Below are 144179 nucleotides of genomic sequence, written 5' to 3' on the forward strand. Positions count from 1 at the left end.
CGGCGAAATAAAAATCAATTTTAATATTTTCAAGGAAAAACAAGGAATGTCGGAGTCGCCACTAACCTTTTAGTGTGGTTAGAATACATGATTACTATCTCGTTAGGGGTAGAGTGGGTCTATGTTACCAGAGTTGGGGTCGAGAGTTTGGTTACGCGAGGGGAAGGTACGAGCACCCCCTATGCGCCCGTTCTTATAAACGGTACCTAATTAATTTAGAATTATCTCTAAGTTAATTTAAAAAGTCTTTAAATTACTCCTTTTATGAATTTGTAAATACACATGGAAAATAAATAAACAACTAAATAAATAAAATATATACATATATATTCCCTTAGAGCTTAAAGGTACGTGAAGCCCGAAAGCCAATACCCTAGCATTAAAATCATAGGGATTAAAAATCAAAAATACTTTATAATATACACTCCCAAATTTTAGAAATTTTATGGGTTTTCCTAAGTATGAAAATACTAGTTTCGGAGGTTTTGGATAATAGATATAATAAGTTAAACATAATAATAAAGATAAAAAATAGTAATAAACTAGAATATTAGGATACCACAATACATACTAATCAACATATATAATACAAGCTAAAATACTAAAACTAGCACAATACAAAATACTAGATATAAATATATGGTATTTGCTAAGATTCTAAACATACCACCATACTATAAGACTAAATATATAACATGAGCTAAAATATCCAACATACCAATAATAGTAGAATATAAAATATATAATATAGACTAAGATAATGACAACACCATAATATTAAAATACTACATGTACGTTATAAACAAAAATACTCAAACATACCATAATACACATGATCACGATAATAATAATAAATATCCACAAATAGTATAATACGTAACAAATTACTATAACACACTAAAATAGCAGGATACCAAAATACAAAATATATTATATTACCTAAAATATTAAACTTACCATAGTAAATAATACATTATATATTAACATACTAAAAATAGCATAATAATAAATATATAGTATTACTCAAGATGCTATATTAAAAGTTACCTAAAATACCAAATTAGATGTATGATGTTACTTATAAATCCTAAGTTGTTAAATACCTAATATGACTAACATTCTAGAATACTAAATACACATACAACTATAGTTCTAAAATACCACATATACTACAACTAATCTACTAAAAATCCCAACATGATATATAACATGACCAAAATTCTAAAATACTAATAATATAATATAAAGTTAACATACAATATAAGCATGAATAAAATAAAAAATATCTTATACATAAGAACCACAACAAGATAACAACCTGAAACCTAAGAATACATATTACACATACAACTTGAATATTGTGCACTAAAAAAATAAAATAAAATATGACAACAGAAAATATTACAAATGAAATCTTACCTTGGCAATAAAAAGAAAAAATCCTACAATAATGAAGATAAACAAATTAGTATTTATAAATATGGACATTAATTATTGAAAATCCTAAAACAATAACCAATCAAAATTTAAACTTTATAATAAAAACATGTGTGTGCTGTGTGTGTTTTACTGTGTGTGCAATGTGTGTGTGGCTGTATGTGTTGTGTGTGTGTGCAGTGTGTGTTTTGCAGTGTGTACTGGGTGTCTGTGTTGCTTTGTGTGTGCGTTTCTGTGTGTGCTGTGTGTGTGTGTGTGTGTGTGTTGCTGTGTGTGCTATGTGTGTGTGTGTTTCTGTGTGTGCTGTGTGTGTGCGTTTCTGTGGCTGGAACAGGGGAGGGGGCAGCAGAGATGAACCAGCAGCAGCGCTTGGCGGAAGAGGAGCGGAACAAGGTGGCCTAGGTGGTTGGTGGCCGATTTCAGAGGTCCGGTGGCTCACAGAATGCTTCGGATGGTGCTGTGGAGTTGTGGTTGGCTACTTGTCTGCTGAAGCAGGGGTGGCCTGTGCTAGAGAAACAGGTTCGTGGAGCAGAGGGTGGTCGAAGTGGAGGTTGCTAGGGACCGGCGGTAGGACAGCGGAGTGTTGCAACGGTGATTGGCTGCCGGAGATGATGGCTGGAAGAGCGAGGCCAAGAGTCGGTGGCGCAGGGCTCAGGAAGAAGAAGAAGAAGAAGAAGGAGAAGGAGAAACAAAAGATGAGGCTATTTTTTTTTTCTTTTTCTGCTTTGGCTCTGCCCGTGCGCCCCCTTTTTTGGCCTGTGTGTATCACCCTTATATAAAAAAAAAAAATTTTGAGAACCCTAAAAACCTTTCCTTTTTGATTTTATTTTATTTTTTTTGCTTTTATTCTTATGGTAATAATGAAAATGGAAATAATAATAATAATTATAGTAATAATATAAGGATAATAATAATAATAATAACAATAACATCAATAAGGTAATAATAATAATAAATAATAATAATACTACTACTAATAGTAAATAATAATAATTATAGTAAAAATAAAAATAATAAAGATACTAAAAATAATAATAGTAATTATACTAATAAAAATAAAGTAATAATACTAATATTAAAAGTAATAATTAATAATAATAATAATAATAATAATAACATTACTAATAAAAATGAAGATAATAAAAATAATAATAACCAAAATAAGATACTAATGCTAATAATAATAATTATAATAAAATAATAATAATTATAATTATAATAATAATAAGGTAAAAAATAAATAAAAATAATAGTAATAATAATCTAGAATAATTATAGTAAATTAATAATAATAATAATAATAAATAATAATAAAAATAATTATAAGAAGGTAATAATAAAATAACGATAATAAAAATACTAATAATAATAATAATAAGAAAAAAATAACAATAATAATGATAATAACAATAAAATAATAAAAAGGAACCCCTTGTTCTATTTGATCAGGGCAAAAATAGGATGTCTATAGTTTGCACAAGACCAAATATAGCCTATGCAGTTGGTGTAGTTAGCCGATTCTTGTCAAATCTGGGAAGAGAGCACTCGAACGCAGTGAAGAGAATCATGAGGTATCTTCGAGGCACTTCCAGTTTGAGACTTAGTTTGGGAAATGGACAACAATTGTTATTTGGCTACACAGATGCAGATATGGCTGGGGATGTGGACACTCGTAAGTCTACTTCGGGCTATTTGATAACTTTTGCTGGTGGGGCTATAGCTTGGCAATCGAGACTTCAGAAGTGCATTGCTCTTTCTACGACAGAGGCAGAGTCCATTGCAGCAACGAAAGCCAATAAAGAGTTGTTATAGGCAAAGAAGTTCTTGAGAGAACTTAGTTTCGAGCAGCAGAGGTATGTGTTGTTTTGTGATAGCCAAAGTGCTATTCATCTTGCTAAGAATTTCAGTTTCCATGCAAGATCGAAGCACATTGATGTACGATACCATTGGATCAGAGATGCGTTGAACAATAAGTTATTGGAAATTGAGAAGGTTCACACTGATGATAATGGTTTTGATATGTTGACAAAGATACTACCAAGGGAGAAGCTTGAAGTTTGTTATTCGATCGCTGGGATGGCAATTCCCTCCACATAGTTGGAAAGGGGGAGATTTGTTGGGTTATTTCCTTCCATGAGGAGGAAAGCCCAAGTAGGCTTTATTAAAAACTCAAAGCCCAGCCCTTTTAGTGTGAAAAACCTAAAGGAAGTTATAAAAAGAGAGGGGAGAAGAAAGGAACCGTCACTTCTCAAAAGAAAAAGAGAAAAACGTGACTTTTCTCATGCTGCCCAGATTTCATCAAGACTCCGATCCTGCTTCATCTGTTGTTTGATCGAGTTGAAATTTGTAGGAGAGGTTCACGACTCAAGGAGTTACAATCTGAACTGTCGAGATCGGATTTGGAGCTCGGGAGTTAGGATTTTTGCCCGTGAACAGTAACCACGAATTTGGTATATTCTCTCCAATTCTTTTTGTATTTGCCAAGATTGTAGATATCTTGATGAGAGATATTTGTATCCTCTAATTACGATTAGATAAGACTTTGTGTACCCATTATTTGATTGAGAGTGGAGATTTTAACTGGATTAAGTCCCGTGGTTTTTCTTCCTCACACTGGGGAAGTTTTCCACGTAAAAAATTGTTTGTGTTCTTATGGCTTGGTATGATTGATTATTTCTCTTATTATTTCCAGCACGTACAAAAGTAAAAATACACTATATTTGCTTGCATATAGGGAGAAGAATTATTCCGCTGTGGTTGTTTATTAATATCTCTCCCAACAAAATGTACATAGTTGCTTGCTAGGGTTTGTTCATTTATATAAATATGTTTTTATTTTTTTATTCTAATTTTTTGAAGAATTATAAAAATAAGACTTTACTTATTAGTTTTTAAACGTTGTTTATAATTTTTGAAAATTTAAAACCAAAAATAATAAAATATTATCCACAAACAAAACTACCCTAACTTGTTAGGTGAACTTTCAGGGGTGACTCAAAATTATTGGATCCAGTGGCAATGAACCCTCTTGGGCTCGTTTCCGCCCCTGGACTCCTGAATTTACCCTCCCATTGGAGTTGTGGGGTCAACTTCAAGGGGCGCAGGATTAGTCACGTGGACCGTAAAAACGGACGCGTGAATACCAGATGCGTAATCCAAAAAAAAAAAAAAGGATAGGGATAACGCACCTATACTGTTACAATGCACACGACATATGTGTCCAATACGAGTGCATTGACACATCAAGTCCAACTACAAGGTCTACTGGAGAGCAAAGCTGGCCATCACGAACTTTAATTGTGGGATGAACTACACAGATTGGACGTTGGTGGTGCAGCATCCCAACCTCGCCAACATAACCCACCCAGGTGTTTAGCTTTGAATACAAGCCCCTCATTCCCTACCAATCCGTTAGTGAGTATTTCTTCATACCAACTTGAAATGCTAGCTTTTGATGTGCACTTCCACACAAGTAAACACTATGTTTATAGGGTTTTGTGGTTATGAAATTTTTAACCTCATGTTTAGTAGTTAGGAGTTTGGACATTCAATTTGAATAAAATATAAGACAAAAAAGTGATTCAAAATTTCAATTAAATCTATACAAAACCTAATAAGAAAGACTTACGCAATAGACTTAATATGACTTCAATCTATTCAAAATTTGATACGAAGTCAGGGTTTTGGCAAATAAAAATTGTAGAAGATGATAAGCATAAAACAACTTTTACAATACCATTTGGACATTACGAATGGAACGTAATGGCCTTTGGACTAAAAAATGCACCTTCGAAATTTCAAAATATTATGCATGAAATTTTCAATACTTATACAAAATTTACAAAGAGTTGATTCAAAGGAAACATTAGTTAGATTTCACTCAGGAGCCTGGTTAGGTCCTCAAGTCAATTATTCAACCAGCAAAAAAGAGATTTTATCAATTGTTTTATGCATTCAGAAATTTCAAGATGATTTATTCAATAAAGAATTTCTACTTATTAACAAAAAGTAAAAGTAAAAATTTTGGGCAATCTTCATGACAATCAATTGATTTAGGAAGAACAAGTATATCAAGTCTTTATACATATACAGAACCAAGCAAAAACTTCAAATTAAAAGGAATTGATTTTGGTCCAGAAATACCTCAAGGATACTATCAAGAAATTTCTGAATTAAACACTCCAACTGAATCTCAAATTTTAACTGAAGATCAAAGAGAAATTTTAAAAGAAGAGCATCAAAGAAAAAATATAATGACTATAAGCAAGACTTTTGAACTAGATATGGAAATGATTAGAAGAGATTATAAGCATGAACTTAATAAAGATAATAGAGACAATTTTTTTAAAAAATATAATAAAAAAGAAAGGGAAAAAAAATTAAAGATGAATGGTTTAAGAAATGCTAAGATTAAGAAGAAACATTCCATTTTTCAATTTTGTCAAACAGAAAAAATCAGTTACTATTATTCATGACTGCAAGAAAAATTGGAAATTAATGGACAACAATCTTGTTACATCAACACATCCTCCTGAAATTTTTTTCAAAATCAATTATAAAGGAACAGAAGTCATTGCATCACCATTCAAAGAAGCTAAAGGAAATACTGAAACTAATCAATTAATCAATCAAAACAACTACACAAATCAAATGCTTCAAACAATGGCTAATCAATCTACAAGAATTGATTTCATTTAGAATATCTTTCAAAATTCAAGACCAATGACACTTATGAAAAAGGAGAATCTAGCAAAACAAAACCCAAACTAGAAGAACCAATACCAATTAATACTTTAAGGATTTTTATCTTTTTCTAGATTTCTTTTTAATTGATGTAAATATTTTTTTTTTATCTCTATATCATTAATATGTTCCATCATTTCAAAGATGATTTCATTTTCTTTTAAAATTACATTAATTGATTTTGAGCATTTATTACACATACAAAATCCAATATCTTATTGACATGATTTTTCGGAGGACATTTCTTTACTTGAAGTTTCAAAACTTGACTGAATTTCATTAATAAATTCATCTTCTGTTTCGGAGAATGATGTGGTTTCAAAGGTATCTGATCCACTACTGATGATTAAATTTAACATTTGTTTTTTGAGCTTATTTCCAATATTTATTTCTTTAATTTCTTGCTTAATCCTATAGTTTCTTGCATAATGACCTCTTTTTTCACATTTGAAGCAAGTTTTTGACTCTTGTTTGTTTTTTGACTTTTGTCTTTATTTTGTGGTTTTGAAGTTTTTTCATAACTTCTCCTTTTCTTTTTCCAATAATTTTTATCATATTTTTTATAATAACCTTTTGATGGTTTGTATTTTTTTGTATGTTTGTTTTTTATGTTATTTGGAAGGTGCTTTAATTCTTTCGTATCCATACTGGGCACATAAATCTCCTAATTCTCCTCTATTCTTTTTGAACTCATTTTTCATTTGAGATTGAATTTTTAAATCATTACAAAGTTTTAATCCTTCATGATTAATTATGCAAACAATTTGACCATAAGTGATTGATTCATAATTTGATCCTAAGGTTTCTTTGACTCGATCTCTAACTCTTTGAGCAAATAATTTTGGTAAACCACTTATGAACTTTTCTTTCCAGAATCTAGATCTTTCATCAGGTCTGCTCATTATTTTTGCAATAAATATATCTTTATACCATTGAAAATCTGATAATATTGGACATGTAAGACTTAAAAGTATGACACTACTCTTTTCATGTTGACTACTTGCATCTCCAATGAATTGTCTAACAATTGCCCAAATGAGTGCTGCAACAGCATCACTTTCTTGAGTTTGTATTCCATTTTCTTTTTTGATCTTTTTGCCTTCCATTATTTGATCTTTCTCATGAGTGGTGAGATAATGATCCCACTATTCTTTGAGGGTTCCCCCGAATCCATGGGTTAATAGGGCAACAATTTGTCCTTCACTAACCGCTGGTGAATGAAGCCTAAATGCTGTTGCTGCAACAGACATTTGATGTAGTAAGGCATGGATTTGATGTTCGGTTATACCATCAATTCTCCATTCATGAATTTCATTACCCTAAAAGATCTTTTGGGGTAACATCTCGTTTGAATCTTCAAATAAGAGGCTTAGAGGTGTTGGTTTTTTGTAATAAGTTCTTTGACTTTGGTTTTTCCAATTTCTGATTTTGTTAATTTCGAAGTCTTCATTACTTTTGAAATTTGATTCTAAAGTATTAATGGCTTCTTCTTTTGATAACATATTAATCTTTAAATTTGAAGTTTTATTGATAACTTCATCTATTTTTTGAGTAAGTAATTCATTTTATTTTTCAAAGTTAAAGTTTTTCAATCTTTTGTCTAAAGTATTAATTGGTATTGGTTCTTCTAGTTTGGGTTTTGTTTTGATAGATTCTCCTTTTTTGTAAGTTCTATTGGTCTTGATTTTTGAAAGATATTCTAAATGAAATCAATTCTTGTAGATTTATTAGCCATTGTTTGAAGTATTTGATTTGTGTAGTTGTTTTGACTGATTAATTGATCTGCTTCAATATTTCCTTTAGCTTCTTTGAATGGTGAAGCAATGACTTTTGTTCCTTTATAAATGATTTTGTAAGAATTTTCTGGAGGATGTGTTGATGTAACAAGATCGTTGTCCATTAATTTCTAATTTTTCTTGCAGTCATGAATAACATTAACTGATTGTTTCTGTTTGACAAAATTGAAAAATGGAATGTTTCTTCTTAATCTTAGCATTTCTTTAAACCATTTGTCTTTAACTTTTTCTCTTTTTTTTTATTATATTTTTCAAAAAATTTGTCTTTATTATCTTTATTAAGTTCATGCTTATAATCTCTTCTAATCATTTCCATATCTAGTTCAAAAGTCTTGCTTACAATCATTATATTTTTTCTTTGATGTTCTTCTTTTAAAATTTCTCATTGATCTTCAGTTAAAATTTGAGATTCAGTTGGAGAGTTTGATTCATAAATTTCTTGATAGTATCCTTGAGGTATTTCTGGACCAAAATCAATTCTTTTTAATTTGAATTTTTTGCTTGGTTTCGTATATGTATAAAGACTTGATTTACTTTTTCTTCCTAAATCAATTTATTGTCTTGAAGATTGACCAAAACTTTTACTTTTTATCAATAATGATTGAAAATTAACTTTAACATTTCCACTTTTGTCTTGAATAACTTTTGTAGCAACTATTCTTTGAATATTTGGAATAATTTCATGATGAGTTTCGTTCAAATTATTGAATTCCCAATCTCCCCCAGCTTGAATCTATTGCCATAGAAGTTTCTTGGGATAAGATACAAATGACTGTTTATTAAAGTTTGCTTGAAGCATGATTGTTTCACCCTTTTCACTAGTTTGAAGAGAATTTGGAAGAACTGTTGAAGTTGTAGCTTTGTAATAAACTCGGTAAATCATTTCAAGGTTTTAGCTTCTTGAATCCATATCATAACCTTCAGTTTGGATATCAAGAGTTAAAAGTTTGTATAAAGATTTATCTTGAAGATTTGCTCTTATGTTTGGATAACATTCAAAATATATTGGACCTTCTACAATATTTGATTCAAACATGCCTAATAAGGAGTCATTGAATTCATGATGTCTGGCATCACGAAGTATGATACAGACTGGTTTGTTTAATCCTACTCTTGTGAAAGGGAATAGTCCTAGTTGAACCATCCTAATATGAATTCTATCATATTTTAACCTAAGGGACTCTAGATCTTCCATATCTAAAAGTCTCTTTTGCTGTCTTGCTTCATTTGTAAGTAAAGAGATTGATTTGTTAATAACTTTGATAAAATATTCTTCATTATATTCTATTTATCCTTTTTGTTTAATAATTTGACTTTCTGTCTTGGTAATTTTCCAAATTTTGTTTGAATCTTGATTTGGTATCTTTTAACCATTCCAATTTGCTAGTCTTCTTTCAATTTTTCCAAGAGAGATTTGTAATTCGTTCTTATTTGAGCTTTCTTGTCAAATGTAGTTGCATTAAATCAGTAAGTAGAAGTCCTTAATTAATTTTATTAAATAAAAACAAATATATGAATGTTAAAATACATTTCCCTAATTAATAGTATCACACTAACTTGTAATTTCGTTCAAAATTAAATAAAATATATTGTACATGCATTATATGTGCTTAATGACTTATTGATTATGACAAGAAGCAAAAGTTTATTCATTACAATTAAAATTTTGTAAGGGATGCCGATCTTGTGATTTATTGAAATTGATTATTGAGTTTGAAGGGTACAATTATGAGTAAAGAATATGCAAAATTACATTTCCACAAGTAAAAAGAGTTTATTCTAACCCATATTAACAAGTCATGAGTTCATCTTAGCTAAAAAATTTCCAAGCATACAGTAAAAAAAAGCTAATAGAGTTAATTTGGAATGTTATAAATATGTCATTCGTGTATTTATCAATCATATCACACAATCCTCACAACTCTCTCTCTCTCTCTCTCTTCCCCAAACTCAAAACACATGCCAACAATAATGGGAGGAAATCAAATTTCTTCAAATTCGAAGAAGAGAGATGATAGTCGTGATCTTCAACAACATGGTGACCATATTGATGCACCTCTGAATGCACCCATTATGACCCCTTACAATGACAACATTCGCCCCCTTCTAAATGTAATAGACAAGCTCCACCACCTTATGACTTTTCCAAAGGGATATGGCTTCCCACCATCGTGGTCATTGGCGACTAATCCTCCGGCAAGTCCTGTGTCCTCGAGTCCCTCGTCGGGATCAATCTCCCCTGAGGTGAAGGCATTTTCACTAGAGTTCCCCTCATCATAAGACTCCAACACCACCCCTTCCCACACACCGAGCTCTATCTCGAGTTCAACAATAAAGTTGTTTCGACCAATGAAAAAAGAGTCCTCGAAGCCATAAATCTCACCACCGAAGAGATTGCCGGCAAAGGGAAGGGAATTTCCAATACCCTGCTCACTCTCGTGGTTAGGAAAAAAGGTGTCCCGGATCAAAAAATGGTCGATCTTCCCAGCATTACCATGGCCAACCTGAAAACATATACGACCAGTTAAAAGGCATTATCATGGAGTACATTACACCTGAAGAGAGCATTTTACTAAATGTTCTATTTGCTACTGTTGATTTCCCCACTTGTGAATCCATTAGGATGTCGCAAAGTGTGGAGAAGACCGGAAAAAGGACTCTTGCCGTCGTCACGAAGGTGGAAATGGCTCTCGAGGGCCTGCGCGAGAAAGTTTCCTCTGATGATGTGAACATAGGACTTGGTTATACATAAGTTAGGAATAACATAGGCGAAGAGTCTTATGAGGAGGCCCGAAAAAAAGAAGCCGAACTTTTTAATTCCCATCCTCAACTCTCCAAACTCGATAAATCTACTGTGGGTATGCCTACTTTGGCACATAAGCTGGTGGGGGTTCAAGCTACAAGCATTAGGAAGAGCTTGTCGGGGATCGTGAAGAATATCAATGACAAGTTGAACACAAATGCTGCAGAACTCAGGGCAATGCTTAAACAATTGTCTTTGCTTTCCGAGGCCACGACAACCTTTATTTGAATTGTTGGAATGAAAAATGAATTACTTAGGAAAATTCTTTTGAGAGGAGAGTTCAACGAGTACCGAGATAACCCGAAGATGCACTGCATTGCCCGGTTGGTGGAGATGCTTGAGCACTACTCCAACGATCTCTATAAGTGCAAGGAAAGTGATATGGGAAGGGAGTTTTTAATGGAGGAGATCATTGTTTTGGAAGAGTCTAAAATTATTGAACTCCCTAACTTCCTTCCTTATGATTCTTGAGAGAAAGATTGAAGTGACATCCTGTTTTCTGATTAATTTTATAGAGAAGGTGTGGGATTATGTTGAGGGGGTGGTGGCTTCTATGTTGAAGTGTTATTCAAAGAACTATTACCATCTCCATTTGTCTATAATTAGTCCCAGCCATAGCCTCGTCGAGAGGATGAAAGAAAGATCGATTAACTGGGTGTTGGAGATTGTGGAAATGGAGAAGCTCACTGGTTATACTTGTAATCCTGAGTATTCGACAAACTAGGATAAGTTAATGAACCAACGAGAATCATTTCTGAGTGGTGTTTTGAACAATAGTGGTAGTGTTGAGCATAAAGGGATTTCAAATATAACAATTGAAGGTATTGGGAAGATTGAGGTTGGTAGAAAAGTTGGGTTGCATTCTACTCATATTTTGATGGATGTTTTTTACTTGAAAATGAGAATGGTGGCATACTGGAAGATTGTGCTAAGGTGGTTGATAGATGGAATGGCTCTGCACTTGCAGCTTAGTTTGGAATATTTGGTGAGTACGTATTGGAGAAAGAGGTTGTTGAAGATTTTATGGGACCTGAGAATGGTGGGGTTCAAAAGATGATGGAGGAATCACCCTAAAGAGAGCCAAGCTAACAAAAAGTATCAAATTGCTTAAGGAGTCCAAAGAGGTTTTGACAAAGTCCATGGACATGATTACTTCTTATATTGTGCAGTCATCGGTCTCTATGTTTTCCCCTAAAATGATAGTGGTGATTCAATTCCAATGATGGGGGTGTCCTTTATTTATTGTCTTTAAGTATATTGTTGCACGTCCTCCTTGCATTAAAAAATTTGAATGACTCTTTAATAAAAATATGATTTACCATCATACTTGGTATCATACAGATGAATGCATGGGAGAGTAGCAAGTTGTAACCATTGTGTCTTTATAATTTGCATTATTAGGTTCATTATTCCAAAACCAAAATTCTTGAGATACTAGCTAGTGTTTAATTATTATGTATACATCAAGGAAAAAATTTATGATTTGAATTGGTTGTGGATCCCTTGGGAAACATTCTAGTCGTTAGAATATAAGCTCATTTGGAGGGGCGAGAAAGGGATACAACATGGAAGGTGGGCTATTTCCCATTCCTAGTGAGTCTCCAATAGATGGAAAAAAATAATTGGATATAAGTAGTTTATTACTATTGTTACGTGATATTAGCTATACAACGAACCCCAATGCTATATTTGGTTCTAAGAATATCTACTCATAATAATGGAATGACATATGATGAGAATGGAGTAGCAATTGTGTTAGTATATACTACTACTACTACTACTATAATTATTAGGAGGAGGAGGCGGGTTGACAAAAAGGATGGATCGATAAATTGTTATTATATTATTACTATTAGTAGTAGTAGTAGTGAATGGAGGGGAGGAGATGGAAGAGGAGGAGGAGGATTGACACAAAATGGAAAATCAATAAGTTGATTGACCAAGAATAAACTCATTCAAAGTACCCAACAATAGAAAAATAAGGTGCTCCCTAAAAAAAAGTGTTAGGACTGACTCGAGCTTCACATGATTAAGGATTATAATTTCTATAATCTAAGACTAAGAGTCCTCAACTAAAAAGCTCTTAGCTACATAACGAGACAACTTATCCTAGGTATTTTGTTAATAAGAACCAAATAGGTACACCCAAGCACGTGGTACAACAATAGATATGGTGGCGTTTTTGTACAATATTGAGTAGTTGAGTAGGGAATTTTTCCCAAGGGATCCACTACAAAAAATGGTCTTTTTATTAACGAAAGTACTAGTGATGAAACGAAAATTGTCACTAATAATGCATTATTAGTGACGAAAACAAAATTCCTCACTACTATTTAAGCCATTAGCTAGTGACGAATCTCATATCTATCACTAATAATGCATTATTAGTGATGGTTTCCAGTTCACCACTAATCACTAAAAATAAGTTTTTACGCTCGAAGGATTGTGCGAAAATATTAATAATGATTTATCAGATATTAGTGACGAAATTTTTCATCACTAATAGTCCATTATTAGTGATGGTTGTGGACAGTCACTAATAGTAAAATCATCACTAAAAACTTCCCCAAATATATCCCCTCTACTCTCCTTGCACAAAATCTTGCGCATCCCAACCCAAATCCCTATTCTCTCTCCCGGGGAATCCCGCATCCCCTTTTCTGAAGAGCCACTGTGTGCAATTCACTGGAGAGCCACTGCCGCTGCTGCTTTAGATATGTCGGCCAACCATTTGCAACCTACGACAGCCACAACGAGGACCGCCTGCCACTACACACCACACCTAGTGCCATTAGTAAAGCCATTAAGTACTACTTGATAACTAGTATAATGCAAATTACATCCATGGACTTGATACTTGTGATTGTTTTTTTTTTTTTTAAGTGAAAGCTCCATTCTAATTTTTAGTGATTATGAATAGTTGAGGTTAGAGTTGAAAGAATGGCTTCTTGTTTTGCAGTAAATGAAGTAAAATATCTGTAGCGACCCTAAATTCCTGCTATATTTTTTTTTTCACATATCATTTGTAATGACCCTCAATTTCTTAATATAAAATGTCACATGCTAGATCAAATGGTCAACCCGAACCTGTGGGTAGCGGGGACACCTGTCAAACACAGCGAAAAACCTAGCAGCAGTAAACATAAAATCTCAAACATCCAATTTTAAAACATAATACCAGAGTTTTTTATAATATCAAAATACTATTATGATATACAACCTCCAAAAGTCAAAATAACACTAGGATTAATAAACAAAAACTTCCGATTCTAGTTCAATGCTTACCCTTCTAGTAAGGAAGCTCCAATCACTCAATGGCGGCTCTAGCCCGCCGGTCTCACTGGATTTCCTGAAAATCATTTAATGTTCGGGGGCGAGACACTTCTCAATAAGGGAAAATAAACTAAATACAGTTGTGTGGCAACATGAATATTTAATGCATTTATACGTATATAGTACATTTCATAAATCTATAAACATCATCATATCGTATTGGATAAATATATATTTTCACATCTGTTAATAAATCATAACATACATAAAATCATCTGTTGTAACTGTAGTACTGAAAACAAACCCAAGATGAATAACTAGTTGGTGTCATGTATTACCCCCCATGACGGGTTGTGCAACCTGAAGGTGGGACCCGACAATAGTTGGCCGACCACTGCCGAATCAAATATGTCTATAAGTACGATGAACCCACCACACCCTGGTCCGGATTGCCAGATGGACGCCTACACTCTATTGAAAGCCACATCGACTATCCATCTCCCATCCCCTCGTGGGATGGTTAGCACTAATCTGATATAGATATTTTGATCTACATATATAGCTATGGTACCGAGCCCCTGAACTGAACTAAACTAACATCCTGGTGGTGATAACATATAATACATGATCATATATATAACATCATTACGGCCTCGTGCCGAAAATATAGTAATTACGGCCTCGTGCCGAAAACATAAATACATGGCCTCGCGCCAATAACATAAATACGGCCTCGTGCCGATAACATAAATATGGCCTCGTGCCGATAACATAAATACATGGCCTCGCCCCAATAACATAAATACGGCCTCGTGCCGATAACATAAATATATGGCCTCGCGCCAATAACATAAATACGGCCTCGTGCCGATAACATAAATATATGGCCTCGCACCAAAATTGTTTCAGGTATATATATTCTGAAAATACATCATTTATAATATAATCGTCAAAACCATCACAACATAATACCTAAAAACATGTTTCGTTCTTAAAATTTTTCAAATCATAATACATTTCACGTAAAACAATATTCATGCCACACATATGCTGTAAAAAAAAAAAAATCATATTTCATATTCTAAAATCGTGAATTCCTTACATCTCATACATACATATACATTTTAATCATCATAGCAGTATTTTCTCAATCGTACATTTCATTCGTAATACACTTTTCTAAAAATAAATTTACTCATAATCAATAATAATTTGTACGGAAAATTACTGCTTTAGTTTATTCCCTTACTTGGCTACTGAGAAATTCGTTAGGACCCAAAATTTCTCGCCCTTGGCGCCCGAAATTTAACTCCTGTAATTTATATTTTCCTAAGATTAATTAATCTATTTCTCCAAAATAATGCTCATCTAGCCTTCCCTAGGCTCCATATATCTCAAATTAATATTTAAACTATTATTTAACATCCCTATTTAATTTTTCAAATTTTGCATGCAGGTCCCAAAATTACACCCGCGGCCCTCACCCGGACCCTAAATTCCAGAAATCCTACTTCAGTCCCAGATACTTAATATTTTAGTATTTTTTAATTAATGCTAATTAATTAAAAATAAGCTCCTTAATAACCGTCGCACCCCAATTTTGGGGTTTTGGCCCGACACCCCCACAAGAATTCCGTCCCACTAGACTTGTGGAAAATCATCCCTAGATTCTTGTGTTGGTGTCCATTTGTCAATTGGGCTTATATTTTACAAGAAATTAAAGAAAAAAGGAAAAATAGTTTACCCCAGGGAATACGCTTACGCCGCTCCTACCACCGATCCGCTTTGGTAGAAATGACAGCAGCGGCGAATGGAGTCCAATGGTATTTTCGAATTTTCAATCGGGCGAAAATCCGTCACGAAATTGTGGAGAGAGGGAGAGAGAGAGAGAGTTCAGGGAGTTACAAAGAACAAAATAAAGAAAAGAAAAAGTAAAGAAGAAGAAGAAGAAGAAGAATAATAATAATAATAATAATAATAATAACTTTTGAATCTCCTGAAGCTTGCTGAAGCTTCAGGAGGATAATAATAATAATAATAATAATAATAATATATTTAATTAATATTAATAATATATTTTATTAATAAAAATAGAAATAAATTTTAATTATTATTATTTTTTCTTTTTCTTTAAATTTGATTAATTAATTAATATAGTTTTTTTTTGTAATCATTTTACTAATCTTCTATATCTCTTTTTGGGGTTTTTACATCATTAATACTCTGATACCATAAAACGTAGTCAAAGTCAACCCGGACCCATACGTACTGGGAATTTACCTATTTATGCATAGATATCATCTAAGCAACGGAAACTAAAATATACTTAACTTATATTCAATATCAAAGATTTATTGTTCATTATTAGTGACGATTTTTTAAAAATCATCACTCGTAGTAAAACCGTCATTAAAAACTTCCCCAAATATATCCCCACTACTCTCCTCACGCAAAATCTTGCGCATCCCAACCCAAATCTCTATTCTCTCTCCCGAGGAATCCCGCATCTTCTTTGCCGAAGAGCCACTACGTGCGATTCGCTGAAGAGCCACTACCGCCACTACCTTAGATCTGCTGGCCGACCATTTGCCGCCTACAACAGCCACAACCAGGACCGCCTGCCACTACGCGCCACACCTTGTGCCATTAGTAAAGCCATTAAGTACTACTTGATAACCAGTATAATGCAAATTACATCCATGGACTTGATACTTGTGATTGTATTTTTTTTTTTTATAATGAAAGCTCCATTCAAATTTTCAGCCATTGTGAATAGTTGAGGTTAGAGTTGAAAGAATGGCTTCTTGTTTTGCAGTAAATGAAGTAAAATATCTGTAACGACCCTAAATTCCTGCTATATATTTTTTTTTCACATATCATTAATACTCTGATACCATAAAAAGTAGACAAAGTCAAAGTCAAAGTCAACTAGGACCCATAGGTACTGGGGATTTACCTGTTTATGCATAGATGTCATCTAAGCAATGGAAACTAAAATATACTTAACTTAAATTCAATATCAGAGATTCATTGTTCATTATTAGTGTCAGTTTTTTAAAAATCTCACTCGTAGTAAAACCGTCACTAAAAACTTACCCAAATATATCCCCACTACTCTCCTCGCACAAAATCTTGCGCATCCCAACCCAAATCTCTATTCTCTCTCCCGGGGTATCCCGCATCTTCTTTGTCGGAGAGCCACTGCGTGCAATTTGCTGGAGAGCCACTACCGCCACTACCTTAGATCTGCTGGCCGACCATTTGCTGCTTACGGCAGCCACAACCAGGACTGCCTGCCATTGCGCACCACACCTAGTGCCATTAGTAAAGCCATTAAGTACTACTTGATACCAGTATAATGCAAATTACATCCATGGACTTGATACTTGTGATTGTATTTTTTTTTTTTTAGTGAAATTTCTATTCAAATTTTTAGCGATTGTGAATAGTTGAGGTTAGAGTTGAAAGAATGGCTTCTTGTTTTGCAGTAAATGAAGTAAAATATCTGTAACGACCCCTAATTCCTGCTATATATTTTTTTTCACATATCTTTAATACTCTGATACCATAAAATGTAAACAAAGACAAAGTCAATCCAGACACATAGGTACTGGGGATTTACCTGTTTATGCATACATGTCATCTAAGCAACGAAAACTAAAATATACTTAACTTATATACAATATCAGAGATTCACTGTTCTACATATACTTATAAATACCCCAAAATCCATCCTGCTACCGACACGATTACTTACCCTGCAACTGGGGTAATACCAACAAACTCCCATATCACGGAGCTCGCTCCACTCGTCTGTCTGGATTTCTTGAAATATTTGTAATACTGGGGTGAGACACCTCTCAGTAAGGGAAATAGACTAATATCAGTGTATGACAACATGAGTTTTATCATATTATAAACATTTACTGCAAATAATATAATTGTAGTATAACTTAAGCTGTAACTGATGATACATGAAAATCTATACTTATAAACATAATCTTACTATATCATAATGAATTATCGTATCATTTAAATCATCTATTAAATCTGTATATTACTGGAATTATACCTTGGATGTAAATAAGCATATCATGATTTCACCCCACATGATCTGGGTTGTGCGGCCTGTATGTTGGACTTAATGCTGGCTGGCTTGATAGTTCAAGTCAAACATGACATAAATACGCCTATTTGCCCACCCATCCTGGCCTGCCCATCCTACTACCCTGCCAAACCTCTAACGGCTCAATTACACATTGGGTATCCTACAACACTGCCTACACTTCAGGCTAATCAGTCTCCGACCCACACTTCCTGAATAGTGTGGTTGCACTGTCGGCTATACACCAATTTGGTCCGCCCAGCCTACTCTCTGTCAAACCTCTGCGAGTCAACACACAGTGGGTATCCTCTCTTCGATCTGATTAGTTAGCTACGGTACCGTGGTCTTAACATACGTAACCATCCGGATTCTGTTACTATATAATACATTTCACATAATATGTATTTCTGTTCGTAAATAATTTTTTCATATTTCCGAAATTAAATCTGGCTTTTTCATATTTTTGAATAAAAGCTGTCATTTTCATAATTTCTGAATAAATTATCATACTACAACTGATCACGACATTTGTGCCCGCTGTATTTTTCACGGCATCTGCGCCGGCTGTATCATCACAACATACTGGATAGTATCTTAATTTTTGTACTATTTATCATCTTTCTAAAACTATTGTCAAAACATGCTTATTCTATGGAAACATAAAATATTCTGACATGTTATAAATTTGCAGTAAAAATTATCTATACTCGTGCCACACAAGTGAGTACTTCTATATAATATTATTTGACCTAGAAAAATGTATTTACTCACAAAACATTATTAAATCTGAAATCATGGTTTCTTCAGTTCGACATTAGTATTCCCAAAATATATTACATTATTTCATAACTATATTTTTTGAAACATATATTGTTTAATAAACGTTAAATTTTTCTGAAAATACCTGACTTAACCTATTCCCTTACCTCTTTCCTATTAAACCTGCTGGAACTCTAAATCTACGCCCCACAGCGTTCAAAACTCAAAACCCTAAAATTATATTTTTCCCAAATTTAATCAACTCAATTCCCAGTATATTTATCATTTAGTATTTCTTAGGCTCTATATACTCCAAATTAACCATAAAATTCTAAATTACCTCACTTACCCTGGTTTTGGTATGGTGCCCCGGAATCCTAAATTGAAAATCTGCTCGAGTGAAGTTGTAGAGAATCGACCCCTGGTCGTCGTGGTGGTTTCTGATCGTCGATTCGGGCTTAAATAGGAGTAAAATGGTAAAGAGAAGGGAGAGGTAGTTTGTGGGTTTAGAGAGAGAGAGAGGGACACGAAATAAATTTTATAAACAAGTGAAGCTCGTAGAATTTGTATACTCTCAGCACTGCCAGACAAAACCATCGACGGTTTTTCTGGGTGTCACAAAAAACAGTCGACGAGTTGGTCTTTAACCAAACCTTTTTAATTATTTACCTCGCTACCTTGCTGCAGTTAAAAGAAAACCATTGACGGTTTTCCTTTTTTTTTTTTCCAATTTCTTTTAATTATTATATTTTCCGGGTCTTTACAATATCACTCAAGTATTGACCTTATTGAATTGATTGAGGATGTAAAAGATAACATGAAAGATATGAGTTCTATCGAAAGGCAGAATGACGTAACTGAAGAAAGCTAATATTTTGACCTCAATTGGAAAAAGTTGTTCAACAAAGAGAATATTAAAGAAGAAAAATTAAGATACTTCATGTTGACTTTTTGAGTCTATCTCCTATTTTGATTATGACAAATCACAGTGTCTCATCTGTGTGCCAAGTGTATGAACATGTTTACTTTTCTAAACACGAATGACATATGAGATATGGAAGCTGTGAAGCACTTAAATAAGCACATCATTCGATGCAATCCATGATATTACAAAGAAGCAAAGCATGAAGTTCTTTTGATTTTTTTTTTCAAGTTGTATTTTAATTGTAATAAGTTTTTTATGGTTTGTAATAATCTGCATGTCATGCATAATAGGTTTATATGCTCAAGACCATAGATTGATCTTAGGGGATTCGGTCGACCGACGTCGGATTTTTGGGGTTAATTCTCAAGAGATCATAGAATGACTATAGAAATACCTCAAGCAATTAGGTTAATAACTCACATTAATAGGGATTTAACTTGGATCTTTATGTGGGCCATATATGGTTTGTGGACAGATTCAGTCGACTGAACCTTGACACTGTAAAATGCCTTAGTCAACTTAATTGGGTGGGAGTCAACTTAATTGGGTGGGAGTTAACATTTTGACTTCGCTCAGTTGATTGTATCTTTTTGAACGTATCTTCCACAGTCGACCGAACTCACACGAGTCTGACCCCCAATAACTTAGTCGACCAAACTTCTAGTTCATTTATAATTGAGTCGACCGAACCATATTAATAGTAGACTGAATTTCAGATATAATTGACCAAACCTCAAATGTTTTTCAAAATCACCTTGAATACGATCAACCATATTCATAGTTCAAAATCTTCACAATTGACTGAATTTGACAATTGGGTCGACCGAACCATGAATACGATCGGTTGAAAATCTCGGGTTGTCACATTTTTAACTGCAGTAATTGAGATTAATTTTTAATTAAACTTTCTCAAAATTCTCAATTGGTACCCAATAATCAAAATTTGTGAGATATCTATATATATCCCCTCATTTGCCTTGATTAGTAACTAGATTAGCAAAAGTAATTAGGAAAAATTCTCTCAAATCTTTTATACCCCTTTTGCTATATACTTAATATTCCAAGCATATTTTCCATACTCTCTTACATACTTATTAGCAAATATCATTTTGAAATAGAGAATTTGTTTTTCTAGTTCTCATCACTTGCAAATCAATTGTAAGGTGTAGGAAGATTTGATTGTTTTATTGTGTGCATATTTCAAATCATTTCCTTGACATTACTCTCTCATATTCATACATATTTGAAAAACCTATTTGAGAGTTTTGTTTGATTGTTTATTCCTATAATATTTCGTATATAAATATTTGACAGAGAATAACTTGTTTTTAGTTTCCTAGTCTTTGCATTCAAATTGCAAGACTTGAGAGTTTGCATATTTTATTTGATAAATCTTTTTCAAGCTTAAACCCTAAGTATCTGTTGTGATTATATTTGATAAAATATTTGTGTGATACTTGATTAGAGTTTTGAGGTAACCTTGAATATTCACTCGTTGAATATATATTATCTTGAATTAAATTTTCAAGATCTCACTTGAGCATAAATACTATTATCTGTGAGCATCGATTATTGTTTATGCGTATTGGTACATATTTTCTTGTGTGTAGAAGCATTTGAATTGTACACAAAATTTGTATTTCATTATTCGTTGTATTCCAAGCGTGGCCTGAGGGGGTGTTGATATAACCCGCAAGGATCGATTGTAAAGGTTGAGGCCAGCCCTGATGATTTGACCAAGTATTGTAAACGGTGTCACTCCACCTGGTAAGTGAGCATTAGTGGAATTCTCAGACTTGCAAGCTAAGGTAGGGACGTAGACAGTATTGGCCAAGCCCCAATAACATATTGTATATCTACTGTTAATTTTCAGCACTTTATATTTCTGCACATGTATATTATATTTGATATATTGTGAATATTGCGTATGATTTTTTTTTTTTAAGAAAAGAGGGCGGCACCTTCATTTATTTATTAATATACCCTCACTTTTGGCGGAGGAATACCGTGGTTATAAGATAAAATAAAAGCGAAATTACAAAAGAAACGAACACCAGCAACCAACCAAATTAGGACAATAAAACTAAACAAAACTAACAAAGAAGATAAAAAACATAAACACAACCAAACTCTAAACAAAATATACCAAACGAAACTTTAGAGTTGAATTAACGACGAACAGAAACGATACCCCACCTATCCATCCTAAGAATACCTTTCAGATAACGTGGTAGAAGGTGTTGTTCTTGGTAAATTACATTGTTTCTCATTTCTCCTTCTTTAGCAAGAAAATCAGCCGCATTATTGCCTTCCCTATATTGATGTCTCACCATGATGTTCACTCCTTCTAGCTCCACCATGAGCTCCTCCCAAAATTCCCAAATATATCACAAAGTACATTTGCCTTTTCGAAGCCAATCAACTACAATTCGCGAGTCACTTTCAATAATCATATTAAAATAATGCAAACGTTTGCACAAACGAATTCCTTCCCTGATTGCTTTTAATTTCGTACTATTATTTGTACCATTGCCAAAATAACTTGAAAAAGCTGCTTTTACGATACCATGGCAATCCCAAATAATTCCTCCACCTGATGAAGTACCCAAATTGCCCCTACAACTACCATCAAAATTAAGTTTTATCCACCCTATTGGAGGTTTAACCCACGAAACAATTTTTTCAGGCCTGTCGCAAACTCTCTAATGCTTAATTTGAAACTCATTCAAAATCTTAATGTCCGACTTCTTCAATTTTTGAAAAGAATTGGTGCTCTCACTAATAAAACTAACCTAGAATCGAACATTTCTCCACATCTAATCTGCACTTTGATAAACTCCTTCCATTCTCGCTTTACATCTTCGATTCTAGAGACACCACGTAATCAAACACAAAATCAGCCCGATTAAAATACCTTTAATAGACGATTTTTGAGCGTAGTGGAACCAATTTGCCATTTTGTTTTTCCAAAGAAGGGATCTTTGGAAAGGAATCCCCAATGCCACACTAGCACGACACCAAACCTCTGAAGTCACCTCATCTAAAGAAAGAATATGATCAATGTTTGCTTGACTTCTCTGAATGCAGGAATCACATACCGAAGCCATCGATATTCCTTTGGCCTGAATTCTATCATCTACAGCCAAGCATCTAAACCAGGCTCCCAATAAACACATTGAGATTCTTTTGGGCAATAAAGAATGCCAAAACCAGTCATTCCACACAAAATCGTCACTTCTGCTCCTCACTACCTCCCAAGCCATTTTTGTAGAAAAATTACCATCAGGGGCAGACTTCCTGTAATGACCCGAAGAATAATAGTATTTAAATAATGATTAAGAAGGTGGAAAATGGAAATAAGAAGAGAAGGAGGCAATAGGCCAACGAAATTGTAATTAGGCTCGTCGATGAGGTGACGTATCTCGTCTACGAGGAAATGCTGAGGGAGGTTCTGGGCAGTCTGAATTTCGTCGATGAGGAGTGGGTTTCGTTGACGAAATTATTAAAGGACTCGTCGACTAAGTGACGTGGCTCGTCGATGAATCCAGCCTTATAAATAATGAAAAAACTCGAATTTTTGATGGAAATTCAGTGCAGAACCCTTTTTTTCTCTCCCATTTGGTTCCCTCTCCTTCTCTCTTCGATTTTGGGCTGAATTTTCACCAGTTCAGCGATCTGAAGCCACCACGACGCTCCTAGAAAAGTTCTCTGCAAATCTGCCGGAGCGAATCGTTGGTGGAGTTGAGTTGGAAACCATCCCAAATCCAGGGTAAGACTTTCTACTTAATATTTGGTTATTTGGTAGTTGTAGAAAGTGTTGTACGCGTAGAAATATTGAACTTTTGTTCTGGGAAATGCTGTTTCCAGGGTGTTAAGTAGGGAACCCTGCGGATGCGGGACAGATTTTCTTAGGGGCTTTTCAAGAATCAGGTAAGGGGATAAACTAAACTAGTATTTTATGAAAAATATGTATATTGTTATAGCATTTGATTTCAAGAAAATAAATATATTTATATATGATTTATATTTGGGAAAATACTGTTAAAAATGATGGTATGTTAAATATGCGAAAAACCTGTTAGTGTGGCATGAGTAGAAATTGTTATGAAATACTGTTTTTTGGGAATGTGTTAATGATACGGATTTTTATAATGGAAAACTGGAGTACGGGCCAAGATTTTTATATGTTTTTCTGGCGTACAGGCTGTACTATGTGTATGATTTGCTAGCGTACGGGCTGAGCTATAGATATATTTTGCCAACATACTGAATATGCGATGGATATGATTTGCCAACGTACGGGCTGAGCTATGTATATGATTTTTTGGCGTACGGACCGAGCTATGGATGTGATTTTCCAGCGTACAAGCTATGCTATGATATAATTTGTCGGCGTACGGGCCGAGCTATGGTAAAATATGTAATACTGGCATACGGGCCGATGATTTTCATGATATACGTATATATGCAAAATGATATAATTGATTTAATAATTAATGATATAAAACATCCATGTATCACAGTTTCAGTATATGTTATATGATATTAGAACCTGGTTGGCTTGGTCTAGACTAGCACTTGCACGGTACCGTTGCTATGTGTCCATGGTCATCATGATCATGATATCTGTGTTAACGTCACTGTACAAAGTGGTGTGGGAATGGATAGTCGATATGGTTTTTAAGAAGTGTGTAAGTGCCCCTGGTGTACGAACCAAGTTTGGCAGACTCATCAGACTTACACACTGTACTTTTGACTTGGCAATGATCGACCAACCATTGTTAGATCCCACCTTCGGTTCACACAACCCAGTCATGTGGGGGTAATACATGACAACAGCCAGCTAACCTACCAGGTATGTTTTTGTATTATTATTATATAAGATGAAATATGTTTATGAAAATGCAGTATGTTCTGCCATGTTTTGATGATATATATGTTTTCCTAGATTTGACATAACAGTTACTGAATATGTTCTTTATGGTATATGTATAACATAGAATACTCATGTTACCACACACTGATATTAGTTTACTTCCCTTACTGAGAGGTGTCTCACCCCAAAATTTTATAAACTTTTCAAAAGCCCCATATAGGAGAGCGAAAAAAGCCCCGCTGATCTAGTGTTGTTTGTCTGCTCTCTTTGAAGGGTAAGTTTTAGTAGGGACAGTTGGATTTTGGGGAAATGTCTCTAGATCTTGTTTTGGGGATGTATATATTGAAATAGAGTGGATATAGTAACTCTGGTATTTACGGTAATGTGATGGATGTTTTCGTATTTATAATATTGTGATTGTATGTTTCCTGCTGCTTAGGCTTCTGTTATGTGTTTTGATGTATCCCTGGTACCCACAGGTCCAGGTGGATTATGATCTGTTGAGTTGAGTTTTGTAATTTTGTAATATAGAAAAAAAATGTGGAAATTAAGCAGGTCATCACACTTCTAAACAAAAATTTCTTGCCCACTTTTACTCGTCGGCACTTGGTGCAAAATTTTCCTTGTTTTATCGGCACCAACCAATTTTAGTACTAAATCAGAGTTCCAATTATTATTTAACCAACAATCCTTAATACACAGTTTCTTGTTCAAAATATTCGCAGTGCTCATAGATAACGAGCTTGATGATAGCCACCTGTTGAACCAAAAAGAAGAGTTCCCACCTTTTAACAAAATTTTAACATTATCCATAACTTATGTAATGGTGGCCATAATTGATTTTTAGAACCGAAAGTCATTTGGTCTCCCCTTCCTTATTAATAAATGATCATTTCTGCAATATTTAGCCCTAAAAAACCCTGCCCATAGATTGTTAGAGGTGAGCAATCTGAAGGCAAATTTCATGAAGAGAGATTTCTGAACTTCCTTAAGATCTCTTTGACCCAGACCACCTTCCGAGGTAGGTTTACAAATTTTCCTCCAAGAGCGCCAATGAATCTTTCTTTTATCTTTCACCTCTCCCCATAAAAAATTAGAAAGACAATGCAGGAATATGTGACCTGCAAAACCTTAATAATAGATATCAAATGAATAGACATGCTAGACAACACATGTCTTAATAAAATCAATCTTCCACCTTGCGAGAGCAACTTAGATTTCCACCTTACAATTTTCCTTCTAATCTTCTCCACAAGTGGCTCCACTATCCTGGACGACAATTTTCCAGACACCAAAGGCGCACTCAAGTATGTAATTGGGAATTTACCTTCCATGAAACCCGTGATTCTTAATAAACCATGCTTCCGAGTAGGATTGATGTATTTTGAAAGGAATAATGCTAACTTTGTCTTACTGATTTTTTGACCTGACCACTTCTCATACATTTCAAGAGCGTAAACTAAATTTCTAAGAGACCTCTTCTCACCATTCGCAAAAATAAGAACATCATCCGTATATAACAAATGCGAAACCAATGGGGCCCCAATCGGATGATAAAATTGACCAATCCGACCAGTCTCATAGTTTTTCCTAAGTAACCTTGTCAAAACCTCCTCCATTATGATGAATAAATCAGGAGAGAGTAGATCCCCTTACCACAAACCTCTCGTAGATTTAAAAAACCCTTGAAAGGTTCTTTTATCTACCCAATTAGTATATGCTTAAAAAGACCCTAGGTTTTGGATTACTGATATTTGGTTTAACCTAAACAAAAGTTTTAAAATTTTAGCTCACCCCCCCCCCCCGGCGGTCTTGGGAATACACCAATTCCAACACTTCAAATCTCAAAACTTTAAAAGAAAAATTTTTGTTGTTCCTCTTGTTGAGGTATTTTAGCAAGGATCTAAAAAATGGAATGATACTTTTACTGGGAGGTAACTTGGTAAGCCTCCACCATTTTCTTATATTCGAAATGTGATGGATAAAATTTGGACTAGAATCGGTATTGTTGAGATATTCTCTTTATCTTTCGGTGGTTATCTTTTCATATTTGGAAATAATTATGATAAAAATTGGGTTTAGAAAATGGATCTTAGTTTTTAGGTAAAAATCCAGATTTTTTTGACTCAATGGAGCCGTAAGACCGAGCTAAATAAAAATGGAGAAGATCCCATTATGGGTTAAGTTTTAAAACATCCTTTCTGTATACATGACTGTTTCTAGTATAAACTACACTCAAATTTTGCGTTGATTACCTTTCTATATGGTTTTAGTTATAAAGCAAATAAGGAATTTTACGTTTGCTTGTATCTATGTAGAGATTGATACAAATGAAGAATTTCCTCAGTTTGTTGACATTAGACTATCAAGTCGTAAAGTTCTAATAGTTGATGTGGAATATACTTGGACACCTATGAATGTAGAAATTTTAAAGTTTTTGGACATACTACAAAAAATTGTAAGATTCATAAAAAATGGATTGTTAAGCATGCTGAAGGAAACAAAGTTGTGAAGTACATGGATAAGAATTCTATGAACCCCTAGAGCGATGTTGAGTTTAATTTTGGGCTAAAATTTGTGGGAATTGACAAGAAAGGGAAAGAATAGATAGTTTCTTATCAAGAATATTTTATTGGAGTTTAGGATTAACTTGAAGGAGGTGACTTCCTTGAGGAATAAAAAACCTTTAACTCTTAAGGATCAGCCGGAATTAACCCCTAGTAAGCAAGGGCAAAATGAATAGCATAATTTTATGAAATCTTAAGTTAACAAATCTAGTGGAAAGATTGTTCGTTTAATTGGTAGAACTATTAATGGAAACAAGGAAGAGTAGAATGTTGTGAAACTTCAAGCTAACAAATCTGAAGGAAAGGGTGCTAATTCTATTGGCACCACCGTTAACAGATGTACAAAAGAGTAAAATATTATTAAACCTCAAGCTTACAAATATGAAGGAAAGGTTATTCCCATGCAATCTAAAGATTGAAAAATCAAAAAAGAAAGGAACCCCACCTAAAAAAATCATACACCCTAAGTTAAATTCAACAAAAAATTTTCAATGACAGTTAGAACTAGTTGGAATGTTAGAGGGTTAAATGACCATTAAGAAAAAGGAAGTTAATTAATAGATTCATTAATAACAATGAAAGTTTAGTGACGATTTTCAGCTTAAAAATTGTGTCAGTTATAATGATGGTATTACACTTTAGATGATGGTCAGTTTCCGTCACTAATAGTCCATTATTAGTGACTGTTTCTAAAACTGTCACTAACAGTAAGTCGAGACGGTTGTTATAGTCACCAATCTGTCAGCGTCACTAAGTCATTGCTAATAATTAAAAGTGACGATTTCCTATTGTTAATTACAGTTTAAAACCGTCATTAAAAGTCATTTTTTTGTAGTGGGACTGGATGTCATCCTTTTATTAAAAGTAAGTTGTGGGAGTATCAAAGAATTGTAGGAATGCGCATATCAAAAGCAAAGACTGTGAATGCCAAAATATCAATATTTTTTTTTCCGTCTAGTCTCTCCACTTTGTTGAGAAGCATGCACCCTAGATGTTTGATGAATAATCATTTTGTTCAAAAACAAAATAATTTTAATATTATTTTGAATAAATTCAAACGAATTATTGAATTGAAAATTTTGAATAAGATTACTAGATTGAATTTTTTTTTTTTAAATTCACGACAAAACTGGTTTAGTAGAATAGAGATTTTGTGTCTATATTTTACTGAATATAGCTAGGATAGACACGAAACATAATCCTCAAAAGACATAAAAATACTAATGAATGACTAGTTAGGCTCTTTTGATCATACATGACCTCAAACGTGTAATTTGATTAGTGAAAACATTGACTTGCTATGAGATTCCATAAAGGAAGGTCTAATGTGATTTTCCAATTAATATGTTGGACACTTAAGATGGTTGGGGAAAAAGGAATATGAAAAATTTGTGGTTGCTTCTAAAGACTTAACCCTCTTCTTAAAAGAATTTCATTCCTAACCCTCTTCTTATTCCTAGTTCCCAAACCTTCGTGTCTTGCTGTGTTATCTTCCCATGTTCCAAAACTAAGCTCCTTGATGATGGTGATTCCAAATTGATGATCTAGCTTCATTTTCCAACTTGGTTTGATGTGAAAGGAAGATTAATGTATGATTATAATAATAACAATAACAACAAATATAAAATAACAATAATAATAAAAATGTTTATGGTGTTAATGTGTAATAATAATTTTCTATAATAACAACAGTTTCATCACTGGCGACTAAAAATGACAACCGTAATACATATCCGCCATAAATAAATGTGTTAGTTATGTTCTCAGTTACTTAATTGTATAGATTTGTATGTATATAAATACATACATAATTATATAGATATATATTAATCAATAATGTAATTATTATGTTTTTGTCCTTGTCCTTGATATATATATATATATACATAAATAATATTTTAACTAATTACATATGTATATTATTAATTAAATTTTATTTATATACATCCATATAAATTTGAAGTAACAAATCATAGGTTAGCAAAAAAAACAAAAAAACAAAAAACAAAAAACAATAGAGCATCTCAAGAATGCATGAATTGCAATGATAGATCTCTAATATTTTGGGTTGGAAGTTCAGATTTATTTTTAGACAATGGTACTTCAGCAGAACTGTTGTATTTGTGTGTGACTCTTATACTTGTTAGGGTTCATAAACAAAGGAAGAAAAGCATATGGATAAAGACTTTGTGCTATGAAGCAGTGACTCGTCGACGAGTAGATACCGAGAGTCAGGAAATCTAAAAAATTCAGGGACTCGTCGACGAATGACCGTACTAGTCGACGAGTGGAGTTCTCTCGATCGTCGATGAGTTCCTTGTGCTTGTCGACAAGTGCTATGGGGCTACGAAGAAAAATTCAAATTTTGAATTGGAACGTTGGGACAGTTGGGTATTTGGAGGGAAGCCTCCGTGGGATTGTTATTTATGTTCTTTTGAGCATATTTTGACATGTAAGAGAAAGAGAAGGGGTGAGAGAAGGACAGAAGATCATTGTATACCATTGTAGTGTGTATTTTTGATTTTCATAGTGAAACTCTTACCGATTGCTCCCGTGGATGTAGGTTTTGTCGACCCACGTAATTCCTGGTGTCGTTGCTCTTATCTTTGCTTTCTTTATATTGCTATGGTTGTGGAAGTATTCTGTTTTTCATCATTTATATTGTTGCAAGTGTATGTTTAATCCTTTACAACAATATTGTTATTCTGTTGTGCATTGTTTGAGAGGTGTTAATTGCACAACAGTTGGTATCAGAGCAAATTTGTAATGGCCTTTGCATTGAAGGATCTCTTGGTACCACAAGGTATGCTAAAAGTTTTATACAAAATTTAACCGGATAGCATGGATGCAACAACTTAAAATGATTGGAAGCAATCATTTGTCTTTGTTTGGCTAATGATGTGCTGTATCACGTAATGAATGAGAATACTCTGGCATTAGTTTGGTGAAAATGGGAATGCCAAAATATGTCTAAGGGTTCGTCAAAATCTGCAAGTATAGTGATGGAGATATGTTATGCGTTTCATTGGGTTCAGAGTGCTTCATGGGTGATTCTTGGATCTTAGACACCGGATGCTTTTATCCTAGAAAATGGTTTGACATCTATAGGTTAGTTTATGTTGGTTGTATTTTGATGGAAAATGATATTTTATACAAAAGATCTGTTATTGAAAATGTCAAAATCGAAATGCATGATGATGTTGTAAGAACCATATGTGATGTAAAGCATGAATCGGGTCTAAGGAAGAATGGTATTTCATTAGGAACTTTAGACTGTAATAGATATTGTTATGAGTTTGAATGCAGAGAAATGAAAGAATGTGAAGGTGACTTGATAGTGATGAAAGGAGAAAAGTAGTGGGAAATATCTATATACTGCAGGATGTTAGAGTTGTAGGTGGAGTTACAACTATTGAATTTGAGTCGGATATCTTGTGGCATACGCAGTTAAAGCATATAGGTGACTACATTTTTTTAGATGTTTAGGAACTGATGATGATAACATTAGGGGATAAACATATGTATTTCGTGAATTAATCACGAAGGGTCTTGGTGTACTTCATAAAGTGGTTGAGGTGGAGAACCAGATTGGGAGAGAGATTCTCAAGTCAAACATTGGGTTAGAGTACGCTGGTTTTGTTCAACGAGTTTTGTGAGTAGGGCAAATCATATGCAGGGATTGCAGGTTACTTCTTGGAGAAGTCAGTAAGTATGATGCGTTTCTCATGTGATCGATCGCCAAAGGTATCGCTAGATGGGAAAGTTGCAGGTGAATTGTGGGCAGGTTTTGCGGTAGACTACTCGATTGTGTGTGGATGTCCACTAGTGTACTATTCTAGTGATGGAGGATCTAGGCTTGGTGTGATGTTCAGACAATACACTTTTCTGGGATATAAAAAAGTTGGGTACAAGCTAGGTGATCCATGGCAAAAAAAGGGGTGATTAAGGACATAACTTTTGGTGATAAAGCCATGGGGCAGCGTACACAGGTAAAGGAAGAGAAACAAATGTCAGAAAATTGTGACAACAACAATCATATTATTCAGGCAGAGTTAGGGACTCAAGGAAGAAATGCGGGGAGTTTTATCTTGGGTCAACGGTATCACAATATGAATGAGTGTGTGATGCAGGTGGAGCTACAGACTCAAGGCAGAGATGACATTGGTCATATTGCATGGAGTTTTAGCTCGGGAGACTAGCAAAGTCATGGTGAGCCCATGTACACTATCAGACCATCACTCAGGTATAAATTTGGCCTTCTAGTATTTTATGTATTCATTACTACCAACGATAAGGTTTCTACTATTTTTCAAGTTGCAATGCATGGCAAAGGGAAAAATAGGTGGATAAGTGCTATGGTGGAGAAAATAGAGGTATTACATATGTACTAGGTGTGTGAGTTGGTGAGACTTCTAGTGTGGAAGAGGGTGATAGGATGCAGTGGAGTGATATATATATGTTGTGTGTGAATGGCATGTTATTGGCTGGTAAGGCTTTAATTGAAACTAATCAGTTGGGAACTCCGTTGAAAGTTTTTTACATGAATGTGTTGGGTATGACCAAGATGAGTTTTGGTTTGCTAATTTGCATGGACAAATCTGCAGGGAGATTATTGTTATCTTAGGGTGGTTTTGTGAGAAGAGCTATAGGGAGATTGGTGTCATCTCAGAGTGACTTTATGGACAGAACCGCAGGAAGACTTTGTTTGCTATCGCAAAGGGGTTCTATAGACAATCGTTATGGAATATCTACTGCTCCGTACCCAAGGAAGGGTTGTGATGTTCGGGATATGTCAAAGGTCTTCCATGATTATGCGATGAGGTGTTTCAGTAGGCAACAGAGTGAACCGTCAGTTGTTAGTTTCGTTGAAGACTACGTAGGGGGCTTTAGTGATATAAAACTTGCAGCAGTTTTTGAATTTACGATTGTGGGATTGTCTTATTGGAAGAATAAGGTGAAGTCTTTGGGTGTTGCATCTACAACTGTATCGGGGTTGATGATAGAAGCTAAAATTGCCATCGACAAGTTCAAGCGGCGTTGCTTGGACTTTGGTGCACGTCTCCAAATGCTAGAAATGGAGACAGTCTCAACTGAACGTTCTAAGTACAAGGTGGAGAAATTAGATATGTTTTTTAGGTTCTCCTAAGGGGGGTATAATCGCCAAGGTGGAGATTGTTGTAATTGTGTGTGGCTTTTATACTTGTTATGGTTCATAAAAAAAGGAAGAAAAACATATAAATGAACACTTTGTGCTGTGCAGTAGTGACTCGTCGACGAGTGCCCTGTACTCGTCAACGAGTAGATACCAAGAGTCATAAAATCTCAAAAATTCAGGGACTCGTCGACAAGTGGCTGTGCTAGTCGACGAGTTCCCTGTGCTCGTCAATGAGTGCTCTGGGGTTACGAGAAAAAATTCAAATTTTGAATTGCAATGTTAGGATGGTTGGGTATTCGGAGGGAAGTCTCTGAGGGGTTGTTATTTATGTTCTTCAAGGCATATTTTGACATGTAAGAAAAAGAGAGAGGGTGAGAGAATAAAAGACGATCATTATATACCATTGTAGTGTTTATCTTTGATTTTTATAAACTCTTGCCGATTGCTCCCGTGGATCTAGGCTTTGCTGAACCATGTAATTCTTGGTGTCGTTGCTCTTATCTTTGCTTTCTTTATATTGCTATGGTTGTGGAAGTATTATGTTTTTCATCATTTAGATGGCTGTAAGTGTACGTTTGATCCTTTACAACAATATTATTATTCCGCTATGCATTGTTTGAGAGGCATTAATTTCACAACAGGGACCAGAAAATAAAAATAAGATATACGTATATTAGTACAAAGACTGCATGTACATAACTATGTAAGTAATTACTTAATTATGTAATTAAGTAATTATATGTAAACATATGCATTTGCGTGTGCATAATTTTTTTGATGTATCATTATGCTAGATCATATTATCATTTACATGTAATTAATTCAATGTTTATGCCAAAAAAAAAAGTTTTCTCCATTTAAAAATTTGGGACATATAATTCACACAAAATTGTGCGGCATGTTTCTTTGGAGGTTTAGAAAAACAAAGTGTTATCAATTAAGAGCATTTTGCACGTAACATAACTCTTGCATTTAACATATTAATTTTCATTAAAAAACTAGAGGTGTTATAATAGTAGGCATGGAAAATTTATAATGCCTAGAATTAAATTGATTGATCAAAGAAGACATAATATTTCTTCTGACTAATTATTTTAGTGGGTCTAAATGATAAATTTAACAATTGGGGCCTAATGAAAATGATTGGAGTTTTTTTAATTAATTAAATATGATTGTATATCTTACAGTTCTTGTGCGTTTCAAGAGATTAAAGGGATTGAGGGTTTCACCAACCCTACTTTGTGCCTATAAAAAGCCATATATTGGCTTTAAAAAAAAAACAAAAAAGGATAATAAAAAAGAAAAGGAGTCAAGGAGATGAAGAGAAAGAAAGGGATAACTTGAAAACAAAAGAGAGAGAAACGCAAAATCAAGAATCAACCTTCATTCTTTGACAACCTTGACAATCAAAAGCACTTAAATTCCAGTCAATTTTGGCGATCAATTTATCTTCCAGACATCTATTGTTTATGACTAGGCTCACGTTCACGAATATTAGATATGGATCCACCTTTTAATGAATTGTCAATTTCATTGAATCAATAAATCTTGTTCAATTAATCAAAAGATCAAGCAAACCTAACTTTTGTATATCGTGAAATTGTTCATCAAGAAGATTTATTATCAACTCATTCGACAACAATCTTAAACCCTCAAGTTGGTAGATGTTATCCAAACAGATCAAAGATTAAATCAATTCACATCTTTCATAGATCATCAAATTAATTATTCGAAAGATTTTTCACCTATTCCATCAAATTAATAGATCTGATTAAATTAATCCCAAATCAAGCAAATCCACCATTTGTAAATCATCAAATTGATCATTCAGCAGATTCACAATTGTCTTTGAAAACATACTTCTCAAAGCCTCAAATCAATGGACCCACCTTCAAAGAGATTCAATTATGAAACATAGATACAAGCATATATGCAAATATGAAATATTGATACAACAATACAAAAATAACATAGCTTAAAATATAAGACATTACAGAACAAGAACATGATAATTAAAATTTTAAATTTATATTTTAATATATTGCATATAAGAAATGTTAGATTCTAATATTTACATGATACCACATAAAAAATATAATAAAATACAAAAATACGTCTTAAAAGGACATAAATATGATGCACTTAAAGAATATTTTTTGTTTATTATTTTTTAAACTAACAGCATAGTTATCTAGTGTTAATTTATACAAAATCTAAATAAATTGACGATATATTTTATCAAAATTATAAATATTTTTCTATGTGATGTTTCCAATATATTTACTAATAGAGTATATTGTTCTTAACTTATCACTTTAAAAGGAAAAAAAATTATGTGTAAGAGAATTTTCATTGATATGAAATAAATGTTATATTTTATTGATGACATTTTTTTTTTTTGGTACCATACAATGATTAAACAACAATATTCAAAAATTATTTTACACTTCCTCTGAATTGATAGACAGGGCCGATGCCCTGGTTGTTTTTCTCCGTTTCCCCTTCCCACTCCCATTTTCAGCGCACATTCTCTGCAACGGTTAAAAACAACACAACCTTGAAGCATGGCTTCTTTGCAATTCCTTTCCAGTCAACAACTCTACCCTTCTTCCCTCTGCAGTGGCATAGCACCAAACCCCAACAATCCTGGTAGAAGAAGTAGAATATCTTTGTTTAGAAAATCTGGGTCGTTTTCTTTCCATCTTAATCCTCAATTTCAAAGAAACCCATCTGTCAAAGCTGCGTCTGCTGATCCCAAAACCGGCAGAACACAATTTGAGGTACCTCACTGTCGCCATCCTTTTTTTTTTTTTGTTGTGATTGTGATTGGAGTTTCAATGTTTTCCCAACTTGTTTTTTAGTAAGAAAGCTTCGGGTTTCTTCTTTTGTTTTTTGATGCGTTCGTTTGTGGGAGGGTGAAATAGTGAATTTAGTGTATGATTTTCAGGAGAAGTTAAATAAATTAGCAGATGAAGAGGACAAGAACGCTGGACTCTCAAGACTGACTCTCTTTTCCCCTTGCAAGGTAAGTTTTGTTAAGCTTTTGCTTTGATTTGAAATTTGTGACATCTGGGTTTTGTTGAATTTGGTTGCATACTGTATGCTACGGGACGCAGATTAATGTTTTCTTGAGAATAACCAAAAAGAGGGAAGATGGATTTCATGATTTGGCGTCTCTCTTTCATGTAAGTTCATCCAACGATTTCTATCTGGCTGCTGCTGTATATTCTGTTCATAAATAATGCCATCATCCCCTTTTGTGCCTTCAGGCGATAAGTCTAGGAGATAAAATTAATTTCGCCTTGTCACATCCCCTTTTGTGCCTTCAGGTGATAAGTCTAGGAGATAAAATTAATTTCGCCTTGTCACCATCAAAGACTGAGGATCGTTTGTCAGCCAATGTGCCTGGGGTTCCCCTTGATGATAGAAATTTAGTAAGTCGCAAGCTTTTTACATTTGTGTCTGTTTCTTTTTATTTGTGTTACCAGTGAAGTTTATACTTTTTCTACTGTGTTTCTGCAGATTATCAAAGCTCTTAATCTGTACCGGAAGAAGACTGGGAGTGAAAACTTCTTTTGGGTATTAGCAACGTCCACAAGTTTCCTCCCCTGAGGGTCTTAGCAAAGTATCTCTATACGCAATGTGAGCGTCTTATATAGAAACTTATCTTTGTTTGTGTTTGAAACTGCACAGATTCATCTTGATAAAAAGGTGCCTACTGGGGCAGGCCTTGGTGGCGGAAGTAGTAATGCTGCAACAGCACTGTGGGCAGCCAATCAGTTTAATGGTTGTTTTTCCAGTGAGAAGGAACTCCAAGAATGGTCAAGCGAGATTGGTTCAGATGTTCCCTTCTTTTTCTCTCATGGAGCAGCTTATTGTACTGGCAGAGGTGAGGTATGTTTTTTAACTTGTATTGTTCACTGCTTGTCCTCTGCCTACCATGTTCATTCCATGATGCACAAGATATTTGCAGGTGCCGTCCTTTCATTTCTTTTTTATTGTGAAAGCCAATTGGTTTGACCTTTTGAATATACCAAAACAAAAATGATAGGGACAATGAGTCAAACTGCATTTTATCTTTTCGTTCAATAGATAGAACATTCAACAAACTTCACACCTGATTGTTGTCTTATTCCTTCTTTAAAATCTAAATATATGCATCTTCTAATTTTGTTTTGATTGAGAATTTGAACCTACTCATGTTTTGAGAAATTTAAAAAACCTATCGCTTCCAATGCTCTGATGGGGAATAGGATGCAGTGATTTGAATTTTCACTTCCTCTTGAGCTTTAGCATTGATATTTTGGGATGTTTCTTTGACTGACTTGCAAAGAGATTCTGCTCTTTTGTAATTGTGGCTTTCTTTTTAGTTATTGGAGGTATTCTTTTAGTCTAGCTTTTGTCCCTTTCCTTCTTTTTTAATAAATGTCCTTTTCTATCTGGAAAAAAAAGCATATCTAGACAAACGTTTTAGGAGCATGTGTTCCGAATCAGTACTCAATAAACCCCATGTTGTAAAAGGCTGAAGTAGGCTCGCTTCAAGGCAAGGCATGCCTAAAATACCTTGCGGCTCAATCTAAAATATCCAATTCCAAAAAGGCATAACATGTTGAGGCTTGCACATTTGTACAAAAGGCACGCATTTTGCGCCTTTTTAGTTGAGGCTTGTACATATTGGGGGTGTGATTCTCAAGGTAGATTTGGCTAGGAAAATTTAATTCTATGTTTATATAAAAGGAATGTCATAGTATGAGTTGATTTCTAAAACTCCAGAACCTTAACCTTTACAAAATATTTAAGAGTTGTATCTTAGATCTTGAAAATAATTTGAACTTTGTAACATTATAGCTTATCTCTTGTAATGATTTTTTTGATGATTTCTAGTTAGCAATTTTTGAATGGCCAACAAATAGTTTGCAAATTATATTTGATTTTTTTTTCTTTACATTATATTTGTGATTTTCTTAATTTTAAAAATATATGTTATTTATTTTATTTTTATCTAAAAAATGAAATTCTCAAAAGGCTTATGCCCCAATGCCTTAAGGCTTGCGCTTCGCCTCTTAAGGCTTTAAAACGCCTCGCCTCTTAAGGGTTAAAGCGCCTCGCCTTATGCCTTTGCCTTTTAAAACATTGAATAAAACCAGTATACCTAAGAAAATGCTGATGTAGCCTTTCATAGAGGAATGCAATTGGAATGGAGGCTGGCACCTCAGTGGGGACAATTTCATGGGATGTTGAACTGATGCAGAGTTATTTGCATTGGAAGTGGACGTGATATTCTGTAGTGTTAAAAGAGAGTCCTCACTTTCTCTCTTTTGCTGCGGGAAGTAGTCAGCCTTTCCTTTGAGTGTCTGTTTTGCCCTGTCTTCTCTGTCATCTGTCTTGTTTGTTTATTTGTTTATTTTTTTCCTTTGTTCAGTTGCTTGACATAGGGTAGAGGCAAGTCCAAAGCTGAGCGCTTTGATTGCAGCTAATGGTTAGGGAAGCTTGATTTACACTTTCTATTGCCTAATATTCTTTTTTGTATTTTACTTTTTTTGGGTGATAGGGATGAGTGATGGGCCTGTGGTCATAAATTTTCATGAAAATGCCAAAATTTCTGTTCTACACTAGGCCAGAAATTGAAATGGTGGGCAATTTCTGTTTTACAAAATTCCATCAGAATTTTCTCAAATCATCCAAAATTTATTGGAATCTCAAAATTTTAACTTAATTTTTGAAAATTTCGACTATGAAAAAACCTTGAATTGAAATTTGAGATTCGAAACGTCTTAATCAATCTTCTTTTACTTTTTGGCTGAAAAAAAAGATTATTACAAGAAGGAAAGGGAATAATAGCTTTAAGACTTTTAGATTTTATGCAAAATGATTTAAGATATTAACTAACACACTTTTTTGATCATCTATGCCTAAATTAGTTGTATTTGCATAACCTAATATTTAATTTATTTATGAATTTCATTTGTATTAATTGAAGACTTGCTATGGGTATCGTATTATAGTTATTGCAACTTACGAGCCACATACTCATCATTGATTTATTTTATTTGTTATGTTTTGATTCTAAAATCTCACATGATTATGTCTATTAGCAGCTTCTGAGGAGTCATAAAAAAAAATTCCATTAGAATTTCTTTATTTTTGAAACCTTAAAATTTTAGTCAAAATATAAAACCATGGTTTTTCCTCTTTGTGCTAACATTAAGTGTGCCCAATTATCTGTATCATTGTCCCATATTGAGATTTTAATTAACCTAATGTAGTGTGTTTTGTTTGTGAGTGTGTGCTTGTGAGTCGGAGGGTGTAAAAAATGCTTTTAAGAATCTATGTGTGTGTGAGAATAGGTCGCAGTTTAATGGTATTTACATGAGAACTTTCAATGTCAAGCAGTGGCATAGATTTGGGACAAATTCTTTTCAACACAGTTATTTCCGGCTATTATCTTACTGAGCTCACACAAAAAGATTGTTTAAGCATAAATTTGATTCAATTTCTAATAGCGTGTCTTGTAAATTAGCTGAAAAGGATTCATGTAGCTGACCCCACCTAGTGGGACTTAAAGCTTGGTTTGTTGTTGTTGTTTTAATACACTTTTCTTCTCATTTTAAGATTGACTTCGAGAGTGGAAAGTGTAATCAAATTTTCACTGTCCAGCAATGACATTAATTTGGGACAAATGCTTTTGATAAATCCTAAAGAACTTCCCAAATCCCTAACTCAGTCTCTAATTCAATCCTCAATGCTGTCGTTGTTACCATCATCACTCTTGCATCCTTACTGTCATCACCCATTCTCTATCCTTGCCAACAACCATGGTGACCATGGACCAATTTGAGTCAGTTTTGCCAGATGTGCTTGAATTGAAGATCAGGAGAGATGTCCATGTCCTTGTTGATCAGAAAAATCTGGATCTACAATATTTCAAGAAGTGAATTGCAGACATTAGCAGTAAAGTGACAGAAATAATGGCTTGTTTAGATATGGGGATAAAAGAGGCCATTGTTACAATGAGTCATCAGTATGATTGATTGATCTCCAGTTGCTATACCTGGTCAACAGCACTTGTTTTGGTATTTAAAGCATTTTTAAATTGACCAAAATTTGTAGCCAAAATTACATTTTGATTCAGTTGGGGATGTTCAGGTTCTTGGTCACTGAAGTATGGTCAGGTTGCTGCATTAAAAGTTCCATAGTTATGTCATGCATGTACTGCATTTATTTGAATTGCCATCAGTAAAATTTTTTAGACTTTGAGAATCATATCCGAGGCTAAGGTTAACCTAATTAGGCTACATTATTCTAGCCTAGTGGTGCGATCTTTGGTCTTTTAAGGGTTGAATCTGTCCGATAGTTTTGTTGTGGAGTATGGATAAAAATTTAAAAAATAACGTTTGTCACTTTTTGACATTGACCCATTTAATTATTTTATTACAACAGACCGAGTTTGTGTGTCTATGCGCATTAGGAGAAAGTTATCTGATTCCCTTTAAACTTGTTCTTCATTTTCCCCAGGTTGTTCAAGACATTTCCCCTCCACTATCATCTAGCATTCCAATGGTTCTCATAAAGCCCCAGGAGGCATGCTCCACGGCAGAAGTTTACAAGGTGATGCAGATATTGAATTAGAGAAGAGTGATTGATAGCGTTAACATTTCTTTATTTGTTTGGTGAATTATGTTAAAAGGAAATGTTTTCGATTCTCAGCGTTTTCAATTGGATCAAACTAGTAAGATAAATCCTCTAAAGCTGCTGGAGAAAATATCAATGCATGGAATATCTCAAGATGTTTGTATCAACGATTTGGGTATGAAATCGTAATGAGAATCTCTCTCTCTCTCTCTTCTCCCCTCCCCCACTTTATTGTATGATTGGGTATGTCAAAGCGGTGGGTTGATATGGTAGATTGCCTTTCATTGACCCGACTACCTGGCTGGGTTTGGTAAATGTATATCAGAGTTGGTGAGATTTGGTAACTATCTGTTTCAGCATGAAGCAATTTTAGCTCTATCATCGTGTACTTTTCTTTGCATATTACTGCTGGAGATGTATCTTGATTCATTCCACCTTTGTGTCTAGGCCTGCATACACACTAAGCAGAGCTAAAATATTAATCTGAGATTGGCTCAATCCAAATTTGGCTTGTTTGTTTTTGGTTCAATTCAAATCTGGACATGATTACACGTGAATAATTTCAACTAAATAGATATATTTATAAATTTTTAGAAACTAAAAGTTATTTAAATAATTTCTAGGTATAATTTATGCATTTTTTAAAAATAAATCGATAATGCGTTATTGTTGTTAAGCGTATAAATTTGTGAGCCAATGCTCATAGTTACTTATATATATATATATGTATGTATGTATGTATGTATGTATGCATATTATATATTTTTTTGCATTACTAAATACGATATTTATAGCATGTTACCATTTATTTTTTGTTTTTCAATTAAAAATTTAGAATATGGGCCAACACATATGACAGGAGCAACAAACAAAGACTTAAGTCCCACTAGGTGAGGTTGGCTACATAAATCTTTTTCTGCCAATTTATTCAGACTTGGGCAATTTCCTCTGACAATTTGAGGGTTGTTAAATCCTTACTTTCTCATTCCATGTTATTTTAGGTCTATGCCTATCCATTCTATTGTCATGAACAATGACTAGCTTACTCCTTGTTATTGGTGCACTATTTGGCCAATGTTGTAATGGTACAAACCATCTCAGTTGGCCCTCCCTTGTCTTATCTTGGATGATGCTATGCCTAACTTATTGCAAAGATGTTCATTCGTTAATTTATGTTTTGACAATACACCACTCATCCACCTTAAGATTCTCATTTGGATGGCTTTAACTTTTTGATATGTTGTTTCTTAGTTGCCCAACATTCAAACCCATGTAGCATGGCTGCTATAAAACTTTCTTTTTAACTTTAAGGGTATTCTATGATCACACAACAAGATCGAAACACTCATCGTTTTTCTCGACCTACTTTAAGTCTATGTATTACATCTTCTTCAACTTCTCCTTTAGCTTGTATAATAGATCTAAGGTATTGAAAGTTGCTAGTGCTATTTCTTGACCATACCTTGATTGAAATTACTTTGTATATATGTTGTGTTAGTACAAGTTATCTTAAATCTAAGGTATTGAAATTTGCTAGTCCAATTTCTTGACCATACCATGACTAAAATTACATTGTATATATGTTGTTTTAGTACAACTTATACAACCATAACAACAACAACAAGCCTTTAGTCCCATTAGGTGGGGTCAGCTACATGAATCCTTTTCTGTCAATTCACACGATCGAGAGCGTTTTCCTCTATTAGATTAAGAGCTATTAAATTCTTCATCACTACCTCATTCCAAGTTATTTTAGGCCTACCCCTACCCGTTTTTATGCCAGAAACAATAACTAACTCACTCCTCACAGGTGCTCTACTAGGCCTGCATTTCAAATGCCCAAATCATCTAAAGATGCCCTGCCCAAATCATCTAAGATGCCCCTCCCTTATCTTGTCTTCAATCGGTGCTATGCATAAATTATTGCATATATGCTTATTTTTTACTTTATCTTTCAATGTTATACCACTAATCCACCTTAACATTTGAATATCAACAACTTTTACTTTTGTACATGTTGTTTCTTAGTTCCCCAACTTTCTGAACCATAAAGGATAGCCGGCCTTATGGCTGTCTTATATAACTTTCCTTTTAATTTTAAGGGTATTCTACAATCCCACAATACACCTAACACACTCCTCCATTTTACCGAACCTATTTTAATTCCATGTACTATGTCTTCTTCAATTTCCCTTTCTTGCATAGTAGATCCAAAATTTTAAATCTATTATTGCTATTAATCTTTTGATCATCAAGTTTAATTTTCTCTCCACTACTACTTACATTACTATAATTACATTTTATATATTCTGCCTTATTCCTACTTATCGTAAGCTCTTTAGACTCTAATGTGGCTCTCCAAAGTTCTAGCTTAGATTCCACTCTGCTCCTTCTATCATCAATCACTGCGATATCATTTGCAAACAACATACACCAAGGGATCTCATTTTGAATATTCATAGTAAGTTCATCAATCACTAAAGTAGAAAGATAAGGATTCAAAGCAGAACCTTGATATACACCTTTTGTGTGGAAAATCTCTAGATTCCCCTCCTACAGTCCTAGCGCTAGTCACTACTCTATTATACATATTCTTAATGACCTTAGTATGTCTACTGCAAACTACCTTCTTTTCTAAGAACCACCAAAAAACTTCTCTAGGTACACTAACATTAGCTTTCTCTAGGTCAATAAAAACCATATGTAAGTCCCTTTTCTTTTCCCTAAAATTTTCCATTAAGCTTCTTAAAAGATAAATAACTTTTGTTGTTGATCTCCCAGGCATAAAACCAAATTGATTTTCTGAAACTCTCATTTCTAGTCTTATTTTATGTTCAATCACCCTTTCCCATAATTTCATTGTATGACTCATAATATTAATACCACGATAGTTATTACAGTTTTAAATGTCGTCTTTTTTTTTTTGTATAAAGGTGCTAATGTACTTTTCTTCCATTTTTCTAGCATTTTCTTGGTTTTCATAATAATGTTGAATGGATTAGTTAACCATATATTTCCTTTATCCCCTAAACATTTCCAAACTTCAATTTGTATTTTATTTGGTTCTATAGATTTCCCTATTTTCATCTTTTTTAATGCCATCTTAACTTCAAAAACTCTTATTTTGTCTTAAACCTTAAAATTCTAAACTTTCTCACCATAATTTTGGCTTATAGATTCTACCCCATCCCTAGTTTCATCAACCAAGATAGTATTGCAAACATCATTCACCATGGAACCTCATTTTGGATGCTCCAAGTAAGTTCATCCATCACTAATGAAAAAAAGATAAAGGCTCAAAGCGAATTCTTGATGTACACCTATTTTGATTGGAAATTTCATTGTAGTCCTAACACTGGTCATTACTCAAATATCCTTAATGACATTGGTATACTTTTGCACGCTACCTTTTTTGTTTTTCTAGAACCCACAATAGAACTTCCCTCAATACCCTTTCATAGGCTTTCTCTAACTCAATATAAAAAATCATGTGCAAGCCCCTCTTCTTTTCCCTAAACTTTTCCATTAATCATTCTAAAAGATATATAACTTCTAGAGTGGATCTCCCATGCATAAAACAAATCTGATTTTTTAAAACCCTCATTTTTAACCTTACTCTTTATTCAGTTGCCTTTCCCTAAGTTCCATTTTATGACTCATAAGTTAACTCCATGATAGTTATTACAATTTTGAATCTCTCCTTTATTTTTATAAAGCTATGGAAGTGCTTTTCCTCTTTCTAACATTTTCTTAAGTCTTATAGATGTGTTAAATAAATTAGTTAACCAAGTAATCCTGTTATCAACTAGGCATTTTCACACTTTAATTGGGATGTCTTTCAACCCTATAGCCTTCCATTTTTCATCTCTTTAAAGCAAATTTAACTTTATAAATTCTAATTTTGTGAGTAATCTCTTATTTTTTGCCTTTTTCTCATTTGTCAATTCTAAGTTTATGCCTTTTCTTTGGTTTTCATTGAATAGCTTATTACAGTAACTTCACTGCCTTCCTTTTATGTCTTATTCTTCTTCAACCAAGGTGCATCATCCTCATTTTTTTTACACATTTTATATTACCCAAGCCATCGGTCTTTCTTTCTCTAGCTGCAAGTATAAATATATCTCTTTCCCCTTCTTTTGTATCTAGTCTAGTATATAAATTATTATTTTAGCTTCACTAACAGCCTTTTTTTGCCATGTTTTGAAACCAAAATTTTTTTGTTTCAGCTTTTTGGACATCTTGAACCACCACCAACTCTCTTTACTAGAGGGAATCTTCCAATTCACCTAAAATCTCTTTTGCTATCTTTCTGATAGAGCTAGCTGTCCTATTTCAAAGAGTATTTACATCTATGCTATTGCCTATTGTCTAGTCATTATCTTGATCATTTTATTTTTTAAATTTTAGGACAAAAGACATTGATCTCCCATGAAGTTTCAAGAATCCTAGACCTCTTGACATTTGAATTTGGGACACTTATACCCCTTTTGTGCTTGTATTTTTGCTAAATGTAAAGGGAGGTTGCATCTTTTTTGGAAAATCTTAATAGAAGTCCTAGAATTTTTCAAACCTTAGGGGGGTCTAGGTCTTTTATTTTTTTCCCGAACTATAGGGGAGATTCCTAAAAATTTTAAAACCTCATGAGAGGTCTATGTCTTTTTGACAAACCTCAGGAGAGGTTAGTGTCATTTACCCTAAATTTTATTATATTTTCTCTCTTTAGGTTCCAATACCTAATTCTATTGCATTGATTTATGTTACCTTTTCTCTTTCTTTTTCAATACATGTATGTAATTCTAAAACTCTATATTGTGTAGTTAAATTTTCACTTGGGATAAATTTAAATTCTTACATTGACTTTCAATGATGCCCCTCCCTTCCCCAAAAGTCAAAGTAAGGTTAATAAGAAAAGCTCCATCAAACAAGTGCACATTCTCCTCGAAACAATGTCACATGTTCTAAACCAACAATAGACTAAATATACCATTGCATTAGAATATTAGGGGTAATTTTATAGAAAAAACTAGCATACAATTCTAATAGCCAAAAGATTGTTTTTTTTTTTTAAATGAAGGATGAGAAGGTCTAAATGATACTTAATATCTAAATATTTAAATGGCATAGAAGGACAATTTTGGAATAATATCTTGGAGTCTGCCTCAATTATAACTTTGACGAAAGGGCAGGGGGGACATTGAAAAAATTTTTAGGGGTAAAGTTAAATACACTTGATCCATTAAAGTTAACCCCGATTTAGAAGGTGCAGGAGAATGTGATCATTAATTTAAATTTGAGGTGGGCCTCAATTATAACTTCAGGTGGCACACTGAAAGTGACCCCAGAGTGAAATTAACCTTATTCTTAAATGAAATTTTTTTTTCTGCTCACAAAATGTTTTACATTATTCATACTTTTATTTATAATATAGATATAATTTTGTTAAGATATGTCATAGGGGCAACTGTTAACCAGAACTACGAACACTGATGTTTGTGCATGCGGCTGTGTGTGCAAGAGCATGTGTGAGATGTGGGTGTGTGCGTGCGTGTTCACAAGAAAAATACTAGTTTGTTTTGGATTTAAGTTCATTTAGCCAATAAAGCTTCCAATTCTGTTCAAATTTAATTGGGCTTTGAAGGAAACTGAACACAGAGGTCAAACAATTCACAAGCTGCTGGAATCATATACAGCTCCAGTTCTGCCTGTAATACGGATATTTTTTTAGGCATTTCTGACCCAGTACACTTTTTTTTTAGGGGGGGGGGGGGTTGAGATCTTGTTGGCAAGAGGGGTTTGGGACTGCCTGAGTGCTATCTTATTATTATTTGACATGGTTTATACTTGTCTTTGCAGAGGCTCCTGCATTTGATGTACTTCCATCTCTTAAAAGATTAAAACAACGAGTAGCTGCAGCAGGGCATGGACAGTATGATGCTGTTTTCATGTCTGGAAGGTTTGAAATCCCAAAAAATAAATAAATTAATCCTTAGTTTCCAGTTGAATGTATGGCGTATTTATATGCTACATTTTTGCATTTTGATCTACTAAATTTTATATTTAAGATAGTCTGAATATTCCATTTTGTTATCATACTTCTACGAATAATTAAAGCAAGGTTCCATTTAATTGATTTCTGTTGCTACTTGTTAGGTAATAATATTTAAAAAACTCCATTCTTGTAGGATTGAGCAGCATGCGATTTTAGAGAAAGTTGCTCCAAAAGTTTAAGTTATTAGGTGGAGAAGCCCCAGTTTGTGAAACGTGTCTGATCTTGAACCCACTCAACATGGGACGGCTTAACATTCCTTCATAAAATAACTGATATTGGGCATCAGCATATTTATGGTTGATGCAAACAATTTTTGGTTGTATTAATGCATTTAGAACTTAGTTCCATTTGGGGAATAAACTTGATAAACATTAAGTGCACCTCATTACGTTAATGGGCGGGCGGCAATGTTTTCATCCCCCTGGTTTGGTGCCACTTGGATGGGTCCGAAGGGCTTGTCCAGGTTGAAGTTCCAGGTCATTAAAATAAAAAAATTCCTTCTTAGCTGACTTTGAAAAATCATGACTCCTTTTGTCATCCAGTTCTCAAATAGTTTGATGCAAAAATATTCCACTAGATGTAATTGCTGTTGGAACAGAAGAATAGAAAAACAGAAAAAACAGAGTAGAAAAATACTGAAAAATGCCTCTTTAATTTACTGACTTGATGAAGAAATTACATATATAAAAAGCTACAGTGCTGCAGCACTTTTTGCTGAATTTTTGAGATTCTTTTCTATTTTTTCACTACTTAAAATGACTGGGATAAGGCCACTATTTATCGGGCAGAGTACATGGGGAATAGATGGGAAATTTTAATATTCTAGGGACTTAACTACTCATTAAATAAACCTAGAAACAAGGCAAAGAATATGACAAGTTCTTAGACTAAATAACTCACTCCTGTGCTATTAATGGATGACAGCTGTATTCCACTTTGAAAAACTGAACAGAACTTTGAATAAGAATCAAACCGGCTGCAACTTGCTGACTGAATAATTTTATTGCTGAATGTTCTGCTGACTGTAAGCTGAGTTGTCTGCTGACTTTTCAACTAAATAACTGAATTAACTAACTTCAGTAGGTTTACGGATTTCTCACAAATTCCCCTCTAAAGCCGTGAACCCTAACATGTCTCTGAACTTTAAAAACTTCTTAGTAGTAATAGGTTTTGTGAGAATGTCTGCTGGTTGTTCATTAGTGCTGATGAATTCTAGCTGAATTTCTTCCTTCTGCACAAGGTCACAAATAAAGTGATGTCTGACCTCAATATGCTTTGTCTTGGCATGAAAAATTGGGTTCTTAGTTGGAGCTATTGCTGACATATTATCACAATAAATGGTTGTAGGACCCTCTTGCTTCAGCCCTAAATCACTAAGTAATTTCCTCAGCCAAACTCCCTTCACAAGCAGCCTCTGTTGTTGAAATATATTCTGCTTCTGCAGATGACAAGGCAACAGTGTTTTGCTTTCTTGAACACCATGGAATGGTGCCATTTCCAAGGCAGAAAACATATGCCGATGTGCTTTTTCGATCATCAACGGAACCGGCACTGTCAGTGAAACCGGTCAAAACAAACTCAAAATCTTTGCTGCTGCATAATGAAGTACACTTGGGCTGTGCATGAACCTAGACAACATACTAACAACTTGTGTAATTTCAGGCCTAGTATGAGTCAAGTAAATAAGGGATCCAACTAAACTCCTATACTGATTTTTGTCGAATTTCTTAGCTCCATCATCAGAATTTAATTTTTTATTTAGAGCCATAGGAGTACTTACAGCCTTACAGTCCTTCATATGAAATTTATTCAAGATATCAGCTGCATACTTTTCTTGGGAAATGAAAATTTCCTTTCTTCTTTGCTTAACTTGCATCCCAAGGAAGTACTTCATGATCCCTAAGTCTGTCATCTCAAAATTTTTCATCATTGAGTGCTTGAAATCAGTTAGTAAATGAAGATTGCTTCCAAAGTAAATCAGATCATCAATGTACAAGCAAACAATGATGAAATCAGTTTGTTTTTTAAAAAAGTAAAGAGCTGGTTCATGTGAGCTTTTCTGAAATCTTGAATTCTGAAAATAAGAATCAATCTTACTGTTCCAAGCTCGTGGAGCTTGTTTGAGGCCATACAAAGCCTTGTTCAGTTTGTACACATTTTCTTCTTTGCCCTTTACTTCATATGCACGTGGCTGCTCAACATAAACTTCCTCATTCAGTTCTCTGCTGAGAAACGCAGATTTAACATCCATTTGATACACATTTAACTCCAATTTGACATCTATTGCAAGTACAAGTTGAATTGTCTCAATTCTTGCAATCGGTGCAAAGGTCTCATTGAAATCAATTCTAGATTGTTGAGAATAACCTTTGACAACCAATCTGGCCTTGTACTTTTGAATGGAACCATCCTCGTTGTACTTGGTTTTGTAAACCCACTTGAGACCAATAATATCTTTGCCTTCAAGAGGATCCACAAGCTTCCATCTTTTCAATCACGTTCAGCTCTTCTTCCATGGTCTTTTTCCATTTTTTTATCCTTCACCACATCTTCCAAATTCTGTGGCTCACAAGAGAAAAGAGAAAATTCTGAATTTTCATTAGAAAAATAGCTTCTAAAATCACTATACCTCTCTGGAGGTATTCTAACTCTTTCAGATCTTCTTAGGACAGGTGAAGAGGATGAAGTTCCTTCATTTTCTGAATTTTCAGATTTGAACTAAGGTTCCCGGGTGCAATTTCAGCTTCTGAAATTGCTAGATTCTAAGATTCAGTAGCTGATTTAGGTCTTGTTGCTTCAGCTGGTACTAAATCTGGAATATTTGTTGAGTTCTGGCCACTGGAAGTCGACCACCATACTCTCCTTTTGTCAAGGATGACATCTCTTGCCACTGTGAGCTTGTGATTAACAGGATTCAGCAGCTAGTAGCCCTTTGATTCATTGTTGTACCCAATAAACAAAAGCTTTCTTCTGATCAAACTTGTCCTTATTAGGAGCTTTGTTGGGTGAGTAGGCTAGACAACCAAACACTTTTAGATGACTAACATCCGGTTTTCTTCCACTCCAAGCCTCATAGGGAGTTCTATTCTTCACTGATTTTGTTGGTGACCTATTTAAGATATAAATAGTGGTATGTACAGTTTCAGCCCAAAGAGAATTAGGAAGTCGTTTACCTTTTAAAATGTTCCGAGCCATTTCAACAATGGTCCGGTTCTTCCTTTCAGCAACTCCGTTCTGCTGAGGGCTTCTACTCACTGTTAGTTGCCTTTGAATGCCTTCCTTGTAGTAATTTATGAATGGGTGATATATGAATTCACCTCCACGATAAGTTCTTAAGGCCTTCATTTTCAGCCCACTTGCCTTTCAACGAGCGCTTTGAACTCAAGAAATATTGAGAAGGCATCTTATTTTTGTTGAATAGAATACAACCACATCATTTTAGTAAAATCATTAACAAAAAAGATGAAATACCTTTTGTTTCCAAGAGATGGTGTTCTTGTGGGACCAAATATATCTGCATGAACAAGCTCCAAAGGAGCTTTGGCCCTCCAAGAAGTTTTGGGGAAAGGAAGGTGGTGCATCTTCTCGTAAATACAACCTTCACAAACTCCTTTAATTTGGTTTATTTGGGGAAGACCACGAATTGAGAAGCTGCAGTCCCTTATAATTTAAATGCCCATATCTGAGATGCCATAGTTGAGATTCATTTGAAATTTCACTCTTCAAAGCCACTGGACTTGTGTAGTTGATTGAGAGTGGAAAAACCTTGGTTCGAGTCATCTCAACTTTAGCCATCGGTGAGTTCTTCTTCTTGTCTATGATTCTGCATTCATTTCCTTTGCTGCAACCACTGTCAAAGTACCAAACCTTGTCGTCGTTGCTTTCAACATTGAGACAAGTGAGAAATACTTGCTCTTCATCATTTCCCTTGCTAAAATTTGCTTCTGAACTTTCATTCTTCTTGTGCCAACAATCTCGGTCTGAATGGTTTGGAATGTGGCACCTTTTACAGCTTAAAATACCATTCAGCAGAGGTGTGATTTGACTTCTTGCATATGATGCAATTCTGTCCTTGATTGCTGGACCTTTGAGGCTGAAAATTCCTGCCTCTGGCACGGCCTCTTCCACGACCACGGGACTGATTATTTTGGCCTCTTTGAGACTAGTCTTGTTGCTGAAAATTTCCCTTCATCTCTTGATTTTTCCGGTTCAAATTGAGCTTTGATTGAAAAGCCTGCTCCAAGGGCCGACCTGAAGATCTTTTAATTCTTTCCTGATGTGATTCTAAAGAACCACAGAGGTCAAACATGGTCATAATTGAGAGGTCTTTTGATTCTTCAATTGCTGCAGCTGCATGATCAGATTTTGGTGGTAAACTTCTGAGAATTTTTTCAACAATATTTTTTTCTTTTATCCGATCACCATAAGCTCTGATTTGGTTGACTATTTTAGCCACCTTGGAGAAAAAATCTTTGATGCTTTCAGAATCTTTCATTGGCAAGCTATCAAGGTTCTTCCAAAGAAATTGTAGTCGGATCGAGACTACTTTATCACACATTGTTGTTCTTCTATTTTTAAAAACAGCATTGTTGTTCTTGTATCACACATTTAAGATATCATTTAGTAGAAAGAAATAATTTGAGATGTGTACAAGGCCTTTTGGGTTTGGGGAGTAGAAAAAAATAAACTCCACAACTATATATTTGTTGACGTTGGATCCCGTCTAGGGCAATGTGGCGAGAAATGTAACAAGGAGTTGAGGATAAGAGCAGCATTGCTACTTTATCTTTGAGGAGAGAGAAAATGAAGAAACCCAAATAGTCTACAAATAGAGAAATGAGTTCTAGACTCTAATTATATGCAAGGAAGGTGTTAGGTACCTCACGACATCTGTTCTAAGAATAGTTGCTGTTGTTGGTTGGATGTTTTCCTAAAAATAAGTATTTAGAGGGGAAATTTTATGGAAAGAAGATAGAGGAAATATCTCCCTTGTGTGCCCTAACCAAAACACTAATAGTCTGAATTTAGGACAGAAGGGATGTCCAAAGAACCATTATTGTAAAGCCCTAGGGCTTTTGAAGGGGATCCCAAAAACAAAAGAAATTGACCTTAGTCCCTATTTTGAAATCCAGACCAATGGAAAATGAAAGACATTGTTTATTTTGAGAATGACGCATTTGTAAGGAAAAAGAAATATTGGATTTGAACGCTGCTGGACACATATTTGAAAAGATGAATTTTGAAGTGAGAATAAGACATCAATGATTGACCCCCTAAGCACAATAAAGGAGTATCTATGTGTTCCCTTCTACAAAGGTAGCCTCTCTAATTTTCAAAAATCACAAGTTGACCTTGCATTTCCAAAGAATGATGCAAAAATCCTCATGGAGGCTAGGGGAATTTTGATAATTTCACCACTTAAAAGACAAAATGACCCCCTAGACCCTCCAAAATATGAAAATGTATCTCTGGGGTTAGCAAAACTAAGGGACCTCTACTTTAAGGGAAAAAAGTGGACTGCAAAACATGTTCTATCAAAATGGCTACCGACAATATGGAAGGGGTAAAATGCAAAACCCCTTGTGCTTTGCCTTATATTGCAAATAGCCTCTCGCCCTTTTGATTAAGGTGATATCTCCTGTACACTTTTGAAGGCAGCAAATCACCCACTTCCTTATTTAGATTAATAGTGTATAGTTTTTTCGTTGAGTTGAGGAGGAGAGACAATGCTGACATTAGTAATAAGAGTATTAGAGAGGGCCCAAAGGGGAATTGAGCAAACCATAGGAAGCTCTAGTGCAGCGCAGTAGTTGAATGAATTCTTATTGCTGGAGGAAATCCAAAGTTAAGGGATTTTTTGAGAGGGATGGGGAGAGAGAGAGAGAGAGAGAGAGGGATAGGGAGAGAGGGAGAGAGAGAGAGAGAGAGGGGGAGTGAGGGAGGGGGGAGGGAGGGAGGGAGAGAGAGAGAGTGAGAGAGGGTTGGCTAGCAAAGATGTCAAAAGCTCAGAATGAAAGGAGGGGGGGTATTCATAGGAGTTGAGGGATGTGTTGCACTGACCAATGAAAAATGCCATGTCAAGGTGTGGCTAATGTTATCAGCCCACTTAGACGACATGTGGCCATGATTTTGGAGGCTAGAGGATGCTCTTATTGCGAATAAAATGAAGGAAACACTTGAGCAGTCTAAGGAACCAAGATAATTAGAAATTGACTAATAATTATATGAATGTAAGTCCAATATTGGAAATAAATTCAAGATTGGGCAAAAACTGTAAATTAAGGCTCCAAAAAAGTTTCTATACATCAACTTCATGAGTGTAGATATGAAAGCTAAGTCTACGAAAAAGTAATGATTAAAAAGTAATTTATTAGAGGTTGGAGTTACTTGGAAAATGAGAGCATGTTTAGAGTTGAGGGATTCATCTAATATTCATAATATATTAATTTCACAAGGAAAAATACCATAGCTTTATTTTTCACATATTTATTCAATCAATAATATCAAAATACTGCTATAATTTATTACCCTTACTTGACTTACTGAGAGTCTCGTTAAAACCCAGATCCTACACCCTTGGCGCCCGAAACTCAAATCCTGCAATTTGCATTTTCCCTAGATTAATTAATTCATTTCTCAAAATAATACTCATATAATATTCCTTAGGCTCCATATATTCTAAATAACATTTAAACTAATATTTAACACCCTTACTTGGTTTCCTAAATTATGTTTGTAGGGTCCCGAAATTACACCTGTGGCGCTTATTTGAGCCCTAAATTTAATAACCCAAATTCAACCTCGGAATGCCCAACATTCTAGCATTTCTAAATCTATATTAATTAAATAATAATTAGCCCCTTAATAATCCCCTTTTCCTAATTTTGGGGTTATGCTTACGACAATCCCACGAGAAATCCGCTTCACTAGACTTGTAGAGAATTATCCCTAGATTCTCGTGGTGGTGTCCGATCGTCAATTAAGCTTAAGATTTACGAGAAATTGAGGTAAGAGTGAGAATTTAGCTTACCCTAGGGGATATCCCTACGTCGCTCCTATGACAAATCCGCTTCGGTTGAAATGTCGGTGGCGGAGAATGGAGTCCAGCGGTATTTTCTAATTTTTGATTGGATGAATATCAGTCAAGAAATTGAGGAAAGTGGAAGAGGGAACGGAGAGAGGGACGGAGCTCGGGGGGGGGGGGCTCTGCTTTAAAAAAAACTCAGTTCCTTCCTGAAGCAGAGACTTCAGGAAGGTTAGGTTATACATATATAATATAATATAATATAATATTATTTTAATTAATAATTATTATTTAATTAATTAATTTTTTAATTTTTTTTAAAATTTAAATTAAAATTTAAAATTTAAAATTAATTTAATTTATTTTTTTAAGGATCAATCCCCTAATCTTGTTTAACTATTTTTGGGGTTATTACATATAGGGCTTGTGAGAAATTACCTTTGTGTGCCAAATTACCAGATGGAGTATTTTTTGGTGATTGACCCGAGGCTTGGAGAGCAGATAGCATCTCCATGATTTTCTGTAGTTGGTCATGGCTGGAGGTGTTTTGCTGCCACTATCAGAATGGTTGCTCGCCACTTGTTGCCTCTCGATTTGAGTCTCAGAACAAGTTTGATAGCCTTTGGTTTTGGTGCTCTGCCGTGGTTTCCAATCAGATGGCTTGCCATGAATCTCCCAACAAATTATCCTTGGAATGGCCAAGCTTTCGACAATGTTCACACCAGAGGCAGCCCTTTGGTTGCTTGGTATTTGGCCCACTGTAGGTCCCATGGGACACAAATGCTAAGCCCTTTGGTACCGTGGCTGTAGCTTCCTTCAACATGACTTTGCGCCTTGCCTCTTCACGCCTCACTTCAGCAAACACTTCTTGAGTGGATGGTAGAGGTCTGCGGCTGAGGATCTTTCCTCGTACATCATCTAAATCTTGATTAAGGCCTGCAAGGAACTCAAAAACTCTCTCCTTTTCCAATTTCTTCTTGAACAACGCATTGTCCTCAGCACAGTGCCATTCTTCTTCGCTGCTTAAATCCAATTCTTGCCATAGTGCTAGCATCTCCATGTAATAGTCTATCATTTCCCTCTCGCCTTGTTTCGTCTGCCATAGGCATGTCTTAAGTTCGAAGACTTGGGAAGCATTCTCCTCGTCAGAATAGGTTTCTTGGATTGCATCCCACACCTCTTTTGCTGTGGGCAAGAACATATATGTTTTCCCGATAGTTGGCTTCATGGAGTTGAATAAGCCATGAGGTAATCAAGGAATTCTCCGATCTCCATTGCTGGAGTGCCACAACATTCGTTGAAATAGGTTTCTTTGAGTCGCTGGTAAGATACGCGAGCCTCCTCTGCCGTCGACTGCTAGTTTCACGGACTGGGCCCATTCTTGGAAATTCTTCCCGTTGAGTTTTTCTGCCGATAGTTGGACAGAAGAGCCATCTAGTCCATTCAAACTGATTATGGCATTGGTTCGACTCGTTTGAGTTTCTGAGGTTTTCAACTCTCGACTATTGATGGAGTTGTCCCCCATAGTTAGCTTGGTTTAGGAAAAAACCAGCTTTGATACCATGTTAAAACTGTAAGAATATTGTTTCGTATATTAATTTTAAAAACTGTACAATATGCCTTACTATATAGCATGTAACCAGCAACTAAGTTAAGGAAACAAAGTCCTGGAATAAAGGAATATACAAGAATCACAGAAATCCCAATTGACCAGCACCCCTTTTGTACTTGCCTAAAATTAGATAGTCAAGAATCATTCCTTAATTATAGAGATCACACATGACTCCTAAACTGTAGGGATTTCTACACTTTACTAATTCCCAAATGTGATTCTTGTGTAAAGACTCAAATCTCCTAAGTCCTCTTGCATAGCCACTAACCGCTTAGGGAATCGACACAAGAAATTAGCTTTTGAATATGTTGCAGGTTATCTAGTTTCATTGGTTTCTTGTGCAACTGCCAAAGCATAGCCAATAGGATTAGAAGGACAAAATTGTATAAAATTACTACACCTTGATGGTGTTTTGGTCTCTTTTATAGGTCCGTGTTTGGCAATGCTATAAGATTCTTCATGTGGCATCTCTTCTACTTCACTAGTGTTCTTAACTGAGCCAGTCTGACTAGGAAGAGTCTCCTGCTAGGGGGTAGTGTCATCTTCTACGTCCACTTTCTTGATGCTATTCTTAACTTGGTTAATTTTTGAAATGATATCTTCTCCTTCTTTGGGTTAATCATTACTGTCTAATGAAAAATAACATCTCTTCTAATATTAAACTTGGGTGACTTGGAATCAAGACACCAAGGTCTATAACCCTTCAACTTGGGTGCATAACCAAGAAAAATACATTTCTTGGCTCTTGGCTCTAATTTCCCTTTAATAGGCATGACACCTAAAAATTTTCAGATTAGAATAATCAATAAATTTACTAGACTATACCTCTTTTGGGGTCGGGGTCTTTGAACTCTAAAGCTGATGCTGGGGAAGGATTTATTAAATAGCAAGCAGTAGAAATAGCCTCTGTGTCACGGACCCCCAAAATGGGACTCAAGTAAGGGCCGTGTGGCACTCGTTGAGAGCTCTCCCTCGACAAGTCAGCTAAGTCTCACACGTTCAAGCCTGCAATCACGAGCACCTGGTGAGTCTCACTACTCAAGAAAACAAAGGAACAATAGGATATCACACGAGCAATATATTCTTATACACCGAATAAGACTATAACAATCAGAGACATCACAATCCAAGGCAACAAAACACCCCAATAAAAGGGACTACTTATATTATTCAACAACACGAGAATAATCATACAAACGATAACATAGATAATCATATATTCATTCCTAATCCCTGAAGAATACAATTATAGCAGTATCTCACTCCCCCTTTTCCCCATTACATTGTCACACCCTAACATCCTCCCCCACTCAATTTATCGACGTCCTCGTTGATGTGTTGTAGACGGCCTTCTCACTCTTCTGATGTCGATGTAGATGTCGTTGACTACGAATTTCTGAAATCTTCAATCTTCTGTATGGCATGTTGAAGGTTGTCTGCTGTTTCCCAACTATTCTCTTCTTCCCCTAGTCCTAACCACTGAACCAAAAATTGTTGTTGTTGACGACCTTCTAGATTGACGACTCTATCTGCAATGATCTCCTGGACCTCTTTGGTGACAGGATGCCTTCTGGAAATTGTTGCTCTCCTTAATTTTTGTCGGTGCGGATCTGCTTCATTTGTGTGGAATGACTTTAAATTGCTTACATGAAACATGGGATGGACTGGACGTCTGTGGCTTTTCATCCACTCGGGTTGCTCAAGCCGATAAGATGCATGTCCCACCTTTTCGATTACTTTGATTGGACCTTCGTAACGACGTAACAGCCTTTTATCCTTTCCACGAAGAAAGCGAAATGTCTCCAGCGGCACTTTTACAAGAACCAGATCTCCAGCTTCAAATTGTTGTGGTCGTCTCCCTTTGTCAGCCCATTTCTTCATGCGCTTTGATGCTTTTTCTAACTGAGCTCGGGTGACTTCGATGTTTTGCAACCAATTTTTTGTGAATTGGTAGGCTTTTGGGCAATTTCCTTTGTATGGACCATCCAGAGTGTGTGGGAGAGTCGGTTGTTGACTTTGAGAACCGGTCAATCACCACCAAAATTGTGTCAAACTCCTCTACTTTTGGCAACGAGGAAATGAAATCCAAAGAGACACTCTCCCATGGCCTAGCAGGAACTAACAATGGCTCCAATAAACCTGAGGTCTTCTTTCTTTCTACCTTGTCTTGTTGACAGATCAAGCACGTTTTAGTATAACTCATCACATCATCTTGCATATTCGGCCAATAGTACCCCTGTGTAATCAAAGCATGAGTTCTTTGCCATCCCGGATGACCAGCCCACAACGTATCATGACACTCTTTCAGTAAGGTTTTCCTCAAGTTTCCAGCTTTAGGCACATAGACTCTCCTGCCTTTAGTCATTATCAATCCATCTTCTACCCAGAATTGTCGTGTCTTCCCTTCGTCTATTAATTTGCTTAGTGACTGCGCCTGCTGGTCTGTACTTAAATGTTCCTTGATAAGGTTCTTCAAAGGTAGCGCCACCCTGCTAGTTGAAAGATGACTGATGATTTTCAATGCTGCCAATTCAGTTTTTCTACTTAAAGCGTCGGCCACTTCATTCGTCTTCCCCACTTTATATTCAAAAGCAAAATCAAATTCAGCTAGCTTCTCCTGCCAACGGGCTTGTTTTGACGTTAGTCCAGGTTGTGACAAAAAATGAGTAACTGCTACATTATCGGTTTTTACCACAAATTTGGACCCCAAGAGATAGTGCCTCCACACCCGAAGACAGTGTACCACTGCGAGAAGCTCCTTTTCTTGTGCTGTATAGTTCCGTTCGGCACCCGACAATTTTCTACTTTCAAAAGCAACTGGATGTCCTTCCTGCAAGAGAACTCCCCCTAATGCAAAGTCTGAGGCATCTACTTGCACTTCAAACGGTTTTGTCACATCAGGAAAGATTAGCACTGGATCTCCTACAATCTTTTCCTTTAATTCAACAAATGCTGATTGGCACTCTTCCGACCACCCCCATGGTACCCCCTTCCTCAGTAAATTCGTTAACAATACAACTCTTCTAGAGTACCCCTCTATAAACTTTCGGTAGTAGTTGGCTAGACCCAAGAAAGATCGCAGTTCTCTAACGGATGTAGGTGCTCGCCACTCCTTGATAGTTTTTACTTTAGCTGAATCCATCCGAATCTGGCCCCCCTCGATGATATGCCCCAAGAATTTAATACGCTTTTGAGCGAAAGCACACTTCTCCCCTTTTACATATAACTGATTTTCTTTGAGTCTTTGCAAAACCTTTCGAAGATGATCTTTATGTTCTTCTAAGGATGTGCTGAAAACCAGTATGTCATCAAGGTAAACAACAACAAACTGATCAAGGTAGTCCCGAAAAACCTGATTCATTAGAGAACAAAAGGTAGCGGGTGCATTTGTTAGCCCAAAAGGCATGACAAGGAATTCAAATGCTCCATACCGGGTGACACAAGTGGTTTTCGGTTCATCTCCCTCAACAATGCGCACTTGATGATATCCCGACCTCAAGTCCAGTTTCGTGAAATATCTAGCTGTACTTAACTGGTCAAAAATATCAGCAATCAGTGGAATGGGATACTTGTTGCGCACGGTCACCTTATTAAGAGCCCGATAATCTACACACAAGCGCAAACTACCATCTTGTTTCTTCTGAAATAACACTGGGGCCCCAAAAGGTGCTTTTGAAGGACGGATGAACCCTGCTGCAATAAGATCATTCAGTTGTCTTCTAAGTTCAGCTAACTCTGGCGGCGCCATTCGATATGGGGCACGTGCTGGTGGCTTTACTCCTGGCAAAAGTTCAATTTCATGGTCAATCTGCCGTCGAGGTGGTAAAACCCTCGGTAGCTGTTCTGGGATCACCTCCTTGAACTCTTCTAAAACTTCCTTAATCTCACGTGGATATTTCCCTACCTCTACATCTTCTGAGACTATCGGTAGAACCACGAAAGAAGATTCTCCTCTTTTTATTCCCTTTTTGAATTGGATGGCTGAAAGCAACTTCCTCTCATCGAAATTGTTGTAAGCTGCGGGGACCGCACAAGGTGTACTTCCCATAATCACAAGACAATCCGCAGCTGGGATCAGCATTGAGCGTGTCACTTTAAGAAAATCCATCCCCAATACCACATCAAAGTCGTCAAGGGGTGCCACAGTGAAATCAATTGTTCCAGACCATGATCCCATCTGGCATGCCACTTTAGGTACCACCCCCACCGTGGTTAACGCTGGAGAATTCACTGCTTTTATCTTGCTTACATCCTTGTCTACTTGCAATTTTAACCGTTGAGCTTCACAATCAGCAATGAAATTATGGGTGGCTCCTGTATCAATCATGGCCCTGATTTTCTTTCCATTCAAAAGTAGATCAACATACATTAGTCCCTTCTCCTAAGACTTATTGTTAATTACTTGATGCTCTAATGCTCCCAAAAATCTCAATGCTCCCACCATATTCGGTTGTTCTTCTAGGGTTGCTGTCGGGATTTCAGTTTCCCCTCGAAGGGCCTTTATAGCATTCAAAGCCTTACGATCAGGGCACTCCGCCACTCGATGTGGTCCCATGCAAAGAAAACAGGACATCGGTCGACGCCTTCCACCCCCCATTCGTCCGCCCCTCCACTCCTTAACCATGGGCGCTCTTTTATCTTTCCAAGAATTATTTGTCTCCCTATCCCTACCCCCATTTGTGGGCTTATACACTTTATTGGGCCTAGAATCATTATTGGCAGACGTAGGGAAATTTCGCTTCCCATAATTATCTGAACAATCATCCAACCGTTCGGCCGCAGCGAGAACAGAAGAGAGATCACCAGCACCCTGCCGACGCAGTTCATTCCTTGGCCATGTCTTCAAGCCCCGAAGAAAATGAATTAGTTTGTCTGATTCGGTCATGTCTATAATGTCCAACATCAAGGCTTGGTATTTTCGTACATAGCTTCTTATTGAGCCAGTCTGTTGCAATTCCATTACTTTGCACTTTGCTATGTACTCCACATTTTCGGGATAGAATTGAGTCTTCAAGGCCTGTTTCAACCCCTCCCATGTGTTGATAATACATCTATTGTGCTGAATATCATTCCATTTAGTTCTCCACCACACTTTTGCATCCCCTACCAGGTATATCGTTGCCAGATTTACCCGGTCCACTTCTCGATCCACTCCTGAGCACGTGAAGTAGTGCTCCATATCAAAGAAGAAATTATCCAGCTCCTTAGCATCTCGCGTACCCCCAAAACTTTTAGGTTCTGGTACCTTCGATCGAAAACTCTCAATGGGGTCTGCCACTGGCCTTCGGGCTAACTGTGCCACTACATTCACTTTCACAGTGATCTCTTGTAAATCCTTTTGGACTTGAACCACTGCACTTCGTACATTGCCTATCTCCTTCAAATCTTCCTTCAAAACAGTAATCGACTCCTTAACATCATCTGCAAGGGAATCAAAATTATCCGTTAGCTCCCGTAAGGAGGCCTCAAGCTCTATTGGCTCTCCCCGTTGGGACGAAAGAGATGGCAATATGCCCTCAATATGTTGCAGCCTACTCTCGAAGGCTTCCAACTGCTCAATACTCTTCTGGAAGGCCTCAAGCTCTCTTGGCCGTTTCTCCAGGGATTTCACATATGGAATGAATTTTTCAAGTTCCTCTAGTCTCTCCACAACTTTCGATACCCCATAGAGAGATTCTCTAGGGTTTTCTTCAGCGGCCTCAAGCTCTGTTGGCACGCTTTTCTCCTTTATCAATGTTGCCACCAACCCATGGAGTTCACCGCACGTTCTCTCCAGGGTCACAAGTTGTGTCTCAAGCGCCTCAATGCGCTCCACTTTTCCTGACTTGTTTCTCGTATTACCACTCATGGTGCTCGCACAAACTGTGCTCTGATACCAACTGTCACGGACCCCCAAAATGGGACTCAAGTAAGGGCCGTGTGGCACTCGTTGAGAGCTCTCCCTCGACAAGTCAGCCAAGTCTCACACGTTCAAGCCTACAATCACGAGCACCTGGTGAGTCTCACTACTCAAGAAAACAAAGGAACAATAGGATATCACACAAGCAATATATTCTTATACACCGAATAAGACTATAACAATCAGAGACATCACAATCCAAGGCAACAAAACACCCCAATAAAAGGGACTACTTATATTATTCAACAACACGAGAATAATCATACAAACGATAACATAGATAATCATATATTCATTCCTAATCCCTGAAGAATACAATTATAGCAGTATCTCACTCCCCCTTTTCCCCATTACATTGTCACACCCTAACACTCTGCCTAAAAATCCCTCAATCAATTAGCATTTGAAGGCATACAATGAGTTCTTTCCAAGAGGGTTCTATACATGCCCTCATCTACCCCATTTTGTTGTGGTGTATGTTTGACCATCTTATGCTTGACAATGCCTTCATTTTTGCAAAATTTCTTCGAACTTTGAGTAAGCAAAATTCCAATTTATTATAAGTTCTGAGTCACTTGACCTTCTTTTTAGTTTGTTTGTCGATCATTGCTTTTCACTGCTTGAAATATATGAACACTTTGTTCTTATGCTTCAAAAAGAACACCTAGGTCTTTCTTGAGTGGTTATCGATGAAGGTGCATGTATTGAGCTCCTCCTTTAGAAGGAACACGAGAGGGTCTCAGAGGTTAGAATTTGTATGGTCCAAAGTACTTTTGGTTTTGTGGATTTTAGTGTTGAAAGTGACTCTTTTCTACTTTCCAAACACACAATGTTTGCAGAATCCCATCTTACATGTGCTTTGGCTGCAAGGAAGACCTCTTTTGTTTAGTAATCTTATCCCTTTCTCGCTTATATGTCCTAACCTCATATTCCATAATTTGATAATATAAGAATCTAAAATAGAGGATTCAAAAGTAGCAGCAACACTTGAAACTATAGCATCTTGAAAGACATATAAGTTATGAGGTAATTTCTTTGCTTTTAGAATAAAAAGAGCACCTTTGTTGACCTTCATAACTCCACCTTTAGTGGGGTACTCATTCCCTTTGGAATCACGGGATTCAAGAGAAACAAGATTCTTCTTCAAATGTAGAATGTGCCGAACTTCGGTGAGAGTTCTAGCAACACCTTCATGCATTTTGATTCATACCATTCCAATTCCAATAATTTTAAATGCTGCATCGTTGGCCATCAATACAATCCCACTAGAGATTGATTCATATAAAGAAAACTAGTCTCTATTGGGACACATATGAGTCAAGCATGGTGAATCCATCACCCAATGATTTTCAAAGCATGCGTCATTGGTAGTTAAAATAAAATTTAGAACCTTCGGGTTAGTTATTGACAACATTTTCTTTGGCCTCTCTCATTCTTTCTTCAATTTTGGCCTTGTTTGTTCTCTTTATTCTTGTTCTTCAACTTGTAACAATCAGCCTTGATGTGCCTTTTCTTCTTGCAATAATTGAAAAATTTATTTGCAAGTCTTGATCTTGCTATGAATCTATTATTTGAATTTCTTTCCATGGTCCTCCCCCTGGCTACCAAAGCATCTCCCTCTCTTTCACCATTATTTTTTGTAATATGTTTCTCAAGAAATTATTTAGAGAATAATGAAGCTTTAACATACTTTAAAAAAATGATATCTCTACCAAATAAGAAGGTTTCTCTAAAATGCTTGTAGGAAAGGGGTAAAGATTAAGAAACATAATAATAAAAGTGCTTGATCTTCTTCTTCAATAATGTCATCAATTGAATTCAAATCTATGATGATGGAATTGAATTCATCAATGTGAGTTTCCATAGACATACCTTCTATCATCCATTGCATACAAGTGGTGCTTCAACTATAATTTGTTGGTGAGGGACTTTGTTATTTATAGGGCCTCCAATATAAACCTTAAGTTCACAGTGGCTTTTACGAGAGGATTTCTCTAAGAACAGTGTTTGAAAGGCACAATTGGATTGCTGTCAAAGCTTTCTCAGCCCTCTCTTTTTTTGATCATTTGTCAAAGTACTCGACATTTTCTATTTTCCTGGCAATGCTTTCACCAACCCCTTTTGGGTCAAGACAAGATGCATTTTTACTTGCCTGAACTATCAAATTTCTCAATGTCATACTATGTTGAAGCGATTGGGAACCTGATACCACTTTTTAGGATCAATAAGTACGACAATTGAGAAAATAAGTCAATAATAAAAGAGAAATGCAAGAAAATAAACACAAGATACACAAGATTTATTACTGTTAAAGGCTTGATATACATTGTTGGCCCACAATGTAATAGCTTAAGCTTTCAGGTAAAGTGAAATCTAATATGGCATCAGAGTTGGTTACTAGGAGGTCTTGGGTTTTAGTCTTTTTGCTCGCGTTTATTGCATGATGTTTAAAAATTATTGTACTCCCTGTAATGGGTGTTATTTATTGTTTGTTTATCTCTCCACATGTTGTCGGGTTGTAGTGCGGGGTAGTGTTAAAGGCTCGATATACATTGTTGGCCCACAAGCTAATAGCTTAATCTTTTAGGTAAAGTGGTAATCTAACAATTACAAATAACTCCTATCTTGAATACAACAACAACAAGAACAACAAGCCTTAAGTCCCACTAGGTAGGGTCGGCTACATGATTACTTTTCCGTCTATTCATCTGATCGAAAGCTTTTTCCTCTATTAGATTAAGGGTTATTAAATACTTCCTCGCTGCCTCATTCCAAATAATTTTAGGCCTACCCCTACCCCTTTTCATGCCAGACACAATAACTAACTCACTTCTCCTTACAGGTGTTCTACTAGGTCTGCGTTTCAAATGTCCAAAACATCTAAGCCGCCCCTCCCTTATCCTGTTTTCAATCGGTGTTATGCCTAAATTAATATGCATTTATTCATTTCTTAGATATAAACCATTCATCCACTTTAACATTCACATCTCAACAACTTTTATTTTTTGTACATGTTGTTTCTTAGTTGCCCAACATTTTGAATAATAAAACGTAACTGGCTTTATAGCGTCTTATAAAATTTTCCTTTTAATTTTAAGGGTATTCTACGATCGCACGACACAACACACCTGATGCACTCCTCCATTTTATGCAGCCTGTTTTAATACTATGTACTACATTTTCTTCAATATCCCCTCCAGCTTGCATAATAGATCCAAGATATCTAAATCTATTGGTGCTATTAATCTGTTGATTATCTAGTTTAATGTTCTCTCTATTGCTACTCCTTACATTACTGAAATTAAATTTCATATATTTTGTCTTATTCCTACTTATCCTGAACCCTTTAGACTCTAATGTGACTCTCCGAAGTTCTAGCTTAGATTCCACTCCCTGATATCATCTGCAAACAATATACACCAAGGGATCTCATTTTCTATATTTTAGTTAGTTCATCAATTACTAAAGTGAAAAGATAAGGACTCAAAGTAGAACCTTGATGTACACTTACTGTGATTGGAAATCTCTAGATTCAATTCCTACTACCGTAATGCTAGTCACTACTCTATCATACATATCCTTAATTACCTCCGTATATCTATTACAAACTCCCTTCTTTTCTAAGACCCACCAAAGAACTTCCCTAGGTACTCCATCATAAGCTTTCTTTAGGTCAGTAAAAACCATATGCAAGTCTCTTTTCTTTTCCCTAAACTTTTCCATTAAACTTTTTGACAAATAAATAGCTTCTGTTGTTGATCTCCCAAGCATAAACCCAAATTGATTTTCTGAAATCTTATTCTATGTTTAATTACCCTTTCCCATAATTTCATCGTATGATTCATAATCTTAATTCCATGATAGTTATTACAGTTTTGAATATTGCCTTTGTTTTTGTGCAAAGGTACTAATGCACTTTTCATCCATTCTTTTGACATTTTCTTGGTCTTTATAATAGTGTTGAATATATTAGTTAACCAATTAATTCCTTTATCCCCTAAACATTTCCAAACTTCAATTGGTATTTTATCTAGTCCTATAGATTTCCCACTTTTCATCTTTTTTAATGCCATCTTAACTTCAAGGACTCTAATTTTGCGAATAAATCTTCTACTTCTCGTCTTCCCCTCATTCGTCACTTTCAAGTTTAATCTAAAATTTTGGTTTTCATTAAACAACTTATTAAAGTATCTCCACCACCTCTCTTTTATGTCTTCTTCTCTAATTAAGACATTATCATTCTCGTCCTTTATTCATTTTACATCTTCTAAATCTTTGCATTTTCTTTCCCTAGGTCTAGCAAGTTTATAAATGTCTTTTTCGCCTTTTGTTGTATCTAGTTTTAGTAGTTTCTTATATAAAGTATCATAAGCTCTATGTTTAGCTTCTCTAGTAGTCTTTTTTACATTTTTTCTTGCTTTATATTTTTCAAGATTTTCTATATTTCTACAATTTTACCATATTTTATACCAATTTCTTTTTGTCCTAACGGTTTTTTGGACTTCTTGATCCCACTACCAATTTCCTTTACTATCGAAGTATCTTTCTTTGGACTCACCTAAAACCTCTTTTGCTATCCTTAAAATAGAATTTGCCATTCTATTTCAAACAATATTTGTATCAACCTTATCCCCTACTATTTAATCTCACTGTTTGATTATTTTATCTTTAAATTTTACTATATTATCTCCCTTCAAGTTCCACCATCTAGTTCTCTTGCTTTGATTTATGCTGCTCCTCTTCCATATTTTTTATATGTATATCTAATACTAAGACTCTATGTTGTGTAGCCAAACTTTCACTTAGAATAACTTTACATTCCTTTCAAGATAGACGATCCCCATTCTTAGTTAAGAAGAAATCTATTTGGCTTTTGTTATACCCACTTTTGAAGGTTATTAAGTGTTCTTCTTTTTTTATAAAGCAAGTGTTCAATATAACCAAATCATAAGACATGGCAAAATCTAAGATTGTATCACTGGCCTCATTTTTATCTCCATATCCATGGCCTTCATGCATCCTCTCATATCCTATATTATTCTTTCCAGTGTGACCATTCAAATCAGCTCCTATGAATGTCTTTTCAGACATTGGTATCCCTTGTAAAATGTTATTCATATCTTTCCAAAATTGTCTTTTAAGGTTTTTTGCTAGTTCTATTTGGGGAGCATTCACACTAATGATGTTCACTATCTCCAAGCCTAAAGCTGTCTTGATTTTAATGATCCTATACCCTATACTTTTAACATCCACTACATTATATTTTAGGTATTTGTCTACAATAATACCCTCCCCCTTTTTATGTTTCTCTTTACTAGTGTACCAAAGTTTAAATCTTAATTTTTCAATTTCTCTAGCTATCTCCTACCTATTTCGTCTCTTGAAGACAAATTAAGTTAATTTTCCTCCTAAACATTATTTCCACTATTTTCATACTTTTTCCTGTTAGAGTCCCTATTTTCCAAGTTGCTAATCTAATCTTAGTTTCTTGTGCTAACTTATTTATCCTCTCCCTTTTATATTGACCTGGTCTATTTCCTTGATCTAGGCGAATTTGGTAAGAATTCATGATAATTAGATCCGACAAAGTTTTACACCGGTTGTCAGCTACCTAACATAACCCTATTCCTTTATCCAGGTTTGGGACCGGTTATGTGTACAAAGAATTTGTGTTACATGGGCTAAGCACACGTTTGCATTTTTTTTTTTTTCTCACATAGAAAAATTTCCGAATCACACCCTACTACTGGTAGAAACCACACACACCATTTTTAATACAAATGCATTAAAAAAATTTAAAGCATATAATTTTGAGTGTGAATCAAGCTAGAATACAATTAAAAAAAATCATGCTATAGTACTTTTTGGAAAATTTTGTATATTCCAAAATTTGCAAATGAAAATCACAAAAAGAGAAAAATGTATGATTAAGTCTACACATCATAAACACAGAATCTCCACTACTAACCAACTATTAGAAAATTTTTAATTGTAGTAATAAGAAAAGAAATAACAAGAGAGGAGAAGATCTTTTCGGTGACTGAAACTAAAAAAGAAAATGACAACTGCTTGAAAAATACTACGATATGTACCCTTTTCTGCAGGATTATTTGATGCTGCTAACGAAAATCAATCAAAGAATATTTAAGCAACAAGGGATTGCAAGAATTCTTCAATCTAAATTCAAGATTCAAAATCCAAGAATATAAAGAAACAAGATTTCTCAACTTCTATTTTGAATAAGAGATTTATTGTGAAGCATGAATGCATTAACCAAGGCATGGGAAGACAAGTAACTCCTCTCTTGAATGAGAGCTTAAATGAGAAATTTATTGTGAATCATTCATATTGGACAGGTTCATCATTAACGATATCAAATTTTGAAAAGGGCATTCAATCGGAACCTAGGAAAGGGGTGCCTTTGACATGAGGGAGTTTTGTTGTTGGGGAGTTCCTTTACACATGGTAATCCCTTGTGCAAGGATTCTTTTGTACTTGGGGAGCCCCCACAGCTTCAAGCATGCAATTATTGTCACATGGACCATTGAATGGTATTATTTTTATTCATTATTTCAATTGTATGAATTTGGACAAGACCATGACGGCAATAGTAAATAGGAATCTACAACTGCAAATCAGAGTGGAGAATACCTCCACCAACATGCTTTGAACATGGAGCAGGCACGGAAGATAGGACTATGGTGGGAGTGCTGAAAGCGGTGCAATGACACTGATGACTGTCTCAAGGTAAAAATAAAAGTGGGAAATGTTTTAAAGAAGTCGCATGAAAACCATGATTGTTGACATCCCAAGGGTGGAATAAATGTGGGAGTAACAAAGTTCATTTGGAGACTAGGGCGGGCAAAAAACCCAACAGTGGAATGATTGTGGGAGTGACTAAAGTGGTATTGACACTATGGTGACATTCCAAAACATTTTAACGTCTTGGATCGGTGATACTAAGCATAGATATGAAGTTGCGTGTTACTAAGTAGGGTGTAATGATAGTAGGAGTGACTGGAGTGGTATAAAGACTATGGTGACATCCCAAACCATTTTGATTTCATTGATTAAAACTGAAACATGGATGCTGGTGCTACTAGGCATAAGTATGAAGTTGCTTGCCACTAAATCTGGATTCTTTCATCACACTATTTTCTTCTATAATATGTTTTGTGAGGAGTTGTTATTCTTGGTAGGATGCTAGACAGTCCACTAGTAGTGGCAATGCTTTTTACCTTTTTGATAGAAAAAGAAATTCATTAGGAATAAAGGAAAGAAAAATACAAGGGATGGAGGATAAGTAATCCTTATAAAAACAAAAAACAAAGAAAGAACAACAGGGGCAATTACATGAGAGCCCCTCTCCAATCTCCCTGGATTTCTAATAACAATTTTCCACAAAAAAAACACACAATGAGCCCAAAAAGAAGCCAAAAATATAGCTCTACCTCAAAGAACAGGTGAGGGATCTGTTTTGCCTTTAAAAATCTTTGCGGTCCGTTGAATCCATACCTTTCAAAGCAGTGCAACAACTGCACATCTCCGAAAGACTTCCTTTCCTACTCCCAAAACCCATGTATTGTGCTATAGAAAAGCTTCAACAGTCTGTGGGGTCTCCAACTTTTCCTAAACTGATAAAAGATTAACCCAAGGCTGCATAGCCACTCGACAATGAAGAAACAAGTGGTCACTAGTTTCATTCGCCTCCAGACACATCACACAAGTATTGGGACTGATAGCCTTGAAAAGCCTTCTCACTTGCAACAAATCATTGGTATTAAGCCTATTAAGAGCCACAGTCCACATAAAAACCCTGATTTTCAAAGGAGCCTTGGCCTTTGATAAAACGGTTCTGGGAAAAAAAAAGAATTTTTTATGGAGAAAGGGCTAGATGAATCCCTGGACCAAAACCTTTAGTCACTCCCAATTTGAGGTTCAAAGGATTCTTGCACTCTCAACTAAATAGTTAAATCATCAATCTCTCTGATAGATATTCCTGGAAAAAATGAAAATCCCATGAGAGAGCCCTTCCTACCAAACAGAAAAGATAGCATTGATAAGTGCATTATGCATAGTAGACAGCCTAAAAAGGTGCCTAAAGACTCCAACAAAACCTCGCCAACCCATCCTCCCGAAATTAAATAAGATCTTCATTCAACATAAAAATGGGTAAGAGGGTAAAAGAAGTGAGCAACCTGGGAAACAAACTTCCAAGGGCTTGCATGAGAAACATTGCCATCCCTTTAGTAACACAACTGTTCCGATGCAATCTGTACATGCTTTTAATAACCATGTGCCTTAACCAACCTCCAAGGAGAACCTCCACAACCACTTTCCAACTAGTGAATATTTTTAGACACCAAATTCCTTAGGGCCAATGCCCCTTAGACTTAGGTCTTCTAACCTTCTACCAACTAACAAGGTGGTGTCTCCTCTCCTCCCCTATACCCGACCACAAGAAATCTCCATTCAGCAGGTGGAAATTCTGCTAATGGACTCAGATTGGCAGTTCTTGATGAAGGTTAGATAAGAGGAACCTCAATCTTACTCTTCCGTTGAACTGGGATTAGAGCTCCTCTAAATTGTCCCAGAAATATGGTTCTCCTTTTCTCAACCCATACCCACAGCTCTAGTCCATCTCTTAACTAATATCCATGAAATGCCTCCACCTCTCATTGCCTTTTTTGACACTGATTCAGCCGGCACTGTTCTAAATCTCTGCCACTTTTACCCAAATCATTCTAGCTACCACGTTTTCAAAATTTCAGAACTGTGAATGGAGAAAAATTTTCATTGATATGATCAGTAAACCAGTCTTGGGAAGAGTCTTATCAGGACTAGTTTACTGATCTTATCAATGACAAATTTTCTCCATTCGCAGCTTTGAACTTTTGGGAATATGGTAGCCAGAATGACTTGGGTAAAAGTGACGGATTTAGAACAGTGGTGTCTGAACCAATGTTGAAAAAGACAATTAGAGGTAGAGGTTTTTCATAAATATTGGTTAAGAGATAGAATTGAGCTGTGAATATGGGTTGAGAAAAGGAGAACTGTATTTCTGGGACAATTTAGAGGAGCTTTGATGCCAATTCAATGGAAGATTGAGATTCCTCTTCAGTCTCAGAATCTTCATAATCTGAGTAGTTGATTGCCATAAATGACTTGAGACATTGATAATCATCAATGGAGCATACTGATTCGAGATCTGAAACTTCTTCTCCAAGGATTAAAAAAACTTCGTTGAAAATTCTGTCTCTTTTTTGTCTTTTTTGGGCAATCCTTGGCAAAATGTCCTTTTCTTCTGCATATGAAGCACCTGTCTGCTATCCTGTCTCTGGATATCTTTCTCTTGAGGAATTTCTCGAACTTCCTTCTCATCTTCTTCTCGAATTTGGATTTCTTTAAATGTTGTTTTTTTTTAATGGGCAAGAGTAATCTTTTCCTCCAAGACATTTTATAAATAGATCTGGTTGTCTGCAGGCTGCACCCAACTTTTTGCCTATAGAGATGATGTTATCAATGAACTTTTCTGGTTGCACAGTTTTTCCAGAGCAATGAGAGAGTTTTGGGAAAGTTTTCCTGTAGAGCATGTTTGAAGAGATACTCCTTTGTTGTGAGGAGCTTTGAAGTATTATTTCCCAATGGTTCAGGAAGTGAATTAAGGAATGCATGCTTCAGATTTATATCTATGCCATAGAGTCTTCTTGACATCCTATTATAGTGTTTTTCCAAGTCATTCTTTTGAAAGAACAACTTGCTGCAAAGTAGCCCGAGGGTATTGTAGCACTGTTGTGCACCAAGAAAACATTAAGCAGAATCTGTCGTGTCATTGGTTAGGTGGAATATCTTCAAGTGTGAAACCTTGCTTAGTATCTGTTGAATTATGGAAGTGCTATGAGTAGGCTGGAGTTTCTTCTCCTGGATCTTCCAAAATTGGTTCTGTAGGTGGTTCCTGCATTAACATCTCCTGTTCCTCAGACTCTTCTGAGCTTGAGAAATCTTCAAGAGAGATTTTCGGAAGAGAAGAAAGTTGAGGCTGGGCTAAATTTTTTTTGAAGGAAGAGATTGGGTTTGAATTTTCCACTGGAAGGCAGTCCAGTTGGAATTTTGAGGATGCTTGAATTTTGGGATTTGAGTTCATTGGCTTATGCTTCATAGTTGCTGGCCTTGCTTGGGAAGGTGCTATGGGTGATGTAAAAAGTTTATCTGGAGGTTAAGAATACAATAGGTTGCTTAGTCTGAATGGATTTACAACAAGGTCTGCAGTAGCTAATGGTTGGAGTTGCTGGGGGTGCTTTTGGAAAGGATTTGTGGGTTTAGGTAGGAAGGGATCTGCAGCAAATGAGGAGGAGCGTAGATAAATTTGGATGGGGGGAAACTTTTGTTGCTCTTCTTGTTGGAGGGCATCCAGTTGGGCTTGTAAATGTTTCTTTTCACCTTTTTTCTGAGCAATCATTAGTGAAGCTTGATTGAATTTTTTTACTGCGGTGGCTATGCTGTACAATTTCTGAGTCTAATCTTGCAATATGTTCTTGCAATTTTGCTATGGTCTAAGATTGTGATTAAACCTCTTCAACATTTCTTGGGAGAGGTCTTCTTGCTTGGAGGCTATTTGCTTGAGTAATTTATTCTGAGCATGAGAATTTTCAGCCTGCTAGTTTATGCTGCTTCAGCTTGGGAGGTTTGTCTTACACTTCCATCAACTTGCCTTGTTGGTACTGGTTTTTTTTTTTTTTCCAAACATGCTTGGTACTCTGCTGTGTTGATTCAAAATCTTCTAGTGGGGGAAAATCACTCTGGAAGAGCTTCTGAAATTTCTTAGAGGGATAATTCTTTTTTCATAGAGGCTGACTCATGATGAGTGGATGTGGATGCTTCAATGTGAATAATTGGTAGAGTCTTCTGATAATGTGGAGGTAGATAAGGTTTGGTGTGTTTGCACAGATCAGAAGGTTGTTCTATATTTTTGGGTTTATTTCTCGGGTAGAAGACATAACATTTGAATTTTCTTGATGGTTCTCCTAAGAGATCATCCTCCAGACCTCCATCCTCATACCTTTCTTTCAGCTGCTGCTGAGCAGACTTTCATTGTCATTGAAGTAATAGACTGGATGTCCGTCTGCGCCAAAGTGTGTAATCAGTGGCTCCACTTTGTTTATTCCATGATTTCTAGAGTGAAAGTTGTAAGGGAAACAACAGTTACTGGAGCAGAGACGGTTGTTGGGGGGAGGGGGGGGGAGAGAAACCTTGATTTTAACAGATCCATTTTTTTTCTTAATGAACGTTGAATCAGAAGACTGGATGGGTTGACAACTAGAGTGCAGCTTTTCAGTCACCCATTTGTCTGAAAGGAGCTTGACCAATTCTTCTTTGGAAGCTATCTAGGCATATAAGTACAGCTGGGGAAGAGCCCAAAGCTACTTGGATAAAGAGAGCATCTTATGAATGGGCCAGGGTAGGCGTGACTAGGTCAAAGGACATTTGACGATGAATTGTTGCTACATATGTCATTGACCATTGATGTTCCTACTATTTGTGCTTGGACTTTAAGTGCCTCTAAAAGTTTGGGATCATCAAGAGGCATGTTGAAGTTCAGGTAGAGAGTTAAGAAGACATTGCTGGCATCAATTGTGGTTTCTAAAGTTCCGATGCACGTCTTCTGATATTCCTAGAGAAGGGAGTCGAGTAAGGCGATTCGAGAAATTACAAGAAGTCCCTTTCTTGCATAAAGAGTAAGGGCCACTTGAGCTGCTCCAAAATGAATGTGGGTAAATCCCTGAGCTAACCAATGCTGCTGGAAGGTATCTAGAAAGGACAATGAGAAGAAGGTTTCTTTGTCGGAGGCAGGAACTTGGAAGTGATCCATTTTTGAAGCTTGTACAAATTCTCTTACTTGCTTTGGGAAGATGGAGCAACGAGTTTTTTGACTATCTGGGCAGAAGTGGAAGATGACCTTCTTGCAAAGACATTGTAGGGCATAATTTTAAATAACAGCTGTGACCGTTACGTAATGTTGTTACGTAATGGTTTTTTTTTTTACTGTCTGGGCAGAAGTGGAAGATTCTTGCAAAGACATTCTAATGTAGGTAGGGATTTATTATAGGAAACTAGGTAACTGGAATTTTGCTGTTTTTTGGAACATAGTTTACCTCATATAGAAAATCTAACTATTCTAATGGGATCTAGGAAGATAAATGGAAGAAGACAATGTGGAGAGTCTAGGATGATCTAATGCCATGTCTGCAAAGGTTATGGTATGTCAGAAAGTCTCTTTGGTGCAATCCCTTTCCTTTATGATCAAATGACTCGATCAACTTTACCTTAATATCCAAATACTACTACAATAGATGCCCTAATCCTACCTTTGGGCTAAGATGCAAGAAACCCATGGGATAAAGGATAAGTGATTGTTTGCTGGCTCTAGGATAATATCACTAGGTGATTCAAGCATTTAGTTGTTCATTATATAAGCTAGTTTTCTGATGTGGGAGATCCATCTAAGTGGCAGTCATAGAGCATACTAATCTAGCTAATGGACAAAGCCTACTAATCAAGAACCTCTAAGACATATCAGCTTTGGACCAAGATCAGTCTGTCCACTTTGCTGGAAAGCAAGGATAGAATCCTCATTCTGTTGATCATCCATGGAGAATACCTCGTCATCAACTACTAGCCCCTCAATCATTTCCTTGCTGATGATAAGTTCCATTACCAAACAGGATCAGCCTATTTTCACAACTGTCGGAGGCCCAGATATTTTCAAAGGCTAACTTGAAAGCTGGCTTTTGGCAGTTGGGCATCCATCCAGATGACAGGCCCAAGACGGCTTTCTGCATACCCAATTTCCACAACCAATAAACTATTATGCCATTTGGGCTTAAAGTGGCCCCATCCATTTTCCAAAAGGCAATGATCAAGATCTTCCGGCGCATACTTCATCATGCACTGATCTATATTGATGATATCCTTCTGTTCTCAAAGGATACAACATCACATGTTAAGCTTCTGAATCAGTTCACAAACATAGTGGAGCACTACGAAATCATGCTGTTTGAAAAGAAATTGATTATTGGTGTCGAGATAGTAGATTTTCTTGAGATGAAGATTAGTCGAGGGAAATATGAGCTGCAACTACATATTGCTACACTGTTCAGCACCTTTCCGGAAAGTCAGATGACGACAAAGCAATTGCAGCAGTTCCTTGGTATTGTCAATTATATGATAGACTTTGCCCCAAAGCTGGCAACTTACACAGCACCACTCCACAAGCTTTTGAAAAAGAAAGACGTGCCCCTTTAGGCAGACAAACACATAGAAGCGGTTAAATCACTCAAAGCAGTGGCCACAACATTGCCACCACTTCAGATTTATGACAAAAGAAAAAGAATCCCGTAGACTGATGCTAGTGATTTCTACTGGGGTGCATCTTCAATTGAGGGAAAAAAAATGGGACTAGACATATCTGCGGATACAAGAGTGGAGCATTCAAAGAATCAGAATCACATTATCGCTCCACCTTCAAAGAGATATTGGCGGTAATGAGAGGGATTGAAAAGTTTGAATTCCATCTGATTGGATATACGTTTCTAATCGAAATGGATACGTCCTGTTTTCCAAAGATGATCCAATTCAAGCAGAAGATCCCCTCGCAGGGACAACGCCTTAGATGGGCAAACTCGTTCTTACAGTATAAATTTGAAGTTAAGCACATCAAAGGAAAGCACAATATCCTAAGTGACTTCCTCTCAAGACCAACAAATCATTCCCAAGATCTCTCCCTCATGGCATCTTCATCTTCTTTGTCCTTTTCAAAATTAGTCCAGACTCTTCCAAGTGAAATCAAGGATAACATCCTCAGTCACACCATTGATAAGGGCAATCATAAAATGATCCAAGGTCTTTAGTCTCTCCTCCTCTCAAAATATGGTTTAGTCAATGCACCGATAAAAAACTTGGACTGACACCCTCTATTTCCATTCATCAATGGTCTTTGGGTCCCCACACTTTCCAATCTGACTTTCCCTAAAGAAGCATTCCTCCTTCTTTGGTACCTTGTAAGGACTTTGTGACTAGGTATGATCCTTCACAAACCCTGAACTTGTGCCTCCTTCAAAAATCAAAGACAATGACCACGCCAGTATAGTTATTTTAAAGATTGACTCTTGTTCTTCAAAACAGAAGCACAATATGGGTTGAGCAATTAGACTTTATTGCTGGGTCCCCTTATCTTTTGGTTGTTTTCCACCTCAAAGGTGAGATTCAAGTCCAAGACAGGAATAAATATGTTAATATCTCTCCCATCTTTGAAAGGATACGAAGCTTCAAAGGGAATCCCTTTGCAGATCCACACTTATCAGCACAAAAATGGATTGACATAAGGAAAAGTCTATGCCACATAAATCAGGTTAACCCAGATAGATTATGACAGGATTTGTTCTACCTAGTACATTTTCAAGATGACGGGAGAGCCAAAAGCTCTCATTACCCAATGTTGTTTCCCCATTTCTACAGTATTTACGTGATGAACAGGTTGACACTTTATTATGTGGAACAAACAGAGAGAAATGGGACAATTGAAGACCTGGAGATAATGACAGTCTACCTAGATGAACAAGAAGAGGATTATTGAGTAAGAATGGACCACTGAAGCGATGGACCACTGAAGAACCACTGAAGCAATTTTGTTCAACCTTATCTTTAGCTTTATCTTTTTGTGTGTTGTCCTTTTCAGTCAGCTTTATGTGTTTTGTCTTTTTCAGTCAGCTTTATCTTTATTGAAAGTTGTGTAAAGGAGGTAAGGAAAAAGATTATGTCGGAAGCATATTCCAAGATGCCATGGCATATTCCTTCGCTCCTCATCTATTTAAAGGAGGCTTCAGCCTCTAGCTAGGTAGAGCAAGTGAGAGTAAAGAATTCTCTTGTAAGAATTCTCTTCTAAGAGTTCCATGTATTTCTCTTGTTCTTGTAAACTTTCCATTCCATTTAATGATATTTCTCTTAGTGTGTTCTTAGTACAACTTGTTCCTCTATTCCGCATTAATCCTACACTAAGTGCCCTATTGGTATCAGAGCCATGGCAGCTTAAAGACTCCTTCGGAGCCTCCATCACTCGAGTGATGGATCTCTTTGCCCATAACAGAGGTGATTGTCTTAAACTCAGTATGCTCTGTGGTTGCCATACTTCGTGTGGATCCTCCACATCAGAACAGTGATGGATGAGAACTAGTCTATAGGTTTCATTCAAATCTTCCCTTTTCTCTTGAAGTCATTAGAGAATAAGACCTAAGGTGCCCTTGACCTGTTGAACGCCGCGGAAGGCTGTGTTTTGGTCGGGTAGAGCTGGCATCTCTAATGATTGACAGAGAACAAGGAAACTTTGATTGATTTTGTGTTTTATTCCACAAGTTGGGCAAGAGATCTATTCACTTATAGGTTGTGACTTGTTGGGGAGGTTCTGATCTTGTCAATTAAGAAGTCATGTATTCTAGAGCCATGTTGACTCCATCTCCTTCTCCTAGCTCTTCACCTAGATCTTCATCTGCCTTAAGCATAGATCGTCACGATTATATGTATGAAGTAGATTATGTACTAGAAGATAGCCTTGTCCCCCAAACCAAAAGTCCTCAGATTAAAAATCCATATTATGCCTATAATAAAACCAAGTATCCTCTAAATATTCTAAAGAAGTTCACTAGCAAGACCCCTGTACCCAAAGGTGTCAAAGAAGTCATTGAGGCTTCTCCCTTCGATTTGCACCAGCTTTTGGCAACTGAAGCAGAACAGTTTGTGACTCTAGAGTTCTCCCCAAAGCTTCCCAGAAAGTACCTCAACCAGGGATTCACCCATATTCATATTGGTGCTGTTAAGCTCTACCTTACTTTTCACGCAAGAAAAGGCCTTTAGGTATGCTCCAGAATTGCTCTCCTTGATTCAAAGTTCTGTAAATATGAGCATGCGTGCATTGCCACTATGCAAACAACACTTAATGCAGGGACAGTCAGCTTCATTGTCTTCCCCAACTTCAATTTGCATCTTTCCGACCCCAACATGAGAAATGTTCTTAAAGTCCAGATCCAAGTTGTTGGAGCACCCCAGATCTCTAACTCCATAGCAGCTACCCTCCATCATCAAATGGTTTATAGACTTCGAAACCATTCATTTGTTCTGGTTTCCCCTCGGGAAAATCAAAATGCTCTCCTTGTCAATTATGATACTTCTCTTATCCCAAGCCATGTCCACATCCCAAGAAAACTATCGAGAGAAGAACTCCTAAAGCTTCTCCCAGAATCTTGGGTGACCAAGTACGAGCAGCTTCACCAAATGCCTAAGCCTATCATCCCTCATTATCCGGTCTACTCAACTATGAAGAATGGCGATGTTCATATCTCCTTCCCAAAGGATCAGGAATCATCAACTCAACATGTCTTTTGGATCATGATGATCTAACCACATGCAAATTCATCACCACTTCCGAATGACCAATAGACCATGATCAGACCATCAGCTACCTTTGTCGACCTAACTGATCTAGCTTCTCTGGGATCTCTGGTCCCTATTCTATACTTCAAGGGAGACGAATTTCTAGTCTACGAACCTATGACCAAATCTGGTCATAAGTGGTTTGACATTGATTGTACCTGTGATGCATGTCTTAATGATCCAATGTACGAATGGTCCGATGAAGAAGAAGTTAGAGGTAAGAAGAAGAAGAACAAATCCATGTAGAAACTCAAAAAGAGATACAACGATGGAGATCCATAAGTTGACTTTTTAGGAGAACCATTCGGAAAATTTTATTACTATGTCATATACAAGGGGAAAAGCACAAAAGATGATGAGTCTCCCCAGATCAACATGCTTTCACCTTCAAGCTATGATGGTGATTTCCCACCATTAGAGTACGAAGATGTGTGGTCCCGCACGAAGCACTCCTGGAAGATCAAAGATCTACTTATTTTCAACCCAGATGGATCTACAAAGCAGGTTTCCCCAGTTAAAGCAACTCTCAATTGGCAGTCAAAAAATGCCATATACGAGAACAAAATGCTCTAGCAAATTATGGATAACTAGAGAGAGCTGGCTAACAATGTCAAAAACAAGTTTGACATCACTTCCATCCTCATCAACAAATGCCAGAACCATATCCAAAGATTGCATGAGGAGCTTATGCAAATGATTGAGCATATGTCGACATTCTTTCCAGCTTTAAAAAAGAAAGAAGCAGAGATGCAACACTTCAAAGCCCAGCTAAATTCTCTCAAACAAAGTTTGCAGCAACAACATGGACAGGTGAGGATTGACCCGCTTTTCCCTCCAACTACTTTGGCACTTAGCTCTCCTCAGCCAACATTTCAGCCAGTATCGATGCAAGCATCTTTTAGAGGCAGTGATTCCTTTCTCCATCTCAGAAAGAGGCAATATACCCAAAAGCTGGCCCAAACCCAGAGGGTTGAATCAACAACTATCTCCACTGCCCAGAATAAGAAAAACAAACAAAAATTTGGAGAATCAAGTGAGCCAGATTGAGAACCACAAATTGGGGTTCTTGAAAAGGATAATCCTATCTCTAAACTCCTTACTGAGATGGCGGAACCATCACATCCAGAAGAAGCACCAAAATCATCTCTTGTCATCATGATGGATGATGATTCCTTTCAGGAGGATGAGATTCAACTTCCAAAGCCTACAATGATGACCCAACCATCCACCCACAGGACAAGATACGATAGTCTTACAGATGATGGAGTAGATGACAACATCAACCTCTTTAGAGAATACTGCATCAGCCATTCCCACACATAGTTCAAGCAACAATGGAAATGGGCCAACCATTTCATTAGTAGGAATCCCTCCAAGCCAGTGGAAGTATAAGATCCTTGAGCTCCATGCATGGTGCACTGCTGAATTAGGATCAAGAACAAGAGAAATACATGGAACTCTTACAAGAGAATTCTTTACTCTCACTTACTCTCCCTAGCTAGAGGCCGGGGTCTCCTTTAAATAGATGAGGAGCGAGGGAATATGCCACGACATCTTGGAATATGCTTTCGACATAATCTTTTTCCTTATCTCCTTTACACAACTTTCAGTAAAAATAAAGCTGACTGACAAAGACAATACACATAAAGCTGACTAACAATGAAAACACACATAAAGATAAAGTTGGCTGATAATGACAATACACATAAGGATAAAGCTAAACATAAGGTTGCTTCGGTGGCACTTCAGTGGTCCATTCTTGCTCGGTAATCCTCTTCTTCTTTAGCTCGGTAGACCGCCATTATCTCCAGGTCTTCTATTGTCCCATTACTTTCTGTTTGTTCCACATAATAAAGTGCCAGCTTGTTTATCTGGTAGGTACTATAGAAATGGGAAAACAACGCTGAGCAATGAGAGCTTTTGGCTCTCCCGTCATCTTGAAAATGCGTTAGGTTGAATAAATCCTGTGGTAATTTGTTTGGGTTAACCTGATTTATGTGGCATAGACTTTTCCTTATGTCAATCCATTTTTGTGCTGATAAGTGTGGATCTGCAAAGGGATTCTCTTTGAAGCTCCTTATACTTTCATAGATGGGAGAGATATTAACATATCTATTCCTGTCTTGGACTTGAATCTCACCTTTGAGGTGGAAAACAACCAAAAGATATGAGGACCTAGTAATAAAGTCTAATTGCTCAACCCATTGTGCTCCTGTTTTGAAGAATAGTAGCTAATATTTAAAATAACTATACTGGTGTGGTCTTTGTCTTCCATTTGTTAAGAAGGCATAGGTCCAGGGTTTGTGAAGGATCATACTGAGTCAATAAGTCCTTGCAAGGTACCAAAGAAAGAGGAATGCTTCTTTAGGGAATGTCATATGGGAAAGTGTGGGGACCCAAAGACCATTGATGAATGGAAAAGAGGGTGGCAGTCCAGTTTTTTTATTGATGCATCGACTAAACCATATTTTGAGAGGAGGAGAGACCAGAGACCTTGGATCATTTTATGATTGCCTTTATCTATGGTGTGATTGTGGATGTTATCCTGGATTTCACTTGGAAGAGTCTGGATCAGTTTTGAAAGAGACAAGGAAGATGAGGATGCCATGAAGGAGAGGACTTGGGGATGATTTGTTGGTCTTGAGAGGAAGTCACTAAGGATATTGTGCTATCCTTTAATGTGCTTAACTTCGAATTTATACTGTGAGAACCTGTTTGCCCATCTAAGGAGTTGTCCCTACAAGAGGATCTTCTGCTTGAATTGGATCATCTTTGGAAAGGAGGACATATCCATTTGGATTAGAAAAGTATGTCCAATCAAACTTTCTAATCCCTCTCTTTACCGCCAATATCTCTTTGAAGGTAGAGTGATAATGTGATTCTGATTCTTTGAATGCTTCACTTTTGTATCCTCAGATATGTCTAGTCCCGTCTTCTTTTTCCTTGATTAAAGCTGCTCCCTAGTAGAAATCACTAGCATCAATCTGCAGGATTCTCTTTCCTTTGTTAGGAATCTAGAGTGGTGGCAATGTTGTGGCCACTGTTTTGAGTGATTTAACCGCTTCTGTGTGTTTGGCTTCGCTAGGGGGCACGTATTTCTTTTTCAAAAGCTGGTGGAGTTGTGCTGTGTATGTTGCCAACTTTGGGACAAAGTCTGCCATGTAATTGACAATGCCAAGGAACTGCTACAATTGCTTTGTCGTCATCCGATTTTCTGGAAAGGTGCTGAGCTGTGTTGCAATATGTGGTTGTAGCTTTTATTTCCCTTGGCTAATCTTCATCCCAAGAAACTCTACTGTCTCGACACCAATAATTATTTTCTTTTCTAACAGTATGATTCCATAGTGCTCCACTATGTCTGTGAACTGATTCAGAAGCTTAGCCTGTGATGTTGTATCCTTTGAGAATGGAGGATATCATCAATATAGATCAGGGCATGATGAAGTATGAGCTGGAATATCTTGATAATTGCCTTTTGGAAAATGGACGGGGCCACTTTAAACCCAAATGCCATAACAGTCCATTGGTAGTGGAAATTGGATATGCAAAAAACCATCTTGGACCTGTGATCTGGATGGATTCTTAATTGCCAAAAGCCCGCTTTCAAGTCAGACTTTGAAAATATTTGGGCCTTTAAGTTGTGAAAATAGGCTAGTCCTATTTGGCAATGGGAACTTATCATCAACGAGGAAATGGTTGAGGGGCTGGTAGTTGATGACGAGCCGAAGCTTTCCTTGAGATTGTTCAGCTCTTTTGTTGACATAAAAGGCTTCACAAGCCCATTGCGACTTTGTTGGTTCAATAAGCCCTTCTCTTTGGAGTTGGGTTAACTCATCTTAGGTCAAGGAATAGTGTTCTAGATTCATCTTTTTGTGGCTGACTTTAGTCGGGTTGATGTCTTCATTATTTTTGAAGGGGAGACTGACAAAAGAACTCTAAATTCTTCCATAATGGCTTTGAGCATTTCTCCAAAAACTCACTATGACTATCAACTCAGTTTTTCCAAATTAATCGAGCCTTAATCTCCTCCAAGGACTGAGTGATCTGGAAGAGATTTGGAGTCTTGGTCCATTGTAACAAATATGATCTGAATGTTAAACCATGTGCTGTCCACTGGTTCTTGTTTAAGTGCTGAATGATATCGAATCCGATGAGAAGATATTTATTTGGAAGGTTTGATCCAAAGAATGTGTTCTTGATTAAGCATTCTGGATGAAGCTTAATAGAAACAGGCTCACTTTTTAACTTGACTTGGAAGTGTTCTCCATTTGCTGTGTTGAATCCTTGGTTAGAAGGCTTCCATTTGTCTTTCGGGAGAATACTTGGTTTAAGAAAGCTGCATGTTGCTCCTGTGTCGAAGAATGCAATCACTTTAATCGACTTTGAGTATTTATTAGCTAATACCCAAACTGGAGCAGAGGGTGAAACATAACTTCCCTTCTTAAATTGCGCCGATAATGATTCTTGGATGGAACAAAGATTATGAACAACTTCCTTTGTTGAAGCTATTGGGTAGCACTCATTGTTAATGGGTTGGATATGAGAACATTCATGTGGATCGGCTTGATAGCTCTTGAACTCTTCTTCTTCATCCGAGGAGTTTGAAAGATCCGTCTGTCCATATTGTTGGAAAGCAAGGATAGAATCCTCATTCTATTGATCATCCATGGAGAATATAGATTCGATGTTGTCATCCGAATCTCAATCCAAGACATTCTGCAACATCTGGATTAGTTTAATTCTTCTTTGTTTCTGAGGACATCTTTTTGCATAATGTCCCTTTTGATTGCAGATGTAGCATCGATGATCTTTTAATTATTTCTCGTGCTTTCTCTTTCTCAAATATTTCGAACGCCTTTCTTTATGCTTTGACCTATTGGATTTTTTGCGGGGAGAAGTGTCTTCACGTTCTCTTGCTGGGTAGGAACATTGCTTGTTTCCTTTGGATTTGATGAGGAGGTCTTTCCTTTTGCATTCCTTGGTGATTTTCATACCTGCTTTTTGAACTCTTCTGTACATGTCGTACTTTTTGCAAAGCGCATCCAGGTTCATAAGAGCACTCTGATAGAGTTTACCATGGGAGGTGCTTTTGAGTCTTTTTCCACTCATTTGCAGTTTGCCGAGGACTTCTTCTCCTAGTGAATTAGGCAAGCTATTAAGATAAGCTAGCTTGAGGTTGAGGTCATTTGGTCCACAAAGAGTGTAATACCTTTCAGAGATAAGATTATAATGCTTCTTTAGATCTTTTCTTTTAAGTAAGCAGCATTTGATCTTCTTGTACTCTTCTCTGGCCTGAGTGATGTGGTCTTCCCAAGCACCATAGAATTCTTCAATGATTGTGGAGATGAAGATATCAAGGTTTGGAACTTGTGATGTCTGCAACTGTCTGTAATCCCCAAGGTTGATCCACTAGATTCTTAATCTTCCGATGAATTTGGAAACAACCCTTCCAATGACCTCTTTGAGGCTAATTCCCTCCTTCATTAGTTCTGCTGTGCACTGTGCATGGAGCTGAAGGATCTTATTCCTCCATTGGCTTGGAGGTATTCCTTCTAATGAAATGGTTGGCCCATTTCCATTGTTGCTTGAACTATGCGTGGGAATGGCCGATCAGTATTCTCTGAGAGGTTGATGTTGTCATCAACTCCTTCATCATCTGTAGGACTGTCGTATTAAGTTCTGTGGGTGGATGGCTGGGTCATCATTGTAGGCTTTGGAAGTTGGATCTCTTCGTCAAAAGAATCATCATCAGTCATGATGGCAAGTGATGATTTTGGTGCGTCTTATGGATGTAATGGATTAACCATCTCAACAAGGAGTTTGAAGATAGGATTATCCTTTTCTAGAACCCCAATTTGTGGTTCTCAATCTAGATCACTTGATTCTCCAAATTTCTGCTTGTCTTTCTTCTTCTGAGCAGTGGAGACAACTGTTGATTCAACCCTCTGGGTTTGGGCTAGCTTTTGGGTATATTGCCTCTTTTTGAGATGAAGAAAAGAGTCACTGCCTCTGAAAGATGCTTGCATTGATACTGGCTGGAATGTTGATTGAGGAGAGTTGAAAGCTAAAGTAGTTGGAGGAAAGAGAGGGTCAATCCTCACTTGTCTATGTTGTTGTTGCTGGCTTTGCTTGAGAGAATTTAGCTGGGCTTTGAGGTGCTGCATCTCTACTTCTTTCTTTTTGAAAGTTGGAGAGAATGTTGACATATGCTCAATCATTTGCATAAGCTCCTCATGCAATATTTGGGTATGGTTATGGCATTTGTCGATGAGGATTGATGTGATGTTGAACTTGTTTTCGACATTGTTAGCTAGCTCTCTCTAGCTATCCATAATTTGTTGTAGCATTCTATTCTAGGCTATGGCATTTTCTGATTGCCAATTGAGAGTTGCTTCAGCTAGGGAAACCTGCTTGGTAGATCTGTCTGGGTGACAACAATTGGATTTTTGATCTTCCAAGAGTGCTTTGTGAGGGACTGCACATCTTCATACTCTAATAGTGGGAAATCATCATCATGGCTTGAAGGTCTAAACATGTTGATCTGAGGAGACTAATCATCTTTTGTGCTTTTTCCTTGTATTTGGCATAGTAGTCAAATTTCCTGGATGGTTCGCCTAAAAAGTCGACTTTTGGATCTCCGTCTTCATATCTTCTTTTGAGATTCTGCTGGGACTTGTTCTTTTTCTTTTTACCTCTAACTTCTTATTTATCAGACCACTCGTACACTGGATCATTGAGACATTCATCACAGGTACAGTTGATGTCAATCCACTTATGACGGGATTTGGTCATAGGTTAGTAGACCTGAAATCCGTCTCTCTTGAAGTATTGAATATGGACTAGAGATCCCAGAGAAGCTGGATCAATCAGGTTGACAGAGGTAGCTGACAATTTGATCATGATCTTTTGGTCTTTCGGAAGTGGTGATGAATTTGCATGCGGTTAGATCATCATGGACGGAAAGACATGTTGAGGAGATGCCTCTGTTGATGATTCCTAATCCTTTGGGAAGGAGATATGAACGTTGCCATTCTTCATAGTTGTGTAGACCAGATCATGGAGGATGATAGGCTTAGGGATCTGGTGAAGCTGCTTGTACTTGGTCCCCCAAGATTTTGGGAGAAGCTTTAGGAGTTCTTCTCTCGGTAGCTGTCCTGGGATGTGGACATGGCTCGGGATAATAGAAGTATCATAATTGACAAGGAGAGCATCATGATTTTCCCGAGGGTAAACCAAATCAAAGGAATGGTTCTGAAGTCTATAAACCATTTGATGATGGAGGGTAGCTGCTATGGAGTTAGAGATCTGGGTGCTCCAACAATTTGGATATGGACTTTAAGAACAGTTCTCATGTTGGGGTTGGAAAGATGCAAATGGAAGTTGGGGAAGATAGTGAAGTTGATTGTCCCTACACTAGGTGTTTTTTGAATAGGGGCAAAATGTAGGCATGCTCATACTTACAGAACTTTGAATCAAGGAGAGCAATTCTGGAGCAAACTGGAAGGCTTTTTCTTGCGTGAAAAGTAAGGTAGAGCTTACCAGCACCAATATGAATATAGGTGAATCCCTGATTGAGGTACTTTTTTGGGAAGCTCTGGGGAGAACTCCAGAGTCACGGACTGTTTTACTTTAGTTGCCAAGAGTTGGTGCGAGTCGAAGGGAGGAGACTCAATGACTTTTTTGACACCTTTGGGTATAGAGGGGTCTTGCAGTGAACTTCTTCAGAATGTTTGGATGATATTTGGTTTTATCATAGACATAATATGGGTTTGTAATCTGAGGACTTTTGGTTTGGGGGACAAGGCTATCTTCTAGTACATAATCTACTTCATACATATAATCTTGACAATTTATGCTCAAGGCAGATGAAGATTTGGGTGAAGAGCTAAGAGAAGGAGACGGAGTTAACATGGCTCTGGAAGACATAACTTCTTAATTGGCAAGATCAGAACCTCCCTCACAACCTGTAAGTGAATAGATGTCTTTCCCAACTTGTGGAATAAAACACGGAATCAATTAAAGCTTCCTTGTTCTTTGTCGATCATTAGAGACGTCAATTCTGCCCAATTAAACACAGCCTTCCGTGGGCACCTTAGGTCTTATTCTCTAATGACTTCAATAGAAAATGGAAGATTTGAATGAAACCTACAGTCTGGTTCTTATCCATCACTGTTCTGATGTGGAGGATCCACATGGAGTGTGGCAACCACAGAGCATACTAAGTTTAAGACAATTACCTCTGTTGTGGGCAAAGAGATCTATCACTCAAGGAGTGATGGAGACTACGAAGGAGTCTTTAAGCTGCCATGGCTTTGATACCAATAGGGCACTTAGTGTAGGATCAATGTGGAATAGGGGAATGAGATGTAATATTAACACACTAAAAGAAATATCATTAAACGGCATATGCTCAATCATTTGCATAAGCTCGTCATGCAATCTTTGGATATGGTTTTGGCATTTGTCGTTGAGGATTGAAGTGATGTCGAACAGACCAGAGGACCCTCAAAACATACAGTTCAATTTTCCATGGCTCTAATACCAAATTTAACATCTCTATTCTACCGTTCATGTTCCATGATCGAAATCCATTGGCTTATTCTTTTGATCCAGGTTGCTGTTCGGTAAGGTTTCTTATGAGATTTCTTATGAGGGTGGGCCTTGGATAAACCCTAAGGTTGCTCCTTTGTGGCCAATTGATCATGGGTTCAAGTCCAAGGAAACAACGCACAACCTCTCTACATTAAAGTAGGGGTAAGGTTGTGTTTACTGTGAAAACCCTCGCCCTATCCTTGCAAAGGAGGGAGCCTTGTGGCCCAGGGATGCCTGCCCTCTCAAGGCAGCCACCACCCCCGTTGGAACTATAAAAGGTGAAAGAAAATAAATGGAGATATTAGAAAGGACAGCACTGAGTAATGCGATCCCTTAAAGAAAAATATGCTCTCTTCCAACTTTCTAGTTTGCTTCCCACTTCTCCATCATAGATCAGTAGTAGCAATACTTAGGATCAACTTTTTTCTCATTGGATGGTTGACGGTCAACATGTGGCTTGTGAATGCTTCTGTTGTTTTCCCATTGGTCAAGGAGGTTATGCTCCATCTTCATTGGGTAAGAAGATCATGGGAGATAATTGAAGGTATCTATACTGAACCTAAGCCTTTTAGTTTTTCCTTCATCATATGAAGTAAGGGGTGATATTTATTATGCTTATGGCTAGCTTCTCTTTTAGCCTCTAAGATTGAATTGTTGGTTCGCTTTGCACTTTCTGCCTGGGCAGCAAAAGAGTTCTAATTGAAGGTGAACATTATATTCAGTGAACATCCTTTGAATACGAACTTCCTCCAACTCTTTTTCTTCAAAAGAATCCTGACAATCCAAGAAACATTTCCTAAAAATGCCATGTGAAATTCATGAGGTCTTTTTTGGATTCTTGGTGCTCCCTTGCTTGTTCTGCCAAAGTCACTTTTTCCTGAGTTTGGGAAAACTTCACTCAAAAAAGAGACGACAAACAATTGCCCTTAAAACTTCAATGATTCAAGCTTGAGATTCTCAAGTTTCATGCTGGAAGTACCTCCAGCTTGACAAGTGTGGCTGTCTCTCTTTGTGTTTATAATAAAAGTATGTGTAATAGACATAAATAACCCTTCGACAATACGCTCTGAGCCACACTCTTCAAAACTCCAGCACAAGCTTAAGCATAGTCATCATATGTTCCCACCTTGTTACAAATATATTTAACTCGTTGCACCTCTCAAAGGCTTTGTGAATAAATGAGTGATTTAACCATCTGATGTAGTGATTTCACATGAATCGTGCTGACAAGTTTTCTCTCTAAGACAGTGGCAATCAACTTTAATATCTTTGTCCTCTCATGAAATTCCGGATACATAGCAATAACTTGATTATCACATGCTAAATCTGTTAATGGTTATCTTAGTCTTTTAGTATTATTATTAAGTGTGTTACCATCTTAATTAGTGAGAGTTAGTAAGGTTATTATGGTCATTAGAATGCAGTTGAGTTGTATAATAAATAGAGGGAGAGACCGATCTTTGAGTTAGGTCATTCATTTAATCAAAATCTCAACATGGTATCAGAGGGTGATCCAACCTAAACTCTATCACACTCAGCTGTCGCTGGAAAAAACCCTCCCGTCGCTGCCCTTCTTAGAATCACCACAATCTTTCATTATTTCACAAAACCAACCATATAGAAAAAAATAGAACCCTGTGAAACATGACCCCGAAAAATCCCATCGCCAGTAATCTCCTCACATGCCCCCATGTGCCGGCCGACTGCTAGCAGTCCCGACCCTACGTGCCGGCGTGTAACAGTGATTCAGGCTACCTTCTTCAGACTTTTTCCTCCAGCATGTTCTGGTTCCTTCCCTAGACCATATTATCAAGCTGTTGGGCATGTTTTTTGCTCAAAGATCCAACCTTTTTCGACTATGCCCTTGTGGTAATAGATTAGTTGTTGTTCAGCTTTTGTAAAGGCTTTTTCTGAGTTTTTTGGAGTAGTTGCTGTGTTCATAAGATTATTTGTGAGGTTGTGGCAGTTTTATATCAGTTTTTAGGTGGTTCACCTCATCCATGCTTGTTTCAGTGCTTCACCTCATTTTTGGTTGCCCCGATTAGTTTTGATTGTTCTTCTTGTTTGACAGTGGTGTGGCTGCTGGTTTGTGAGTGTTGGGATGGAGTCTACGAATCCCAAAAACATGTTTCCTTCTTCGCTGCCACAGATAATAATTGAAAAGTTGGATGGGAAGAATTATGTTCAGTGATCTAAAAGGTTGTTCGAGTTTATTTAGCAAGATTAGGAAAATTTGACCATTTGGTCTAATTTGGTCTTTCTGATGAGAAGAGAAAAGAAGTGTGGATTCAGGAAGATGAATTGATTGTTTCCCTCTTATGGAATTCGATGGAGCCCTAGATTGCACGGATGTGCATGCATCTAGATACGTGCAGGGAGATTTGGGATTATGCCAAGCTTCTGCACTCTAGTAACATTACACGTATGTATGATTTATCCTAGGAATACTTTCAGTTACAATAGGGAGATAGGAGCATTACAGATTAGTTTGGAGAATTGAAATGTATTCACGAGGAGCCTAACATTGTGCAACCTATAGCAACCGATGTTTGTGATATGTTGAAGCAAAGGGAACAAATGACAATTCTTTGGGTTCTAGTGGGTTTGAAACCTGAGTTTGAGCAGTCCAGTCCCAAATTATTTGTATTGTAGAGTTGCCATCATTTGTCGATGTTTATTCTTGTGTCCTTTATGCTTCCTTTAGCACACGTTCTCTTGCTATTGCATCTGATTCTGAGAGGACAACCTTTGCTGCTCATGGTGATTCTATTTCTCTACTAAACAACCACAAAAATTATCAAGGTGGTTTGAGCGATCGTGGTGGTAGAGATGGATGAGGTAGAGGCACTCCTTGCAAGTGTGCTCATTATGGGCGAGGTAATCATACTATTGAGCAATGTTGGGATCTCCACAATAAACTTTCACGTGTTTCCAATGCAGCCACCACCAACTCCACACCTTTGGGGGCAGCCAATGCAGCAACCATCGACTCCGCACCTTTAGGGCCAAGTGGGGGGCAATGTACTGTAGAGGAAGAGTATTACAAGTTCTAGCAGTATCAAGCGTCACAACAAACTTCTCTTCCCATTGCATCTCTTGGCCAAACAGGTAATCCCACAACATGCCCGTCATCCATTACTTCTTGTCCTAGTCCTTAGGTTATAGACTCCACTACCACTGATCATAGCACAGGTATACTTAATATCTTCTTTACTCTTTAGTAGCCTGAAAATTTACCTCTTGTTACTCTTGCTAATGGATCCACCACTGTCGTTAAGGGAATTAGAACAGTGAATCCCACATCTTCCATTTCTCTTCCTTTGATTTTGTATATTCCCAAGTTTCTTTTCAATCTTATGTCCATTAGCAAGATTACCAAATCCATGAATTGTTTAGTAACATTCTTCCGTGATTCTATGGTTATTTAGGATTTGAAGATGAGGAAGAGGATTGGCATAAAGCATGAATCTGATGGACTTATATCACTTTGAATTGCTATCTCCTTCTACTGTCGGCACTGCTGCTATCACACCTCTCTAAATTCATTGTCGCCTTGATTATCCTTCGTTGGAAAAGTTGAAATGTCTAGTTCCTGAATTGAGTTCTATGTCTAGTCTTGATTGTGAGTTTTGTTAGTTGGGAAAGCATCGACTTGTCCTTTTTGCTTCCTAAGTCAAATAAATGGGTTGTAAGCCCTTTCGTGTTAGTCCATTATGATGTTTGGGGTCCTAATAGAGTTGTGTCCAAGTTGGCTTTCTGGTACTTTGTAATTTTTGTGAATGATTATTCAAGGATGATTTGGCTATGTTTAATAAAAGATTGTTTTGAGTTATTTCATATATTTTGTGTCTTTTGTTCTAAAATAAAGACTTAATTTGGTTTGGCAGTTTGAATACTTTGAAGTGATAATGCTAAAGTGTATTTTAGTAGTCAATTCACTACTTATAGGACTCAGTTTGGTATTGTTCATCAATCATATTGTGCCCACACTCCTCAACAAAATAGGGTTGTAGAGAGGAAAAATAGACATATCCTTGAAATCACACGCACCTTACTTTATTGATAATGCATGTAACTAAAGTGTTTCAGAGTGATGTTGTACTTACTGCTGGCTATCTTATCAATAGGATGCCGTCCTCTGTTCTTAGTGATAAAATTCCCTACTCTATTCTCTTTCCTAATTCACCTCTATTTTCTCTACCTCCTCGTATATTCAGGTGTGTGTCCTTTGTTCATCAACTAATTCGTAGGGTGGATTAGTTGGATCCTCGTGCTATAAAATGTGTCTTTTTGGGCTACTCAAAATGGATACTGTTTTTATGGTCCTATGTTGTGCCGCTTCTTTGTTTCTACAGGTGTTACCTTCTTTGAGTCTACGCCTTACTACACTCAACCCCTGAGTGATTTGATCTCAATGAGTCTCTTCCCTTGCCTACTCTTCTAGTTTCTAGTTTGCTGTATTTTCTTAATCAACCACTTGTGTCTCCATGTATTTTGAGTCCTTCTCATCGTCTCGATCGTCCTAATTTGCAGGCATATTCAAGATGACGACTCCAAGGAATAGAGTCCCCTCTAGCTACACCTTTGGTTTCCTTGTTTGATGATTATATTTCCCATGATGTTGATCCTTCCATTGCTATCCAGAAAGGTAAACACATATGTATACAATATTCCATCGCCTATTATGTTTGCTATGATTTCATATCACCCTCCTGTTATTGTGTTGTTACTACTTTATCATTTGCTACCCTTCCTAAATGTATTTTGGAAGCCTTAGCCCACTCTAGGTGGAGCAATGCCATGGTTGAAGAGATCAATGCTTTACAGGACAATGATACTTGGGATTTGGTATCTCTTCCTCTTGACAAATTCGTGGTTGGTTTTTGCTGGGTATACATTGTGATTCAATTTTGATGATTTTGTTGGACATTTGAAGGCATATCTTGTTGCTAAGGGGTATACTCAAGTGTATGGTTTAGATTATTCGGACACTTTTTCCCAGTGGCCAGACTTACATTATTATGTCTATTCATCTCCTTAGCTACCATTTGTCACTGGTCTTTGCATCAGTTAAATTTGAAAAATGCCTTCTTGCTTGGTGATCTTGAGGAAAATGTCTATATGGAGCAACCACCTGGGTTTGTTGCTTAGAGGGAATCAGGCTTAGTGTGTTAGCTCAAGACAACACTATATGGTTTACAAGAGTCTCTCAGAGCATGATTTGGTTGATTCAATGTTGTAGTACTTGAGTTTGGTCTTTGACAATGTGCAGTGGATCACTATGTGTTTTATCATCATACTTCATCAGGTAGGATCCTTCTTATTGTGTACATGGATGATCAAGGTATTTAAAGCCTTAAACTTTTTTTACAAACTAAGTTTCAAAATAAATATTTAGGAATGTTGAAATACTTCTTGGGTATAGAAGTAACTAGATCTCGTATGGGAATTGTTTTGTCTTAGAGGAAGCATGTTCTTGATTTGTTGGATGAGATTGGGCTATTGGGATCCAAGTCGGTTGACACACCCATGGATCCTAACAAGAAGTTAGTACTGAAGATGGGTGATTTGTTGCCTATTATTGGAAGATACCGAAGATTTGATGGAAAGTTGAGTTAACTTACAGTCACTCAGTTGGGCATATATTTTGTAACTAGTGCTGTTAGTCAATTTTTTTATTCTTTGAGCATAAGTCATTGGGACGCAGTAATTGCATCTTGAGATATCTCAAAGGTGCACTCAAAGGAGGTCTTTTATATTGATTGATGGTAATTTGGTTTCTTTGAAGAATAAGAAACAAACTGTGGTGGCCTAGTCAAGTGTTGAATTAGAGAATAGAGCTATGACTTACACTACTTGTGAACTTATTCGCTTGAAGAACATGTTGGAAGAATGGGTTTCCCACATTCGCAGTCTATGTAGTTGGTGTGTGATAATTAAGTTGCTCTTATTATTGCCTCCAACCTGGTCTTCTATAAGCAAAAGAAACACATTGAAGCTGATTGCCATTTTGTTTGTGAGAAACTTGTGCAGAAGCTCATTACTACCACTCATGTGAAGTTCGACATGCAGCTTGTTTATTTGTTTACCAAAGCTTTGGGAGGTGCTTGTGTTAAAATTATTTGTAACAAGCTAGGAGCATGTGATATCTATGCTCCAGCTTGAAGGGGAGTGTTAGTGGTCTTTTTAGTGTATTAGTATTATTAAGTGTGTTTGTATGTTAATTATTAAGAGTTGGTAAGGATATTATGGTCATTAGAATGTATTTAGTTTGTATTATAAATAGAGGGAGCATTTAATCAAATCTCAACAAAATCCATGGGTGATAAAATGGAAATTGAAGCTCCTCTTTTCAACGAGATTAATTGACAAATAGCATTAGCCATGGCTCTCCACCAAGACTCTGATTTAAAATTGTCTATTTCTATATACACATCTTGACATTATTTTTTTGGATATTGCATTATGGTTCTTCCTGCTTGTACTTTCACCCATAAATTTGGATTCTTTAGGATGATGTTTGGATTGTTTTTCGGTAATTGTGTTTTGAAGGGTTAACTAGCTCAAACTATCTCTCTCTATTCTCTCTCACTCTTAATCATGGTGAGTTTGCTTGGAAAGGTACAATGTAAAGAGTAAAGGAAGAGTATCTGCCACACCATTGGTTCCATGTGTTGCTTTGAATTATTTCTAATGTGGAAATTCTAATTTTTAATTGTTGGCTAAAAGATTATGGGTATCCCGATTCTCCCTGTTATTATCTCCATTAAATTGTATGAGTGATAGCATTGAATTATTTTCGTCTCTGTTTTTTTTTTTTTTTTTGTTTTTCTATTCTTCTGTTCCAACAAAATTTGGTATCTGAGCCATGTCGTCCATCACCTCTTCCTCTGCTAGAACTATGTTCAATTATTCTCAAAACCAAATACCCATCTTCGAAGGAGAAAATTATGGGTATTGGGCTGATTAAATGAAAATTTTCTTCATTGCACGAGACTTATGGGAGATTATTGAAGAAGGGTATGATGACTCAACTTTAGCAAATGATGATTCATCCTCTACAAACACAAGCACAACAACCTGATATCAGAGATCTGCCCAGAACAAAGAAAAAATAAAAAATAATGCTCTTGCTTTGAGTTATCTTAATCAAGGGATTAACAAAACCATCTATCCCCCTGCATCTTTGGCATTCAAAAGGCTAAAGACGCATGGGAAACACTGTGGAAGGAATTTCAAGGAAACAATAAAGTAGTCTCGATCGGACTACAATCTCTTTGGAAGAACTTTGATTGCTTGGCAATGAAAGATTCTGGAAGCATCAAAGATTCCTTCTCCAAGGTTGCTGAAATAGTCAATCAAATAAGAGCTTATGGTGATCGGATAGAAGAAAAAAAGATTGTAGAAAAAATTCTCAGAAGTTTACCACCAAAATTTGATCATGCAGCTGCGGCAATTGAAGAATCAAAAGACCTCTCAATTATGACCATGTTTGACCTCTGTGGTTCTTTAGAATCACATCAGGAAAGAATTAAAAGATCTTCAGGTTAGCCCTTGGAGCAAGCTTTTCAATCAAAGCTCAATTTGAACCGGAAAAATCAAGAGAGGAAGGGAAATTTTCAGCAACAAGACTAGTCTCAAAGAGGCCAAAATAATTAGTCCAATGGTTGAGGAAGAGGCCGTGGCAGAGGCAGGAATTTTCAGCCTCAAAAGTCCAGCAATCAAGTACAGAATTGCATCATATGCAAGAAGTCAAACCACACCTTAGCTAAATGCTATTTAAGGTGTAAAAGGTGCCGCATTCCAAACCCTTCAGCCTGGGATTGTTGGCACAAGAAGAATGAAAGTTTAGAAGCAAATTTCAGCAAGGAAAATGATGAAGAACAAGTGTTTCTCACTTGTCTCAATACTGAAAGCAACGACGACAAGGTTTGGTACTTTGACAGTGGCTGCAACAGTCATATGACAGGTAACCGTGAGTTATTTGTTAAAATTGATGAAAATGCTTCAAATTCTGTTATTCTTGGTGATGGGAACTTTGTAAAAGTTGAAGGAAAAGGTGTAATAGCAATGCAGTCCAAATCAGGTGAGCAAAAATTCATCCATGATGTTCTTTATGTCTCAAGTCTTGCTCACAATCTCTTAAGTGTGGTGTAGTTAATTCAAAAAGGATATCAAGTCCATTTCGAAGGAAATGAATGCAGAATCATAGACAAGAAGAAGAACTCACGGATGGCTAAAGTTGAGATGACTTGAAACAAGGTTTTTCCACTCTCCATCAACTACACAAGTCTAGTGGCTTTGAAGAGAGAAATTTCAGACGAATCTCAACTATGGCATCTCAGATATGGGTATTTAAATCCTAAGGGACTGTAACTTCTCAAGCAAAAGGATATGGTTCGTGGTCTTTCCCAAATAAATCAAATTGAAGGAGTTTGTGAAGGCTATATTTACAGGAAGATGCACCGCCTTCCTTTCCCCAAAACTTCTTGGAGAGCCAAAGCTCCTTTGGAGCTTGTTCATGCAGATATATTTGGTCCCACAAGAACACCATCTCTTGGAAACAAAAGGTATTTCATCCTTTTTGTTGATGATTTTACTAGAATGATATGGTTGTATTTTATTCGGCAAAAATCAGATGCATTCTTAATATTTTTGGAGTTCAAATCCCTCGTTGAAAGGCAAAGTGGGCTGAAAATGAAGACCTTAAGAATTGATCGTGGAGGTGAATTCATATATCTCCAGTTCATGAATTATTGCAAGAAGGAAGGCATTCAAAGGCAACTAACAGCGAGTAGAAGCCCTCAGCAGAACGGAGTTGTTGAAAGAAAGAACCGGGCCATTGTTGAAATGGCTCGGAGCATGTTAAAAGGTAAAGGACTTCCTAATTCTCTTTGGTATGAAGCTATACATACCACTATTTATATCTTAAACAGGTCACCAACAGAATTAGTAAAGAATAGAACTCCCTATGAGGCTTTGAGTGGGAGAAAACCAGATGTTAGCCATTTGAAAGTGTTTGGTTGTCTAGCCTACTTACTCAACAAAGCTCCTAATAAGGACAACTTTGATCAGAAGGGAGAAAAGCTTCTGTTTATTGGGTACAACGATGAATCAAGGGGCTGCCGACTACTGAATCGTGTTAATCACAAGCTGACAATGGCAAGAGATGTCATCTTTGATGAAAGGGGAGTTTGGTAATGGACTTCTAGCGGCCAGAACTCAACAAATATTCCAGATGTAGTACCAACCGAAGCAATAAGACCTAAATTAGCTACTGAATTTTAGAATCCAGCAATTTCAAGCTGAAATTGCACTCGGGAACCTTAGTTCAAAATCTGAAAATTCAAAAAATGAAGGAACTTCTTCCTCTTCACCTGTCCTAAGAAGATCTGAAAGAGTTAGAAGACCTTTGGTGAGGTATGATGATTTTAGAAGCTATTTTTCTAATGAAAATTCAGAATTTGCTCTTTTCTTTTGTGAACCACAGAATTTTGAAGATGCAGTGAGGGATAAAAAATGGAAAAAGGCCATGGAAGTAGAGTTCAACGTGATTGAAAAGAACAACACATGGAAGCTTGTGGATCCTCTTGAAGGCAAAGATATTATTGGTCTCAAGTGTGTTTACAAAACCAAGTACAACGAAAATGGTTCCATTCAAAAGTACAAGGTTAGATTGGTTTCCAAAGGTTATTCTCAACAACCTGGAGTTGATTTCAATGAGACCTTTGCACCGGTTGCAAGAATTGAGACAATTTGTCTTGTACTTGCAATAGCTACCAAATTGGAGTTAAATATGTATCAAATGGATGTTAAATTTGCGTTTCTCAATGGAGAACTGAATGAGGAAGTTTATGTTGAGCAGCCACTTGGATATGAAGTGAAGGGCAAAGAAGAAACGGTGTACAAACTGAAGAAGGCTTTGTATGACCTCAAACAAACTCCAAGAGCTTGGAACAATAAGATTGATTCTTATTTTCCGAATTCAGGATTTCAAAAAAGCTCTCATGGACCAGTTTTTTATTTTTTTAAAAGAAGAAATTGGTTTCGTCATTGTTTGCTTGTACGCTGATGATCTGATTTATTTTGGAAGCAATCTTCATTCATTTGCTTGCTGATTTCAAGCACTCATTGATGAAAAATTTTGAGATGACAGACTTAGAGATCATGAAGTACTTCCTCGGGATGCAAGTTAAGCAAGAAAGAAGGGAAATTTTCATTTCCCAAGAAAAGTATGCAGCTGATATCTTGAAGAAATTTCATATGAAGGATTGTAAGGCTATAAGTACTCCTATAGCTCTAAATGAAAAATTAAATTCTGATGATGGAGCTAAGAAATTTGAAGAAAATCAGTATAGGAGTTTAGTTAGATCCCTTATTTACTTGACTCATACTAGGCCTAATATTACACAAGCTGTTAGTATGTTGTCTAGGTTCATGCACAGCCCAAGTGTACTTCATTATGCAGCAGCAAAAATGGTATTAAGATACCTTAAAGGCATATTGAAACTTGAATTGAAGTACAACAAAGATTCTAGGTTTGTTTTGATCGGTTTCATTGACAGTGATTGGGTCGGATCCGTTGATGATCCCAAAAGCACATCAACATATGTTTTTGCCTTGGAAATGTCACCATTGCATGGTGTTCAAGAAAGCAAAACACTATTGCCTTATCATCTGCAGAAGCAGAATATATTTCAGCAACAGAGGCTGCTTGTGAAGGAGTTTGGCTGAGGAAATTACTTAGTGATTTAGGGCTGAAGCAAGAGGTTCCTACAATCATTTATTGGGATATTATGTCGGCAATAGCTCTAACTAAGAACCCAGTTTTTCATGCCAGGACAAAGCATATTGAGTTCAGACATCACTTTATTCGTGACCTTGTGCAGAAAGAAGAAATTCAGCTAGAATTCATCAGCACTAATGAACAACCAGTAGACGTGCTCACAAAACCTATTACTACTGAGAAGTTTTTAAAGTTCAGAGACATGTTAGGACTCACGGCTTTAGAGGGGAATTTGTGAGAAAGCCGTGAACCTACTGAAGTTAGTTAAGTCAGTTATTTAGTTGAAAAGTCAGCAGGCAACTCAACTTACAGTCAGCAGAACATTCAGTAATAAAATTATTCAGTCAGCAAGTTGCAGCCAGTATGATTCTAATTCAAAGTTCTGTTCAGTTTTTCAAAGTGGAATACAACTGTCATCCATTAATAGCACAGAAGTGAGTTATTTAGTCTAGGAACTTGTCATATTCTTTGCCTTGTTTCTAGGTTTATTTAATGAGTTGTTAAGTCCCTAGAATATTAAAATTTCCCGTCTATTCCCCATGTACTCTGCCCTATAAATAGTGGCCTTATCCCAGTCATTTTAAGTAGTGAAAAAATAGAAAAGAATTTAAAAAATCCAGCAAAAAGTGCTGCAGCACTGTAGCTTTTTATATATGTAATTTCTTCATCAAGTCAGTGAATTAAAGAGGCATTTTTCAGTATTTTTCTTCTCTGTTTTTTCTGTTTTTCTATTCTTCTGTTCCAACAGGGCTGTTTTAAGGCATTTTTTTTTTTTTTTTAAGTTGTTAAGTAGGATTGGAAGGCTTTATTGAGCTGATTGAATTTTATTTTTTGGTTTTCCCTTTGTGTTTGAGATTTTCTTCTCCTTTTGGTCTTACATTCTCCCTTTTATTCTAATAAATATTATTTTAAAATAAAGAGAGATACCCCCATACAGCCCCATTGATAGATTTTGAAATCCAAAATTAGAATATGATTTCGATGAAATAGTTAACAGGATTGTGGCACTACATAATCTAGAGTGCATGATGCTGTAGTGTAAATGATTTGTAGTAGCTTGGGTACGTTAATCATCATTTTTGAACCTTAAAATTTTCCTTTAGTGTGTTTTCCTTGGCCTTTCCTGTCTGGAACTCCCAATACATTGGACATTTGAAATACTTTATTAAATGGATACGTACAAAGTCATTTACATATTTTATAGGTGGTGGCTGTGGAGAAGACTTAGTGCTGGGATGTATACATCCCTGTCAAAGCGTTGGTTTTGTTCCTTTACAGGAAAGTGTTTGAAAGTAGGATACCTAATTCCTTGATAGTTTTTCCCCCTATTCATTAACTTTTAGAGTGTGATTTATGGTGTCTTATGTGTGGTGCTCTGTGTGTGTGTGTGTTGCTAATAAATTTGTCTTTGAGTTTTGATTAACATATTTGAGAAAAATAAAAGTTAAATTAAGTGCTCTCTTCAAGTAGTCCAACTCAGGTGCGCCATGGGAAAATTTTATGGAATTTTGTTTTATGTTCTATATTCTAGCTGGTCTTTCCATACCCTGGGAGCAGAAAAAGATCTTCATATCAATAACTTTGATGTTTTTATCAGGATCAGCCTGCTGTTTCATCATGTCTTAATAATTATGTTCTCATGTTCTGTTATTTACTACCTTAACCATGTTTTGTGATGAATTTTATGTAGTGGGAGCACTATTGTTGGGATAGGTTCTCCAAATCCTCCACAATTTATCTATGATGACAAAGACTACCAAAATGTATTTTTGTCAGGTCAGGCTCAATAAATATACTCCGAAGTTATTTGTAGTTCCTTACTGTTTTTGTGTTTATTTTGTTTTTTTTGGTTCTTTAGGGTTCATGTCCCAAAGCCTTTGTCAACAGCTGTGAAATATATTGGTTTTTCTTTCCCAAATGTATCTCTTGAGTTTGTTGTTATGATTTTAGCCATTCTACCGATCACATTTTTTCCTTCTCTTTGGTGATGTCCACTGGTTGGTCTATTAGGCATGAGCTACACATTACAAGGTTTGGAATTGACACCACTAGCAGGGGAGTACTACTTTACCGTGTGGGCTTCTTATGGGGGAAAATCACTGAATTTTGGTGAATCCTGTCTCAGATCAAACCTCTATTTGTGTTATAGAATGAATTGGATTCCTAACTTGGGTATGGAATGGATCTGTACCTTAAAAAGTTTAAAAATCTGATCTTGTTCCAGATCCAAGTTTGCTTCCAAATGCTCTTACAGTAAACTTGGACTTCGTCACTGAAATCTCTGAATCCACAACAGATGCTGCCCAATTTATGCGTTGATCTCATTGCTACTTTAGTTTCTTAATCCTCTTTTCATTTATTTATTTATTTATTTTTTTTATGTTTGTTTTTGATAATCAGCCTGGAGTCGTCCAAAAGGTGGTCTTATGAATCCTGAATTCACCTTCATAATTTCAAATTAAACATATTGGGCCTTCAACATTGTGCTCAATTTTATATGCTTTATTCCTGGAATGATCTTCTTCTACCATATTGCACTGACTGTTTAAGATGCCAAGTTTCCTTTCGTCAAATTATTCTTAGGTTTGCTATTCATTTATTCTTTTTGGGCACTGCTGATCTTCCAAACTTTGATTTTGATTTTGATTTTCAAAGCAGATGCCAGCTTTATCACTCGGGGAGAGAATCAGTGGTACATAGAACCTGCTTCAATGAGTTCTTATAGCTCTCGTTCGAATTTTTCCCAGTCTGTTGAGTAATTTATCGTCTTGTAAAGTGAAAATGAAAATCATGATATTTATGGATGCTCATTTATGGTACCTTTCTGTTAGCAGCATATTTGTCTTGAAAATATCTTGGGTTTCATCTTGTTGAGATGGTCAATATGTATGTCTTGCCATAGAAGGCAACTGAGTCTTACTAGGGAAGGGTAAAGGATGCATTTGTCCTTGATGAACTCTTATCAGCAGCACAGTTAAATGTAACCCTTCCAAGCAAGAAAAGAGGAAACACCCTTGCATCCCATAGCATTTTAATGCGTTTATGCAAACACTGGACATCATAAAAAAGCATCCCTATGCGTTATCAGCGACTCCAGGGATACAGTGAGCATTGAAGTGGCGAAATTAAATCCCTAGTCTGCATTAAAAATAAAGTATGCAAGCAAGATTACAGCTTAGTTTGTAAGAATTTTAATTAATATGCTTTCTAGACTGTTAATTACCAAGTTTTATTTATCTTTGTATGGATATTTATATATAAGTATGCTATAATAAATTTGGTAGATCAAATTTGGGTTGACCTGAGTTGGATGGAGGTTGGTCCAATCTCCGCTCAGCAAAAAAAACAAAGGGGGGGGGGGGTTTGGTCCAAACTCAAGTTTGGAACTAAAATTTTGTTTTAAAGTCAATATTTATTAGAATTAGTGTTCGAAAAATTCGGTTTGGGTTGATCTGAGTTAGACCATGGTTAGTCCAAACTCAATTTTGAAATCAAAATTTTGTTTAAGCTCAATATTTCTCGGTGTTCAAACAATTCAACTCCAACTTGCAACCTATTTATGTATTTATTTTTTATGTTCATTGAAAGCCAATAGCGATGTAGCAAGGGTAATTGATCTTCTGTCTAAATCCTTTCTTATCCAATCTCGAAGTTTGAATCCAAGAATTTCAAAATAAATCGCATGGCCAAGTTATTTTTTGTTCTTAATAGTATTGTCGAATATGATTTTTTTTTTCAATACCCTTCTATTGTTTAGGGCAAAACATGTACCGTGACTCCGAAAAGTGAGCAAAATATGTTAGCATGAACCGCTCGATCTCATTCTAAAATTGTGGAGATTTCCTCTTCCATACACCGTAGGAACTTTGCAAAGTATATGTTTTTAGCAAAATACGTACTGCCTAGGTTTTTTGGCCCCCCTTGCCATGCATTTACCTCGTCCCACCCCTCCTGTAATTAATCGCAATTAATGTCATATTTTGTTGGTAAATTGTACTAGTTCCATTCTTTCAGAGTTCTATCCTTTCTCTAATGGTTTCGAAGTTTTCGGAGCAATTCTATTGTTGTTTTCCCTTTATACATATAGATCAAAAAATTTAATTTTTATTTAGACGTTTGATGTTCTCGAAAAAATCAAAGTCGAGTACTGGGAAGAAGTACAAAGGACCTTGAGGTTCGCTTCCACCCAGGCGGAATATAATCGCCTACTTGCCTTTGAGAATTGGGATGTCCCGATACGAGAGTTGAGAAATCAATCTTTCTCTTCGTTTGCATCCGGCCGTTTATCTGCATATTACTTTTAAATAATTGGTGGATAGTAATGCGAAAAACATAAAAATAAATTCATAATTATCTAATTACAATAAGTAAAATGAACAAAAAAAAAATAATTTTGTTTCACCAAAAAGTAAATCGAAAACCTACAACATTACAGTTTACAAGAAACAAAAATAATAATAAAAAAAAAAACAAAAGAAGGAAAGGAAGCGATGAGGCTGGCTTTTAGCTAATCACAGGAGGTAATTCAACAAAAAGAAAAAAACAGAATTTAACTGCACGAACTAAAAAAAATATGTAATATAATAATAAACGGAGCAATAATAAATAAAAAAATGGGGAAAGAAAGAAAGCGAGGTTGGTGGCGATTCTGCCGTTATCTGACATGGCACGTAGGTGTAGAGGAAGAAGTGGAACTGTAGATATAATATGGACAGACGTGGATATTATTACATTTCTATCTTTTCTTTCCCGTGTCTCGATTTTCTTCTCCTTCTTCTCTAAACCCTAACTGCGTCGATCGAAGCTCCTCTCATCCGTTCATCCCTCCCCAGCCTGTCTCTCGATCCCGTCGCTCTCCCTGCTTCCACAGGTCAGTAGTTTCTCTTCTCTTTCCCTCTCTGACCGCGGATTCGATTTTTTCGAGTTTCTTTGTTTGGTTCGCGCGCTGCGTGAGGTGCTGTTTTGATATTCTTTTTTTTTTTTTTTGGGTGGTTTGGGCATATGCTTTGGCATTTGTTGTTCTTGCAATTCTTTTATTCCGGGGGAAGAACGGAGTTTGGTGGATCCCGAGCAATCCGTGCTTCTTTGATTTGTGGTGTGGTATTGGTTGCATTTGTTCCTCTAGGAGAATATTGAGTTGTTTCGGCAGTTTGTCGAGTGAGAATGAGTGCAGAATTAATGTGGAGGTGATAATTCTTTGCTTGACGGTTGAAACTGTATTTGACCGTTTTGTTGGCATAGAAAAGGGTTGATTTTCATCAGATTTTCCATTGATCGAGTCTCTATCAGTCTCTTCATGATTCTGATTGACACAAAATGAAGGAAAGAATTGGATTTTGGAAATATTATTGGACAATTATTATTGCCTTATAGGCTGCATGGTACTCTTGTGTATACAATTAGGGAAAAAAATGGTTAGTGGCGAGTTTAACACTTGAGAGATAACTGGAAGCCAGTTTTTCATTGAATTGCATGCTGGAAGGCTGAGAGTTTAATTTTGTTTATTTATTGTGTACTTGATGTGATTTCCTCTAGGTTTAATGAAAAAAATATTATAGTGAATTTTGTTAAATTTGAATTTGTACTGCATTATAGGATTGGTCACCCCTTGCACTTGTTTTATTGTGGATATGAAGTTTTTGGATTGTAGTCGCAATTGTTCCATCTTGTCGCTTAAATGTTTCTTTGAGAACACTCAGTATTGATGACACATAGACACACTTCAATTTAGAGTTGATGACAAAATATATATTTGAAATTCATTCTCAATCTTACAAATTAGATTTCTATTAGAATGAAAGAAGGGGAATTCGAATTCTTGTTCTGATGATAGGATTAGTTGGACATTCTATTGTATAATTACTTTCTTGTTTCCATCTCGACACACATTTTTAAATTATAAGAAAGTTTGGTTACATTTGGAATTGTTCTCAGCCCAACTTTAGTGAGTTATTGTACACTTTGGCTCAGTGTACTAACAATTTTGTTCCATAAAAGGAGTCTTACATAGTTGAAGTTTAAACCATCCTTATAAGTTCAAGATCTTATAAGTACATGAAAGATGTGGGATAGTGACACACTTTCCTATTTGATCTCTAAAGCCCTCGTCAGAGTAGCCCCCATCTCTATGTGGGACTTATACTTTGTGTGGGATCCACCCACATGATCATGCCCCCAGGATGGCTTTGATCCCAATTTTACCGGGTTGAACACTTCACCACTTACGAAGGGTTGTGTGGCGCTAGATATATGACACCTATTTAACTAGTCAGTAAAAAGTATATGGCTTTGATCCCAATTTTCCCAGGTTGAACACTTCACCACTTATGAAAGGTGTGTGGTGCTATATATATGATACCTATTTAACTAGTCTGTAAAAAGTATATCGCGGTTTCCGCATGGATAAATTCACAACCATCAAACGAAAATGAAGCGGAAGTAATAAGCAAACATGAAAGCAAATGAGAGTTGCATGGTGAACTATAAAGTAATGCAATTCAATATTCACACTTCCGTGGACAACATGTGTTTAGTGAAGGAGGCAAGTAGGCTAAACACATTTGCAAAAATAGCTCGTGAGTTTTACAATGATTAATGAACACTCATGTTCCCTAAATATCTTTTAATGCTATTCTCACTCTATCACTAGGAAACATCAAAATGACTGAGGAGTTATACTCACAATTTTCACATTATCTTACTTAAGAATAAAACTTACTTTATTTACATGATGTACATGAGACAAGTGATCAAAAGCAAGTATAATGCCTTGACTAAGCTTGGCTCATGACATGTAGTTGATGTGTTGAACCTTTGTCCTTCATTCTCAAGGCTTAACAAATACGAAGTGATAAAAAAAGAATGGCCTTAAGCATATTTCAAAAACATGCAAGCGAATGTTGACAATCATGTGTTCTTAGGCATCTACATAAGAAATTAATGATTTTTATAGATTTTAATATCTTAGGACATACTGCCCTTCTTGGACACTATCGAAATTCAAAAACTATTTTGGTTGAGTAAATCTTTTAAAAATTGAGAGTAGGGGCTTTTGGTGCCATTCCGAAAGTAATACCTTTATAAACTATTCTTACCTTACGTGGCGTTTGGTGTGTGGAATGTAAGATGCCGTAGCTCTTGGGAATCTTCATATTTGGGATACATGATTCTTTGGAATATAGTATTCTCACGCTTGGTTTAGAAGCATACTATTGATATATTCTTGGGCATGCAATATGCTTATGTTTGGTTCATTAATGGGAATGATAATAAAATAACTTTCTATTCCGGAAGTTGCCTTAAGTTGGGCAAAAAATGATTGGGCATAGTATTTTAGCACAAAATTCAATGGATAAAATAAAATATTAAAAAATTATCCAACTCATTGAAATAGAATGTCAAAAGTGATAATTAAAAATAGATTATAAACTACTAAATAATTAGAGCTAATTCAATAGTGCATATATATTTTTTAAATAATAATAATAATAAACATACAATTCATACACCTAGTGAAGGAGAGTGAGCTTTAAGTTCGGAATGAAATAGGTTATGAATAAGGGAGGGTATTCTTGGATTTTTAAACTATAACTAGGTTCTTCTTTGTTCTGTCATTATTTTTGGTGATTCTTTTGGGAATCTGGATGCCCACATTTTAAGATAGGAATAGGGATGTTGGGGTTGAAGAGCTTTGTGCGAATATGTAGCATTCTTGATTATGAAATGTGAACCAAACGTGGGAATACCTGGGAACCAATGAGGATTCTTTGGAGTTGGTGGTTGAATTCGTGAGCCAAACACTACATTTATAGCTGCCCTACAGTTTTTTAACACTGTTTTTCTTACTTTTGAAGTCTGCCCTACAGTTTTTTAACACTTTTTCTTACTTTTGAAGTTTATAATTTTACAGAAATACCCCATGTTCCAAAGCCGCAGAGCATGTGTACTGTGTGTGTCTGTATCTGCTTTTTATTAATATTATAGATGTTTAGGATCAAATGCCTCGCGTTGTTGTAGGTTTTGGTAAATGGGTCTTTTGGCGTTTACCATTGGCAGAATTACAGCAGGATTGTTTTACTTCAATAGAGCTGTTTTGTAATTATTCGTTTTTTGAGATTCTTGTTTTGTTTATCTTCTTTTCTCTTGGATGATATTTTATCCTGAATTTTTTTTTCTTATTTCTTTTTTACAATTTTTATCTCTCTCTCATAAAATTCTTTATTCATAAAAAAATGTTTACGGTCAAATTTGTTCAAAAATATTTCATGTCTTATTATTGTTTATATAAAAATTACAGTTGTTTATTGGATTTGTGAAAGTCTAATTGCTTCTTTTACGTGTGTCTAGGCATATAATATGCCACAGATAGAAGAGCACAGTACCTAGTGTTAGGCACTTTCTAGGTCATGTATTTTTCTTAGCCTTTGTGATTACGCATCCCTCTCCCATACGTATCATGAGATTATCTTGAATGAGGAAGAAAAAGACTGTAAATGGTTGTTCATTGATAATGTTAGACTTTGTTGTTGGGAAATATCAGAATAGTAAAATTCTGTTATTAAAAAGTGTGTATATGTATATTTTATGTTGTTGTTGTGGGTTTCTAAGAGTGCTTGAATGTTGTAAATGTGGTTTTTTTAAGCTTTGTGGTGTGAGTTGATGTAGAATAATGCTGAGGAATTTTTTGTTGTTGTTAGAATAACTCAACATAAAGAGATGCATGATTAGTTTCTTGTTCTTTCAACTTTGATTATTGGGCATTTTGGGGTGGCATAGTTGGTGAGGGCACGGGGTTAGGACTTCAGAGTTCTCAGGTTTGAGCTTGCTGGCCCTGAGATTATACTCATGATTTATAAGGAGAGATTTGTTGGGTTATTCCTCTTGGTTTGATGCTGCCTAATTGCATTCAAAGGGCTAGGTTGGAGTTCCAAGTTGTCAAAAAATTGATGAATGACGAGACCCACAATTAAGTTTTTCTTCTTTCAACCCTGATTATTGGCTTGTCTGCAAGGGCATTGTTGTTAGAAAGTGTTAAAAGCTATTTGTTGAAAACAGCTGATTTTTGTTTGTTAAAACTCCCAATCAATTTGTGTGTTAGGAGTTTTGGATTTGCATAATTTTGTACAAAAACTTAAAAGTGAACATAGATAAATTTTATAAAAAGTGAAGGCATAAGACAATGCATGTTACCTAGGCAAAGTGTAACTTTTTGTTGAATGTTTTTTAGTAGAAAAATAACATAAATTTCATAGTGGAAAAAATAAGATAAAATATATAATAATAACTAAAAATAAAACATAATTCTTAAATAACTTGTAGGTCATTTTTAGCTCACAAATTCAAACAAAGCATGTCAAAAGATGAGCATAAACCATAACATTACAAAGTTTTTCGTGTTTTTGTGGTTGAAAGTTCAAACTCTTAAATGAACATTATAGAAAAAAGACAAGAAACCAAAGTATCATAATGTCTTATCAATCCAAGAATCTATGAATCTAAAATATCTAAGGAAACCACAAAGTCTTCCCCATCAAAGCCATTGTCTTCATATGTAGGAGACCTTCCACTTAGAAATTCCCCCTCTATGACTTTAGTACCATCATCATCTTCCTCAACTGTGGGCAATTTCGCCCTCTTGCCTCTGTCTTGAGTGTCTGCATATTCAACGGAGTTGTAGTTTCGAATCATAAAATAGCAATTTGGTAGATCGCAAAATAATTATTGATCTTTAATTTACTCAAGCTTTCACTACTCTTCCTTTTGCAAGGAATTAAGGAATAAGAATACAACAATCTTGAGTTACTTGACCATTATCTCCTTCATTAGCCACCATTGACAAAGCTTTGATAGCATCAACTTCAAAGAGATTTTCATCGTCAAGCCAAGAAATATATTTTCTGTGACTTCCTCTGTATGGGTCATGGGATGACAAAAGAGAGCCTTTAGCTAGTTGGGAAGTGGTTTGCAGACCCAAATCGTGAAGAGGGACAAAGGCTTGGCAATGTGGTATTCAAAAACATCTTCGTAAATGGTTTTGGAGGTTTCCCCTAAAAGTAAACTCCTTATAGAACAAGGTGATTAAAAGTTAATATGGAATTCATCATAATGGGTGGGAGACTAAAGGAAACAGTATTATTTCTCATGCATGCTCCTGGAAGTTTGGATCTTAGGTGGCAAGTCAGTTCTTTCCTGTTGTCCACTTTATAGTAGGAAATTGAAATAGGGTGCGCTAGTGCGGGTGGGTGAGGTTTCTTTGGAGCTGTAGGTGCCTTGTTCGTTTAAGATTTCTTGTCCTCTAGTGCACCTATGAGCTTATTCATCTGTTTTGAGGAGTGGGTTCTCTTTCGGAGGACTTCTATTTTTCCAGGAATTTCAATGAAAAAGGGGTTGAAGTGCTCACCAGTTGGCATTCTGCTGTGGACCGTTTCTTCGCAACCAACAGCAAGGATGAGATTCTTCCTATGTTTTTATTTGGAGCCAATCATTTGAAAGGCTAAGGTTCCTTGGAAAATTCTGTCCTTTATTTGGACTATGATACTAAATAGGATCAACATGCAGGATATGTTATAGATTAGAAGGCCTTATATGTCTCTTAGTCCTATATGTGCATGTCGTAAGTCCAATGAACCAAATGCATTCCTCTTTATGCTCTGATAGGTGGCATCACACCATGGGAATGAAGCTTGGGTGGCACCTCAAAATGTGGGAGATTTCCTGCTCATGAAGCATAGGGGTTTTGGCTCAAGTAGAAAGGGCTGTGTATCATGGAGTGAAACAATTTTCTTTATGTTATGGATCCATTTGGATAGAGAGAGGAAAACAAGAATCTTTCGGGGCCGGGAATCCTGCTCTAAAGTCATATGGGATAGAGTGGTGTCCTTGGTTTTGTTTTGGACCCATTCTTGTGCTTTATTTTGGTTTCAGCGCTGTCCGACCGTCAAAGGGATTGGAAAGCAGATCTTATGTAATTCATTTGGTTGTGGTGTATTGTATCTTGAGGACATCTTGCCCTCCTCTGTTGTAGAGTGTTTTAGTTCTTAATACACAAAAAAAACTTTCTTCTTCTTATAGTTCTCTCTCTCAGTGTTGTGTTGTATTTCACATTAGCTAGCATTCAATCTTTTATGCTCTATTCTATTCCTTCTCTTTATTAGAACCTGCCATTTACATTTAAATGTTAGAAGATAAATGCATAACCAAGTGTGAGGTGGAGAATAATTGAATAATTTAACTAGGTGATATCACAGCATTTGTGAGCACATGCTTAGATGTGCAACAATTCCTCACACATTAACTAGCATTGCAGGTGAGAAAGTCATGAATCGCAAACTTTGTTTACTCTGTTTTTGTCCAGAACATTCTGCTAATTAGCTGCAATTAGCTACAAAAGAATATATATATATATATATATATATATATATATATATATAAATTGCTACATTGGTATACATTTGTCTAGTATTTTATTTTTAAAAAACAGAATAAAAAAGAACGATAGAATACTCACTGGTAATTAACTAAGTTTTATTATTTTTACCTACGCTTCACGACATTTTAGGATCAATGGCAATGCAACTCCCAAAGCCCTCTCTTGCATAATCAAACAAATCCAGTTAGATGTTTGCAACTAGTCACGCCTCGTATTCCATAATTCAATCCATGCAATCAAATAACCCATTCCTCACTTCTTCACAGTAAAATTCTCCTTATAATGCAAATGGGGATTTAGATAATGTCATGCAACTTGCAAAGGGTGGTGAAGTTGATGGAGTCCATCTATCATCTATTTTCCTCTAGATGGGTCCATACTTCTAGGCATTTCTAGAAAAAAGTGGCAGCAATATTTTCCTTTGCAAACAAACCCCCTTGGCAAGTCTTCCCTCTTAATAAACTTCTTTTAGGATTTTATTAGAGGGACAATAGTTTTGACAACATAAGCAACATGAGACCAAACATTTTGATCAAGCAAGACAATTGAGTGAGCTCTCATACCTTCATGCATTTTCCTATTTTAGCATAAGTAGACTTGCTCCACATCTTTGAAGAGAACGTAGTTTGAAGGCCACACCTTTGTTTGTAGAGCCTTTTGAACATAAAGGCATTAGAAAAATTTGTTTATTGCTTGGTAGATGAGTTCTTTGTTGTTGGTGAAATGCTTCCTTGCCATTGCAAAATCATAGGAGTAACTATATACAAATGTGACAACTTGCTTAGCCTTTAGGAATGTGGTTGCATGGATCTTCATTTTTGCAATGTCTTCCAACATAAGATCCCAACTATGTGCAACACATGAGGTCCAATACAACTCTTCCTCATTTCACGTATGCTTGTTTTGCTCACTTATCATGTTCTTCACATTATTTGTTATCATCTGCATGTCATTCTTCTCACCAACTTCTTCAACCACCTTATCAAGATATGTAAACAACACCTTGCCATTTTATTATCAATTCAGATGCATTAATGGATTTTAAAAACCATATAGCAGGACTATTTGCAAGAAACTTTACGAGAAACACATAGGAAGGTTTGGAGGATATTTACTACTTTTGAAGGGGTAGGGGGGGTTTGGGTGTAGATTTGGCTGTCATTAATCAATGTAGGGATGGCTTAGTAACTTCCCCTGTGGAGGAGGTTAGTGCGCAAGATGTAGGTGCTTAATATCTTTTGGATGAAATGGGCTTGTGGTTGGAAGATCATGGATGGATTGAAGTTCGGTTGAATGGGGCTAAGAGAAGGCCAATAAAAAAAAAAACAAAAGAATTTTCTCCTTTTTGTAAATTCTCCTCTTGTAGAAAGAGAAAGCAAATATAAGTTAGTGGGAGCTGGCATGATTGCAGAGCTCTTTCAATTACAAAGGGAAGGACTGAAGAGCGATTTCTTACATTAGGGTTTGCTATTTTTAACTTTCTGTTTTCCTTTTCCTTCTTTTTGCATTGAGGATCTTGTCTTCTTCTAGAGTGTACTTCTCTTTTTTTAATAAAAACTAAGTGTTATGTGTTGAACATTGAATCCAAATATGATTTTGTGAACCAGTTTTGAATTGAACTTGAATCAATCATTGAATCTAAAATCCAAATTATTTTAACTATTTGGTATCTAATATCTAAATATGCATTGTTTTTCAATTTTAACTTTCTCAACACTTAAAGAGTATAAGTATTCGATAAAATTAATGAGCAATTACATAAGTTAAAATTTTCAATTAAATTTATATAATATTTTCTTGTCATAAATTTAATTAATAATTACAAATAAAATAATATAATTTATATTGTGCAAAAATAAAATTTATTATTTTGATTTTAATTATTTGGGTATTAAATTTTTTGTCATTTTCATTTTTTATAAGGGAAAAAGGGCTTTGAATTTGAATCAGACATGTTTCATATTTGATTCTATCTTGAGGAATTTTAAGAAAATTTAGAGCTGCCACCAAATGCTTTCATGTCTAACCGGTTAACTTATTTAGTGAACCAATTCAAACATAGCCTCTAGAGATCAAACAAAGGCCCCCTTTATATATATTTCTTTTTCTATAAAAAGAAAAAGATTTATGAGCACCATGGATTATTCGCCCATCCAATCATCAGCCATAATAGAGCATCCATATTCCGTCCAAGCCAATTTATGCTCTTGCAACATGCCATCTATGTCTTCTAACTCATTTCTAGCTCTAATGCTCCTTGTCCTCAACTCATGCATGGAAGGGGGGCTTGAAGCCTGGCCCATAATTGGCAATCCTGTCCACTGTAACAGGCCAAAACACACAATGTGTCAATCTTAGAGGGTGAGCTTTGTTGAACAGTTGTTAAATTGAGATTTCAATGGTTGAAATTCCAATTTCAGAATTCGGGAATTGAGAATCAAATCAAATTGTAGGATTCGGTTTGAATTTCCAAAACTGATTTTAAATGACATGCATATGTTAATATACGTACAACAAAGAAAATTGTTAAATGCATAACAATTCCATTATAAACATTCATATTTCATGTGTATGCTTTCTCTAAACAGTGAAATGTAAAGGAAGGAGTCTAGAAAACTTAATATAGAACTGAACTTTATGTTGTTTAATGGAAGAAATTAAGGAAAAATAATACACTTCAGATTTTTTGCTCATGCTTCCTCTAATTAAAAAGAAAAAGAACTAGCTTAAGACAAAACTAATAAATAATTGCACAAACTGTTAAAAACCCAACATTTGAATCTTAACAACACAGTGAAATGTGAGTACCGCAGTAGCTGACCTGCGTTCTGTCCCTTCTTCTCAGAGGCAGAGAACTATATTCCTCCAAGAGTGAAGAATGAAGAATGGTTTTGTGAAGGAGGCAGAAGACCTGAAGTTCTGTTTTTTCCTCTTGCTAACCACAGAATTGACACACAGTAAGAATGGAAGGAAAGCATGTAAAAAAAAAAGAAGCAATAAAAGAAGTCTGTTTTTGGGATTTTAAACTAGTTGGGTCTGACTGGATCTGATAGGTTCAGCAATCAGAACTAGTCGATTCAGATCTATTGAGGGTGGATGGATATTTTCAGCAATGATTCAGTTGTTTTGATTCTCTAGTAAGATTTGAACCAATTTGGTGTGGAATGATACAAATTGTATGATTTGAATTGTGAATTATAAGATTCTAACTACTTTTGTCAATAAACAGTGCCCAACTTTCCTACACGTTCATTCTTATCTTCTTTCTTCCAATTTGAGTTTAGAGTAGCTTGTTTGAATTTGAGAAGATGTCAACTCATTCATGGTGCTACTAGCTCTAGAATAAAGCCAACTTGCTTCTACCTCTCTTTTACTGCCTTAAATGTCTTACTGATGGAGAAGATACACTTAACCCCTCCTCTTGGACCCATTCCAATCTCTTCGAAGAGATAATTTCTTTTAACTTTCTGTTTTCCTGAAATTTCGCAAGAGCTATATTGCATACATTTTTCGCATCTTCAATATCCTTCAGACAGGGTTCCTGGAGAAATGATGGTTAAATCTTGTGACAGTCTGGCTACAAGACTGATCTCAAAATTTGTGTTGGAAATATTTTTCTCCTTCCATCTTTTATATTCTTCCAAAACAAAATCTTCTTTCTGCTCCTTCGGTTTGCTTTGAAACATGTTTCTTTGAATGTTGAACAGGGAACAATCAGTAGCTGCAGCTGAAAATTTTTGAAAAAAATTCTGTAGACTTGAGAATTGGAATATTTTCCAAACTGTGGGGAAACAGTAGCTATAGCTCCAAAAGCTTCAGTCATTTAAGGAATGAAAATTTGAAAAATTTAAACTAGGAAACGGGAACTCATTGCGGGGGTTGGTAGCTCAATATTCAGTCTTTCTCTTTCATGAATGGAATTCTTTTTTAAAATAAAAACTAAGAAACAGCCAACTCAAAGTTCTGTCTTTCATAATGGAAAATTGGAAAAAGTAATAATAAATAAAACTAAGAAACAGCTGCTTGTTGCAGGGAACAGCAGCCCAAAGTTCATTCTCACTAATGAAAAATTGGAGAGAAAGGTGGCGGACGGCGGCTCATCTGTTGGACCAAGAGCAATAATAAGCCGTTAGCAGCACCTCTTCAAATTGAAGGAATTTTTTTTTTCTAATTTTTTTTTTTCAAGTATGGCTCATGGGTTGCAGAGTTCCAGTTGAAGAGGAATTGTCTATACGAGAGAGGGACATTGTCGAGACTGGAGAGAGATTCTCCAAGAAAGAATTGTCATCCGTGATCAGCTGGAGAGAAATGACAGCCCAGTTGTCTTGTCGGAGGAGCAATCTTACTGGAGAAGATTGGCCGAGGGTGTTTGTCAAAGAAGGGAGAGTGTTTATTGAGGGAGCCTGGGCTGCTTGTCCGCACAAAAACAGCAGAGGATAACCTTTTCTGCCGTAACGTCTTATATTTTAAATTTAATTGATACTTTTATATATATATTACAAAAATTAAGTTAATGAGGATCCCATATTCATACGCCTTATGGTATGAGTTGTGAAAGGTGTGTTTTTTGGCCTGAGACATACACGCAGCCATCAAGGACATTTGCCTCTTAAGAGTTGTGCATTTCATATCACCCCTTGGGGTGCTTTAGGCTCAAAATGCATCAACATGCGCTTCATAAGCTCCTTTTAAAACGTTGCTTTCTCTAGACCTAGGATGATGTAAATTGCTATGCTGTGCAGATTGATAGAAATTGAAGTCACAACAGATTGCAGTTACTGCAGTGGCTTGAAAATTTCCTTTGCATAGATCTGCCAATTCTTTGAAGGAAATATTTAGTTTTTTTCAGATATAAAACAAATCTATTAAAAGGAAACATAATTACAATGAAATGAGGATAGGAAACCCCCCAACAAAAAGCACGAAAGAAACAATTTACATCAAAGCTGGATTCCAATCCCTTTGAATATTGGACAGAAAAAGACCCCCAAAACCCCAAAAAGAAGCAAAAAAATAACTTTCTCCCAAAGAAATCTTGGAGAAGCCTTATGATATTTATCAACTCTAGCATTCCTTTCCAGCCAAAGAGACCACAAGATTGTAAAAACAGAAGGCTCCCAAAATATCCTTCACTCCTTTCCAAAATTCCAAAACTTCACCTTCAAATAATCTTGAGTTGTAGCTGGAGCCATCCAAACCTCACCAAAGTACGAAAACAAATTGTTCCACATGCATTGTGCTACCTGACAATGAATGAACAAATGAATAACAGTCTTCTGGACTAAGGGCCCCCCTCAAAAGAATAAAAAGCTGAAATTGGTGCACTGTGAACGGTGGAAAGTTCAGATGAACGTGGCACCAACAATTCCAACGAAGATTCACGTCACTGACCAATCCAAATTTCCTCTCAGAATTGAATTTTATCCCCAATACCTGCTTAAAAATGAGCGAGAGTAAAGAAAAGACTAGCAACCTGGGAAACAAACTTCCACGGACTTGCATGAGTGGCATTACCACTCCCTTTAGAATCCTACCTTTCTTTTATATTTCATATTTACTCTGTATTTCCTTGTGTCATAGGGATTAGATTCTATGGGAGTCACCATAATTATTTTCCTATTAATGATATGTTATTAAAAACCACATTACCAACCCGTAAACCCCACTCTGATTTCGGCCTTTTAACAACATCCCAACTAACTAAATGATCTTTCTTATTACAACCTACTAAAGATCTAAAATCTCAAGCTCCCTACCACTAAAATTAATTCCCGCTGTACCACTCGTAGATTTATCTTCATCTCCCATTGTTCCTCAAAAATCCTAAGCAAAGTTAGACCCTTCTGGGATTTCACAGCATTATTCTCAAGGAACAAGATGGTATTTTCTGCAAGCTAAAGATGAGACACCTCCACGCTCCCCTCCTATAGACAAGCCACTAATAACTCCCAATTCTTGGGCAAGAGATATCATTCTACTAAGAACATCTACAACCAAAGTAGAAAAAAAAAAAAGGGGGATAAAGGTTCTCAGTTCTTGGGCACAAGAAATCATTCTACTAAGAACATCTACAACCAAAGTAAACAAAAAAGGGGATATGGTCTCCTTACCTTTGACCCTCTCGAAACACCAAACCAATCCCTAGGCTGCCCATTAACAACTGCTGACATATTAGTAGAGCTGAGACACCCTCTTATCCATTTGCACTGAAGATCCTTAAAACCTCTTTTGTGCATTTTTCCAATAAACCCTAGTTGACCATGGTGAAAGCCATTTTCTCAATGTTCTAAATTTAGGACTAGAGAAAGTGAGCAAAAAAATATGTTTTCTAGCTTTGCCTGTGGCATCAGTTAAGGTGTTTCCTTAGAGAATCTCTCTCTCTCTCTCTCTCTCTCTCTCTCTTTATGTGTGTGTGTGTGTTCTGTGAATTGTTTCAATTGTAAGATATGAAGATGTATTTCATACCAAGTCAACTTGATTTGAAGGTAAGTCCTTCACTTTGGAATCAAGAATGTTTAGTGATGGGGGTTGTATGCATGTCGTGGAAAGAAGGAAAATGTGGAATAGGTTGGTCTGGCAACTATTTCACAGTGAAGTTGTGTGTCTACGGCTTGGATTCAAATGGAAAATGAAATTTTGGAAATTACCTGTACAGAGTGTGATCTTTCTATATATTCTAAGTGTGAGTTTGCATGCGATGATGGTTTGTTGTTGGATGAGTTTCAAGAAACGATCTAGGTATGTTACTAAGTCATCTAATGTTCTTGGGAATATATCATGTGTGCCACCATCTCTGATGGAGAGTTTGGAAGGTATTCCTATTTTTGAGGAACATGGATGTGATAAAGAGCAGCAGTGTTCCAATGGGATTTTGCCTATTCTTATGGAGGAAATTAATGAAAAGGATGTAGAAGCACAACAATTTTTGGATAATTTGGGATTATGGATGTCCAAATGGTTTGGGAGGGACAACTCATGGTTTGGGCATCTACAATGTAGGCCAAATAGTGCGCCAGTAAGGAGGAATGTGCTAGTTATTGTGAGGGGTAATAGAAGGGGTAGGGGTAGACTTAAAATAACTTGGAATGAAATGGTAAAAATTTAGCAGTTTTGAATATGTCAAAAGGAAATTTCCCATGATCGCATAAATTGGTGAAAATGGATTCTTGAAGCCAACCCCACCTTGTGGGACTTAAGGCATAGTTTTTTGTTGTTAAATGCCCAATCTTGGAGAAAATGAAATTCGCGTGGAGTGTAGCACAAAGAAGGTGCATAAAGGCCAGCAGGAAATAACAAACTTGCAATGTTTGGTGAATTACAATGGTTGAAGTTTAAAAAGGGCTTTCTTAATCATATTCTATTAGTTCTTTTTTGCCCCCATTTGTCTCTTTTTTGAGGATTTCTTGTCCTCCCCTAGGTTGTACTTCTCTTTTTCTTGTTTTTCCTTAATATATATATATATATATATATATTTATATTTATATATTTTTGAAGAAACTGTCTCTTAAGGTACACAATTGCATTGGAAGGGGCTCTCATTATTTTAGTGTAGTAATTCAGGATAAAAGAGAGGGTCGGATGAGGATGTAAACTAGTGCTGCTCTTAGGAGTGCATGTAATAATTAGTTAAGGTGGGAAATAGTTGCTTTTGGATGACTAGTGCCGGGAAAAGGATTTGTTGAAGGGAGTATAATTACTCAAAGAGTTCCATTAATTATCATGGAGGGAGAAGGATTGTCAGAAAATGACTTTAGGTGAGTTGACAGTCTACCTGTTATTAATTATCATGGAGGGCTTGATTTTGAAAATTGACTGTTATTATTATATATCAATGCCTTTCAATACATTATGGGATGATATCTAGTGTCATAATTTATATCCCAAGCTACTTTAGACTAGTTGTTAGTTGCTTTAACAATATTTATACTAATTTATTACTTAAAAGCATTTCGAGCTTGTAAAACTTGAAACATAATTTATGAGCTATATTCTTCATATTTACTATCAAATAATCAAGAATTAAACTCAAAAGATAAACTGTTTGTTTTGTAGTAGATAAAAAATCATATTTTAGAAGTTTTTTCTTCTACTGATTAGAAATTATATTTGTAGCATACATTTTCATTCTTCAATTGAAAAAAAAATCCGATTACAACTAAAATTTGATGCTGGGTGGTCTTTATTCTTTGCCCCATACTAATTCTTTGAGTAGATGTTCATGCTTTTATGTGATAATGCTATGAAATATAAATGCGTTCCAATTTTTGTGATGTAATATTATAATTTCTTTGTTTAAATTAGATAGTAAAATGATGACTAGTAACAGCTGCAAGGATTGCAAGGATTTGTTCCCTTAGCTGACAAAAGAGCCAATATATCATTTAACTTGTTTAGCATATGCTGTGTAACCTTATCTAAAATTTTGTTGATAATCATTTAAGACATTAGTATGCAAGATTTTGGTGTCAAAACATTTGAATCTATAAGTTCTAACCAGCATACAAGTGCATGGGTGCCTCATCCATCACTCATTATGTAACATCGAAAACAACCGTAACCATTTCTGTTAAGCGGACTACCATATTTTTCATGCCTATGATGGAGGGTTTAAAAAGGGAGTTTTGGTGGGTAGGGGTGTGGTGGGCCCCTGAATACATGTTTTGTCATTGCATATTCATTTTTTATATAGGACTTATCCTCATTCTGATTGAAAATTCATTTGAGCAATATCCTTGAAAATTTCAATTTTGTTCTGTAAATACAATAGGTGTCTAATTAAATGCATGCCACATATGTTTAAATATTGCATACTATATCATTATCTTGGGTAAGTGAATGATCATTACAGTTGATTTAATTTAATTGAATTTATTCAATATGTGTTTTCAGGTGTGATTGTTTTTTTTTGGCTTTTTGGGGGTGGGGGTGGGGAGTTTCCCTCATGTTCTGCATATTTTTCATATGTACTTTTTTATAATGATAATTAAGTGTGCAACAAATTATCCATGGTTAAGCGTGTCAATATCAAATTATCAATATAGACTATACGAGGAACCTTATTCAGAATTTTATGTCCTTCAGCCAAAAGGAAGAAAAGGAATTTAGAAATGGTTAATATTTTGTTATTGTAGGTGCTCAAAAGTGAAGACATTCTCAATATGGCTTCACATAAGAGAATGCTTTTGGGATCGTTTGCCCATTTTGATGAGCATACATTTGGATGCATCAAGGGAAATTTTGAAGTGCTTGATTTTACAGGTTTTTTTGGATTGCATCAGTAGTCAATACTTTTGACCTTTAGACTGTTGCATGAAATGATGGGTATTCAAGAAGCAGCAAGTACTAAAAGTAGTTTCATGCAACAGTTATTTTTGTTCACAAATCATCCCAGAATTTGTTAGTAATCTTGAGCAGCCACATACCTGCCTATCATTTTTTGCATCACTCATGAGGTCCTTTCCTAATGGGCTTCCTTTTTTAATTTTTACTAAACTAAAGGAAAGAAATTCTCACAAATTGTCTCCTTTACCGGATGCTTCTCTATGTCTGTGTCTGTGTCTGTGTCTGTGTCTGTCTCTGTCTCTGTCTCTTTCTGCATTTTGACAATTTCAGATTTTCATCTACTCATTGGTGCAAGGCCACACATGCAAAAAAGAAAAAGGCTGTTTTGGCCCGTAAGACTTCTTGTCATTGAAATACATGCTTCCGTATTGGGAACTATATAGGCTGGCATTGTTTGCAGATGATATCCATGATCCATCCTAGAAATCTCTTTTTTGGCATAAGTTCAATAGAATTGAAATATTGTGGAATGTCACACTTCGGTTTTAAGCCCTTCTTATCTGAGTCCTCATAATCCTTTAGTTGTAATGAAGAAAATGTGTTAAAATATAATGCTGGTGAGAACTGCCATAAACAGTTTTGGGTACTCACACACAGGTCAGGTTCACTTTGCCTTTTGGAGCTTTTGTAGGTGTAACCAGCAGAAACTCTTGGTGGTCAGGTAGAGGAATTAAAAACTGAGCAACTCTGAAGCCATGAAGCAATTTGATTTTAATGTTCTTTCTATGGTTACTTAAAGCAGAAAAAGAAATCAAAGTGCTTAGCTGAAACTTGTTGGGCCAAGTTTAATAGAAACTGCCTTTTAGGTTTTTTGGGTCCTTGACTGAGTAACTCGGTGGTAAAAACAATTAGGTAAAGCAGGATTCTGTTGCATTGATATTGTATAAATGATGAAGTAAATTGCCTATTCATAACACTTTCCTTCCCTGTCTGGTTTCTTGATTTTATCACAAATGAAAAATCTACAGAGCACCTTTGTTCATTTATGATTCCCTAATGTGTCGAAGATATTCACAAAATTAAAGTTTTATGTTTGGGCAAATTCTTTTAGAAGCAAGTCATTGTTTCATATATCACTTTATAGATGTATGCTTTGTTCTTATTGTGCCCGTTGGTCACTGAGAGGCAGTCATCTTTAAATCACAGGAAAATTAGAAGTTCTAGCCCAAGATGTCTCCAGCATCGAAATCTAAGTCCAAAGACAAAAAGGCTGGCAAGGACTCGCAAAAGGCTTCTACCAAGCTTCCAGGTGCTGCTGGTGCTGGCAGCGGTATCCCAGCCAGTGCATACAATCCACTGTTGGGTACATTCCACACGCTTGATACAGTACCAGCATACACTGCTCAATCTCATGGTAATGGCCGTTTCCGAAACATAGACGAGTCGGATGAACATATTGGAAACCCCCTTGGAACAGGGGCTGACTATGATTCTGTTTCCAATAATGGTAGTTGGTCTGGTGAGTCTGAAGACCATAAAGATAAAGCACCTAATCATCCTGCCAAACTGGAGACCATACCAGGAGCTGACAATGACAAGCGGGAAAAAATCCGTCAGAAAAACGAGAGGAAGCATCAGCGTCAAAAGGAGAGACGAGCCCAAGAATTGCATGAACGGTGTAGTGGCTATCTGATGTCCAGAAAGCTGGAAGCACTTGCACACCAGCTTGTGGCAATGGGTTTTTCTTCAGAACGAGCAACAATGGCTCTTATACTTAATGAAGGCAAAGTAGAGGAATCAGTTACTTGGCTGTTTGAAGGGCATGAAGAAGCAGATAAATACAGGGATCAAAACCTTGGAAATGGTAGTAATCTGAAAATAGACATATCAGAAGAGCTTGCTCGGATTGCAGACATGGAAATCAGGTACAAGTGCTCAAGGCAAGAGGTTGAGAGGGTGATTGTTGCCTCTGAGGGGGACCTTGAGAAGGCAGCAGAAGCTCTGAGGATGCAGAAACAAGATCTGTCCTCTGCTCCAGAAGAAACTGGCGATCCTCCAAATGTCAATAAAGGTAAGCTTTCAGCAGCTGCTAATCAGAATTTGGTGAAGCCACAACAAAAATCCAATTCATCTACTTCAATACAACTGAAAAGGGATGAAAAAGATTTTAACTATGCAAAAACAGCAGTTCCTGTGTTAGCACCTTCAGATTCAGGAAGCAAAAATGTACAGCCTTCGAGAAAAATTCAGCCAAAATCAGAGTGGGCGAGACCACAGCAGATTGTGACACCAGTTGAGAAGAAGTGGCCAGGCGGAGGATCAAATCCTTCAGTTTCCTACTCTTTGGCACCACCTTTGCAAGCGTCTGCACTGCCTGGCAAAACGGAAACCCGTTATGTGGCGGTTGGTAGTGAAGCTAGGAACCTTCAGCCAGGCTTGGTGCGAGAACCGGTTATCATGATGCAACGGCCCAAATCCATCAACACAGAGCAGGCACCTGCTACTAGCATTAGTTCATCTCCACCAGGAACAGCTGCCAACTGGTATCCTGGCAGTGTTGAAATTATGAAGTCCAATGGGCTGTTGCAACATATTCCTAGCACAAGAAACCTTAGCCCAAACAATTTGAGCTCAAACCAGTTATACCAGCAGCAAGGTCATCCGCAGCAGCAGCAACAATTTGTGGATTTCCCTGGAACATACAAGGGGAATGGTTCATGGAGCAGAGCAGGTTCCTCTCCGACTCTTGCCGCTGCTTCTTCCTTGGGACTTTTCTCTGGGTTGGGCTCTAGTGGCTCTTCAGGGTCGTCCTCTCCTGTAGATTGGAGCACTGGTGCATCAATGTTGCACTTAGATTACACAAACATAGACTGGTCCTTGGATCGGGGTTTGTCATCCTCAAAGCCGCATGGATTGTGGCTAGGAATGGCTCCTTTCATGATGGACGAGTCAGATGCATCTGGAGTGGGTGCCAAGCCAGCCGTGCGATCAATTCCCTCCAACAGGAATGGTGTTCTGATTGGGGGATTGCAAGACGGTGGGGTGGCTACTGCTGAAACGCCTGCTGCCAATTCTCGCGAGTGGTCCTCTCCTTTTGAAGGGAAAGATCTTTTTAGCTTGCCCAGACAGTTTGTTTCATCGCCCTCCCTGTAGGATGTGGAGAGAGGGCTTTGAATAATAAGAGAATTAAAAAGAAAAAAAAATGCAAAATGAAAGATTTTCTTGGATTCTATCTTCTTATGATGTGTCTGTTGATTGTCGAAATGGATACCAGTTTAGTGAAGCTGCCCTTTTGTTTATATTTTCCTTGCATATTTTTGCAAAAACCTTTCCCAACAAGAGCACTTCTTTCTGGTAATGCTTCGGTCATTGCAGGAAACTCATAGAAACAAATCCAGCAATGGTGATTTTACCTGCATTGGACATATCAATAGATATACTGCAAATCACACTGCTATTGAAAATGAGGGCTTGGATTGGTTGCTAACCGTGTTTCCCTCCCTGTAGAAGCAAAGCAAGCAAGCAAGCAAATCCATTTTTTCATGAGAACATATGTACATACACATTTTTAAAAAATAAAATAAAAAAATCGTGCATGATACAAGGAGTTGACTAGTACACATTTTAAAAGAAATTGACCAATAAATTGTGCAGTGTCAATGTTAAAAGCAGCAGTATTGATGTGTTAATTAAGAGAGGACGGTTATTTGACAGTTTTCATGCTTGTCAAAGATATCTTATAGTTTGACAAATGTTCGTGGCTACAAATATGTTGACATGGTTATGTCCAGTTGTCAAATATTGCCTACGTCAACCCTAATTTGTGTAGTTGGGGTTGTCCGTTCAACTGCTAACCCTAATGGGTGCCAATTGTATAAACTGACGTGGCGTAACATTTGTTGGAGTGACACAAAAATTTGACAATCCATATAATATATCCCTCCTGGTGCAAGGTAAATAGGGATAACAATCTCTTACCAAGTAATTAAACCATACAGATTTATTGAAGTCAAGTAATTATAAATCTACCCACAAGTGACGAGCAATTTTTGTGGAAAATCCTCTAATGCAAGGGGAAAAATCACGGGATTGAAGTTTGACAAATTTTTCGCTACATCAATAATGGAATTACGATGCAAAAATTTCTAACCAAACTAGATTTCACCAATCAACAAGATATATGATCATCAAGAGTGTACAACTCTTGGATAACAATAGTGTTTATCACCCTAAGGTGAATTTCAACAAAAACACCAAGAAAAGCTCTCACCAAATGGGTACTTGCAGTAGACAAATGGGAAAGCCAATGAATGATCGAGACCACTAGAAGTAATCTTCGTGTGATTTGGAGCAATATACTGAAATTTTGTCAAAATTAGATTTTATACAACCATCCAATCTTGACTTCAAAGAAGTAAAAGAAGTGAAGAAAATCTCAAGTTTTTTATTTTTTATTTATTTTTTCTTTTCTTGCTCCTAACATACTGTTGTCATTCGCAAATTAAAAGCACAAGAAAAATGACTTCTGATTCTCCCAGCCCAAGAGACAACGTACCCAACTATAAAAAATAAATACACAAGAAGTTTCTATGCGATCATTCTAACCAGCTTTTGACTTTTCTTATTTTTTTTTTAATTTTTTGTAAGATGGATTGGGTCCCATCACACAGGTGGGACACCATCCAACAAATCTCCCCCACGCCAATGTGGGGGGTTCCACCAAGTCTGCTACCTTCATGCAAGTCACAAGTTTTCCCATAGACAAGAATTTTTCAACCATAGAAGTTCCTTGCATACTTTTGTAATGGCAATGTAGCCAGCCTGAATTGTCAAAAGAGCAACACACTTTTGCAATCTAGATTGCCATGATACTACTTTCCCATGAAAATGTTAACAAGTATCCCGAAATAGACTTCCTAGGCTGCAATTTCATAACTGTCGCACTTTCTACTCCTACTAATAGTTTAACACATTCTTTGTTGTTACTATGGGGTCTTAGTGTTTGCATCTTTTGCATATGATGCAAGGAAAATGAGAGATCCACCAAATAAATTGAGAAATAAAACACAATAGTAGCTAATTACAATAAAAACTAACCTGATGATGGTTTCAGGCTTTCCCTTATCCCTCTAGTTCCATCAAATGACTTGGTGTTTCTCCACCACTTATGATTAATAGGTAAAAATCTTTGACGACACATGTAGCATATTTTTTTTTATGCTGACAAATGCATTAAGTTGCCATGATTGTGATAAGAAGGAAAAACCTTATACCCCTTTGTGAACAACAACAATAACAACAACAAGCCTTAAGTCCCACTAGGTAGGATCCATTACATGAATCCTTTTTTTCGCCCCAATTCACCCAATCAAGAGTGTCATACCCCTTTGCGGACCAACTTGACCAATCTGGATATGCTAGAAAGTCATTAATGGTTCAAAGAATTGTTGCATTGAATGTGAAATTCCTTTTCTCATAGGAATCATGTCTCTACCCTAACCTCCCACAATTCCTTTAACTCTTCAACTAATGGTTGCAACAATATGTCAATATCCATTCCTAGGTTATGTTCACTTGGTAGAGTCATTGACATTGTAAAATATGGTTGTTTCATACACATCCATGGTGGCAAGTCATAAGAATGAGGATGACCGGCCAAATACTATGTTGAGAGCTTTGATTCCCAAAAGGTTGGAACCTGTTTGTTACTAGACCAAGCCTAACATTTTGAGACTCCATAGAAAATGGCATATGTTGTTCATCAAATGATTTCCATGCTGGAGTATTAGCAGGATGCCGCATTATGCCATTATTTACTCATTTATCCTTATGCTACCTCATGTCCAACAATGTCTTGGTTGATATAAACAATTTTTGAAATCTAGGCTTTAAAAAGAAGTGGCACAATACTTTATGTGGAAATACTATTACCCCCCCTTTTTTTTTTTTTTTTTTTTGAGTTCTCTCCATATTTCCACCTAGGCAATCGACAAAATTGACAAGACGTTGCATTGGCATTCAAACCCTAGTACAATGTACAATTATTCTCACAAACATCATATTTCATATAATAAAGTCTCAACTCAACAACGTATTTTTGAGCATTATCATATGAATTTGGTAAAGCTTGTTTTCCATTAGGAATAAGTTCTCTCAACACACAGCAAATTGTCAAATGATATGTTAGTCCAATAGTGAAAGCTCTTTAGGTGAAGCAATTTGATAATCGTGACTAGTTTGAATGTTCACAACCTGAATACATGTTCTCCTTAGCTTCAAATAACAAACGGTAAAACATTGTGACATTAGGATTAGGTTCTTCTATGATTTCCTCACTAACGTTTAAATCACTAGACTCATAAATCATGTTTGAAGCAACACGAATGCCATTCCCCAATCCCAATATATCATTACCATGAGACTCATCATCATCATTGTCATCGTGGTCATTTCCACTCTAATAGATTCATCCCACTTTTCTCCATGAAAATGCCATATTGTATGTAGAGATCCAGAAAATTTAAATTAAAAAGAAAATAAAAGAAAAGAAGGTTTTTGGTTTGGTGTAGACCAAACTTTCGACGGTTTGGTGAGAGACAAGAAAAATTGTCAACGATTTTATATTTACTATGGGCTGGTTACGGGTAAAACGGTAAAAAGGGCGGGTTAAAAAGCCCAAACCGTCGACGGTTTTGTTAGGGGTGCAGAAAACTGTTGATGGTTTTCTCTACAATAAGGATTTTAAAGGGGGTCTTGCGGTTCATTTGTTTCAAAAAAATCAAAATCTTTCTCTCTCTCTCTCTCTCTCGGAACCCTACGACACCCCTTCCCTTCTCTCTTCGATTTTGGCTCCATTGTAACTCGAATCAACAATCTTGAACCACCACGAGGATTTAAGGAAGATTCTCTTCAACTTAATTGGAGTAGAATCACGATTTGGGGTTCTGGGTCACCACTCCAAAACCAGGGCGAGTAAGGTATTTTGGGGTTTAATTGTTAATTTGGAGTATATGGGGTCTAGGAAATGTTAAATGAGAAATATTCTAGGGGTTGAGTTGATTAATTTGGGAAAAAAGTGAATTTTAGGGTTTTGAGTTTCGAACGCCGTGGGCGTAGGATTTGGGATTTAGCAAGACTCTCATTAAGCCAAGTAAGGGGAATAAATTATAACAGTTATTTTTGAAAATTACTAGTTGAGTAAATACGTGAAAATAAAATGATATTTTCACGGTGGTTATTATATTATGAATATCAGGTGAAAAATTGTGTGGCGTGAGGAAATATGAAATGATTGTTTAATACTGGGAATGTGATTGAAATTGAAATATGTGAATTGTACTGAGAAATAAGATTATGATATGATTATATCAAAATATTTTATACAGATATGAAGAAATGGAAACCCAGTAATATTTGCATATAAATAAGTATGATAATACGAGATTTATATACAAAATTGATGAACTGTGAAACATAGATACATTTTTACTGGCAAAATTGTGACCCCTTGATTTTCATACCATTTTTTTTCCTCCAATAAATAATAAATATTAATTAAACATCTATCACGTCAAAAACTCTAATACCATTTCAATATAACTCGACTCGAAATGGGTACTAGGTAAATAGTTAATCCCATACAAACAAACCTAACAGCGGAAGTCAATATTTACAAATCATCTAGAATACAAATATTCAGACTCCTATACATCCATACACATCCCCAAAAATCCATATCATACTCTAGGGAATCATACACCCCTAATACAAAACACTTACCCTGACTATTAGGGTACGAGCTCCCTTTTATCTTGAAACTCTATTTCCTGGTCTATCACGGTTCCTTGAAATATTTAAATATTTGGGTGAGACACCTCTCAGTAAGACAGAATAAATTATTTACAATGTGTGGTGCATGCGTTTAGTTATATGATAATACATTCATCTAAGTGGTTATATCATCTAAGAAAATATACAGATATGTACTCATAATCATATAGATATAGACTATAATTTCTTAACCTTTGATACCTTTTCTCATACTTATACACATGCAACCAATATTTATCAACAAAAGTTCCTAAGGATAGGGGAGATTACACGCTCATACATGTAACACCCCTCTACTCTGATATCATTTGTAACCTTGCCCGATTAAAATCGGGTGTGGCTACAACTGATACTTATCAGGGCACTCACCTTACTCAGTAAGCCCTAGGGCAGAGAGTTTTACTTCGCCCTAATTATTTATGCAATTAAATTCACACTCTTTCATTTCTCATATTCATTTGACAATCTAACTCATGAGTGTCCTTAGTATCAATTACATATTCTGTCTGTAACTCATGGCTGCCTTGAGAATATTCACATTGTTATGCTTCCCCCCATGACCAAATTGTGTGGTCCGAAGGCTGGACCTAACCATGGTTGGCCTAACCTGTTAGATCAAAACAAGGAATAGTATTTGTAGTACGATTGGCCTGCCCACTTCTGGTCCGGACACTAGGTGGCAACTCTGCCCTTCTTACTAGCTCAATCGACTGCCACGCCACACTCTCCATGAGACCGTGTGGTTGCACTAACACCTCACTAGCAACAGTACCATGCTCTCTATCCAACTCCAGTCCATCAGTGTTCTCATTTCCACATTTCAGTATTCGCATTTCAGTGTTCACATTTCAGTACTCACATTTTAGTATGTTGGTACATTTCATCCCATCAGTAATAATCTCATCATTTTCTGTATCCATTTCATCATTTCAGTACACATTTAATCTCATATCAGTATAAACTCAATTTAATATTTCTATATAAAACATTTCTGTACCAACATATCTTTCTATCGTATATATCATTCTTTTAATGAAAACACATCTATACTTCATATTTTTATCATATCACTGTAAAAATATGTCTGTATAACATATTTCATCATTTCCTAGTAAAAATATATTTATGTTTCAAAGTTCATCAATTTTGTATGTAAACCTCTTATCATCATACTTATTTATATGCAAATATTACTGGGTTTCCATTTCTTCATATCTGTAAAATATTTCGTAATAATCATATCATAATCTTATTTCTTAGTACAATTCACATATTTCAATTTCAATCACAATCCCAGTATTACACAATCATTTCATATTTCCTCATGCCACATAAATTTTCACCTGATATTCATAATATAATAATTACCGTGAACATATCATATTTTAATTTTCACTTATTTACTCAACCAGTAATTTTAAAAAAAAATTGTTATAATTTATTCCCCTTACCCGACTTACTGAAAGGCCTACTAAATCCCAAATCCTACACCCGTGGCGTTCGAAACTCAAAACTCTGAAATTCACATTTTCCTCAAATTAATCAACTCGACCCCCAAATATTTCTCATTCAGCATTTCCTAGGCTCCATATACTCCAAATTAATAATTAAACCCTAAAATACCTTACTTACCCTGGTTTTGGAGTGGTGCCTCAGAACCCCAAATTGTGATTTCGCTTTGATTAAGTTGAAGGGAATCCTCCCTAGATCCTTGTGGTGGTTCATGATTGTTGATTTAGGCTAAAATAGAGCCGAAATCGAAGATAGAAGGGAAGGGGTGCCATAGGGTTCCGAGAGAGAGAGAGAGAGAGAGAGAGAGAGAGAGAGATTTTGATTTGTTTGAAACAAATGAACCGCATGACCCCTTTAAAATCCTCATTGCAGAGAAAACCATCAACGGTTTTCTGCACCCCTGACAAAACCGTTGATGGTTTGGGCTTTTTTACCCGCCCTTTTTACCGTTTTACTCGTAACCGGCCCGTAGTAAATACAAAATCGTAGATGATTTTTCTGGTCTCCCACAAAATCGTCGATGATTTGGTATACACCAAACCAAAAACCTTCTTTTCTTTTATTTTCTTATTAATTTAAATTTTTTGGGTCTCTACATTCTCTCCTCTTTATAAAAATTTCGTCAACGAAATTTGATATTTATCACCTTTTCATCCTTAAGGAAAAACACCATAATTTTATTAAACCCTCACTTATGGTGGAGGAATACCATGGTTACAAGGGAGGGTTCTAGGAGATTACAACCATTTGAAAGAAAATTCTCCCAAAACCATTCATATCTTAAAACCAAAAACACTATCTATCCTGCCCCTGCACTATACAAGTCAAAATACATACATTGTCATTTATTTTTACTCTGACTGGCTCAACTCCGGGTTCCACTGAATAGATGTGGATATCTTTGATGCATCTGTTCCTCTAATTCCAATGAAACCTCCTCAACTGCATGATGGCGCTATAGCGCTTTTACCAGTTGAATTCTTTTCATGCATATGCTCTTTCTGAACCAAAATCTGTATTGACACTTCTTCATAAGACAAGAGATTATCAAGCTCTAGTGCCTCATAATTGATCACATGGGAGGGATCTGGGATGTATTTCCTCAACATGGAAACGAAAAATACGTCGTGGATTCTGGACAAGACGGGTGGTAAGGCTAACTTGTAGGCAATTGGACCCACTCTTTCAGGAATTTCGAATGGTCCAATATACCTAGGGCTTAGCTTACCCTTCTTCTCAAATCTCATAACCCCTTTCATTGGTGCAACCTTTAAAAAAAAATGATCTCCTGCGTCAAACTCCAAATCTCACCAACGAGTATCTGCATAACTCTTTTGCCGACTCAGTGCTGTTCTGACCCTTTCTCTGATGAGCCTAACTTTATCATGAGTTTGTTGTACTAGATTTGTCCCCAAAATCTATCTTTCCCCAATCTCATCCCAATATAACGAGGATCGACACCTCTTACCGTACAACGCTTCATATGATGCCATACCAATGCTGGCCTAATAGCTGTTATTATTAGCAAACTCGGCCAATGGCATAAATTGTACCCAACTGCCTTTGAAGTCCAATACACATGCTCGCAGTATATCCTCCAGTATCTGTATCGTCTTCTCCATTTGCCCATCTGTATGAGGATGAAATGCTATGCTAAACGACAACTGAGAACCCATGGCTCCTTGCACACTCCTTTAGAAACGAGATGTGAACCATGGGTCTCGGTCTGATACAATGGAAATCGGCACGCCATGCAACCTAATTACCTCCTGAATGTATAGCTTGATCAGTCTACTCATGGAGTAGTTAACTCTGATAGGAAGAAAGTGGGCAGTCTTTGTCAGTGGATTTACGACTACCCAAATGGCATCATGTCCATGAAGTGCTGACGGTAACCTTGTGATATGCTCCCACTTCCACGCAAGAATGTGAAGTCGCTGCAATGATCCCGTCGGTCTCTAATGCTCAGCTTTCACCTGCTGGCATGTCAAACATTGCTTTACATACTCAACTATCTCTTTCTTCATGTTGCTCCACCAAAATGACTCCCGAAGATCCCTATACATTTTAGTTTTACCAAAGTGTACAGTATAGAGGGATCGGTGCGCTTCTTCCAGAATAACTTTCTTAATCTCGGCATCAGTAGGTACACATAACTGGGTACAGAACCTCAAAGCCCCATCATCTGAGATCCTGAATTCTGCCTCTTGACTATTCTGTACTTTATCCATAATTTTAACTAATTCCTCGTCTTTCATCTAAGCAACTTTAATTATTTCGTGTAGAGTCAGCTGTAGTACCAGATTGACAATAAATGCCTAGTGATCGCCCTCTACGAGTTCCACCCCAAGTCTTTCTAAATCCATCTGAATCGGATGCTGAATCATTACTGCTGACACTGCTGCTCCCACTGATTTTTGACTCAACGCATCAGCTACCACATTAGCTTTTCTTGGGTGGTAACTGATGGTACAATCATAATCCTTTATTAGCTTTAGCCATTTCCTCTACCTTATGTTTAATTCATTCTACGTGAAGAAATATTTCAGACTCTTATGATCGGTAAAAATCTCACACCTACCCCATATAGATAGTGTCTCCAAATTTTCTGTGCATAGACCACCCCTGCTAATTCCAGATCATGGGTAGGGTAATTCTTCTAATATTCTTTCAGCTGTCGGGAGGTATACGCTACAACTCTCCCCTGTTGCATCTAAACACATCCGAGCCCTTTATGTGATGCATCACTATAAATTTCGAAACCCTTTTCTCCTGAAGGAATTGTCAAATTCGGTGCAGTGATGAGCCACTACTTTTACTCCTGAAAAATCTATTTGCATTCATTAGACCACTCAAACTTCACACCTTTCCTTGTCAATCTAGTCAGTGGGCTTGACAGTTTAGAAAAACCCTCAACAAATCTGCAGTAATACCTAGCCAATCCCTGGAAGCTTCTAATCTCCTGCACATTCTTCGATCGCACCTAGTCTACTACCGCCTCGACCTTGCTCAGACCCACAGAAATACTACCCTGGATACCACATGTCCAAGGAAGGTAAATTGCTCCAGCCAGAACTCGCACTTCTTGAATTCATATACAATTTCCTTTGAGCTCTTTGAATACACTAGTATGTCAACAATAAACACCACCACGAACTGGTCCAAATACTAGTGGAAGACCCTGTTCATCAGATCCATAAACACAGTAGGAACATTTGTCAATCTAAACGGCATAACCAGGAATTCGTAGTAGCCATACTGAGTCTTGAACGCTCTCTTTGGCACATCCTCTGCCCGGACCTCCACTTGATGGTACCTAGATCGTAAGTCAATCTTAGAGAATGTCTACGTCCCCTGTAACTGATCAAACAAATTATCAATGCGAGGACGCAGGTACTTATTCTTGATAGTCACTTTATTAATTTCTCTGTAGTCGATACACATTCTCATCGACCCATCCTTCTTCCTCACAAATACCGGCGCTCCCCAGTGTGACATCGGGCTGAATAAACCCCTTATCTAACAATTATTGTAACTATTCTTCCGTTCCACTGGTGCCATTCTATACGGCGCTTTAGAAATTGACGCTGTCCCTGGAACTAGATCAATAGCAAACTCTACCTCACGATCAGAAGGTAGTCCAAAAAAATCCTTGGGAAATACATCAGGAAAATCCTCACCACCAGGATATCCTCTAGCCTCAACTCCCCTTCTGATACTGCCTTCACACAAGCCAAATATCCTTGACAACCTTCCAGTAACAACCACCTCGCCTGAATGGCAGATAACATCTATGGTGAAGTACGCACACATATCCCTAAAAATTTGTACTCCTACTCTCCTGGAGGTTTGAACGCCACCTCTCTCTGATAACAGTCAATATTGGCATAATGGGCAGCTAGCCAGTCCATCCCCAAAATTACCTCGAACCCATGAATATCTAAAACTATCAAGTTAGCTAGTAAAAACCTCCCCTAATTACCAGCTGGACAGTTCCTATGTAGAGACCGAAGAAATTATAATGATTAAATAATAAAAAGGAGAAAAAGGAAATTGTAAAGGGGTCATAGCAGGAGCATTTGTCGATGAAGTGGCTTATTGGGATTGTTGACGGGGACACGTGTCTCGTCAACGAGAAGATCCCAAGAGACTATTTTCAGTTCTGAATTTCGTCGACGAGGAATAAGCATTCACTGACGAACTTTCTTCATGGCCTCGTCGACGAAGTGACGTGGCTTGTTGACGAGTGCAGGAATATAAATAGATTAAACTTGATTTTTCTTGTAGAAAACAAGCGAAAACCCTCCTTCTCTCTCTCTCTCTCTCTCTCTCTCTCTCTCTCTCTCTCTCTCTCTCTCTCTCTCTCTTTCCCTCCTATTTCTCTCTTCCCCCTTCTCTCTAATTTTCTAGGCTAGATTCTTGCTGGTTCAATGATCCGAGGCCACCACGACACTCCTAGGAAAGTTCTCTTCAAGTCTGCTGGAGTGGATCATTGGTGGGGTTAACTTGGACTTCATTCCAAATTCAGGGTAAGACTTTTTATTTAGTATTTGGCTTTACCACAATTATATAAAATGTAGTACTCAAAGAAATACTAAAGTTTTGTTCAGGAAGATGTTGTTTCTAGGGTGTTGATCGAGGAACCCTGCGGGTGTAGGACTAGATGTTGTTGGCACTTTTCAGTATTCTGGTAAGGGAGTAGACTAAAGCAGTAATTTTTCCATGAAAATTATTATGATTTAATAGCAGGTTTATGTTCAGAAAGCATTTATTATATTAGCATATTTGTGAAAATATATATTTGAGAAAATACTGCTATTACACAGGAATATGTATTTTTAGTATGAAACATCAGAAAATGTGATTTCAGAACAGAATTCATGATTTTATTCAATTTGTGTGGCATGAATATTATTTTACCCTAATTGTATTATGTTAAGTCAATTTTACAGGAAAAGCATGTTTGCAGTTATTTCAGGAATAACATGATAATATAATAAACCATGATTTCAGAATATATGACAAATAGTACATTTATTCATATCAGTATGTATGATATGTTTGGCGCAAGGCCGTGATTTATAGTCAATGCAAGGCCGTAGTTATTGATGTTGTTCAGCACAAGACCGCAGTTATGCATGTTTTCGGTGCAAGGCCGCAGTTATGAATGTATTCGGTGCAAAGCCGTAATTACTTATGTTATTGCAGAATTCAAAAAAAGCTATCAATCTATTTATGTTCAAACATTATATTATCATGTACTATATGTTATCAGAACCCGAATGATAGTTTAAATCAGTTATCAGGAGCACGGTACCATAGCTATACAGTTTAGTTGAGTTCAGACTTGTGCTAACTGCCTCTGCTAGTAGAGGGGGTGGGAGATGGATAGTCGATGTGGATTTCAGTGTAGAGTTGTAGACATTCAGCTAGTAGTCCAGACCAGGGTGCGGCGGGCCCATCGTACTTACAGACATTTTTTACTCGGCAGTGGTCGGCCAGCCATTGTCGAGTCTCGCCTTCGGGCTGCACAACCCGTCATGGGGGTTAATACATGACATCATCTAGCTATTTATCCTGGGCAAATTTAAGAATTACTAGTTATATCAGATGATTTTATGAATAGTGAAATATAGTATGATTTAGCATATTTACGAAATGATATGTTTATTCAGTTATGATATTATCATTGTTTTTAAGCATGCAATATGTTCTGTATATTTATTACAGCACCTAAATATTCATGTTGTCACACAATTGTATTTAGTTTATTTCCCTTACTGAGAGGTGTCTCACCCCAACTTAAATCATTTCAGGAAACCCAAAAAGACAGGTGAACCGAGCCCGTTGTTGAGACAGTTTTACTACCCCGCTAAGAGGGTAAGTTTTAAGCTAGGATTAGTTGCTTTTTGATATTAGATCCTAGTTTCATCTTTTGGTAACTTTGAGGATTGTATATTTAAATATTATAAGGTGGAATATAGGTAACTTTGGTATAATGTATCTTATGGTTTGGTGAATGAAATTTATATTTACTACTGCTTAGATTTTCGCTGTATATGACAGGTGTGTCCCCGTTGCCCATGAGTTCGGGTTGACTTTGTTATATGATTAGTTAGTGGTATCAGGGTGTTTAATGTGATTAATTATATGGTAAATTAAGAAGGACGTTACATCCTGAGTACTTCTTACATAACCCTACAGCCCCAGTCGGCGTAGCCACTAACAAATTGACATCTAACGACTGAGTTTCTAACCCATAAAACTTGGTAAAATCCTAGGCTATAAAGGAGTGAGTCGCCCTTGAATCAAATAAAGTAATTGCTTTATATGACATAATTGGAGCAATACCTGTCACGACATCTTCTGGTGTCAAAGCATAGACCCGCGCCGAGGCGGTGTTCCTGTGTTGACCGCCTTGGGGTGCCTGGTGACCTCCTCAATATGATCTAGGAATAGGCGCATTTACTGGCGGTGCTCGGTAGTCTCTCACCATGTGGCCAGGTTGATAGCATCGATAACAAACCATCTCTCTAACTTGACACTCTCCTAGGTGTCTCTTATAACATTTATGACAGAGAGGGGGCATCGATTTGCCTTGTACCACTGAATCTCCCATCCCCTGCCTCTGACCTCCTCTACTATCCTACCTCCTCCAAGGTCCTTGGCTAGAACTTGCCAAAAAATCAAGAGGTGTGGGACTATTTCTCTAGCTCTGCACTGGGGCACTTCTCTGTAAGATGGTCTCAATCACTGTAACTTTATCTACCAGCTCTGAGAAGGTTTGAACCTGGAAGCGCACTACCTGCTCATACAAACTCTGTCTCAGGCACTCCTTTTTCTTGCCTTCTTTTCCTCATCTGGAACCATATACGAGGCAAATCGGGACAACTCGATAAATATGTTAGCATACTACTGTACCATCATATGCCCCTATGTCAAGTGCAAAAACTTTGCTACCTTCACACTTCTGATGATAGTAGGGAAGTATCGCTCGAAAAATAACTCCCTGAAATGACTCCTTGTCACCACTATAGGCTCAAGTCTCTGCTCCTCTAATAGTCTCGCTAATTTCCACCAGCGTTTTGCCTCTAGTCAATTTGAATGTAGCAAAGGACACTTTCTGCTCCTCGGTACAAGGGAGCACTACCAGCATCTCCTCTATATCTTGGACCCAATTCTCAACCACGAATGGGTCAGCCCCTCCGAAAAATGACAAGGGTTTCATGCGCATGAACTGCTCAATCATGCAACTCCGCTCCCCTGAACTCCCGACCATCTTTGCCATTACCTGCTGGGTGACGCTATGTAGCATGGCATCAGGGTCTCCCTTACCCATATTGGAAGGCCTTGCCTCATCACTTCCATCATGTGCACTGCTACTCCTAGGCTCCATCCTAAAAATGATACAAAATAGTCTTAGAATTTTATCATCATAACACCACTCATATACTCAACAAACTAAAACTCATAAAATAATCTTCGATAACCATTCATCTTAACATCCTCAATCTTAATTTAGGATTCAGTCTTACCACTCACAAACAAGAATCGGTGATAGTTTACTATGGTTTTCTTGAAGTCAGTTTACTATGGTTTTCCTAAAGTTGTTGCCCCAAGAACTCCTGCCTTCAGGTCGCAAGATAGAACCCTAAATTTCAATCTTATCCTCCACAATGACTGACTCATATCCTAGTCTACCCATCCTTTACTCTCATCAAAATCAATTCCTATACTTTGGTATTGTATTCCGCTGTTTATTAAAGTTTGTAGAACCTAACAACCTAGGCTCTGATACCAAAACTATAATGCCCCGATTTTCATACTATTTTTTTCCTCCAATAAATAATAAATATTAATCAAACATCTGTTGCTCTGATACCATTCCAACATAACCCGACCTGAAATGGGTACCGAGTAAATAATCAATCCCATACAAAAAAACCTAAAAATGGAAATCAATATTTAGAAACCATCTAGAATACAAAGAACCAGAGTCCTATACATCCATACACATCCCCAAAAATCCATATCATACTCTAGGGATTCATACACCCCTAATACAAAACACTTACCTTGACTATCAGGGTACCAACTCCCCTCTATCTTGAAGCTCTATTTTCTGAACTATCATGGTTCCTTAAAATATTTAAATATTTGGGCGAGAAACCTCTTAGTAAGACGGAATAAATTATTTACAGTGTGTGGCACATGAGTTTAGTTATATCATAATACACTCATTTAAGTGATTATATCATCTGAGAAAATATACAGATATGTACTCATAATCATATAGATATAAAATATAATTTCTTAAGCTTTGATACCATTTCTCATACTTATACACATGCAAATAATATTTATTAGCAAAAGTTCCTAAGGATAGGGGAGATTACACGCCTATACATGTAACGCCCCTCTGCTCTGATATCGTTTGTAACCTTGCCCGATTAAAATTAGGTGCAGCTACAATTGATACTTATCAGGGCACTCACCTTACTCAGTAAGCCCTTGGGCGGAGAGTTTTACTTCGTCCTAATTATTTATACAATTGAATTCACACTCTTTCATTTCTTATATTCATTTGACAATCTAACTCATGTGTGTCCTCAGTATCAAGTACACATTCTGTCTGTAACTCATGACTGCCTTGAGGATATTCACATCATTATGCTACCCCCCATGACCGAATTGTATGGCCCAAAGACTGGACCTAACAACGGTTAGCCTAACCAGTTAGATCAAAACAAGGAATACTGTCTGTAGTACAATTGGCCTGCCCACTCATGGTCCAAACGCTAGGTGGCAACTCTGCCCTTCTCACTAGCTCAATCGACTGCCACGCCACACTCTCCACGAGACCGTGTGGTTGCACTAACACCTCACTAGCAAAGGTACCGTGCAATCTATCCAACTTCAATCCATCAGGGTTCTCATTTCCACATTTTAGTATTCGCATTTCCGCATTCACATTTCAGTACTCACATTTCAATATGTTAGTACATTTCATCACATCAATAATAATCTCATCATTTTCTGTATCATTTATATCATTTTTGTACACATTTAATCTCATATTAGTATAAAACTAAATTCAATATTTCTGTATAAAACATTTTGTAGAGACCCGAAGAATTATGGTATTTAAATAATAAAAGAGGGAGAAAAATGGAAATTGTAAAGGGGGTCACAGTAGGCCCTCGCGCTTGTCGACGAAGTAGCTCATTGAAATCATCGACGGGGACACGTGTCTCGTCGATGAGAAGTTACCGATAGGCTATTTTTAGCTCTAAATTTCGTCGACGAGGAATAAGAATTTGTTGACGAACTTCCTTCATGGTCTCGTCGACGAAGTGACGTGTCTCGTCGATGAAGGCCAGTGTATAAATAGCCCTAAATTCAAATTTCACCACAAATTTTCATACAAAAATAGTGTTTCTCTCTCCTCTTCGGTTCCTTTCCCTTCTCTCTAAGATTCTGGGTTCATTCTTCGCTGGATCGATGATCCGAAGCCGCCACGACACTCCTCGGGAAGTTCTCTTCAAGTCTACTAGAGTGGATCGTTGGTGGGGCTAACTTGGACTCCATCCCAAGTTCAAGGTAAGACTTTTTATTCAGTATTTGTCTTTCCTACAGTTATAGAATAGGTAGTACTCAAGGAAATACTGAAGTTTTGTTCTGAGTGATGTTGTTTTCAAGGTGTTGAACGGGGAGTCCTGCTAGTGTAAAACTAGATATTGTAGGGGTTTTTCAAGAATCGGGTAAGGAGTTAAACTAAGTTAGGATTTTATGAAAATGTATTTATTATTTTAAAGCATTTAATTTTAGATAAATATGTATGTTATAGAATTATGTTGGAAATAATGTTATTGAACAGAAATATGATCAATATCTCTTTTGTTTGGCATAAGTAAAATTTACCATGAAATATTATGTTTACAAAATAAGTATGTTTTTACTGCTTTTGGAAAAATGTTAAATGATATAGGGATTTTTCAAACCGAGGTTTTTATATGATATATCAGTGTACGAGTCGAGGTTTTTATATATATGGCCAAGGTTTTTATATATATGATATGTTGGCATACGGACCAAGGTTTTTATATGATATATCGGCATATGGGTAGAGATTTTTATGATATGCAATACTGGCGTACGGGCAGTGATTTACAAAATTCAAAATGCCGGCGTAAGGGCCGTAAATTCTATATAATATGTTATGCAGAGATGTATGAAAAAATATTAACATGACAGATATGATTATGAAATAGCTATGTATCATTATTTGGAAATATGTTATATGTTATCAGAACCTGGTTGGGTTGGTTTAGGCTTTCACGAAACACGATACCATAGCTATATTATCACGATCATGTTTATGTTAGTGCTACCGCTTGCCATGTGGGGCAGTGGGAGATCGACATTCGATGTGGTTTATTATAGTGCAGGCATCCCTTTGGTGTCTGGACTAGGAAGGGCAAACCCATCGTACTTTCAGACTTTTGTTTTGATCTAGCATGGTCGGCCAACCATTGCTAGGTCCCGCCTTTGGGCTACACAATCCAGTTATCTGAGGGTAAGACATGACACTAGCTAGCTAACCATCCAGGATGTTTTCTATGTACAATTATATGAGATGATTTATATATATGGAAATTCAAGTATGTTATACCATGTTATGATTATATATGTTTTCCCAGATATGATAAAGACAGTTTTATCAAGTATGTTTATGTATTGTTATATGTATAACACGAAAATACTCATGTTTCTACACACTGATATTAGTTTATTTCCCTTACTATGAGGTGTCTCACCCCAAATTATATAAACATTTCAGGAGCCCCAGATATAAGAGTGGATAAAGCTCCGCAGTGTTAGGATCCAGCTGATCTACCCTATTTGAAGGGTAAGTATTTTACTAGGGTCAGACGGATTTTTTGATGGCGACCCTAGGACTTTTTTGGTTATTTTGGGCTGTGTGTATTCATACGATGGATGTAGTAAACTTTGGTATTGTGTTAGTTGGACAATTTGATATGTATATGATTTTACATTTCCTATTTCTTAGGAATCTATATTGTGTTTCAGGTATTTCCCTGGTACTCATGGGTCCAGGTTGACTATTATTTGCCAGAATTATTATATTGGATATTATTATGGAAAAAATGGTAAAATAAGCAGATCGTTACAGTTTGGTATTAGAGCCTAAGTTGCTAGGTTCCGTAGACTTTAGAGTGTAGTGGAAATGATACCAGAGTATAGGAAAAGGATTTGAGGTTTTGTTCTACAGTCTAGAGGCAGGACTTTTGTTATGGTTTTTGTTTTTTTCTTAGGGTGACGATTTCAGAAAAATCATAGTAAACTATTGTCGAGTTATGTTCCTAAAATGTAGGACTGGATCTATAAATAAGATGGGGAAGTCAAGATAGGGAACTATGTTAGGTATGTAAATTATAAGAATAGGGTTTCTAAATCACGTTATTTATTTTTCAAGATGGAAACAGGAGGAGGTAGTGCCCATGCAAGCGGTAGTGATGGAGCAGGGCCCTCGAGTGTAGGCGGGGCTGATTCTGATGCGATATTACATAGCGTGGCTCAATAGGTTATGGCTGAGATTGGTAGGAGCTCCAGAGAGCAGGGAGGCCCGTCCATAGGACATGAGTGCACGATAGAGAAGTTTACTAAGATGAATCCTTTGGCATTTTTAGGAGGAGTTGATCCTGCAGCCACCGAGAATTGGATGTAGGAGATCGAGAAAGTCTTGGCGGTATTGCAGTGTACAGAGGAGCAAAGGGTCCTCTTCGCCACCTATAAACTAATAGGGGAGCTTGAGAGGTAGTGGACTGCTATGAGACTTTTGGAGCAACAGAGGACGACGCCGATAGCCATGACATGAGACCGATTTAGAGAATTGTTCTTTGATAGGTACTTTCCAGCCACTGCCAGGGAAGCTAAAGTGGAAGAGTTTCTGAATCTGAAGCAGGGACAACAGTTGTTCCAGTAGTATGCGGCGCAGTTTATAGAGCTATCTTGCTTCGCTCCATATATTGTTTACAATGAAGTAAAGAAGACGAGACAGTTTGAAAGAGGATTGAAGTGAGGCATATACAAGCATGTGGTAGTGCTAAAGATATAGGACTATGCTGAGTTGGTCGACAGAGCAGCCTTGGCTGAGGTTAGTGAGCATATAGATGCAAAGGAGCAAGGACAGAAGAAGTGATCTGCGCCTTTAGGTTTCCAGCAGGGATCTAGGTAGGGTCAGTGGAAGAGAGGAAACTACGGCAGAGGACAGAGGCAGGAGAATGGTGGTCATGAGGTTCAAGTGGTGTAGAATTTTCCTATCTATTAGACTTGTGGGAAGAGACACTGGGGAGATTGTCGAGTGGGAAGAGCTGTCTGCTATTGCCACGGTAGGTAGGGACATCTAGCGTGAGACTGACCTACACCATTAGATATCGCACCTGCTCCTAGATCGTACCAGGGAGGCTATCAAGTGCCCCGTGGTGGCCAGAAGAGGAATGTAGCTCCAACGAGGGTTTATGCTTTGACGCTTGGGAATGTTGAGACAGCCGACGATATGGTGACATGTATGATTAATATGTTTTCATTTAAAGTTATTGTATTATTTGATTTAGGAGCCACACATTCATTTGTGTCTATAGAGTGTATTAGATTATGTGGGTCGGAAACACAGATGTTAGACACCGAATTGTTAGTCACTACACTGACAGGGTCTGTGGTAAGGTGTAGTAGAGTGCTTCGAGGCTGTCCAGTTGATACTTAGGGGAAATTTTTGTCCGCTGATTTGATAGTAATAGATATGCATGGTTTCGATGAAATTTTTGGTATGGACTGGTTCGCAACCAATTATGCCAGCATAGACAGTCGTTTGAAAGAAGTAATATTCAGACCTCTAGGAAGACCAAAATTTAGGTTTATAGAGTTGCGAGTGCAATCCCTGCCTTAGTTAGTCTCAGCTATTTAGGCGAGGAGTCTGCTCCTGAGTGGTTGTCAAGGATTCGTGGCCTTTGTGAAGGAAATGAATTGAAGCTCACTAGTACACCAGTAGTAAAGGAGTTTATAGATGTTTTTCCAGATGAGTTACAGGGCTTGCCACCTGATCAGGAGGTAGATTTCCCTATTGATCTACTTCCAAGTACAACGTCGATCTCTAAAGCACCTTACCGAATGACGCCAGTAGAATTGGCAAAATTAAAGAATCGGTTGCAAGATTTGCTTGATAAGGGTTTTATACGACCCAGTGTATCCGTATTGAGCTCCAGTGTTATTTGTGAAGAAGATAAACGATTCTATGAGGATGTGTATAGATTATAGGGAAATTAATAAGGTGACAATCAAGAACAAGTATCTTTTACCCTGTATAGATGATTTATTTGACCAGCTCTAGGGTACACGAGTGTATTCCAAGATTGACTTCAGATCAGGCTACCATCAGGTGAAAGTAAAAGTAGAAGACGTCTCGAAGATAACTTTTAGGACCAGATTTGGGCATTATGAATTCCTCATTATGCCATTTGGTTTGACGAATGCTCTGCTGTATTTATGGACTTGATAAATAGAGTCTTTCACCAATATTTAGACCAGTTTATTATTATTTTTATTGATGATGTGCTGGGCTATTTGAGGAGTTATGAGGAGCATGAAACGCATTTAAGGTAGGTTTTATAGACACTCAGGGAAAAGAAGTTGTATGCCAAGTTCAGAAAATGTGAATTGTGGCTCGAGAAGGTTGTGTTCTTGGGACATGTCATCTCAAGGGATGGAATTTCTATGGATCCTAGTAAAATTGATATGGTAGTGAATCAGGCTAAACCAAGGAACGTCTAGGAGATCAGAAGTTTCTTGGGGCTGGCCGGGTATTACCGTCATTTTTTTTAGGGATTCTTAATGTTATCAGGGCCTCTGACATGACTGACTATGAAGAATGTCAGGTTTGAATGGGATGACAGTTGCGAGTAGATTTTTCAGAAATTGAAACAAAGGCTTATCACGACACCAGTGTTGATCATCTCATCAGGGGGTGAGGGTTATGTTATCTACAGTGATGCGTCTTTGAAGGGACTAGGTTGTGTATTGATGTAGCATGGTAGGGGGGTAGCGTATGTTTCCAAGCAGTTGAAAGAGTATGAAAAGAACTATCCTACCCATGATCTTGAATTGGCTGCAGTAGTACATGCACTGAAGATTTGAGGGCATTACCTGTATGGCGAGCGATGCGAAATATTCTCTGACCATAAAAGTTAAAGTACTTTTTCACTCAGAAGGAGCTGAACATGAGATAGAGAAGGTGGTTCGAGCTAATTAAAGATTTTTATTGTACTATTAGTTACCACCTAAGAAAAGCAAACGTGGTAGCTGATGCATTGAGCAGGAAGTCTGTGGGACCAGCGCTAGCAGCTATGGAGATTCAATATCCGATCATGATGGATTTGGAGAGACTCGGCATAGAACTGGTAGAGAATTATCCTCAGGTATGTATTGCCAGTTTAGTGGTGCAGCCTACTTTGCAAGATATGATTAAAGCTTTTCAAAAGAAGGATCCAAAATTAGCAGAGGTAAAGGTTAGAGTGCAGAGTGGTCAAGGAGAGGAGTTTTGTATTACAGATGACAGAGCTTTGCGGTTTCGTTTTAGATTATGTGTTTCTGCTGATGTTGATATCAAGAAGACCATTCTAGAAGAGGCTCACAAATCTTTATACACGATTCATCCTGGCAGTACGAAAATGTATAAGGATCTGCGAGAGTCTTATTGGTTAAGTAGTATAAATAAAGAGATTGCCGAGTATGTAGCCCAATGTTTAACATGCCAGTAGGTAAAAGCTGAGCACCAGAGGCCGACAGGTCAATTGCAACTACTTTTTATCTCATAGTGGAAATTGGATCACATATCTATGGATTTTATTTCAGGGTTGCCGTCGACTTTGCATGGCCAAATTGCAATCTGGGTGATTGTTGATCGTTTGACTAAGACCATCCATTTCCTTCCCATCAAGATCAGTTACTCCATTAACGGACTAGCAGAGATTTATATTCAGGAGATAGTCCGTTCTCATGATGTGCCTATGTCTATAGTGTCAGATCGGGACCCGCATTTCATGTCATGATTTTGGAGGAGCTTGAAGGAAGCTCTGGGGTCTTAGTTATCTTTAAGCACAGTGTTCCATCCTTATTTAGACGGGTAGAATGAGAGGACGATTTATATATTAGAAGATATGCTTCAAGCATGCGTGCTGGATTGTGGGGTTGTTGGACACAGTTCATGCCGCTGGTGGAGTTTGCGTACAATAACAGTTATCAGGCCAGCATTGGCATGACACCATTTGAGGTGCTCTATGGTAGAAGATGTCGTTCTCCTTTATATTGGGATGAAATGGGTGAGCAGTGAGTTGTGGGGCTAGAGTTAGTACAACAAGCGTATGATAAGGTTCGACTCATCAGAGACAGAATCAGTGCAACTCAAAGCCAACAAAAGAGTTACATCGATAACCGCAACAGGAAGTTGGAGTTTGATATCGGCGACCATGTGTTTTTGAAAATAGCTCCATTAAAAGGGGTTGTAAGATTTGGGAAGAAAGGTAAACTTAGCCCTAGGTTCATTGGTCTGTTCAAGATTCTAGAGAAAGTGGGGCCGGTTGCCTACAGGTTAACTTTACCACCGGTGTTGTCCATAATACACGATATATTCCATGTTTCCATGTTGAGGAAATACATCCTAGACCATTCTCATATGATCAGTTATGGTGAATTAGAGCTTAGTGATTCACTAGTTAATGAGGAGGTACCAGTACAGATTCTGGACAAGAAAGAACAAAAATTACGTAATAAGAAGATTTCTTTAGTAAAAGTCCTGTGGAGAAATCACGCAATAGAAGAAGCTTCTTGGGAGCTCGAGAAACAGATAAGACAGAAATACCCACAATTGTTCCATGGGATTTAGTTATAACCAGGTAAAGAGTAAGGAATTATGTAATGTTTCTTTTGCAGGTTAGTCAGTGTATATATTAGTTTAGTTAGTAAGTAATATTTTAGTTTTGGGGGAATTCTATTTTGCATATGTAATCTCCTAGAACTTTGAATGTAACCACGGTATTCCTCCACCATAAGTGAGGGTAAGTAATAAAATAAGTAGATTGTTTGCTTTTAAGGGATGATCAATTGTATGGATAGAAAAATTTTGAGGACGAAATTTTTATAAGGAGGGGAGAATGTAGAGATCTGGAGAATTATGGTATTTAAATAATAAAAGAGGGAGAAATATGGAAATTGTAAAGGGGGTCACAGCAGGTTCTTGTCGACTAACGCAAAGTGTTCGTCAACGAAGTGGCTCATTGGGATCATCGACGGGGACACATGTCTCAACAATGAGAAGTTACCAAGAGGCTTTTTTCAGCTCTAAATTTCATCGACAAGGAATAAGCATTCGTCGACGAACTTCTTTCGTGGCCTCGTCAATGAAGTGACGTGTCTTGTCGACGAAGGCTAGTGTATAAATAGCCCTAAATCTGGATTTCAATGCTGTTTTTCATAAAAAAAAAAAAAAAAAAATAGTGTCTCTCTCCTATTTGGTTCCTCTCCTTTCTCTCTAAGATTCTGGGTCCATTCTGTGCCGGATTGATGATCTAAAGCCACCATGACACTCTTAGGGAAGTTCTGTTCAAGTCTGCTGGAGTGGATTGTTGGTGGGGCTAACTTGGACTCCATCCCAAGTTCAGGGTAAGACTTTTTATTCAGTATTTGCCTTTCCTACAGTTATAGAATATGTAGTACTTGAAGAAATACTGAAGTTTTGTTCTAAGCGATATTGTTTTCAAGGTATTGAACGGGGAACCCTGTGGGTGTAAGACTAGATATTATAGGAATTTTTCAAGAATCAGGTAAGGAGATAAACTAAGTCAGGATTTTTATGAAAATGTATTAATTATTTTACAGCATTTAATTTTAGAAAAATATCTACGTTATTGAAGTATGTTGGAAATAATTCCGTTGAATAGAAATATGATTAATATCTCTTTTATGTGGCATGATAAAAATTTACCACGAAATATTATGTTTACAAAATAAGTATGTTTTTACTGCTTCTAGAAAAATGTTAAATGATACGGGGATTTTTCAAACTGAGGTTTTTATATGATATATCGGCGTACGGGCTGAGGTTTTTATATATATGATATGTTGGCGTATGGGTCGAGGTTTTTATATGATATGTTGGCGTACGGGTCGAGATTTTTATGATGTGCAATACCGGCATATGGGCCGTGATTTACAAAATGCAAAATGCCGGCATAATGGCCGTAAATTCTATATGGTATGTTAGGTAGAGATGTATAAAAAAATATTAACATGACATATATGATTATGAAATAGTTATGTATCATTATTTGGAAATATGTTATATGTTATCAGAACCTGGTTGGCTTGGTTTAGGCTTTCACGAAGCATGGTACCATAGCTATATGATCACGATAATGATTATGTTAGTGCTACCGCTTGCCGTACGAAGCAGTAGGAGATCAGCAGTCGATGTGGTTTATTGTAGCGCAAGCGTCCCTCTGGTTTTCAGACTAGAAAGGGCAACCCCATCATACTTA

At 36.7% G+C, this 144179-nt stretch overlaps 2 protein-coding genes and 1 pseudogene across 3 annotated transcripts; all 3 read left to right on the top strand.

The window, feature by feature from the left end:
* The first annotated feature begins 9947 nt into the window (after positions 1-9947).
* LOC131148390 (dynamin-related protein 4C-like) lies at positions 9948-12002 on the top strand (annotated as a pseudogene).
* Positions 12003-34842: 22840 nt separating this feature from the next.
* LOC131148559 (4-diphosphocytidyl-2-C-methyl-D-erythritol kinase, chloroplastic/chromoplastic) lies at positions 34843-99539 on the top strand. Its single transcript, XM_058098339.1, has 11 exons — positions 34843-35219; positions 35387-35464; positions 35556-35624; positions 35769-35873; positions 35962-36018; positions 36133-36333; positions 39955-40047; positions 40147-40246; positions 45925-46024; positions 98206-98291; positions 99174-99539. The coding sequence occupies exons 1-11, from the start codon at positions 35004-35006 to the stop codon at positions 99272-99274; spliced, it is 1206 nt and encodes a 401-aa protein (XP_057954322.1). The 5' UTR covers positions 34843-35003; the 3' UTR covers positions 99275-99539.
* Positions 99540-101147: 1608 nt separating this feature from the next.
* Positions 101148-120524, top strand: LOC131148560 (uncharacterized). 2 transcript variants are annotated; one of them, XM_058098341.1, is made up of 3 exons: positions 101231-101385; positions 110789-110900; positions 118432-120524. In XM_058098341.1, exon 3 carries the CDS (start codon positions 118456-118458, stop codon positions 120376-120378), a length of 1923 nt encoding a protein of 640 aa, XP_057954324.1. In that variant the 5' UTR covers positions 101231-101385; positions 110789-110900; positions 118432-118455; the 3' UTR covers positions 120379-120524. The 2 variants fall into 2 exon arrangements, with proteins under 2 accessions (XP_057954323.1, XP_057954324.1); XM_058098340.1 differs by lacking the exon at positions 110789-110900 and having other exon boundaries at positions 101148-101385.
* Positions 120525-144179: the final 23655 nt, after the last annotated feature.

Source organism: Malania oleifera, chromosome 2 (genome assembly GCF_029873635.1).
Source record: "Malania oleifera isolate guangnan ecotype guangnan chromosome 2, ASM2987363v1, whole genome shotgun sequence".
NCBI classification, from domain to species: Eukaryota; Viridiplantae; Streptophyta; class Magnoliopsida; order Santalales; family Ximeniaceae; genus Malania; species Malania oleifera.

Coding starts and splice junctions, on each gene's coding strand:
- LOC131148559 (XM_058098339.1), top strand. CDS start 35,004: ATGGCTTCTTTGCAATTCCTTTCCAGTCAACAACTCTACCCTTCTTCC. Junction 36,334..39,954: donor ATTGTACTGGCAGAGGTGAG/GTATGTTTTTTA, acceptor CATTTTCCCCAG/GTTGTTCAAGACATTTCCCC. Junction 98,292..99,173: donor CCAAAATGTATTTTTGTCAG/GTCAGGCTCAAT, acceptor TTTTCAAAGCAG/ATGCCAGCTTTATCACTCGG.
- LOC131148560 (XM_058098340.1), top strand. CDS start 118,456: ATGTCTCCAGCATCGAAATCTAAGTCCAAAGACAAAAAGGCTGGCAAG.